This window comes from Capricornis sumatraensis, chromosome 20 (genome assembly GCF_032405125.1).
Source record: "Capricornis sumatraensis isolate serow.1 chromosome 20, serow.2, whole genome shotgun sequence".
Taxonomy (NCBI): domain Eukaryota; kingdom Metazoa; phylum Chordata; class Mammalia; order Artiodactyla; family Bovidae; genus Capricornis; species Capricornis sumatraensis.
In genome coordinates this window covers 53,004,841-53,149,019 of record NC_091088.1, presented here as the reverse complement: position 1 = coordinate 53,149,019, position 144,179 = coordinate 53,004,841, and the positions used below count along the sequence as shown (strand labels likewise).

Genomic DNA, 144,179 nt, shown 5'->3' with positions numbered 1-144,179 from the left:
GGAGTCTCTTAACCACCACGCAGGGGGCGTCCCCTGGAGGCCATGATACCTATAATTTATTCGTTGATCGCACATTCTTAGGGTAATCAGTGTTTGTTGAGTACCTATGGCTGGGGAGATTTTGTTAAAATTTAGTCCACTTGTCGACATAATCAAGGATCCGACCTTTTTTATTGGCATTCCTACTACTCCGTAAGGGGTTACCAAAGAAACTAGCTGGAATTGCAAGGTTCTTTGGTCAGGAAAACCCAGTCAATACCCTTCCCATCTCATCCTTCCTTCCAAGAAGATGCTGAATGAGACTGAGCTGGGAAGTATATATTTCTTCTTCCTGGGCGAGGGGCAGAGGGTGATTCATTTGCTCATTCATTCAACAAAAATGTATTAGACACCTACTTCATGCCAGCTTGGGTGATTGATGATCAGGACAGGGGAGAAATCAAGATAGATTCGGTTCCTACCCTCAAGGAACCGAAGTCCACACCACCATCGGAAGGTGATAATCTAAAGCAATACTGTCTAATAGAAGTATAATGCAAGCCAAATCTGCAACTTTAAAATTTACATTAAAAAAGAAATAGGTGGAATTTTATTAATTTAAGCCAGTATATCTAAAATAAGATGTTTAATGAAAAAAGGTTTACATCGCTTCAGTTTTAAAATTTAAGTTAATTAAAACTGTGAGGCATTAACAAAAATATTCATTTGTGGCATGGGTTATAGCAAAAGGCTGGAACCTGCCCAATTTCTATTAATGGACGTTAGATAAATAAACGATAGTTCAGCCAGACAATGGAGTAGCATGCAGCTGACAACTGTTGAAAAATGAGACAGAACTGTATATTTTAATATGAGTTAATCTTTAAGATTATTAAGTGAGAAAAATGCAATGTATAGCACCTGGGCTTCCCTGGTGGCTCAGCGGTAAAGAATCCACCTGCCAATGTAGGAGACACGGGTTCAGTCCCTGGGTCTGAAAGATCCCCTGGAGAAGGAAATGGCAACCAGCCCCAGTATTCTTCCCTGGGAAATCCCATGGACAGAGGAGCCTGACAGGCTAGAGTCCATGGGATTGCAAAAGAATCTGACATGACTTAGTGACTAAACAACAATATAGCATACTAATGTTTGTGTAAGAAAAGTAGTATTTTTCCACATACATCTTTGTGTGTCTACAGAACACCTGTAGAAAGACAACTAAGAGTTACCTTTCTGAAGGGGAAATAGGACAAGTGACTTTCTTTTCAGTATATGTTCCTTAGTGTGTTTTGTTAGTATGTTATGTTCCATGTCCATTCTGTGACTTAGCTATCAATTAGTGGAGGATGATAGCTAAGCCACAGAATTATTGTATAGTATTAAAACAATATATGTAAAATACCTAGCTACCACTTACTACCTTAATCATTCCTGGATGCTATCACTACTCCCATGCTGGATGGATAACTCTTTACCCAATAGGAACTTGCTTACCCTGGTAATACATGTTTCTCAGCCTGGAAAATTGTTTCTTTCCATAAAGTGTGTTAAATGTATTCCAGTCCAGCCCTAGCTGTGACATCACTTATAAGACCAGAGTAGTAGTCCCAGGCCTTGGGGACAGACTTCAGCTCTTTATTAGAAATGTCATTCAGAAAAAAAGAGAAAAAAACAGAGTAGGCCGAGATTGCCCTTTGGCTTTCCAGTCCCTCTGACTTTACAGTCAGCTGATGCCAGCTGGGCTTTCTGCATCGCTGTCCCCAAACATAAGAGCCACCTGCAAGGCTATAGGATCCATGCAGGGCTTTACCTTACAGCGTGGAGCACACATCACTATCCTTTAGGGTGGCCAGTTTTCCCTGTTACACATACTCAACAATACTTTGTTCTTTTCCCTCTTAAACAGGGCCCAACAGTGACATGGAGTGCAGTGCCCCCTAGAGTCATTTCTCTGTATTACAAAGGCAGGGCTCACAGGATGCTGGCCTTTCATCCCACCACCAACAGAACACTGTACCTTGGAATGGACTGCAGTTAAGAAAAAGGATGTGGTGACAGCATCAGTGTCCAATAATAGACCTAATCTGTCTCTGTAGTCAGTATTACATACCATATCTCGGCCCCCACATACTGACTCCCCTAGGTTGGCTGCATGACTTCCCATTAGATCATCTTTCGGTTATCAAGATATGAAAAAGTCAAAATCGTTGGGCTTAAGCTGAATGCTTAAGCTGAAGCTCACTGCGGACTTGCTTTTAAGAACAGGTAATGGGATTAGGGAATCAAAGTGGAAGATTATAGGAGAGGGTTTCCTCTAAGGAGACCAGTGTATAAGATGGGAGAAAGTGGCAAAAGAACAACAAAAAAACAGGGAATTCCCTGGCATTCCAGTGGTTAGGACTTGGTGCTTCCACTGCAGGGGGCACACATTTGATCCCTGGTTGGGGAACTAAGATCCCACAAAAAAGATGAACAAACAAAACTTCCCAAAATAACAACAGACAGAGGTTTGGGGGTTGGAGGACTTCTTTCTTACTAACCTCCAAAGAATATCCCCCGAAGGGTCCCAGCCACTTGCTTTTTATAGGCTGGTCGAGAGAAGCTGAACCCAGAGGAGGTATTAGGAAAAATGGAAACGTATGGCAGTGACAGCAGATTTGTTGACTTCAAGCGACCACTCTCAGTAGCTCTGGGGCCTCAAGAAGGAACTGGGGGGGGGGGGCGGGTGTAGTTCTGAGCTATGGAGCCCTGGCCTGAAGGGGCCACCCACCAATCCATTTCAGCAGGTCACAATGGCTCCTCAAAGGCGGTCAGCAAGTGCAGGGTCACAGGGAAACAGAATGGAAAAAGATATACAGCAGGAGGGCAGAGCGCAGCTTTTGGGAGAGAAGAAACACAGGATGCTCATATCTGAAAGCCCCCATCAGTGGGATTTAGCCTCAGCTGGGAGAACCTCCTGCTTCTCTGAAAGGACAGGAGAATCCTGAACTGTGGGTTGAGTTTCAGTCTTGAGCCTACCGTGTGTAGCTCTGTTTGCATCCTTTACCTCTCTGAATTCACATTTTTTAGCCATACAATGGAGGTGACGGGATCTGCCTCTCAGAATTCTTTCGCGAACTCATGAAGTGATTGATGTGGGTTTTTTTTTGGGGGGGGGGGCTCTTACCCACCCTACACATGAGATGATGATAAGCTTTTCCTGCTGCTCCCCCTGCCCCAGATCCAGCCATCATGTCTCTGTGGAAACACACAGTCTAGGCTTAACCATGCCAGAGGGTGGGTTTTGCTGACCTTACCTCAGGATGCCCCGGCCAAATGACCTGGAATTCCAAGAGTTCTCCAAACCACCAGTTCCCAGACTTTAAGATTGGCTGTTTAAAACTCAATTTTGGGTCCTACCCTTATGACTTTACAATTTAGTAGGTTGAGGGTTCAGTTCAGTTCAGTTCAGTCGCTCAGTCATGTCTGACTCTGTGACCCCATGAATCGCAGCATGCCCTGTCCATCACCAACTCCCAGAGCTCACTCAGACTCGTCCATCGAGTCAGTGATGCCATCCAGCCATCTCATCCTCTGTCATCCCCTTCTCCTCCTGCCCCCAATCCCTCCCAGCATCAGGGTCTTTTCCAATGAGTCAACTCTTCACATGAGGTGGCCAAAGTACTGGAGTTTCAGCTTTAGCATCATTCCTTCCAAAGAAATACCAGGGCTCATCTCCTTCAGAATAGACTGGTTGGATCTCCTTGCAGTCCAAGGGACTCTCGAGAGTCTTCTCCAACACCACAGTTCAAAAGCATCAATTCTTCGGCGCTCAGCCTCCTAACATGTTTCTAGGTGATGTTGATGCTGCTGTCCTGAGGATTGCCCTTTGGGGACTACTTCTTTTTTAAAGTCCACCAGTTTTCCTTCATCTGGCAGGTGCAAGGATGGCTTCCACTGCCCCCTGCTGGCCAGACTATAAATTTAGCTATGATGTTTCCAGAGCAACTGAAAAGTACAAAGTACAGGTTGGGAGGAAATAACTACTTCTCTATAGAACCAAACCAGCCTAAAAACAGCAGTCATGATTGTCTGTTGCTTCAGAGTATACTTTAAAAGGTATTCACAGGAATTATCTTCTTTGATCCTTGCAACAATCCTGTGAAGTAGGCGAGACTGGCATTTTCATATTATCAATACAAATAAGGAAAACAAGTCCATCGTCAGACCAGTAATGATAGACTCCTTGACAAAGGAGACTTGTTAAAAGTAGGCTTTATTCACATCCAGTCAGAAAAAGTAGAGGTTTATCCTCACGAAGGCTAGAGAGAAGGGAATGGGAGGAAGAAGATGAATAGCAGATGTATCACACACAAGAAAGTGACTTGATTCCACAAGCCTGGGAAAGCCTGCATGGCTGAATGACTGGATTCTTTCTCCAGCTGGACTACGTGGGGCTGACTCTTAGTCCTAGGCGCCTTTTATCTTGATTTCCTGTTTCAGGAGTCTAACTTAAACGTCCACTGAGTCACCTAGGGAGCTCGTTACAATGGAAGGACTCAGGATCCCACTGCCATGGTTCGGCTTCAGTACCTGAAAGTGAAAGTGAAAGTCACTCAGTCGTGTCCAACTCTTTGCGACCCCATGGATTATACAGTCCGTGGAATTCTCCAGGCCAGAATACTGGAGTGGATAGCCTTTCCCTTCTCCAGAGGATCTTCTCAACCCAGGGATCAAACCCAGTGCAGGTCTCCCACATTGCAGGTGGATTCTTTACCAGCTGAGCCTACCAGGAAAGCCCAAGAATACTGGAGTGGGTAACCTATCCCTTCTACAGCAGATTTTCCTGACCCAGGAATCAAACTTGGGTCTCCTGCATTGCAGGTGAATTCTTTACCAACTGAGCTATCAGGGAAGCCCTCAGTACCTAAGGATCTGCATTTTAAGACGAACCTCTCCCCCAGGAATCATGGTGTAGGTGGTCACGGGACCACACTTTGGGAACTACTAGTCCTTGCAAAAAGCTCTCTTGACAGCCCACCACGAACAAAGAATAACTATTTGCCGGTGATGGTATTCCTTTCCAGCCTCTTTAGGTTTCTCTGCTTCCTTCTCCTAGAATATCCTATTGGATCTGACAGCCCATGCTAAGATTCAAGCTCCATTTCCTTTATTTATGCTCTCCAAGCCTCAGTTTTCTCAAATGAGATAATATCTACCTCCCTGGGCTATTGTTGTTCAGTCACTCAGTCATTTCCAACTGTGACCCCATGGACTGCAGCACACCAGGCTTCCCTGTCCTTCACCATCTCCCAGAGCTTGCTCAAATTCATGTCATTGAGTCAGTGATGCCATTCAACCACCTCGTCCTCTGTCGTCCCCTTCTCCTCCTAAGAACGTATGTCTTATGCATAGTTCTTGACTTTCAAAAAGTGTCCAATAAGCATGAGTTCATGGCTCTGGACTTCTGGTTTCCAGCTCTCAAAAAGCAGCAGTGGCTAAGCTGGCCTCTTTCAGATTCCCACCGGTTTTTAAACAACAGTCCTGAGGAAGACCAGCAGATAATCGACGTGATGACTTCTCCCAGACTCATCCCCCTGTGGAAGGACTTTAAATACCTTCTAAGTGATATGATACAGAAAAGCAAGGTAATGTATATGTAGGACAGACATGTTATTGGCCCCTGTCTGTTAGAACAGTTATGAGCCTTTTAGAGGAGCATAGATCATCTATGGAAAGAGGAAGCAGGCAGGGAAAATCATAAGGACAACTATCCCCATAGCAGGAAGTAGGCCATCAACTTCCAAGTGAGCCTAGAGACCTTTTGCTGGGACATTTTGATAGTGAGAGGTGAACACTTTGGAGCACTATCAGAAGAACTTACCCTCTGGGAATAGAGATTCTTCTAGATGAGAAGGAAGAAGGCACGAGAGAGAACATTTTCCAACCTCAGGTTTGCTGTGGTTTGGCTCTTTGTAGAAGGATGCCAGGTGCATGTTTCATAGCATATGCTTTATCACCATGGGATCATTTATACACATGTGTGTATGTATGTGTGTATAGATAGGTTATTGTCCTCTGTCAAATTTAAAGGCCAGGTAGCATGTCCTAAAAGTCTTACTTAGTGCAATTTTAGGCTTTAATAAAGCTGCACTGACTTTTGGGACACCCTGTTACTTTACATGTGGGCATATGGCAGTGTACTTGCCTTGATAATCTGTTAAATGTTTCTTTCATGACATATGTACCCTATTAGACAGAAGGGAAAATGTTCAAGGATGGGTATAGCTAACTTCACATTGGAAGGAATATCAGTTTCCCCCGATGCGACATAGACCCTACAGTGGTTTGGTTCCGTCTTGTGTTGAGGGCTTTGTTCCCTGCTTGTGTGGTGCAGGTGTCCCACAGGTGATAAACTGCATGTGTGGGTGTCACAGGAGTGATCCTTGGGGCGGGGGCAGAACTTTGACAATGGTTTCGATTGTGACTTGCGTGAGAATATATTTATTGTATGTGTGGTTCTGGTCTCTGAGTTTAATGCCATGCCTCTTCCCAGCAAAATTTAGATGACCCGAAGACTGATGTAGTTGTGTTGAGTGACCGGTCCCAGATCCTGTTCAAAGAGTCTCGCCATCCTCAAAACATGCCGCTTATATGCTACTACTTCAGTGACGTCCACTTCTTTTCTTCCCTCTCTTGGGTGACAACAATCACAAAAGAAATACAGGTAGAAGTCCCCAGTCTTTCTTCTCCTTAGCCCATTCTAAGTGGGGGCCATGGCCATGTAACTTTTGACCCTAGATTAATCCAGGAAGATATACCCCTTGAGTGAACATGATCTGGACCCAGGACTCCTCCTTCATCCTTTCTCCTGTTACCATCTCCATGTTGAGTAGATTTTATTCTTCTCCTAAAGTAGGCCAAGGTTAGGGAAAGAGTCCTAGGTTTCCTGATTTTACAGTATTTCTACTTCCTCAAACCAGTGGGTAAAGTCACTCTAGGATCTTCCAACTTCTCCTTAGCAAGAGAAAAATAGCTGACTCTTCTGCCCTTTCCTCTTCTACTACCTATCCTAGATAGTTTCCATTTTATTCTCTCTCAGGCTGTAGTATGGATGAAAAGCAAGACTGAGGACATGGTGGAGAAGAGAACGTTCTCCATGACAGATCGGCTGCCACCCATCCAGTCCATGGTCCACACAGGTTCCTTTCATATCCTTGTGGTCTACTGTGGTGACCTGCTCCTGCGGCTCTTTGGGGACCATCTTCGGTCATTCAAATCCCTGGGGGTAGTACCCTGTCGCTTTAACATCACCTGCCTCTGCTATGACCCAGAAATGAAGATGCTTCTGTCGGGAATCCTGGGGGCAGTGGTCACCTGGACCATTGAGAGCAGCGGCAGGGGTCTCCAAATAGCCCACATGGTCGCCCTGCCTGGTGACGAGTTGGTCCATGACATCGTGCTGAATGGCCCCAACAGCTCCCTGATTGCCATGTGCGAGAATGTAGTGAGGGTCCTGGCGCGCCAGGGCCATGGCCTCCTGGCAGAGGTGAAGAAGTTCTCTTCCACCATCAGTGGCTCCTCGATCACCTGCTGCTTCACTTGTTCTGAGCAGGGCTTTCTTTACGCTGGAAACAAGACTGGGGAGATCCAAGTGTGGAACCTCAATTGGGGCCACTCCCTCCACACTTTCAAGGCCCACTTCTCTTCGGTGGTCTGTATCCGCAGCCAGCCAGAAGCCCACACCCTGCTCACAGCTGGCCGGGAAGGCATAATCAAAGAGTGGAACCTGACTTCAGGCAATCTGCTACGGCGGCTTGAACTGGGCGAGGAGCTGTATCAGCTCCAGTTTATCGATGGCACCACTTTCTTCTGCCAGACTACCCACTCTTTCTCCTTGCGCAGCCTGCCCTTCTTCTATAGCCTCTTCAATGTCTGTGGCTCTGCTCCCCTGCAGGTGCGCCGGGTCCACTGTGGCAGTAACTGGTTCCGGATCCTGTGCACCACCGAGGATGGCCTGCTGCGCTTCGTGTCTCCGCTAACGGGGAATCTCCTGGTCATCACCTGGCCCTTCTCAATTCTGGACCAGGCCACGGATTGGGCCTACGACCCCAATAAAGAGGAGCTGTTTGTAGCAACAGGCAGCCCAGACGTGCTGGTCTTTGACACCACCCGCTCCCCTTGCATGGCCAAGTATCTCTTATGCACCTCACCAGATTCTCAGGACCTGGTACAGTGCCTGGCTTATGGGCACTTTCATCTGGGCCGGGGTCTAGAAGGACTGATGTTCTCTGGATACCAGAGCGGTGTGATTAGAGTGCTCTCCCAGCACAGCTGTGCCCGTATTGAGACATACATTCACTTTGGGTCTGTCTTAGCCCTCTCTACATTGCCCGGAGGGCTCTCTGGTAGCCGAGAAAACTCTTTGCTCTGTTCCTATGGAATGGATGACTACATACACCTCTCAGAAGCTGTGCTTGAAGGGGTCAGAGTGAAACTGCGGACCCTTGCCAGCATTCTCTGCAGCTGTCAGCTAACACACTTGATACTCTTGCCCAAGTCAGTGGGTGCTATCACCCAGACTAACTGCCTGCGTCTCTGGAAGTTCCATGACTTTCTGTCTTCTGGCTCACAGGATGGCTCAACGTTCATAGAGACCTTGCCTTTGCACCAGTGCACCATCATCTCTTTTGATGTCTGCCTGTCCCTGAGTCTTTTTGTCACAGGTGGCAGTGATGGCTCTGTCCGGATCTGGAACTTCCATGGGAGACTCATAGCCATGTTGGACTCATCACTGCATTTTGGCCCACTCTGCTTTGCAAATGACCGGGGTGACCTGCTTGTAACTTTCAACCAGAGTCTTTATCTGGTGTCCTGTTTAAAGCTGCTTCCTGCAACCCTGCTGGTTCACCTCCCCCTTATGGGTCTGACAGATGAAGTGCTCGAAGTCCCTAAGCCTTTCATACCAAGCTTCTTCTTCTCCTTCGAGACCATGTTTGTGCCCAAATATATCTACCCTGGACACGGGCAGCAGCAACTGGTGGGTCTGGAGAGTCTTGTCAATCATCGAGCCATTGCCTTTGATCATAATGTGCCACATGTCATTGAAGAAGATGAGCAAGGGAGCCCTGTGCTACTCTCTTCCTTCAAACATGATTCCAGGTGTAAGGAAGTTGATGTGTCGCAGGTGAAAAAACCACCTTATTTCCATTATGTGCTTCCTCCCCAGCTACAGCTGACTACCTGGGATGAACTCAACCCCTATCAGATACTGCGGTGCTACTTTGGTCACGGGCGGGAATGGCTCTTGGCTCCAGATTGCTACATCCCTAACTCGGTGATCCGGGCCCGTCTCTGGCCAGAGGGCAGCCCGATATACCTGCAGTGCAGCCTGCACTCACCCGTGCGGGAGCTGGAATGGGACAAGTCTCAACAATTCTTCTTCTGGCACAGCCGGGCAAGAGCTATAAGCGATGCAGAACAATACATACATGAAAAGGAAGATGAAGACTTCCTCCTTACAAGAGCGTCCAAGGATATCACTTACACCGTTCTTACAGACTCAGCAAACCGCAGTTGGCTGGGGAAAAAGATGAGTGAAATTGCTATCAATAGCATGATAGAGACGATTCTCAGTATTCTAATCCATGCTACTCCACTGAAGTACCAGTGCTGTATTGGTGCCCTCGGGCAGATCTTTGCCTCTTACCAGGTGTCTCCTCCCCTGCGCTCTGAAACAGCCCACCGTCTATTGGATGATACAACCAATTCCAACCCACTGATTCGAGAGCTGGCCTGGGAAGGGCTGAAGCGTCTAGGAATGATTACTCATCTCTTTGCCGTGCCTCTGGCCCAAGGACTAATGGACAAAGATGACAGAGTGAGGAATAAGACCCTGAGCCTCATGGCTGACACTGGAGTCCATTCTAAGACTTCACTCTTGAACTTGGTCCAGAATCGAGATACTTTCCGGGAGATGCAGTAAGTTCTTTGTGCCTTCCTATGTTCTTTACTAGCTTCTGATTTTCTTCTTCCTCTTCCCCATTTCCCCCTTCCCTTCCTTCACTGTCTCTTCATCTCTGTTCATGAGCTCTTTTTTCCTTGTTCATAGTCTTTTCCCATTCCTAGACTATCTGATGATCCCCTAAGTGCCCACTTCTTTCTCCATTTCTTTTCCTGTTCCTGTTTGTCCCCTGCCTCTTTAAGAACCCCTTTCACCCTTTTCTCCTACCTCGGAAGCCCCCATACAGGTCACTTCATTCATTGCCATCTTGACTTCCTAGACTTTTTCTTTCTTCTTGGCCATCATTTCCTTTAAATATGCTGTCTCTGTGAGTTACATTGCCCAGTTTCCTGCCAGTTCTATAACAGTTCTTTACTTCTTGTCTCCCTCTTGTCCCTGATTCAGCATGGTTCTTTCTCTCCTTTGACTTTCATAGGCAGGAGATGGTTGGGGATGAAACCTTGGACCGTCTGCTGGGACTACGAGCCCCAGATCTCCAAATCCTTCATACTCAAGTGGCACAGCGATTGAATGAAAACCTGACCTTATACCAGGGTGATGAAAAGCCTACTTTTACTTTAGATGTCTCAGAGGCATCTGAACTTACTGCTCTTTCCAAGGAAACTGATACTGTCCCTGAAGAACCTGAAGCTGCCTTCAAGCACAGCAAAGGCCCAAGACGGGGCCGGCCAGTAGTCAGAAAGCACAGTATGTATGGGGTAATCTGATTCATGCCTCAGGGTCCCCAAGAGGCAGGGCAGTTAGGGCTAAAGTGAGACAAGAGGTATCAGAGAAGAACAGAGATAAGTAAAAAGATCCTTTCACAGAAAAGAACCCTCCTAGGAAGGATCCACCCAAATTAAGAGGGACCCCAAAACCTATCTGTAGGACTCAGCAGAGGTGGAGTGGAGGGGGGAAGAGGGAAGGAAGGCACTGGGGATAAAGCAAGGAGAAGGCCTTCTTGTTAAAGGCCTCAGCCCCCTCTGTCACTACTTCTGTTACGGCAGTTCATCTTAGCTCAGTTGGGAAGGGTGTTATCTAAGCCTCCCATGCTTTCCTTATCTGCATTTCCTGATTTTCCCTATAGCCCGAAAATTTTTGCGGAGCCTCAAGAAGCTCAAAGAAACTGTCACAGAGCCAGGTCCCTTAGAGGATGAAGGTGATCAGAGTGAACCTGCACCCACTGAGGTGGAGGAGGCTAAATCTTCAGCCTCCAGTATACTAAAGGTTGCAAAAGATGATGAACAAGAATCTTCAGAGGTAGATGCCTCAAAGGATCACGTGGCCTTGACCATGAAGATGTTGAGGAAGACACGTGACAAAAGAAGCCGGAAATCAGTATCTCAGAAAACCATAAAGAGGCGCAAAAGAAAAGTAACAGACGCTGAAGTTACACATGAGGGATTTCCACATACTGGAAAGACAGACTTAATTATGAAGCCACTGCAAATCACAGGGCGGGGTGCCTCTGGAGCTCCTGGCCTCAGGTCTAGAGATAGCTCGATGTGGCGGGATGACCTGTGTCGTCTTATGACCCTGAGGATATCTGGTTCCCAGACAAAAATGTTAGAAGCTCTCAACAATGAGCTAGTGACCACGGCTCAGGAGATGCTGGCTGATCGACGGCCCAGCTGGGAGCTCTTTCAGGAGATCTGCCCCCTGCTGAAGAAAGACAGTGAGGAACTGCTTGAGGACCTTGACTGGGATGTAGCCTGGCCAGAGGAGAAACCAGTTTTTATTCACGGATCAGCAATTAGAGAGGACATGATGATCAGAGACATGGAAGAGGAGACAATAGAGACACAAGAGCAAAAGACAGAAAAGGACCTGCAGGACCTGCAGGAAACCCACGTGAGTCCAAAAAAAGGCAAGAAAAAGAAAGTTCTTTTTGCAGAACCAGACCTAAGCAAGGGAAAACGAATATCAAAGAAAGAAGAGAAGAAATCCTCTAAGCCTTCTAAACAGAGGAAAGCAGTCCAGCAGGAGATAAAAGTGGATAAAAAAGAGAGGAAGATAGCCAAAGAAGAGAGGGGCATGGGTCAGGAAGTGGAGGAGGTGGCCAAATTAAAGGAGAAAGTGGTTGAGCAAGAAAGAAGGCCACTTAAAGATGAGATAAAACTGTCTTGGCAGGAGTGGAAGAAGTCCTGGGATCAATGGAAAAATGCTTTCGGTGAGACAAGGATATCGTGGGATGAATGGAAGGAAACATGGGAAAGCCAGAGTCATCAGGAAGAGGAGCAACTACTTGAGGAGGAAGAGAAGCTGCTCCCGGATGCAGAAGAGGGACAAGTCAGAAGGGACAAGATGAAGCGGACATGGAATGAATGGTCACAGATCTGGGAAAAGATGTCAGCCAAGGCCAGGAAGAAGATGTTGGCGACTCAGGAGGAAGTGACTCTGGAGGAAGAACCACCTCAGGAGCGGGAAGAACCACCTCAGGAGCGGGAAGAAGAAGCAGAAGCAACAGCAGCAGCAGCAGCAGAAGAAGAAGAAGAAGCACCAGTGACAGAAGAGCAGAGGCAGATCCACCAAGAATACAAACAGGCCCAGGTTGAGCAAAAACGGGCCCAGGCTGAAAGAAGACGGGCCCAAGAAGAGAGGAAGCTGGCTCAGGAAGAGGAGAAGCTAGCACAGGAAGAGAGGAGACTAGCCCAGGAAGAGAGAAAAATGGCCCAAGTGTATGAGAAACTGGTTGAGAAAGACAGGAAAATGGTCCAGATGGAGAGGAAGCTTATCCAGAATGAGGAAAAACTAGCCCAAACAGAGGAAATGCTGAGCCAGGATGCAGAGAAATTGGCCCAGCAAAGGAAGAGACTAGCCAAGAAACTGGAGAAACTGGCCCGAGAAGAAGAGAACATAGCAAAGAAAGGAGGGAAGCTAGCTGAGGTCAAGAAGATAATGATGCAGAAACTAGATAAACTGTCCCAGAAAGAGCTAGATCTAGCATGGCAAGAAAAGGAACTAGCCCAGGAATTGGAGGATCTGACCTGGGAAGAGGAGGAACTGGCTTTGAAAGAAGAGGAACTGAATCAGGAAGAGGAGGAACTGATCAATGAAGGGGGCAGGCTGGATCAGGAAGAGATGACACTGGCATCTCAAGAAGAGAAACTGGATGCAGAAGAGAAAGCAGTGATCCAGGAGGAAGAACTGCTGGTCCAGGAGAAGAGGAGACTGGCCCAGGACAAACAAAATCTGTCTGAGGAAAAGGAAGGACTTGATCAGAAAAGGGAGCAACTGATGGAGAATAAGCATAAATTGGCCCAGGAAGAAAAGCTGCTAATCCAAGAAGAGAAAGAACTAGCCCAAGACAAGGTAAAACTTCCTGGAGAAGAGGAAAAACTTACCGAGAAGAGGGAGCAACTGATGGAGAAAAAGCAGAAACTGGCCCAAGAGGAAGAGCTACTGATCCAGGAAGAGAAGAAACTGGCCCAGAACATGGAAACACTGCCAGTGAAGGAGGCAAAACTTGCCCAGAAAAGGGAGAAATTGATCAAGAATAAGCAGAAACTGGCCCAGGAGAAGACTAAGCTTATCCAGAACATGGAAGAACTTCCCAACGCCAAAGAAATACTGGCCTGGAGGCAAAAGAATCTGGCCCAGGAGAAGGAGAAACTGGCTCAGGAGAAGGTGAAATTGGCTCAGAGGAGGGAAACCTTAATCCAGCTCCAAGAAAGCCTCATCCAGAACAGAAAGAAATCAATCCCTGAGAAGGAGAAACATGACATGTATAAGAATAGGTTGGTTCAGATAGAGAAGAAGCTGATGGAGGAAAAGGAGAAACTCTTCCAGAGGAAGGAGAAACTGGCCACTATAGAGGAGAAACTGACCCAGTTAGAGGGAAGCCTGGCTAAGAAACAGCACAAAGTAGCCCAAGACAAAATGAAATTAGCTGTAGGGAAGAGGGCAGTGTTCCAAGAACTGAACCAGCTCAGAGGTGACTGGTCTATTACCAGGGAAGAAAAGGAACTGGACATGGAAATGAAAATACTGACCTGGGAGAAAGAGACACTGGCTGAGCAAAAGGAAATTCTCTTCAAGGAAGAGACTCAAGAAACTTCCAAAGAGAAAAGACTACCTAAGGATGAACTAGAGCTAATCAAGAGGAAATTGTCACTAGAGGAAAAGATATTGCTCTATGAAGAAAGGATCCTGGCCACAGAGCAAACAGACATGGCCAAAGAAAAACTGGAATTTACCAGAGGAGAGAGAGTATATGCCCAGGAACAAAGGAAGCTAGCCAGGTTACTAAGGAAATTAGCTAAAGGAAGCAAGGGAATTTCCAAGGAACCATTAAAAGTGAGGAGCAAAGTCTTAAAGATACTTCAAGGCCTTATTAAAGAAGAAAGGAAACTAACCCAGGAAGAAATAGAGATGACAAAGTTAAAGAGGTTATTTGTCCTTAAGGAAAGGGAATTGAACGAGGTACAGAATGAACTTGATGCCAAGGAATGGGATTTTTCCGAGGAACAACCAGAAATTACCATAGATGAGAAGAAACTGGCTAAGAGGCAGAGAAGACTAGCCAAGGAAATTAGAAGATTGATAAAGAGAGAGAAAAATGTTACTGAACAAGAAAGCATATTGGCCAGGCAACAGAGAGATGTCATACAGGAAACAGAGGAAGAAGAAACAACAGAGGAAGAAGAGGCAAAGTCATTCCTTAAACATAAGTCAAGAAAAAGAGAAAAGCTAAAGACAGCTGATACACAACAGGAAGAGTTACTCAGTCAAGAGGACGAGGTGAAAAGTGTGAAAAGTGAGGAGAGCTCTTCTGAAGAAATGGAACGCCTGTTAGATGAAATAGAGCAAGAGAGTTTGTCTGAGGAGGAGGAGGAAGAAGAGGAGGAGGAAGAGGAAGAGGAGGAGGAAGAGGAGGAAATGGAAGAGGAGGAGGTGAAGGAGGAGGAAATGGTAGAGGAAGAAGGGAAGGAGAGGAAGAAGAAAAGGAAAAAGAAAAAAAAGAAGAAAGTACAGGAGAAGGAAGAGGGGAAAGAGGAAGTGGTTGAGGAGGAAAGCACAAGTGATGAAGAGATGGAATATTTGAGTGAGAAAGAGGAAGGAGAGGACAGAAGCTTGTTAGAAGAGGTAGACAAGAAAAAAGCAATTTTTAAAAGAGAAAAAATATACAAGTTACTAGAAGAAGGGAAAAAGCACTTAAGAGGAAGAGAAGAAGTCCTTTATATTGAAAAAAGAATCCCTGACATCAAAAGCAGTGCTATAAAACTGGAAAGCCCTCCCAAGCAACTGATCTCAGTCGCTCTGGGGAGCAAAGAGAAGATACCAGAGCCATTGCTAACTAAACAAATATCCTGGGACGATAAGACCATAGCACTTGGGAAGCCTGGAGTATTCCCAGGGGCAGGGTTTACAGATAAACTAGAACTGTTGAAGAAATATAAGCCCATGCCTCTACATGTTTTGGATATAGTTTTGGAGGCCCAGGAGCCTGACTTAGAGACCCCATATTTATCCCACATACTGAGGAAGACCATAGAAGCTCAGAAACTCCAAGGCAAACCGCTAGGGGCCAAGTGGCAGTGGATTCTGCAGCGTCATCCATCTCTGAAGAAACAGAGTGAGGTACAATTACCTTTGTCCAAAATCCTGGCTGAGGAAATCTACCCAGACATCAGTTTCTCAGATGTAGAGTGGATCCACCATGTCCTAGAAAAGATAGAGGCAGGAGAACAGCTTTCCAGGGATAGTTTCCACCAATTGTGCCAGCTTCTCAAAGACCTCACCGCAAAGGAGAACTTAGAGTGGATGCACCTGGCCAAGCTCGAAGCCATCGTGTGCCATCACAAGCAGATCATGGAATCCCGAGGCACATATGTCTCCAAGCCCAGTAAGGAGCCCCTGGGTCCAAAGTACCTGAAAGTGATCCCTCCCATCAAAGGAAGGGAAAAGGAGAGCTGGCTCAAACATCTGGCTGTCTCCACACCAAAGTCTCTGTTAGCTACCAAAGGGATCCCAGACCCGAAGGCTATCAACTGGCATCTTCTGGGAGAGCCTTACCGGAGTGCGCGGGCAAAGCAGATAGCCACTGCTCTCAGGGGGATGGAGATGCGATACTATGATTCTGCCACAAGAGACATTTTCACAGGTGCCCTGGACCCTGTTGAAAAACAAACCCTGGCGCTGATGTTTCAGAAAGACTTCTGGGCTTTTAAGGATAAGGGCAGGTTTGCCAGATTGCCCAAGTTGGAGAAGAAGGCACGACCCATCTCTAAAGTAAAGGAGGAGGTGCCTCTGTGGGAGACATTTGTGGCACTGTACCATGTTCTGCGGATGTTGCAGGAGCGATACGCAAGAGACAGTGCTGCGTGGATGGAACAGTTCAACTGTCTTATGGACCTATACCAGCTCAAGTCTCCTCGAATCCAGAAGCTGATGCAGGACCTGCTACTGAGAAAAGAGCCCCAATTCCAAGAGGTCACTTACAAAGATGCCCTAAGGGCCGTCGAGCTAGCCCCTGGGGAGCGGTTGTTTTACCAACTGCTCTGTGGTGGCTCTCAAGCCCATAAAGAGCCTCTGGCATTCCAGGAGGTGGTTCCCCTCCCCGGGCAGAACAATGTGCATACCATGCTCCCCATGGGCATTGCCCAGTATGGGATCTTAGAGCTTGCCTGGAGGAGCCTGCCGGAAGCTGATTTACACCTAACCAATGAACTGTCCTATGTGGCTGCTCCTACTCTCTGATTTGGGACTGGAGGGGGCGGGACTTTTCATGCCTACCTGGAGAAAGGCCTTGTCACCAGGATCTAGACCTTTACCCCTAGGACTCACAGGGAGGTAGAGCCAGGCCAAAGCTCTTTCCCTGGCCAGTTCCAGAAACTAGCTTTTATACGTGGAATAAAGAGGAGGTTCTCATTTATAACAAGCACCGTGATGGGTCCTTTTTTCTTCAAACATTGCTTCTCTAGGAAGGTAGCCAGGGAGACCAGACACTCACCTACTTCTGAGAGTGGGAAAACTCCCCCAGAGCCAGCAGTACTCACCCTCCAGAGGCCTTCTGGCAGAAGAATCTGTCTTTGTCCTCTTTCTTCCTTGCCCCCCACCATTCTCCCCTAAAGACCAGAGGAAGGGAAGCACCTGGCACAAAAATGAATGTATATTTGGCATTAATATAAGAGGCATTGATACAATGGAAAGAAAATGGATTTTAGAACCAAAAGACCTAGCATTTTGCCCTTGGATCCTGGAGGTACACAGTGGAGGCAGACTCTTGTTCTCTGATCATAGTTCTGCATGCTAATGCCTAATTCCCAAACAGCCGGTATGGTGGGTGCTAAGAAAATCCTCAGAATATGGGAAAAACTTCAAATTCTAGCCAGTACTACTTGGTGACCTCATTACTGGATGGCATTAAAAGATGAGGCCATTTGAGGTTAAAGCAAAAAGCAAAGGAGGGAAGGCTATGTCTTTCACTTCCTTTGCCAACCTAGACATTGGTTTTGGGGAGAATGATAGAATGAAAATTTGAAAGATTAGGTGTAAACTCTAATAGGCCCTAGACATTCTAGGGACTTATGATCCTTCCCTCTAGTGATTAAGGAGACAAGAGGGGCTTCCCTGGTGGTCTGGAGTTAAGAATCCTTTTGCAATGCAAAGGACACTGGCTTGATCCCTGGGCTAGGAGGATTCCACATGCCATAGAGCAACTAAGCCCATGTGCCACAACAAAAGAACACACCACAAGAAGCCCGTGCTCACTGCAGCTAGAGAAAGCCTGTGCATAGCAATGAAGACCCACCACAGCCATAAATAAGTAAACCTTAAAAAAAAAAAAGACAAGTTAAAGGGAAAGCATTAATAGAGTGGAGGAAGTTGTCACTTCCAGTAATGGTGAGCCTCCCTGATCTCCTCTTCCCACTATGAAGACTTCAAAACTACCTCTTTCCAGGTGAGCCAAACCAACAGATTCTAGCAAGTAGCCCATCTGTGCTATTTGCCACCCTCCATCTCAACCTCTCCTTTATTCTACTCCCTCCACCTGAGTTTGCTTTTGTGGGGAATCCAAGAATAGAGGGCAACAGAACATTTTGAGAAGTTGGATTCACCTTGGAGGGCAAGGGTAACAAGAACCCTGAGTATGTAGTTGAGTTCTTCCACGTCAGATTACATACTAGGCCTGGAGTATGGAGTATATGCAAGCTGGGGGCTGGGGATACGGAGTCTCAAAAAGGATGATCAACCCAATAGCCAGGCAAGGTAGCAGAAGTAAGGATGGTCCAGCTGGCTCTGCAGCCCTGACCGGAATCATTTCTCCTTTCTGGCATCTGTTTACTTATCTGTGTCAAAAAGAAGACAATATATATTACAAATACAAGGCATGAAAGAGGAGATATCACTACAGACCCTACAGACATTAATAGGGTAAAGACTAATATGAACAACTCTATGCCCATAAATGTGACAATACAGATGAAAAGGACAAATTCCTAGAAAGATCCAGAAAGGGAATAGTAATACTTATCAAATCTATTTTGCAGGATTTCAGTGGGTCTTCTGGTCAACAAACAACAAATAAAACACTGTGACAAGAAATAGTCTTAACTGTTGCCCCAGAGTCAGGAAGTCTATATATGGCTCTTAAATTCTATGGATGGTACTGGCTATGGCTATGATGACCTGGATATCCTTTTGCCTCTACCAGAATGGCAGAGACCAGGGCTTGTTTGTATTTTCTCTTTATTATGGAAAATTTCAATCACTAAAGTAGAAGCACTATCACAAACCCCCAGATCCCTATCACACCATCACTTAATTATAAACATCTTGCAAAAACTGCTTCATCTATTTTTTCCTTAATTGAAATATTTTAAAATAAATCCCAGACATCATGATGTCTTTGATATCAAAGGACCCTAAGTCCTTTGATACTCATCTCTAAAAAATAAAATTTTGCTATATAAAAATTTTCACAGCTAACAAAATAATAATCCCTTACTATTATCCAATACTCTATGCAAATTTCCCTGGTTGTTCCCAAAAGTGACCTTTTATGCTTAATTTGTTTGAATCAGAATTCAAACAAGGGCTACATACTGGATTTTATTGTTACGCTTCCTAAAAATTTGGCTTAAAGCTCAACAATCAAAAAACTAAGATCAAAGCATCTGGTCCTATCACTTCATGGGAAAAAATGGGGAAACAGTGACTGACTTTATTTCTGGGGACTCAAAAATCACTGCAGATGGTGACTGCAGCCATGAAATTAAAGGACGCTTACTTCTTGGATGGAAAGTTGTGACCAACCTAGACAGCATATTAAAAAGCAGAGACATTACTTTGTCAACAAAGGTCCATCTAGTCAAGGCTATGGTTTTTCCAGTAGTCATGTATGGATGTGAGAGTTGGACTATAAAGAAAGCTGAGCACTGAAGAATTGATGCTTTTGAACTGTGGTGTTGGAGAAGACTCTTGAGAGTCCCTTGGACTGTAAGGAGATCCAGCCAGTCCATCCTAAAGGAGATCAGTCCTGAGTGTTCATTAGAAGTACTGATGTTAAAGATGAAACTCCAATACTTTGGCCACCTGATGCAAAGAGCTGACTCATTTGAGAAGACCCTGATTCTGGGAAAGATTGAGGGCAGGAGGAGAAGGAGACGACAGAGGATGGTTGGATGGTATCACTGACTCAATGGAGATGAGTTTAAGTGAACTCCAGGAGTTGGTAATGGACACAGAGGCCTGGCATGCTGCAGTCCAGGGGGTCTCGACTGAATGACAGAGCTGAACTGAACTGAAGACTTAATCTTAAATATTTACACTCCTCTCTCTCCAGTTTTTTTTTTTCACACTATTGATTTGTTGAAGACACTGAATCAGTTATCCTTTAGGTTTCTTCCATGTAGTTTTCTAATTGAGCAGAGTTTTGCTAAATGAGATCTGGTTGTGCTTCAGGGGTGCATGAAACTTCTGAAATTAAATTACTATGTGCAAGATATTCCTCCACCATCTTGGAATGGGAGAATTCTTCCAAATTTGTTCTTCTCCAGGTACTCTTTCTCAGTTCTGGGGTATCCTACAGATTGTTCATACATCTTATAACAACTTTGGGGTCATTTTAAGGCCTTTGGCTTTTACTCTGCATTTGATGGAAACCATAGGAGGGTTCTGAGAAGATGAGTGATAAAAAAATCTAATTTACATGGAATTCCCTGGCGGTCCAGTGGTTAGAACTCTGCACTTTCGCTGCCGAGGGCAAGGGTTCAATCTCGGGTTGTGGAACTAACATCCCGCAAGCCGCACACATCTTGGCCAAAAAACCCACATCAATTTTCTTATTCAAAAAGCATCCTATTTGTGACGAATAGACTGTGGTAAGGGAGTCAGAGGCTGGGGGCAGGAATGGAAACAGGGAGATTAATGACGAGGTTACTACAACAATTTGGAGGAAAGAGGGCAGTGGGTCTGAACCAGGGAGAAAGAGGCAGTAGAAACGAGTATTGGGCAGTTTTGGACCCTCCTATAGGTGGAGCCACTGGAATTTGCTGACAGAATGGATGTGAACAGGAGAGAAAGAGGGAGTCAAAGATGACCCCAAGGTTTGGGGCTTGACCAGTTGGAAAGCTGGAGGCACCATCAAGTTAGTTGAAGATTAACAAAGAGTTGGTACTAGGAAGATTAGGAGTTCATGAATTCAGTTTTGGACAAATTGAGATTGATGTGCCTATGAGACAGTTAAGAGGAGATGTCCAGAAGGCCACTGGATATAAGTCTGGAGTTTAAGAGACAGGTTTGTAGTGGGGTCATAAGTTTGGCACTCACTGGTATATAGATGATACTTTAAAAAATCCAAGAGACTGGATGAGATGACCAAGGAAGTGGTTGTGGATAAGGAAAGAGAAACAAGGATTGTAGCCTGAGGAGCTCTAACATTACAAGGGCAGGGAGAAGTCAGCCTAGGAATGCTAATGAATAGAAAAATCAAGAAACCTCTCACCAGAAACTAAGTGAAGAAAGTGTACCAAGGAGGAAGGAGTGATCAAGTGTGTCAAGTGCTGCTAACAGGTCAAGCAGAAAATAATTGAAAGTCAGTGATTATATTTAGCAAGATGAAGATTATTAGTAACCCTGACAAGAGCAGTTTTGGTAGAGTGATGAGTGCAAAAGTCTGATTAGACTGCTATAAAGACAGAACAAGAGAAAAGAAATTGGAAGCGAAATACAGATATTTTCTAGTAGCTTTGCTAGAAATGTGACTGTAGTTAATGAGAGAAAGGAAATAAAAGTCATGTGTGTGTATGTGTTTTTCAAGGTAAGGGAATTGCTGGAGTCAAGAACTTGACAGAGAATTCCCTGGTGGTCCAATGGTTAGGACTTGGTGGCTTTCACTGCAGGCCAGGGTTCAATCCCTGGGTGGGGAAACTGAGATCCCACAAGCCATTTGGCCAAAAAAAAAAAAAAAGAGAGAGAGAAATTGATAAACAAAAAAAGGTGAGATTGGACTTCCCTGGTGGTCCAGTGGCTAAGATTCTGCGCTCCCAATGCAGGGGCCCTGGGTTCAATCCCTGGTTAGGGAACTAGATTCCACAAGCTGCAGCTAAGACTTGGTGCAACCAAATAAATTTAAAATTTTAAAATAAAAAAGGGTAAGATCTAGTGCCCAAGTGGAGAGACTAGAGTTAGATCAAATCGTGGTTTAGTTGTGGGATGAGCACGAGGAGCATTCATACACAGGCACAGATGTAGATTAGCAGGTAGGTGGGTGAGTCTGGAGATTCTCTTCTGATAGCTTACATTTTCCCAGTGAAGTGAGAAGCAGGGTTATTAGTTGAGGGAAAGGGAATGGGAGTATGTGTTTGAAAAGTTGGGTATGGCAGTGAATGGACTTAGGAAAAAAAAAGTGCTGGGAAGCATCAAGAATGATTTGATACTGTATCCACTTATACCTAGAGATACTTCAGTTCAGTTCAGTTCAGTCGCTCAGTCGTGTCCGACTCTTTGCGACACCATGAATCGCAGCACACCAGGCCTCCCTGTCCATCACCAACTCCCCGAGTTCACTCAGACTCACGCCCATTGAGTCCGTGATGCCATCCAGCCATCTCATCCTCTGTCCTCCCCTTCTCCTCCTGCCCCCAATCCCTCCCAGCATCAGAGTCTTTTCCAATGAGTCAACTCTTCTCATGAGGTGGCCCAAATACTGGAGTTTCAGCCCCAGCATCATTCCTTCCAAAGAAATCCCAGGGCTGATCTCCTTCAGAATGGACTGGTTGGATCTCCTTGCAGTCCAAGGGACTCACAAGAGTCTTCTCCAACACCACAGTTCAAAAGCATCAATTCTTCGGTGCTCAGCCTACTTCACAGTCCAACTCTCACATCCATACATGACCACAGGAAAAACCATAGCCTTGACTAGACGAAGAGTCAAATTCATAGAGTCAGAAAGTACATTGGCAGATGCCAGCAGCTGGGGCTAGGAGATGGGGTAGGGTGGGAAGGGGGAATCAGGAGTTAGTGTTTAATGGGGACAGAGTTTCAGTTTAGGAAGGTGAAAAATTGGGGAGATGGATGATGGTGAGAGCTGCACAACAATGTGAATGTACTTAGCGCCACTGAACTAGTTAAATATGGTTAAAATAGTATGTTTTATGTGACTTTGACCACAATAAAAAAAAATTTTTTTTTTAATGATTTGAGTTTGGGTCGGGTTCAGTTGAACTACTTAAGGAGAGAGGTGACCCCATGGGGCCTCCTGGGAAAGCTCCCTCTCTCCCCAGGGTCTCCAGAGAGCTGTAATTCCCTGGCCGTCTCCAAGAAACACAAGAAGCCAGGCAAGCAGCACACTGGAACTAGTTTCCCAACATTGTGTAGGTTAGGGGTTATGGTTCCCATCCACTCCCAACACCGCCTTCACAGCTACGTACTTACGGCAGGCAACACTAGGCAGGTGGATTGGCCTGATGGCAAGGTAAACCCCAAGGAGCTTCCCCACGAGCATCGCATCCCGGGAGCTGCAGCCGCACCTTCCCACCGCACCCGCCCCCCACGCCCCCGCGCCGTCCTTTCCCTATTTTCATATGGCCTGGGGTCCCTAGGGAACAAGCTAAGACTGAAGTGAAAGGCGGAACTTAACGAAACTTGGGACGGATGGTATTGGAAACTGCATGATTCAGCAGCATACTGGAAAAATCCAAACTTCTACCCATCACGTCCCCAGGAGACGGAGAAAGACTTGGCCTAAAGAGCGCTGCATAGACGCTGGGAAATGTCCGGCCTCCGCGGCCCAAACCGGAGTCGTAGTTCACTCGCCGTCGTGGGTGCTGTTCCGAGTCTCCTGCCTGGAGGGACGAAATCTCCCGCCCAGAGAGATCGCGTATGACTAGCCACCCTTTCACGCGGGTCTCTCTGTCCCTCCCTTCTGGTGTCTCCGAACTGAAGAGCGGGAAAACCGCGAGACCCGAGGAGAAAAGAGGCAGAGGAGCGCGAGAGGCCAAAAAAGGGCGCCGCCGAGCGGGAGAAGGCGAAGCAAGCCTCGAGAAGCCTCAGGGGTGGGAAGTGCGGCGTCGGGTGGGGCAGGGCCTGTGGGTGGGCGCCAGCTCCGCCCCCGTGCCCGCCCCCTTGCTCGCGTGCTTTCCCGCCAAATACTGTGGCCGCGCCTCCCGGCCCAAGCAAGGCGGGGGCGAGGTCCTCGCGGAGGGCCGGCCGGACGCGGAAGGGACTGTTGGTGTGACTCATTCGCGCGTCCCTCCTCCGACCAACCTGCGCAGGGACGGAGCGGGGCCACTCTCTCAAGTTCGCCCTCCAGTTGCCGCGTGAGGGGTAGCGCAGAAAGAGGAATGTTTGGATAATGTTGCTCCATCTCCTACCACTGGTGTTTTTATAAAAGGTTTTGCTTTGTGGCTTCATCTGGCCTGGTGGGGCTCGGGCGCAGGCATCGTACAAGGCGCGAGAAGCCCCTTTATAATCACAAAGGGGCAGCGGCCCCCGCGGCCGCTGATGCCCGGCCTCTGTCATAAAGGCCAGAGCCTCAAAGGCGCATCCCCGCAGATCCGGTGCCATGGCGTAACAGCTAAGAACATGCCTGGACTCTGCCTCCGGCTCTGCAACGTTCTAGCTGTGTGGCCGGACCAGGGCGTCACAGTACCTTCTGTGGGGCTGCAGTCAGCAAATGAAAATGTGGAACCTCCAGTTAAGTTTGAATTTCAGTTAAAAGACGGACAATTTTTTCTTTCTTTTCTTTTTTTTTTTTTAAGCGCATGTCCCAAATACCGTTTATCTGAAATTCGAATTTAACTGGGAATCAAATTAAAGTATAATTGTATTTTATCTGGCAACCCTGATTTAAGGTATTGTTGGAGCAGTGCATAAACAGTTCCTAAAATAGTGCCTGGCATATGTAAACATACATTGAAATTTATATAAAATGGCAAAGCTCCTCTAACTACATCACATCCCAACACTGTGTCTGTAGTCATCTGGCTGTGCTACCTGAAATGGTCACCCTCCGGAAAGCCACTCTGTCGAGCAAGTCCAGTTTACATGCCCTCTCCATCCTACTGCCATATTTTCAAAGGGCCAGATTCTCCCTGCTCCCAGTGCTCCTCAAACTCATGTGGGAATTTTGAGGTTCTCAACAGTGCTGGTGTTGTGCCCCACTGGACATAGTGTGTGGGGGGCGGGGGTTGGGAGATCTGAACCATTATGATGGAGCTAGTGACACTCTTTCTATAGGAAGCTGTGATACAGTCTGTCTCTTCTAGAATTAGGGGCATGTTATCTTCTGTGGAGTATGAGCTAGGAGCGAACAAGGAGGGGATGGGAAACCTGTGATGGATGATGTTAGTAAAAATTTACCAGCTTGGAGAATGTATATTGAGGGGCATTGAGGTATCTGAGCCACCTAATGAGCCACTGAGCTCATTAAGGTATCTGATATATGTGAGAGAAGACTTTGTTCAGTCTGAGAAACCTGAAGGGAAAAAAGAAGAAACTGAAGTGGCAGAACCTAGGATTATACATGTAAGTCTATTTCATTCGCAAGTGTCATTTTTCATCTCTCCTATTCTCCCTCAATCACAACATGCCCCTTCACTTCTCTCACAATAATAGCCTCCTGAATTTTACTGTATTTTTTTTTCTTTTACAAAATCTCTTGAATTTCGGTATCTCACTTTATTTTTTAAAAGGTTTTCATAGGGAGAGAGAGAGGGGCATTCCTCCTTGAGGCCAAGAGGGGTTAAAGTGAAATGCCTCTCACTGCAAACCTGGTGAAATGGAGTGTCAACCTAGGATTTTTTTTTTTTTTTCCCTGAGAGGTTTACAGGATCTTAGCTCCACCACCAGAGATTGAACCCTGGGCCTATGCAGTGAAAGCATCAAGTCCTAACCACTGGACCACCAGGGAATTCCCTAGCCCAGGATTTGGACAGAAGTGTCAGACATGTTCCGTTTTTTTTTAAGCCAGAGCTCCAAGTCTTAAACTACCAGAGAAAACTTCAGGGAACCTCTGGGATTGTGGGAACCAACCCTCATTTCTCTTCATATCAGCCCAATGTAGCAGCCCATTCTCTCCTGTATTTGCACTCTCCCTCCTTTATGGCATCCCCCTCCTGACATTTGTTGTTGTTCAGTCGCTAAGTCGTGTCTGACCCTGTGACCCCATGGACTGCAGCACACTAGATGTCCCTGTTCTTCACCAACTCCCGGAGTCTGCTCAAACTCATGGCCATTGAGTCGATGATGCCATCCAACCATCTCATCCTCTTTTGCCCCCTTCTTCTTCTGCCCTCAATCTTTCCCAGCATTTGGGTCTTTTCCAATGAGTCAGCTCTTCTCTTAAGCTGGCCAAAGTATCAGACCTTCAGCATCAGTCTTTACAATGAATATTCAGGGTTTATTTCCATTAGGGTTGATTGGTTTGATCTCCTTGCTGTCCAAGGGACTATCAAGCGTCTTCTCCAACACCATTTAATCGTGTTTAATTATCTCATTTAAAACAATCCTTTTTTAAAAAACAGGGTATAGTTCTCTACAATGTTGTGTTAGTTTCTTCTGTACAAAGAAGTGAATCAGCTATATATATATACACATATCCCCTCCCTTTGGACTTCCCTCATCCTCCCGCCCCCTGCCCCATCCCATCCATCTACACCACCACAGAGCAGTGAGCTAGCTCCCTGTGCTATACAGCAAGTTCCCACTAACTGTCTGTTTCATATATGGCAGTGTACATACACCAGTCCCAATTTCCCAATTCATCCCTGGATTGCCTCATGTCCACATAGCCATTCCCTACATCTAGGTCTCTATTCCTGCCCTGCAAATTGGTTCATCTGTACCAGTTAGGGACCAATCATTTGGTCTTCGGGCTTCCCAAGTGGCCCAGTGGTAAAAGAATCCACCTGCCAACAAAGGAAATGCAGATTTCATCTCTGGGTTGGGAAGATCCCCTGGAGGAGGAAATTCTTGCCTGGGAAATCCCATGGACAGAGGAACCAGCTGGGCTAGTCTATAGGGTCGCAAAGAGTCCGAGGTGACTGAGTGACCGAGCACGCAGGCATTTGGTCTTCCCATGCATGTCCTAGACAGACATATGCAAGATTTCGGAAGGTTTAAAGTTTCCTGGTGGTAGAAACTGAAGTGAGGTAGTAAGAGAGGTTGCTAGATGGGAGAGAAATGCCTGGAATTGTAGGAATCCCTAAGGCAGTCCCCCTTAGTAATGGCAGCCAGGAACTGTTTGCTCCAGTCCTCAACAAGTATAGAAATTCAGAGAAAGTATTTCAGGACTTTTATAGCAATTTGACAGGAATCATATCTATTGAATTTAATAATGAAAAATATAGAGTTAAAAAAAAAACTTTCCTTGACCCTGTATACTCTTCTACTTCTCTCTCTCTCTCTCGATTTCTCCCCTCCTCCCTCTCTCCCCTTCATCTCCAAGCTTTTGAAAAGCTGCACTTAAGTTTCTTCAGTTCAGTTCAGTTCAGTCACTCAGTCATGTCCGACTCTTTGCGACCCCATGAACCGCAGGACACCAGGCTTCCCTGTCCATCACCGACTCCTGGAGTCCATGGACCAAACCCATGTCCATCATGTCGGTGACGTCATCCAACGGTCTCATCCTCTGTTGTCCCCTTCTCCTCCTGACCTCAGTCTTTCCCAGCATCAGGGTCTTTTCAAATGAGTCAGCTCTCCGCATCAGGTGGCCAAAGTATTGGAGTTTCAGCTTCAACATCAGTCCCTCCAAAGAACACCCAGGACTGATCTCCTTTAAGATGGACTGGTTGGATCTCCTTGCAGTCCAAGGGACTATCAAGAGTCTTCCCCAACACCACAGTTCAAAGCATCAATTCTTCAGCGCTCAGCTTTCTTTATAGTCCAACTCTCACATCCATACATGACCACTGGAAAAACCATAGCCTTGACTAGACAGATCTTTGTTGGCAAAGTAATGTCTCTGCTTTTTAATATGATGTCTAGGTTGGTCATAACTTCCTTCCAAGGAGCAAGCGTCTTTTAATTTCATGGCTGCAATCACCATCTGCAGTGATTTTGGAGCCCCCCCCCCCCAAATAAAGTCAGCCATTGTTTCCAGTGTTTCCCCATCTAATTGCCATGAAGTGATGGGACCAGGTGCCATGATCTTAGTTTTCTGAATTGAGCTTTAAGCCAATTTTTTCACTCTCCTCTTGCACTTTCATCAAGAAGCTCTTTAGTTCTTCTTCACTTTCTGCCATCAGGGTGGTGTCATCTGCATATCTGAGATTATTGATATTTCTCCCAGCAATCTTGATTCCAGCTTGTGCTTCCTCCAGCCCAGCGTTTCTCATGATGTACTCTTACTTTTCATTTGCTCCTCAGCTCCCTCCAATCTGACTTTAAGAATCACTCTTCTGTGATACTGTTCTCATTAAAGATGCCAGTAGCATTTGCAAATCCACTCTGTAGTTCATCTCACTTGACATCTCTGTTACAGTTGATCTACCTTCACGAAACTCTCCTCCTCTGGTTTCTGGGAGAACATCCTATCTTCCTATAGTTGTTCTTTCTCAGTGTGCTTCCCCAGTTATCTGCTTATCGGTCCCCTTTCATGCTGCATATTCCCTTGTGGGCACACTCCTCTGGGTGCCTGGCTTCAGCTCTCCCTATGGGTTGATCATTTTCATATTTGTTTCAATCCAGACCTTTTTCCTGATCTCCAGACCCACATATCCAGTTGTCTTCATTTAGATATTCCATAACCATCTCAGCAAATCCAAAATCAAACTGACTTTTCTCCCATACCTGCTCTTACTTCTTTAGTCCATCTGAATGCACCAAATTTCATTCACAGCCAACTCAGAAACCCAGGAACCATTACAGATTTCTCCTTTCCTGACTGTCCCCACCAACTAATTTTCAAGATCCATAGATTCTGTGTGCATGCATGCAAAGTTCCTTCAGTCATGTCCGACTCTTTGCGACCCTATGGACAGTAGCCTGCCAGGCTCCTCTGTCCGTGGGATTCTCCTGGCAAGAATACTGGAGTGGGTTGCCTCCAGGAGAAGCAATGCTCTCCTCCAGGGGATCTCCCTGACCCAGGGATAGAAACCTTTGTCTCTTACATCTCGTGCACTGGCAGGCAGGTTCTTTACCACTAGCACCATCGAGGAAGCCCATAGTTTCTAACCCCGAAATCTCTTATATTGCTCTCATAATTTGATTTTCCTTTCCCACTGCTCTAAATCAGATAATACATTAATAAAATTGTTTTGAAGTATTTTTCTAACAACTACTCAAGATAAAAATTGAATTCCTGGGACTTCAGTGGTCTAGTGGTTAAGAATCCACCTGCCAATGTAGGGGACACAGATCTGATCCCTGCTCCAGGAAGGTCCCACATGCAGTGGAGCAACAAAGCCTGCGTGCTGCAACTACTGACCCTGAGCGCTGCAGCCCGTGCTCTGCAACAGAAGCCACTGCAGTGAGCCCACACACCACAGCTAGAGAGTAGCCCCTGCTCGCTGCAACCAGAAAGCCTGCATGCGGCAATGAAGACCCAATGCAGCCCTCTCCCCATACAATAAAATAAATTTTAAAAATTAAAAAAATAGTAACTCCTATGCAGTTTGGGGCACAAATCATACTTTCAGTGTCTGTGCCATACTCTCCTCCTGGAATGCATTATCTGCATGAGCAGCCCCTCTCATGCTCCTCTTGCGCTGAGAAACTGTTTTCCCCCTAGAATCTTCTGTGGCATAGCATGCAGCTTCACGTGCTCCATTACAGCAATCACTGAATTTTAACCACTTAAGTTCCTTGAGGACAGAGACTGCTTTTGATCTTAGGATAACCAGTGGACAGCAAAGTACATGTTATAAAGTAAAATGTCAACAAGTAGTTGTTGACTATTTTGGAACTAGCTCTTTTTTTTTTTAGGCTGAGCAGTGCATGGCTTTCGGGATCTTAGTTCCTTGACCAAGGACTGAACCCAGACCACGGCAGTGAAAATGCCAAGTCCTAACTACAGGACTGCCAAGGAATTCCTTTTTTACAATTAGATAAGCTGCAGGAAAGTATAAATAATAGAGCCAATACCCATAACCCCATAGCTTAGAATTTCACACTTGAAATTCATTATGATTAGTTTTTCATGTTATTATCCAGTGTCCAGATGCTTTCATCCAGATATGTAATATTTTAGAATAATACAGTATTTTCAAGTTTCATCCATTTTGCAGCATGTTCCAGTACTCTCCTTCATGTGGATGAAAAAAAACAATTTAATTCATTCACCAGTGATGGAAATTTAGATTGTTTATACTTTGGGGCTATTATGAATAATGCTACTGTGAATACTTCCATACAAGTTTTTTTTTTTTTACTTTATTTTACTTTACAATACTGTATTCATTTTGCCATACATTGACATGAATCTACCATGGGTGTACATGCGTTCCCAAACATGAACCCCCCTCCCACCTCCCTCCCCATAACATCTCTCTGGGTCATCACCGTGCACCAGCCCCAAGCATGCTGTATCCTGCGTCAGACATAGACTGGCGATTCGATTCTTACATGATAGTATACATGTTAAAATGCCAACCATACAAGTTTTTAAGTGAAGATTTTTTAAAATCTTTTTTTAATTGGAGGAAGATTGCTTAACAGTTGTATTGGTTTCTGTCATACAAAAAGCAAATCAGTCATAAAGATATTTTAAAAAATATTTTTAGAGCACTTTCAGTTTTATAACAAAATTGAGAGGAAAATACAGAGATTTTCCATATATTCCCTGCCTGCACATATGCATTACCTCTCCCTCAGTATCATCATTCACCAGCATGGTACATTTTTCATCAAGGATGAACCTACATTGATACAGTATAATCATCCAAGTCCATGCCTTATCACTCTTGGTGTGCATCTTACAGGTTTGGGCAAAAGTATATTTATAAATATATTTGGCATCACCGACCTGATGGACATGAGTTTGAGCAGGCTCTGAGAGTTGGTTATTGATATTTCTCCCGGCAATCTTGATTCCAACTTGTGTTTCTTCCAGTCCAGCATTTCTCATGATGTACTCTGCATAGAAGTTAAATAAGCAGGGTGACAATATACAGCCTTGACGTACTCCTTTTCCTATTTGGAACCAGTCTGTTGTTCCATGTCCGGTTCTAACTGTTGCTTCCTGGCCTGCATACAGATTTCTCAAGAGGCAGGTTAGGTGGTCTGGTATTCCCATCTCTTTCAAAATTTTCCACAGTGTATTGTGATCCACACAGTCAAAGGCTTTGGCATAGTCAATAAAGCAGAAATAGATGTTTTTCTGGAACTCTCTTGCTTTTTCCATGATCCAGCGGATGTTGGCAATTTGATCTCTGGTTCCTCTGCCTTTTCTAAATCCAGCTTGAACATTAGGAAGTTCATGGTTCACGTATTGCTGAAGCCTGGCTTGGAGAATTTTGAGCATTACTTTACTAGCATGTGAGATGAGTGCAATTGTGCGGTAGTCTGAGGATTCTTTGACATTGCTTTTCTTTGAGATTGGAATGAAAACTGACCTTTTCCAGTCCTGTGGCCACTGCTGAGTTTTCCAAATTTGCTGGCATATTGAGTGCAGCACTTTCACAGCATCATCTTTCAGGATTTGAAAGAGCTCAACTGGAATTCCATCACCTCCACTAACTTTGTTCGTAGTGATGCTTTCTAAGGCCCACTTGACTTCACATTCCAGGATGTCTGGCTCTAGATGAGTGATCACATCATTGTGATTATCTGGGTCGTGAAGATCCTTTTTGTACAGTTCTTCTGTGTATTCTTGCCATCTCTTCTTAATATCTTCTGCTTCCTCTCATTGGAGAAGACTTTGATGCTGGGAGGGATTGGGGGCAGGAGGAGAAGGGGACGACAGAGGATGAGATGGCTGGATGGCATCACTGACTCGATGGACGCGACCCTGAGTGAACTCCGGGAATTGGTGATGGACAGGGAGGCCTGGTGTGCTGCGATTCATGGGGTCACAAAGAGTCGGACACAACTGAGCGACTGAACTGAACTGAACTGGGAGTTGGTGATGGACAAGGAAGCCTGGCGTGCTGCAGTCCATGGGGTCGCAAAGAGTCGGACACGACTGAGCGACTAAACTGAACTGATAATGATATATATCCATCACTTTAATATCATATTTTTAAAAAAATATTTATTTATTGGGGCTTCTCTGATAGCTCAGTTGGTAAAGAATCCGCCTGCAATGCAGGAGACCCCAGTTTGATTCCTGGGTCAGGAAGATCCACTGGAGAAGGGATAGGCTACACACTCTAGTATTCTTGGGCTTCTCTTGTGGCTCAGCTGGTAAAGAATCTGCCCGCAATGTGGGAGACCTGGGTTCAATCCCTGGGGTGGGAAGAGAAAAGGATACCCATTCCAGTATTCTAGCCTGCAGAATTCGCAGAGAGTCAGATATGACTGAGCAAATTTCACTTTTCACTTTCTTTCATTTAGTTACTTGGCTGCTCTGGGGCTTAGTTGTGGGATCTTTAGTTGTGGCATGTGGGATGTAGTTCCCTGATCAGGGATCAAACCTGGGCCACGTGAATTGGGAGCTTAGTCTTAGCCACTGGACTACCAGGGAAGTCCCATCATAGAGTGTTTTTAATGCCATAAAAATCGTCTCTGAGAGACTTCCCTGGTGGCTCAGTGGTTAAGACTTCACCTTCCAGTGTAAGGGGTATGGGTTTAAGCCCTGGTCAGGGAGCTAAGATCCCACGTGCCTCGTGGCCAAAACAAAACAAAAAACCAGAAGAAAAATTCTCTCTGCTCTGCCTATTCTTCTCTAAATTCATCCCATCCAACCCTGACAACGAATCTTTTTATTGTCTCCATTGTTTTACCTTTCCAAGAATGTCATATAGTTGGAATTATACAGTATGTCACCTTTTCAGATTGGCTTCCTTCACTTAATAATAAGCATTTAATGTTCCTCCATGTCTTCTCATGTCTTAATAGCTCACTTCTTTTTAGAACTGAATAATGTTCCATTGTCTAGAGGTATTGCAATTTATTTATTCACTTACCTATCAAGGATGGCCTTCCAAGTTTTGACAATTTTATTCCAATTTCTCCACATCCTTGCCAACCCCTGTTATTTTCCATTTTTAAAAAGTATAGCTGTTGTAGTGGATATTTGGTGGTATTTTGTTGATTTGCATTTCTTTAAAGACTTATGATGTTGAGCATCTTTTCTTGTGGATATTAGCCATTTGCATTTTTTGTTTGGGGAAATGTCATTTCAAATCCTTAGCCTATTTTTAATTTGGGTTATTTGTCTTTTTATTCAATTCTAACTGTTCTTTATATATTCTAGATATTATACCCTCACTATATAGATGACTTGCAAATATTTCCTCCCATTCTGTGGGTTGTCTTTTTATTTTTTTGATAGTGTCCTGTCCATCGAGTTGGTGATGACATCCAACCACCTCATTCTCTGTCTTCCCCTTATCTTCTGCCCTCAATCTTTCTCAGCATCAGGGTCTTTTGCAGTAAGTTGGCTCTTTGCATCAAGTAGCCAAAATACTGGAGCTTCACCTCTAGCATCAGTCCTTCCAGTGAATATTCAGGGCTGTTTTTCTTTAGGATTGACTGGTTTGATCTCCTGGTGTCCAAGGGATTTTCATGAGTCTTCTCTAATACCACAGTTCAAAAGCATCAATTCTTCAGCACACAGCCTACTTTATGGTCCAACTCTCACATCCATACATGACTACTGGAAAAACCATAGCTTTGACTATGTGGACCTTTGTCAGAAAAGTGATGTCTCTTTTTAATATGCTGTCTAGGTTGGTTATAGCTTTTCTTCCAAGGAGTAAGCCTCCCTTCCATTAGGAAGCTTGCACAAGCTCTTTTCCTCATCCATATCAGAGATCAAACAGGAGAAGCATGTACTACAATCCCACAGTCTCCAGAATGAAAACCACAACTACAGAAAGCTAACCAAAATGATCACATGGATCACAATGAAGCTATAAGCTATGCAGTGCAGGGCCACCCAAGAAGGATGGATCATGGAGAATTCTGACAAAACGTGGTCCACTGGAAAAGGGAATGGCAAACCACTTCAGTATTCTTGCCTCAAGAACCTATGAACAGTTTATTTTGTAGCTTTGGATTAATATTATACTCATTCTTTTCTTCTTACACATCATTGTCTGAGTTTTCTCGGACTAGTTCTTTGCAAGAGGTTCCTGGGTATGTTGAAGGAGTCAGAGTAGAGTTCCAAGTTAGCTGGTTTTCATAACATTAAAGCTTACCTCTTGGGAGTTGCCTGGTGGTCTAGTGGTTAAGATTTCAGGCTTCCACTACTGTGGCCTGTGTTCAATCCCTGGTCGCACATGCATGCATGCTTGTTAAGTTGCTTCAGTTACTTCTGGCTTTTTGAGAACCCATGGACTGTAGCCCACCGGGCTCCTCTGTCTGTGGGATTCTCCAGGCAAGAATACTTTAGTGGGTTGCAGTGCCCTCCTCCAGGAGATCTTTCCAACCCTGGGATCAAACGACTCTCTTACATCTCCTGCGTTGCAGGTGGATTTTTTACCACTGAACCACCAGGAAAACCCCCACAGCACAGCCAAAACAAACAAAAACAAAACCAAAACTAAAGCTCCCTTCTTGTCTCCCATCATAAACGTGACTTTTATAAAGGATTGAGCAGCCCTCCTTCCTCTGTTTCCCAGTTTCTTGCAGCCATAGTTACAAGTAGGAAGACCCAAATGATGAGACCCTCACCTTTGGGAAATGTAATTTTCCTCATATTTTTTACATCTGCCTCTGCTTGTCTCTTTTTATGCTCAAATGTTCCTCCATAGTTTCTATTATTATTTTTTAAATTAATTGATTATTTATTTTTGGCTACCCTGGATCTTCGTTTTTTTCCCTCAGGCTTTTTCTAGTTGCAGTGAGAGGGGGCTCCTCTCTAGTTGCAGTGGGTGGGCTTCTCACTGCAGTGGCTTGTCTTTTCCGAGGCACAGGCTGTAGGGCATGTGGGCTCAGTGCACGAGCTTAGTTGCTCTATGGCATGTGAGATCTTCCAGGATCAGGGATCGAACCTTTATTCCCTGTGTTGGCAGGCGGATTCTTAACCACTGCTGCTGCTAAGTCGCTTCAGTCGTGTCTGACTCTGTGCGACCCCATAGACGGCAGTCCACCAGGCTCCTCCGTCCCTGGGATTCTCCAGGCTAGAACACTGGAGTGGGTTGCTATTTCCTTCTCCAATGCATGAAAGTGAAAAGTGAAAGTGAAGTCGCTCAGTCGTGTCCGGCTCGTAGCGACCCCATGGACTGCAGCCTACCAGGCTCCTCCGTCCATGGGATTCTCCAGGCAAGAATACCAGAGTGGGTTGCCATTGCCTACTCCACTTAACCACTAGGGAAGCCTTTTTTTTTTTTTTCATACTTTCTTGTTTCCAGTTCCTATTTCATTATTGCCCCCAATTTCAGCTGCTTTTCTCAGTCCTTACATGTAACTTATTCTCTTCCAATTATACTCATCTCCTGGTTTTGCTGAATGTGGAGTTTGCAAAGATCTTTTCATTCTTTTTCTTGTTTTCAGATGATTTTCAGAATAGAAGACCATGGTAATAATGATACTTTAAAGCTTCTATGTTTTTAAATATTTGATTTGTTTCTTACTAACAGCATACAACTATACGTTATTCATTTTTGAAAAAATATAATCTGAAAGTTTGTCTTAAAAAAAATTATTTATTTTTAATTGGAGGATAGTTACCTTACCATGTTGTGTTGATTTCTGCCATATATCAAAATGAATCAGCCATAGGTATACATATGTCCCCTCCCCTCTTGAACCTCCCTCCCACCTTCCACTCTATCCCACCCTTCTAGATTGTCACAGAGCATGGGGTTGAGTTCCCTGTGTCATACAGCAAAAAAAAAAAAAAGAAAGAAAGAAAAGAAAGAAAGACAGAAAGAAAGAAATCTGTTTTACATATGATAATGTAAAGGTTTCCACACTACTCTCTCCATTCACCCCACCCTCTCCTTCCCACAGTGTGTCTGCAAGTCTGTTCTCCACATCTGTGTCTCGACTGCCCCCTTACAAACAGGCTCATCAGTACCATTTTTCTAGATTCCATATATATGCATTAATATTTGTATGCAGGTCAGGAAGCAACAGTTAGAACTGGACATGGAACAACAGACTGGTTCCAAATAGGAAAAGGAGTACATCAAGGCTGTATACTGTCACCCTGCTTATTTAACTTCTATGCAGAGTACATCATGAGAAACGCTGGACTGGAAGAAACACAAGTTGGAATCAAGATTGCCAGGAGAAATATCAGTAACCTCAGATATGCAGATGACACCACCCTTATGGCAGAAAGTGAAGAGGAACTAAAAAGAATCTTGATGAACGTGAAAGAGGAGAGTGAAAAAGTTGGCTTAAAGCTCAACATTCAGAAAACGAAGATCATGGCATCTGGTCCCATCACTTCATGGGAAATAGATGGAGAAATAGTAGAAACACTGTCAGACTTTATTTTTGTGGGCTCCAAAATCACTGCAGATGGTGACTGCAGCCATGAAATTAAAAGACACTTACTCCTTGGAAGAAAAGTTATGACCAACCTAGATAGTATATTCAAAAGCAGAGACATTACTTTGCCGACTAAGGTCCGTCTAGTCAAGGCTATGGTTTTTCCTGTGGTCATGTATGGATGTGAGAGTTGGACTGTGAAGAAGGCTGAGTGCCGAAGAATTGATGCTTTTGAACTGTGGTGTTGGAGAAGACTCTTGAGAGTCCCTTGGACTGCAAGGAGATCCAACCAGTCCATTCTGAAGGAGATCAGCCCTGGGATTTCTTTGGAAGGAATGATGCTAAAGCTGAAACTCCAGTACTTTGGCCACCTCATGAGAAGAGTTGACTCATTGGAAAAGACCCTGATGCTGGGAGGGATTGGGGGCAGGAGGAGAAGGGGATGGCCCAGGATGAGATGGCTGGATGGCATCACAGACTCGATGGACATGAGTCTGAGTGAACTCTGGGAGTTGGTGATGGACAGGGAGGCCTGGCGTGCTGCGATTCATGGGGTCGCAAAGAGATGGACATGACTGAACGACTGAACTGAACTGAACTGATACAATATTTGTTTGAAAATTTGTCTTTTACCTAAAGAGTTTAGTCTGTACTTATTATGATGATAACATATTTAGATTTGTTTCTATCACCTTATTTCTATTTACATGACCTCTTTTTTCCTTCTTATGTTTTGTCTTATATTTCCCCTATTGGATTGATTTATATTTCTTTTATTTCCTATTCCCTTCCCCCTGGTTAAATCATACAGTCTATTTGCTTCTTTGTTTTTGATGGCTTCCTTAGATTTTTTAATATACACCTATAACATAATATTAAATATGGCTCAATGTTCTGGGAATTTCATTTGAGAACAGCAGATGTCAGATAACCTCTGCAGAGCATGCTAAGACCTTGTAAAGGAGATTTTTGTTACCCCTGTAGCTCATTACCCTCTCAGGTGCAGATTTTAAATAATTTCTTTAGAAAGGATTATTCGTATGCTCTGTGGTATTTCTCCTTCCTTCTCTTCTTTGGGAGATAATGTGTCAGAGAATTATTTGGAGCTTGATGATACCCATTTAGTTATCTCCTGAATATGGAGGTGTGTACATTCTCAACTCATGCATGGAAAAAAGATTTAAAGGTGTGTAAGCTTTCATGAAGCTGGTCATAAGCCAGCTCTGTCTGTGGAAGTATCACTCTCTAAAGTAATGGAGGAGTCTCAGTTCTGGGTCCCTAGCTCTCTTTTCTCTTTATTTATCTATTTAGTTTTGTCTGTGCTGGGTCTTTGTTGCTGCACACTGGCTTTCTCTAATCATGGTGAATGGGGGCTACTCTTCATTGAGGCGTACAGGCTTCTCATTGTGATGACTTCTCTTATTGCAGAGCATGGGCCCTAGGCACACGGGCTTCAGTAGTTGCATCTTGTGGGCTTAGTTGTGGGATCTTCCTGAACCAGGGATTGAACCTGTGTCCCCTACTTAGGGCAGGCAGATTCTTTAACCACTGGACCACCAGCGAAGCCCTGGGTCCCTCTCTCTCATGGCCCAAGTCCTCTCTCCTTTCTTAGCCAAGGCAGTACTACCCTAATTCCCAGTCATTAGGGTCAGTTTGAGGCCCTGAAAACTACACCTCCTCAGGAGCATCACAGAAGCAGTTTGCACTTATTGTTGTGTCCTTCTCCCTAGCCCTTTCTTCATTTCTGGCTCCTGGAATTGAGCTACTTGTTATTCTACCCAGCATCTCTAAGGAGTGTGTAGTAGGAGACTTTCAGCTTACTTGAGTCTGGCATCTTGTTCAGCATCTGCCTTCTGTGTTGGATAGTAAACTCCATGCAGGCAGATAGACATTCCTGTTCGCTGCTTTGTCTCTAGCCCTCAGCACAGAGCCTGGCATATACTGAACGCTGAGTGAATCTATGTGGGACAGATGAGTGGCTTTCACATACATGAAGGCTTCAGTTGTGATGAGGAGAGAGAGAGTTGTGTCTACAAAATTATGTCTTAAGAAATGAGCATGCCAGTGAAGAGAGTTACAGGAGGGCTGGAAAGCTGGGCTCCTGTGTTGTTTCACCTGTGCTACAATGGACTCACTTAAGCTCACCTAACAGCTTGCTTTTGCTACATTTTTTCCTATTGTAGATTTTATAAAAACCCCTACTTCATTCCTATCTTTTTTTAGAAACCATATTTAGGTATAATTTGCATGTACTAAAGTATACCCATTTAAGTGTATGTTTTGGTGAGTTTTGACAGATTTATATACCCATGTGACAACTACCAAAGTCATGATATAGAATATTTCCATCACTGCAAGATGTTCCCTTTTACCCCTGACTAGCTGCTGCTGCTGCTGCTAAGTCGCTTCAGTCGTGTCCGACTCTGTGCGACCCCATAGACGTCAGCCCACCAGGCTCCCCCGTCCCTGGGATTCTCCAGGACATAACACTGGATTGGGTTGCCATTTCCTTCTCCAATGCGTGAAAGTGAAAAGTAAAATTGAAGTCGCTCAGTCGTGTCTGACCCTCAGCGACCCCATGGACTGCAGCCTTCTAGGCTCCTCCATCCATGGGATTTTCCAGGCAAGAGTACTGGAGTGGGGTGCCATTGCCTTCTCCAACCCCTGCCTAGGCAATCCCCCAAATTCTTAGCCCCAAGTAGTCACTCATTTGCTCTCTGTCCCTATAGGTTCAATGACTCCTTTCTAGAATTTCATATAATAGATGGAATCAAATAGTATATGTTCTATAACGTTTGGGGGATTCATCCATGTTGCAAGTATCAGTAGTTCACTCTGACCCCTATTTGTTTTGTTTTGTTTTTTTTTTTGCTTCACTGGGTCTTCGCTGCTGCACTCAGGCTTTCGCTAGTTGAAGCAAGCAGGGGCTATTCTTCCTTGCAGTGTGCGGGCTTTTAATTGCAGCAGTTTCTCATTGTGGAGCATGGGCTCAATAGTTACAGCACATGGGCTTTGTTGCTCCTTAGCATGTGAAATCTTCTTGGAGCACGGATGGAATCTGTGTCCCCTGCACTGGCAGGCAGATTCTAATCCACTGTACCACCTGGGAAGTCCTGGCCCCTATCTTTCTGAAATAAGAGCTTCCTCTGTTTCTAAAGGACTAATTTTGCTTCTGCCCTTCTCTAAGTTTCCCTGTTGCTCTTCTCTCTCTCAGTTTCCTTATTTTCCAGTCTCACATCAGACATTGTAATTCAGTCATTTTTGCTCCCATAGATTCTATAATCCAAGATGTCTTTTAAGTGCTGGGATATCACGAGAACGTCAACATCACCCAGACTTATTCCTGAGTGGAAGGACTTGAAACCCCTCTTAAAGGGCATCCTGAAGGATAAACAGGTGACGTATATGAGAGACACATGCATGGTGGGCTTGGACTAATTCTCTATCCCTGCCAGGGCAACCTGTGGCAGAAGCAACATGTGATCCACTTTGGAAGGGCCCTCTCACAGCCCTAAACAACTCCCAAGTCTAGATTAATATGATAACGTTAGTTATAATTAGAACATGTGCTGCAAAAACTAAACGAAAACCAGAAAATGGCCTTAAATGGATTAAACAAGCAGGAGGCATCTTTGTCTTACATGGTGTCAAAGAATCATGTTCCTTTTTACTCCCTTTTTACCTGTTTAGTATTCAGCTTAGTATCATAAGGGTACAAGATAGTTGCCACACTTCCAGCTTTAAATTAAAAGTAGGTAAAAGAGAGAAGGTCAGAGAGCACAGGGTTGTGCCAGCCTTGGTACCATGGTGCTACTCTGTTGTCACTGTTGTTCAGGTGCTCAGTCATGTCCAACTCTTTGTGGCCCCGTGGACTGTGTAGCACACCGGGCTTCCCTGTCCTTCACTATCTCCTGGGGTTTGCTCAAACTCACGTCCATTGAGTCAGTGATGCTATCTTACCATCTCATCCTCTGTCACCCACTTCTCCTTTTGCCTCAATCTTTCCCAGCATCAGGGTCTTTTCCAGTGAGTCAGCCCTTCACACCAGGTGGCCGAAGTGTTGGAGCGTCAGCGTCAGTACCGCTCTCCAGAATTTCTGAGTCCATGATCACCTTAATCAAGTTCCAAGTTTTATCGAGATGGAAGGAGGAGGAAGAGCAAGGAGTGGGGATTGACACAGAGTAGGTACCAGTAGTGCCAGGTACAGACACACTGCTTGGGTTTAAGATATCCTTTTCTTTTAGAGTTCTTCTGTAGATGAGCATTGACAGTGCTGAATGAGTGAGTAAATTATTTGTACATGAAGTCTGGAAAGGAGGAGAGGAATGGTGATTAACTAAGGCATAAAGGGTGTGCTGCCGTCTATGGGGTTGCAGAGTCGGACATGACTGAAGCGACTTAGCAGCAGCAGCAGCAGCAGCAAAGGGTGTGTAAATGAGGTTTCTGGTTCAATGAAGAGGGAAGATCATGATCAGACACCATGATCCTCTCAACTCGGTGGCTGTCCCTGAATCATGCTTGAAGTTCTCCAGCTCTCTGTATTCTCTGAGAACATACAAAGATCTGACAGTGGGAATTTTAAGGAGGATAGAGATGCTGAGTTCTGGATAATGGCTTCAGCACCGTTTCAAAGACTCTGTGGATGTAGGCAGCAGGCATGATGGGCATTTTGAGTAAAGAAGTATTAATACTTGGAGTATAAAATGAAGCAGGGCAAAGGCTAACAGAGCTCTCCCAAGAGAATGCACTGGTCATAGCAAACACCCTCTTCCAACAACACAAGAGTTGAATCTACCCATGGACTTCATCAGACGGCCATACCAAAATCAGATTGATTATATTCTTTGCAGCCGAAGATGGAGAAGCTGTATACAGTCAGCAAAAACAAGACTGGGAGCAGACTGTGGCTCAGATCATGAACTCCTCATTGCAAAATTCAGACTTATTGAAGAAAGTAGGGAAAACCACTTGATCATTCAGGTCATTTGAACATTCAGGTCATCATGACCTAAATCAAATCCCTTACGATTATACAGTGGAAGTGAGGAATAGATTCAAGGGATTAGATCTGATAGAGTGCCTGAAGAACCATGGACAGAGGTTCGTGACACTGTACCATCCCCAAGAAAAAGAAATGCAAAAAGGCAAAATGGTTGTCTGAGGAGGCCTTAAAAATAGCTGAGAAAAGAAGAGAAGCTAAAGGCAAAGAGAAAAGGAAAGATATACCCATCTAAATGCAGAGTTCCAAAGAATAGCAAGGAGAGGTAAGCAAGACTTCCTCAGTGATCAGTGGAAAGAAATAGAGGAAAACGATGGAATGGGAAAGACTAGAGATCTCTTCAAGAAAATTAGAGATACCAAGGGAATATTTCATGCAAATTTGGGCACAATAAAGGACAGGAACAGTATGGACCTAACAGAAGCAGAAGATATTAAGAAGAGGTGGCAAGAATACACAGAAGAACTATACCAAAAAAGAAAAAAAAAAGATCTTAATGACCCAGATAACCATGATGGTGTGATCACTCACCTAGAGCCAGACATCCTGGAATGTGAGGTCAAGAGGGCCTTAGGAACCATCATTATGAACAAAGCTAGTGGACATGATGGAATTCCGGCTGAGCTCTTTCAAATCCTAAAAGATGATGCTGTTAAAGTGCTGCGCTCAGTATGCCAGCAAATTTGGAAAACTCAGCAGTGGCCACAGGACTGGAAAAGGTCAGTTTTCATTCCAACCCCAAAGAAAGGCAATGCCAAAGAATGTTCAAACTACCGCACAATTGCACTCATTTCACACACTAGCAAAGTAATGCTCAAAATTCTCTAAGCCAGGCTTCAACAGTACATGAACTGAAAACTTCCAGATGTTCAAGCTGGATTTAGAAAAGGCAGAGGAACCAGAGATCAAATTGCCAACATCAGCTGGATTATAGAAAAAGCAAGAGAGTTCCAGAAAAATATCTATTTCTGCTTTATTGACTATGCCAAAGCCTTTGACTGTGTGGATCACAACAAACTGTGGGAAATTCTTCAAGAGATGGGAATACCAGACCGCCTTCCCTACCTCCTGAGAAATCTGTATGCAGTCAAGAAATAACAGTTAGAACTGGACATGGCACAACAGACTGGTTCTAAATTGGGAAAGGAGTACGTCAAGGCTGTATACTGTCACCCTGCTTATTTAACTTATATGCAGAGTACATCATGAGAAATGCTGGGTTGGATGAAGCACAAGCTGGAATCACGACTGCCAGGAGAAATATCAATAACCTCAGATATGCAGATGACACCACCCTTATGGCAGAAAGTGAAGAGGCACTAAAGAACGTCTTGAAGAAAGTGAAAGAGCAGAGTGAAAAAGCTGGCTTAAAACTCAACATTCAGAAAACGAAGGTCCTGGCATCTGGTCCCATCACTTCATGGCAAATAGATGGGGAAACAGTGGAAACAGTGAGAGACTTTCTTTTCTTGGGCTCTAAAATCACTGCAGATGGTGAGTGCAATCATGAAATTAAAAGATGCTTGCTCCTTGAAAGAAAAGCTGTGACCAACCTAGACAGCATATTAAAAAGCAGAGACATTACTTTGCCAAGAAAAGTCCATCTAGTCAAAGCGATGGTTTTTCCAGTAGCCATGTATGGATGTAAGAATTGGACCATAAAGAAAGCTGAACAGTGAAGAATTGATGCTTTTGAACTGTGGTGTTGACAAAGACTCTTGAGAGTCCCTTGGACTGCAAGGAGATCCAACCAGTCAATCCTAAAGGAAATCAGTCCTGAATATTCATTGGAAGGACTGATGCCGAAGCTGAAACTCCAATACTTTGGCCACCTGATGTGAAGATCTAACTCACTGGAAAAGACCCTGATGCTGGGAAAAACAGAGAAGGCAATGGCACCCCACTCCAGTACTCTTGCCTGGGAAATCCCATAGATGGAGGAGCCTGGTAGGCTACAGTCCATGGGGTCTCGAAGAGTCAGACACGACTGAGCAACTTCACTTTCACTTTTCACTTTCATGCACTGGAGAAGGAAATGGCAACCCACTCCAGTATTCTTGCCTGGAGAATCTCAGGGACAGGAGCCTGGTGGGCTGCCATCTATGGGGTCGCACAGAGTCGGACATGACTGATGTGACTTAGCAGCAGCAGCAGCTGGGAAAGATTGAAGGCAGGGGGAGAAGGGGACGACAGAGGATGAGATGGTTAGATGGCATCACCAACTCAATGGCCACGTGCTTGAGCAAGCTCCAGGAGTTGGTGATGGACAGGGAGGCTTGGCGTGCTGCAGTCCATGAGGTCGCAGAGTTGGACATGACTGAGTGACTGAGCTGAACTGAACTGAACTTGAGTATTTCAATTGCCAGCCTAGGTGGTCATAGTCCACATTCTAATACAGAGAGACTTGGAGAGTTAAATTCATGGACGATTTTTCAAGAGGCAGGTATAGCATGAGTGTCTGCTAAGAGGGACTTCCAAAGTAAAGTTATTGAGCCTCAGGTTTGGTTAGCCAGAATGAGGAGTTCACATATGCTTGTTATAAGGATATCCTTATATAAATAAGGATATATATCCTAGGAAGATGCTACAGTCACTAGAAGGTAGTGTGTATTGTACTAGTAACATGTTGAAAAGAAACAAACTTCTCTTGAGAGATGCATGTGTGTGAAGTGTGTGTGCACATGTGCACACACACACACACACTCCACTGGGTCAGAATTCAGAATATTGGAGCTGAAGCACAGCTAACTCTGTGTTGTCAACAACATGTTTTCCATGGATGCCCATGAGAATAGTGAAGGAGGTGCATGCCACAGGGTCTAGTTGTCACACATGGTTGGCATTCCACGTGTGTGAAGCATGAGTTTCCCAGAGACTACATATCATGTCTGTGATTGTGACAGGAGTGGTCCTTTGGGTGCAGGCGGGAACTTAAAAGTTTTGGTCCACCTGTGACAGGGAGAGATATTTACGAAGGTTGAGTTCCTTTATCATTCTCATATAGGATTGTATTTCTTTTGAAGATTTTGTTTTGTATAGTCATTTGTTAGAAGGCTCAGTAGTAAAGAATCTGCCTGTCAGTGCAGGAGACAAGGAAGACATGGGTTCGATCCCTGGGTTGGGAAGATCCCCTGGAGGAGGAAATGACACCCCACTTCAGTATTCTTGCCAGGAAAATCCCATGGACAGAGGAGCCGGGCAGGCTACAGTCCATGGGGTTGCAATGAGTAGAACACAACTGAGCAACTGAGCATACGTACATACAAACATATAGTCATGTGTTAGTTGTTTGCTTAGCACCTGTTCCACTGGACTCTTATCTTTTAAGAGCTTAGCCCATAACTCTTTTGCTTAGCATCATATCCCCAGTGTCTGTCACAAACATAGCACCAGCCTTTCTCAAAGGTGGTACCTCATCTGACCCATAGGACACAGACAATGATTTGAGGGGCTATTTTCTCGGTTCTCTTAAGGATGGTACATGACTAGTAGCATTCCTGATGCATAGGGAAGAATTAATACCTATTATATAGAATAGATATGTTGGGGTGTTGGGGCTTACTTCTCTCACAGAACTTTGGTGAAGAAGGCTGGCAGATACTGTGATGAATTAGGATGCATTCTGAGGGTGAGGGAGGAGAGGATAGCTCCCCCAGTTGTGCTTTCTAGAAGCAGGGTGAATAAATGTTGGTTAGCGAAAGAACAGATTACCACTAATCCCTCAATAAATATTCATTAAATGAATGAGTATGTGGGGATTCAACCCTCTTAGCTCAGGTCACTCCTCTCTCTCAGGTTGATGAAAAGACAGAGGGTGATGTGAATATGCTGAGTGACTGGACTGAGATTCTATGCCAAGAGTCTCACCATCCTGAGAGCAAACCTTTCATCTGCTTCTACTCCATTGATGACAACTATTTTGTTTCCTTAAACTGGGTGGAACTGTATTCAAAGCAAATGCAGGTAAAGTGACCTCATGCTTTTCCCTCTCATTTAAAAAAAAATTGTATTTATTTATTTGGCTGCACTGGGTCTTTGTTGCTGGGCTCAGCCTCTCTCCAGTTGTGATGAATGGGGGCTACTCTCCAGTTGCAGTGAGTGGCTTTCTCATTGAAGTGGCTTCTTTTGTCATGGAGCATGCACTCTAGTGCATGCACGTTTCAGCAGTCACGCTGCATACGCCTACTAGTTGTGGCTTGTGGGCTCTATAGCACAGACTCAATATTTGTGGCACATAGGCTTAGCTGCCCCACGGCATGTGAATATTCCCAGGCCATGGAATGAACCCATGTCCCCTACATTGGCAGGCAAATTCTTAATCTCTGGACCACCAGGGAAGGTCCCCTACCTCGTTCCTAATCCACTTTACATGCATCATACTTAAACTGCCCTCATCTCAGGATGCTGAGGGTGATTCTAAGCTAGCTCATTGTAATACCCATCTCCATATACCAATCTGACCTGGATGCAGTGATCCGTCTTCCTCTCTAGTCATCAGGTTGACAGAATTCACATTCTCCATAAAGTAGGCTAAAGGCCAAGGAAAGAGCCTTAAGAATAGTGCTTCTATCACACACCTGACTCCTAGCAACAGGAAACTCGCAAAGTCAAGCTATTCAGTCTTTTCTTAGACCCACAAGAGGGAAAAGGGATCTAAACATTCAACTTTTTTATACCCCTCATTTAAAATTTTTATTTATTCAGCTGTGCCAGGTCTTAGCTGCAGCATGTAATCTTTGATCTTTGCTGGGGCATGTGGGATCTGGTTCCATGACCAGGGATCAAATTCGGGCCCTCTGCATTGGGAGCACAAGCCTTAGCCACTGGCCCACCAGGGAGATCCATTTACCCTTCACATTGGGGAGTAGCCTTCCTCCATGGTGAGACTTTCATCTCTCATCCTATTCTAGGCAGTACTGTGGATACAGAAGAAAGCTGCAGAAATGGAAGAAGTGATAAAAAAGATAAAGTTCCATGTGGCTCAGGTGCCACCCATCCAAGCAATGGTCCACATAGCTCCCTATCACATGTTAATTGCTTACTGTGATGACATGTGCCTGCGGCTCTTTGGGGATCACCATCAAGGGTTCATATCTCTGGGTATGGTCCCCTGTCGTTTCTCCATCAGCTGCCTCAGCTATGACTCAGAAACTGAGATGCTTCTCTCTGGTACCCTGGGGGCTGTGGTCACCTGGTTTATCTTGCCAAATGGCAGGGGCCTGCAAATGGCCCAAACTGTGCCTATGCCTGGTGGTGAGCTTGTTCAGGGCTTTTCCCTGAATGGCCCCCCGGGCTTCCTCGTGGCTCATTGTGAGAATAAGCTGAGAGTCTTCACCCACCAAGGTCAGGGCCAGCTGGAAGAGGTGAAGAAGTTCACTCCTATCAACAGTGGCTCCACCATCACCTGCTCCTTCACTTGTTTATCTCAGGGCTACTTCTATGTTGGAAACAAGGATGGAGAAATCCATGCTTGGGGTCTAGACAGAGGTAACTTCCTCCACAGCTTCCAGGCTCATTCCTCATCAGTGATATGTATCCAAAGCCGGTCAGAGACCTATACCTTACTAACAGCGGGTGGTGAAGGTGTAGTGAAGGAATGGAACCTTGCCTTTGGGAACTTGCTGCGGCAGCTGGACATTGACAAGAACATGCAGAGACTGCAGTTCATTGATAATAGCACCTTTTTCTGCCAGACTAACCAGAATTTCTCATTGTATCACCTACGCTACTTTTATAGCCTCTTCAATGTCTGTGGTTCTGCTCCCCAGGAGGTGCGGCGGGTCTGCTGTGGCCATAATTGGACTCGGATCCTATGTGCCACTAAGGACGGTCTGTTGCGCTTCTTGTCTCCAGTAACGGGAGATCTCCTGGTTATCACCTGGCCTCTACTTATCATGGATAAGGCTGTGGCTTGGGCCTATGACTCACACAGAGAGGAGCTCTTTGTGGCAACAGATGGTTCAGAGGTGCTGGTGTTTGATGCAACGCGCTCTCCTTGCACAGCCAAGTATCTTATGTGTCCTTCAGTAAACCCTGGGGATAGAGTCAGATGCCTGGCCTATGGGCACTACCATTTGGGTAAGGGCCTTGTAGGACTGATGTTCAGTGGGCATGACAGCGGCATTGTGAGAATCCTCTCCCACTACAGTTGTGCCCGAGTAGCAAAGATTCTTCACTCTGGGGCAGTCCTGGCATTGTCTACCCTGGAGGGTCCCCAGGAGTACTCCTTGGTCTGTTCTTATGGCATGGATAATATTGTATACCTCACAGAAGCTGTGCTGCAGGGGAACAGGGTAGTCCTGCAGCCTGTCAGCAAAATTATCTGTGTTTGGCCCCTAAAACACGTGATACTCTTGCCAGGTTCTGTGGGTGCCATCACTGAGAACCACCACTGGCATCTCTGGAGTTATCAGGACTTCCTGACATCTCCAGGATCAAAGCAGAGATCTGACTTTAAAGAGACAGAATGCCTGCACCGGTGTGCCATCACTTCATTTGATGTCTGCCTTTCCCTGAAACTTTTTGTCACAGGGGACACTGGCGGCTTAGTCCGGATCTGGGACTTCCAAGGGAAACTCATAACTGAGTTGGACTCTGCGTTACATTTTGGCCCACTCTGCTTTGCCAATGACCGGGGTGACCTGCTTTTGACTTTCAACCAGAGTCTTTACCTGGTATCCTGCTTAAAACTGCTCCCTCCAGCCCAGCTGATTCACCTTACTCTCCTGAACAATGCAGATGACATACAAGAAGCCCCTAAACCCTTCCTGCCTAGCTTCTTCTTTTCATTCGAAAAAGTATTTGTACCCAAATTTGTCTACTTTGGTCAAGGGTTGCAGGAATTACGGGGGCTAGAGGCCCTTGTTAACAAGCGGATGATTGCTTTTGACCATACTGTGCCCCATGTTGTGGAGGAAGAGAGGCCTAAGTCCTCTGTGATGCAGGAGGGACCCACATTGCATTTTTTGGAAGATAAGTATATTGATTTTCCTATTCTTACTCCCAAGCGTGATCGTCCCCCATTCGTGGTTCCTCCTCAGTTGCGACTGGCTGGCTGGGATGGGTTGAAACCTTACCAGATATTACGGTGTTTCTTTGGTCAAGGGCGGCCTTGGCCCTTTCCTCCAGATGGCTACATCCCCAACTCAGTGATCCGTGCCCGTCTTTGGCCTGAAGGTACCCCCGTCTTCTTGCACTGTGATCTCCACTCATCCTACCAAGATAAGGACTGGGGCATGACTGGACTGAGCAGAAGTCAGGCACTGTCACCTGTGACTTCAATAAAACAGAAAATCTCAAAGAGGAAACCAGACCAAAAACCCACACTGGGAAAACAAACTTTCTTTGATATTCTTGTAAACTTGGCCAGTCAAAATTGGACGGGAAGAAAACTGGATGAAGGACTTATCAATACTATAATTGAGACCATCCTCAACCTCACAGTTTACTGTTCTATAGAGCAATACAAGACGTATATCAGTATCCTGGCACAGATTTTTGCCTCCCATCAAGTATCTCCAAGGTGGCATTCTGAAACTGCTTGTCGCCTCATGGAAGACACAACTCATTCCAATCCAGAGGTCCGGGAGACAGCCTGGGAGGGACTGGAGAAGCTAGGCTTCATGAGCCGTCTCTTTGCGATTCCCCTGGCTGTGGGATTGATGGACAGTGATAAAAATGTGAGGGCTAAGGCCTTATACCTTATGGTAAGAGTCACAGGCATCCAAACTAAGAGCATGCTGATAGCTCTACTGAAGAGACGAGACACTCTCCAGGAAATGCAGTAAGTCAGTAACCTTATCCCCTTCTGTTCCTTCTGGCTCCTAACCTTCAAAATCTGACGCTTCTTTTCCTTTTCCCACAACTTTTTCTGTTCTTTTCCTCTGCCTGTGTTCTTTGTTTCTCTTTGCTTTCCCCCCACACACTGTCTATCCCTTACTGACTTAAAAAAAAAAAAAAGCACAACATGAGAGTCAGGAGTTAAGTTTTATTTGGGCAAAATGAGGACCATAGCTCAGGCTATGACAACATTTCAGATATTTCTGAGAAAATGCTCCAAAGAGATGGGGGGGGGGGTGTGTGCAGGGGGAGGTCAATATATATGTGATTTTGGTGAAGGGGGAGTTCATACAATCAAGTGCCTATTTTTGCAGAAGGTTTCTGCTAGTCACAAGGAGCAAATGTCACCATGAAGGAATCTGGTGCTTTTCTAGATATGAGGAGATGCAAGAATTGGGCTCATACATTAAAAAGAATGAAATAATGCCATCTGCAGCAATATTGATGGACCTAGCGAGTGTCATACTGAATGAAGTAAATCAGACAGAGAAGGAGAAATATCATATGACATCCCTTATATGTGGAATCTAAAAAGAAATGATACAAATGATCTTACAAAACAGAAAGAGACTCACAGACTTAGAAAATGAACTTACGGTTGCCAGGTGGAAAAGATAGGGAGTTTGGGATGGTCATGTACACACTGCTGTACATGGATAACTAACAAGGACCTATTGTATAGCACATGGAACTCTGCTCAATGTTATGTGGCAGTCTGAATGGGAGGGGGTTTGGGGAAGAATGGATACATGTATATGTATGACTGAGTCCCTTTGCTGTTCACCTGAAACTATCACAACATTGTTAATTGGCTATATCCCAATAAAAAATTAAAAGTTCAAAAAAGAAAAAAAAAAAAAAAAGGAATTGGGCACACAAAATCAGTTCCTGAAAATATCTAACCATCTAAAGATCTGTTCTGCCAGTTTTTCCAGAGCAGACTGCCTTATTCCTGATCTCCACCTCCTGAACACAGTTCAGGGCGTGTTGATGGTCAACAACCACATTTGCACATGACTTAATCTTTGTAGAGGCAGATGGCAAATGTCCTTGGCAAGTGGCAATTTGTAGCTGAAACCCTCTTTTTCTGCTCTTCCATCATTTCCTCATTTCCTTAAGATTCTTCGAGACTCAAGTCCCCAAATCACCCAACTAAAGAAGCATCTTGGGTCACTCTGACTACTCTATTCCTTGCTGTTGTAGATGTTTACCTCTTTATCCATCTTTTACCTTGAACTACTCTGTCCTAGATGGTTACTTTAGCCCTGCCTCTTCCACTATCCTTAAGCCACTACCTCCTTTTCCTCTTCTTCCTTCTTCTCCTCCTTTTCCTCTAATTTGGTTTTATTGATGGCTCGGTATAATCCTTGTTTTACCTTGACTTTTGTAGGGAAGACTTTATTGGAGAAATCTCTCTGGACCAGATGCTGGGAATTCAAGCTAGTGGTATCCAGTACCTGCTTACTCAGGTGGAACAGCGGTTAAATGAGAACCTGACCTTGTCACACAGAGAGGAGAAACCTCCTTTGGTTTTAGTTATATCAAGGGATCGTGAACCTGATGAACAAACACTCAAAATTTGGTCAGAACCTGCAAAGATCGCCAAACCAGATCAAAGAATGACACGTGTTACAGCAAAGAGCAAAAATCTCAGTATGTATGGGGTAACATATTGGGTATATTTGGGGCCCACTTTAGGGCACCAAAAGGCAGGGTCAATAAGCCCAAATTATATAAAAAGATACCAGTGGTGACAGACTTAAGTAAGGACTCTTTCACAGAAAGTAACCTTTCTGGGAAAGATCTACCCCATAACAAATTTGTTTTTATTATTTAGTCACTAAGTTGTGTGTGACTCTTTTGCGACCCCATGGACTATAGCCTGCCAAGGTCTTCTGTCCATGGAATTTCCCAGGCAAGAATACTGGAGTGGGTTGCCATTTCCTTCTCCAGGACATTTTCCCACAACAAATATCAAGGTCTCATTTCTTTGTGCTGTGCTGTCCTAACTCACTTCAGTCCTGTCCAACTCTTTGGGATCCTATGGACTGGAGTGAGCTGCCATTTCCTTCTTTGGGGGGGTCTTCCCACAACAAATACCAAGTCTTATTTCTTTAGGGATATGGAAATTGGGATAAAAGAGCAGGCACTTCTGGGCCATAAAGCTTTTGTCGTCTGTACTTTTTGTTACCTTTTACAGCAGTTCATTGAACTAGGTGTGTCAGAGGATCTCACTCAGGACCTCTGTGTTTTTCTCAATTACTTTTCTCCCAATATCTCTGCAGTTAAAAAGGACATGAAAATTTCCAGGAAGCAGGGAGAGACAGAATTGAGCCCTGTGTTGGTGACTTTAGAGCATGAAGGTGAACAGAGAGAAGCCAAGGAATCAGATCAAATTGACATTCAGGATGTTGCCTCAGAGCCAGAGCTGTCGCTAAGTACTCTCAGCCCAGTCACATCCAAAGAGGATGCTGAATCAAAGGAGGTTGTGTTGGAGGCCAAAAAAGTCACAGAACCCACAAAAGCCTTGGAGATCAAAAAAGCAGTGAAGGCCAGAGAGGCAGTGGAGGCCATGGGAGTTATGAAGGCTATAGATCAACAGGACATGAGAGATTATGGAAAAGTGATTCCTGAGGCACAGAGACAAAAACACCTGAAAAAGCTCTGGGAAAGAGCAATGAAAAAAACCCATCACAAAGTAAGTGTGAAGTTGAAAGAGAAGAGAAAATTGAAGGAAATTCCAGAAACAACTGCAGAAGAGCCCAAGAAAGAAGTTATACAGGTTGCTGAGCAAGAAGAAGATGCAACGAAGGTATTTAGAAAGGATGGTCATGGTTTGTCTGGGACCCCTGGCCGCACGACCAAATCAGAAACCAGATCTTGGCGGGATGACATTTGCAATCTTGTGACCTCAAGGATAGCAAGTTCCAATCCAGGAATGTTAAGGGATCTGAGTCAAGAGTTGGTGAACTGGGCTCAGGCAATCCTTGCTCCCCAAGAGCCCAGCTGGGATCTCTTCCAGGAGATTTGTCCTCTTTTAAAGGACTCATCAGAACTGGATGACATGGAGATGGAAGAAACACCTGTTGTAACAGAAGTGGTTACAGAGGTGGTCAAGGAAGAAAAGACAGTAGGACTCGGAGAACAAGAACAAAGAGCTAAAAAAATGTTAAAGAAAGGCAAGGTGTCTTCTAAAGTCAAGAAAAAGAAAGTTGCTTACTTAGATGATCACCAAGTACCAGACAAAATGAGATTCCAAAAAGTAAAGATACTAGCTATGCAAAAAGGGAAAATAATTGGGGAAGCAAGAAAACTGAGTAAGCAGGATTTGAAATTAATGCAGGGAAAAGAGAAACTGACCAAGGACAAGAAATCGATCCTTCAAAAAGAAAAAAGAGCTGAGGAGGAAGAAATATCACCCATCTCACAAAAGAAGTTAACCAAGGCAGAGCAGAAGTTAGTCCAAGGAGAAAAGAAGGGAACTGGGAAAGAAGAGGAACTACTAGGAAAAGGAAAGAGGGTGAACTGGGAAAGGGGAAAGGTCACCCCAGGACAAAGGACATGGTACTCGGAGAAGGTTACGCTGGACCACAAAGAAGGTAGGCAGGCCCAGGAAGAAGGGTTGCCTGCCTGGGAGGAGAGGAAGTTGCTCCATGAAGAGGAGCAGCTGATGGAGGAAGAGGAGCAGCTGATGGAGGAAGAGGAGGAGCTGATGGAGGAAGAGGAGGAGCTGATGGAGGAAGAGGAGGAGCTGATGGAGGAAGAGGAGGAGCTGACTGAGGAAGAGGAGGAGCTGAGTGAGGAAGATGAAGAGCTGAGAAAGGAACTGGAGGTGCTGGGTGAGGAACTGGAGAAGCTAACTGAGGCACTGGGGGAGCTCAATGAGGAACTAGAGGAGCTGGGTGAGGAAGAGGAGGCGCTGACCCAGGAGAAGGAGGAAATAATCCAGAACCTAGAGAAACAAATTGAAAAAATGATGAAAAGCTATCGCAAAATGAAGAAACAAATGGGGGAAATGGAGAAACATGATGGGGAAGAGGCACGGGAAAGGGAAAAATTGGCCCAGGAAGAGGAACATTTGTCTAAAGAAGAGGAAAGACTGTCTGGGAAAGAGGGAAAATGGACATTAAAAAGACACAGCTTGGTAAAGCAAGAGATGAAATTGATCCGAGAAAAGAAGAAATCGTTCATGATAGAGAAGAAAGAGGCCCGTAAAAAGAAACAAATCCAAGAAAAGGAAAAGCAAGTTGAGAAACCGGAGAAAGTAGACCAGGAGAGGCAGGCTAAGGAAAAGGAGGAAGATGCCAAGGACAAGCAATTAGCCAGGAAAAGACAGAAACTAAGCCAAAAAGAGGAGGAAATGTTTGGAGAAAAGGAAAAACTGTCACAACAAGAAGTTAAACAGATCCAGAAAAAGGCAAGCAAAGCTTGGGAAAAGGAGGGAGGGACCCAGAAAGTGGAGAAAATAACTAAGAAAAAGAGACGACAGATCTCAGGGAAAAATGTGGATCTAGGAGAGGAGGGAGAGGCTAGGGAAATGGAGAAACTGTCACTGAAAGAAGAGAAACGGGCCCAGGAAGGAAAGAGACAGGATCAGAAAAAGGAAAAATTGACTCCCAAAGTAGAGGAAGCAGCTGAGGAAAAAACCCAACTAGTTAGAGAAAAAATGAAACTGGTCTCAAAAGAGAAAAGTAGAGAGAAAATTGAGAAAGTGTCCCCCAAAGAAGAGAAATGGGTCATGGAAAAAGAGGATAAAATCAGCAAGGAAAAAAAACAATGGGCCCAACAAAGAAAACTAGCCCTACCAGAGGAGAAACAGGCCCAGAAAGAGAGAATATGGGGTCAGAAAGAGAGTGAGCGAAGAAAACAATGGGCCTGGAGAAAAGAGAAATTGTCCCGAGAAGAGAAGAAACAAGCCGGTGAAATGGACAAAAAGTCCCAGCAAAGACAGGCAAGGGCTTTAGAGAAAAGACTGACTCACGAAGACAGTATTATGGGCAAGGAAGAGAGGCATATTGCCAAGAAAGAAAGGGCAATAGCCAGGGAAGGAACTGGTGTAACTAAGAGAAAGGAAAAAGCAACTCAAGAAGAGAAAGAAACTATTGAAGAGGGGAAACTGGCCTATGACGTTAGGGCCAAGGAGATGGGTGTTGCTAAGGAAGAAAAGAAAAGAATCCAAGAGGAGAGTATACAGGGAATGAGGAAACTGGATATGGGGATGGGGATTAGTTCTGAAGGAAGAGAGACTAGTTCCAGAGAAAAAGATATAAGGAAGAAAGAGAGTCACCTGATGCGGATCCTGGCTAAAATAATTAGAGAAATGAATAAAGTGCCATTGAAAGAAACAGGAATACCTGAGGAAGATCAATTGTTTTCTATGGGAATGAGTGAAACTGATGGCCAGAGGTGGGAATTTTCTAAAGAACCAGAGGAAATAACCAGAGAAGAGAAGCAGCTGGTTCAGAAAGAGAGAAAACTAGAAGATGACAGACTAGCTACTGAAGAGAAAATACTGACTGATGAAGAGGGCCTGGAGGAAGACCAAAGGTTATTAGAGAAGGTCCAGGAAAATATACTATTAGATAAAACCCAGGTAGACAGTGTGTTGAAGGAGGCTCAGCAGCGAAATCTGTTAGGAGAAAAGCAGCTGAAGAAGCTTCTAAAGATAATCAAGGAGAAGAAACCAGAAAAGACCCAGGTAAAGTGGTTATTAGAGAATATCAGAGACATACTATTCGAAGGCTTATCAGAGAGTTTGATAGAGAAGGAAGTGGAAGCTCCAACTAAGAAGAGGATAGATGAGGAGAGGCTCATTGAAGGAGAGGAGGAGGAGGAGGAGATTCTGCCCAAGAAAGAGAAAGGGAAATACCTGATGAAGAAGAAGGAAAAGAAAGTAAGCCTGAGTGAAGAGGAATTGGAGGAGAGCTTGCCTGGGAAGCATAAGAAAAAGAGTTCAACGCAAATAAGGAAAAAGGAAAAGAAACTGACTCAGGAGAAAGAGAAGCTGCATAAGAAGGTAAAAGAGGGCCCACATGAGGAAGAGATGGAGCTCTTCAGCAAGGAGGAAGGTGGGGACCCACACATGGAGGAGGAGGAGGAGGACCTCAGTGAGGAGGAGGAGAGCCGAAGTGAGGAGGAGAGTCTGAGTGAAGAGGAAGAGGAGGGCCTGAGTGAGGAGGAGAGTCTGAGTGAAGAGGAAGAGGAGGGCCTGAGTGAAGGAGAGGAGGGCCTGAGTGAAGGAGAGGAGGGCCTGAGTGAAGGAGAGGAGGGCCTGAGTGAAGGAGAGGAGGGCCTGAGTGAGGAGGAGAAGAGTCTGAGTGAGAAAGAGAAGAATCTGAGTAAGAAAGAGAAGGCTCTGCGTGAGAAGAAGAGTCTGAGTGAGAAAGAGGAGAAAGAAGAAAAAATGGAGAAGACACAGAAAAAAGAGGAGGAAAAGAAGGCAAGACAGAAGGATGAGGAGAGTATGAGTAAAGAGAAGGAACAGCCAAGAAGACTTACAGAGGCAATGCTCCCAGTAAAGCAGAGAGTATGGAAAACAGAGCTCCCAAAGGAAGGAGTGAACTTATCGAAGCCAGCGACAGTAAGTGAGGTTCTTGCTGAGAAAAGGGAAGACACAGCTAAAGAAGAAATGGCTCCTAAAAGAGACAGATTGCTTTATGGACAGGTAAGTCCCACAGTTAGGGATAAGACTATGTGGCCAACAATTATGAAGAGCCCCCTCGAAACACCATTTCCTGTAGCCCTGGGAAAAGAAAAGGGAATGGTCCTGAAAGTGTTAGGGCATCATTTCGATTTGGAAGGACAGGAAAGTCAACTTCTTAAAGCATACCCTGTGACAACATCATGGGGAAGACACAAGGATGTGCTCTTGGAGAAAGGCAGGGGCATGTTTTTACAAGTCATGGGAATGGAGACACAGACCCCAAAAGGCCTCCACAAGCCAAAGTCTCACTTACTTGAAATTATCAGAGAATCACAGAAACCTAAACGCAGGCCCAAAGATGGCACCTGGAAGTGGTTCTTAAAGTCTCAGGATTCTCAAAAGGGCAAGACTGAGGGCCAGGCCCCTGCCCCTGCCCCAACCCCAACCACAGCCCTGTACCCATCCCTTACCTCTATGCCAGCTAAAAGGCTTGATTCCCCAGATGAGGACTGGATTAGTAATGTCTTAGTAAGACTGGAAGCAGGAGAACAACTTTCAAGGGACAGTTTCCATAGACTGAGCCAACTCCTCAAGCACCTCACTTCAAAGGGATATTTGAAACAAACACATCTGTACAGTCTTAAAGCTGTGGCTAAACGCCTCCAGCAGAACCTACAGGGAGGTCACAGAGATATATCACGATGCTATAAAGATGCTTTGAGCCCAGTATACATAAAAGTGATCCCTCCAATCAGAAGGAAAGAAATGGAGAGTTGGGGAGAGCCATTCCCTATCCATGAGCCAGTGTTACTGTCAGCTACTAACAGGACTCAGACCACACAGGATCTCAGCTGGCATCCCTTAGCTGAGTCTTATAGGAAGGAGCAGGAACAGCAGTTATCCACTGCTGTCAAGAAGGTAAAGCACCTTTATCAAACCAGAAAGGATGTTCCTACAGCCTTCTATCCCTCTATGGATAAAGAGTCCTTGGACATCCGAGCCTTGGGGAGAAGTGAGCTCCCCACATTTCACAAAGCAAAGTCCCGGCCCATCCCTACATCAGCGTTACCATCAATGACCTACAGGGTTCAAGATCCAAAGGCTCTAACTTGGCTTCTTTTAGGAGAGCCTTACAGGAGTGCACGGGCACAGCAGTTATCCCATGTTCTCCAAGAGATGGGAATGCAACACTTTCATCCTGCCACAAGAGATATTTTCACAGATGCTCATGCTTCTGTGGGAAAACAAACTCTGGCACTGATGTTTCAGAACGATCTCAGGGCTCTGAAGGGTGAAGGTAGGACCCTCAAGCTGCCCCAGCTGGAAAAGAAGGCACAGCCTGTCTCTAAAGACAAGGAAGAGCTCCCCCAATGGGAGATATTTGTGGCCTTGTACCATGTTCTGCGGATGTTGCAGAAGCGGTATGCGAGAGACAGTGCTGCGTGGATGGAACAGTTTAAACGTCTCATGGACTTGTACCAGCTCAAGTCCCCCCGAATCCAGAGGCTGCTACTGGAGTTGCTGCGGGGAAAGAGACTCCAACCACAAGAGATCCTCTACGAAGACACTGCAAGGATCAAGGAGTTGGTGCCTGGTGAACGGTTACTCTCTGACCTGTTGTGTGGTAGTTCTCGTACCCCTGCAGGTCCCCTTGAGTTCCAGAATGTTGTACCCTTGCCTGGGCAGAACAGAGTGCATACTATTCAACCCACGGGCATTGCCCAGTATGGATTCTTAGAACTTGCCTGGAAAAGGCTACCAAGGGTCAATCCTTACCGTAAGAAGAGGCTGCCCAACATCCCTACCCCCACTCTCTGATTTGGTTGACTATTAAGATTCTGGGGTCTTACTGGAAAATAAGACCCAGCCACAAGTTTTAAGCCTCCTTACCTGGTACGCACTTTAAGGTGAGGATAGACATGGACTCCTTTTCATTCAGCTCCAGAAACCTATTAATACATACTAAATAAAATGACATTTCTCATTTGTAACAAATTTGTTATTCAGTCGCTAAGTTGTGTCCAACTCTTTGAGACCCCATGGACTGCAGCACTCCAGGCGTCCTTGTCCATCACTCTCTCCTGGAGTTTGCTTAAACTCATGTCCATTGGGTCATTGATGCTATCTACCCATCTCATCCTCTGCTGCCTTCTCCTTCTCTTGCCTTCGATCTTTCCCAGCATCAGTGTCTTTTCCAATGAGTTGTCTCTTTGCGTCAGCTGGCCAAAGGATTGGAGCTTCAGCTTCAGCATCAGACCTTCCAATAAATATTCAAGGTTCATTTCTTTAGGATTGACTGGCTTATTCTCCTTGCAGTCCAAGGGACTCTCAAGAGTCTTCTCCAGTACTACAATTTGAAAGCATCAGTTCTTCAGCACTCAGCCTTCTTTATGGTCCAACTCTCATATCCATTCATGACTACTGGAAAAAACATAGCTTTGACCATATGGAATTTTATCAGCAAAGTTATGTCTTTGCTTTTTAATATGGTGTCTAGGTTTGTCATAGCTTTCCTTCCAAGGAGCATCTTTTAATTTCATGGCTGCAGTCACTGTCCACAATGATTTTGAAACCCAAGAAAATAAAATCTAACAAATACTTTGGCTTATTTCTGTTCCTCCCCACGCTTAGAATCCCCTAAAAAGTAGACAGGAAAAAAACAAAAAAACAAAAACAACACCTTTGTCCTAAGAGAAGTTAAAGGCAAAGGAGAAAAGGAAAGATATACCCATTTGATTGCAGAGTTCCAAAGAATAGCAAGGAGAGATAAGAAAGCCTTGCTCAGTGATCAATGCAAAGAAATACAGGAAAACAACTGAATGGGAAAGACTAGAGATCTCTTCAAGAAAATTAGAGATACCAAGGGAACTTTTCATGTAAAGATGGGCACAATAAAGGACAGAAATTGTATGGACCTAACAGAAGCAGGAGATATTAAGAAGAGGTGACAAGAATACACAGAAGATCTGTACAAAAAAGATCTCACAACCCAGATAATCACGATGGTGTGATCACTCACCTAGAGCCAGACATCCTGGAATGTGAAGTCAAGAGGGCCTTAGGAACCATCATTATGAACAAAGCTAGTGGAAGTGATGGAATTCCAGCTGAGCTATTTGAAATCCTAAATGATGATGCTTTTAAAGTGCTGCACTCAATATGCCTGCAAATTTGGAAAAGTTAGCAGTGGCCACAGGACTGGAAAAGGTCAGTTTTCATTCCAACCCCAAAGAAAGGCAATGCCAAAGAATGCTCAAACTACCGCACAATTGCACTCATCTCACATGCTAGCAAAGTAATGCTTCAAATTCTCCAAACCAGGCTTCAACAGTATGTGAACCATGAACTTCCAGATGTTCAAGCTGGATTTAGAAAAGACAGAAGAACCAGAGATCAAATTGCCAACATCTGCTATATCATCAAAAAAGCAAGAGAGTTCCAGAAAAAATCTACTTCTGCTTTATTGACTATGCCAAAGCCTTTGACTGTGTGGATCACAACAAACTGTGGGAAACTCTTCAAGAGATGGGAATACCAGACCACCTTACCTGCCTCCCGAGAAATCTGTATACAGGCCAAGAAACAACAGTTAGAACTGGACATGGAACAACAAACTGGTTCTAAATCAGGAAAGGAGTATGTCAAAGCTGTATATTGTCACCCTGCTTATTTAACTTATATGCAGAGTACATCATGAGAAATGCTGAGCTGGATGAAGCACAAGCTGGAATCAAGACTGCTGGGGAAAATATCAATAACCTCAGATATGCAGATGACACCAGTCTTATGGCAGAAAGTGAAGAACTAAAGAGCCTCTTGATGAAAGTGAAAGAGGAGAGTGAAAAGTTGACTCAAAACTCAACATTCAAAAAACTAAGATGATGGCATCTGGTCCCATCCCTTCGTGGGAAATAGATGGGGAAACAGTGGAAACAGCAAGAGATTTTCTTTTCTTGGGCTCCAAAACCACCACAGATGGTGAGTGCAATCATGAAATTAAAAGATGCTTGCTCCTTGAAAGAAAAACTACGACCAACCTAGATAGCATATTAAAAAGTAGAGACATTACTTTGTCAAGAAAGGTCCGTCTAGTCAAAGCTATGGTTTTTCCAGTAGTCATGTATAGATGTGAGAGGTGGACTATAAAGAAAGCTGAGCGCCAAAGAATTAATGTTTTTGGACTGTGGTGTTGGAGAAGACTCTTGAGAGTCCCTTGGACTGTGAGGAGATCCATCCAGTCCATCCTAAAGGAAATCAGTCCATCCTAAAGGAATATTTATTGGAAGGACTGACGCTCACGCTGGAACTCCAAACTTTGGCCACCTGATGTGAAGAACTAACTAATTGGAAAAGACCTTGAAGCTGGGAAAGATTGAAGACAGGAGGAGAAGGGGATGACAGAGGATGAGATGGTTGGATGGCATCACTGACTCAATAGAGATGAGTTTGAGTAAACTCCAGCAGTTGGTGATGGACAGGGAGGGCTGCAGTCCATGAGGTCATAAAGAGTTGGACACAACTGAGCAACTGAACTGAAGAGGGACCAGTTTTCCATTCAGTGGGATACATCCCTTGGAGGGCAGGGTCCAGTGTTTGATCACTTTTTGACAGGAAAGCCTGTCCTTCACTCAAATTCTTTGGTTGTAATTTCCTTTCCTCAAGAGATCTTGGAGAGAGTGTTTGGTACAGGTGGACTTTTATTTAGTGTTAATATGAGAGGAAGGAAAGAAGACCCACAGTTTTGTCCCTTTATAAATGTTGTTTTTAAAAGATTTATGGATGTTCTGGGTCTTCATTGCTGCACGTGGGTTTTCGCAAGTTGCAGCGAGTGGGGGCTACTCTCTAGTTTTGATATGTGGGCTTCTCTTTCTGTGGAGCACGGGTTTTAGGCACGCTGGTTTCAGTATTTGCAGCAGGACTCAGTAGTTGTGGCTTAGTTGCTCCATGGCACATGGGATCTTCCCAGACCAGGGATCGAACCTGTGTCTCCTGCATTGGCAGGCAGATTCTTTACCACTGAGCCACCAGGGAAGTCTAAACTTTGTTCTTAAGTTCTTCAACATTTCTGATTCAGTGTTCTCATGTACATCACAGGGATAAAGAGTGAAATAATGGCTGTGTATCAATTTGAATTCAGAAGAATTCTAGCCCTTGCTTTGCCATTTATTAGTTCTTTAGTTTTTGGTTTTCTCAAAGTAAAATGGTGACAATAATGTCTACCTAAGTGAAATGCTTAATTCAGTTCCAGGAATTCAGTCCTTTTCCTCTAATGGATAGCTATTTTTAATGAGATATAGTGTGGGGATAAAAATGTAGGTTCTAGATTCAAACCAGGATTTGAATCCCTGCCTTTCAATTTAAAATGTAATCTCAAGTCAATGATTTCATTTCTCTAATCCTCAGTTTTATCATGTGCAAAAATGGGACTCATTATGAGGTTCAAATGAGATCCTCCCTATGCCCATTTTAGCATACTGGAAGCACAGGAAAGGAATTGTAGGCTAGATGAGGGGCCTGAAACCTCAAGAGAGATTGGAGGTACTTTGAGAAAAGGGACAGAGCTCAAGGAGAGGGCCAGCAAGAGCAAAGGAGATGCCAGAGCATGAAGATGCTTAGAGGCTCAGGAGAAAATCTTGGGTGTAAGAATTATCAGAGTTCTCTGGAATATGACAGAATCTAAGCAAAAGCTTGGAAGCCAAGGCGATCAGAATCTTGGGAGCTTTGGGAAGAGACCCTGGAGCAGGAGTCAGATATCATGGGAGAGGTCTGGGAGTCCAAGATTTCTGGATATTGATTTCGCATCTTTTAACTTTACTGAATTCATTTATCAATTCTTTTTTTTTGTTTTTTGGTGGTGTCTTATATAATGCCTTACCATCTACAAAGAGGCACAGTTTTACTTCTCTTCCAACTTCTCACATTTTATTACTTTTTCCTGCTTAATTGCTCTGGCTAAGACTCCCAGTACTCTATTTAATAAAAGTGGTGGGAGTAGGCATCCTTGTCTTGTTTTGATCTTAACAGGAAAAGCTTTCAGTCTCTCATCATTGAGTACAATGTTAGCTGCAGGCTTCTGATACATATCCTTTATCATGTTGAGCTATGTCTCATCTATACCCACATTGTTTTTATCATAAATAGATGTTGAATTTTGTCAAATGCTTTTCTTTTGCATCTACTGAGATGATCATATGATTTTTATTTTTTATGTTGTTAATGTGGTATATCACATCAATTCATTTCTGGATGTTGAACCATCCTCTTGTTCCTGGAATAAATCTCACTTGATCATGGTGCATACTTTGAATGTATTATATTCAGTTTGTTAACATTTTGTTGAGGATTTTTACATATATGACCATCAAGGATACTGACCTGTAATTTTCTTTTCTTGTAATGTCTTTGTCTGGTTTTGGTATCAAAACACTGGCTTCATAAAATGAGTGTGGAAGTGTTCTCTCCTTTTCTATTTTTGAAGAATTTGGGAAGGATTTGTGTTACTTCCTCTTTAAATGTTTGGTAGAGGAATTAAAGAGCCTATTGATAAAGGTGAAAGAGGAGAGTGAAAAAGCTGGCTTAAAACTCAGCATTCAAAAAACTAAGGTGATGGGATCTGGTTTCATCACTTCGTGGCAAATAGATGGGGAAACAATGAAAATACTGACAGACTTTATTCTCTCAGGCTCCAAAATCACTGCAGGCAGTGACTGCAGCCATGGAATTAAAAGACGTTTGCTTCTTGGAAGAAAATTTATAACCAACCTAGACAGCATATTACAAAGCAGAGACATCATTTTGCTGACAAAGGTCTGTCTAGCCAAAGACATAGTTTTTCTAGTAATCATGTATGTATGTGAGCTGCTGCTGCTGCTGCTAAGTCACTTCAGTCATGTCTGACTCTGTGCAACCCCATAGACAGCACCCCACCAGGCTCCTCTGTCCCTGAGATTCTCCAGGCAAGAATACTGGAGTGGGTTGCCATATCCTCCTCCAATGCATGCATGCATGCTAAGTCACTTCACTCATGTACGACTCTGTGCAACCCTATGGACAGCAGCCCAGCAGGCTCCTCTGTCCACGGGATTCTCTAGGCAAGAATACTGGAGTGGGTCATCATTTCCTTCTCCAATGTATGTGACAGATGGGACCATAAAGAAGGCTGACTGCTGAAGAATTGATGCTTTTGAATTGTGGTACTGGAAAAGACCCTTGAGAGTCCCTTGGGCTGCAAGATCAAACCAGTCAATCCTAAAGGAAATAAATCCTGAATATTCATTGGAAGGACTGATGCTGAAGCTGAAGCTCCAGTCCTTTGGCTACCTGGTGTGAAGAGCTGATTCACTGATTTCCCTGATGCTGGGAAAGATTGAGGGCAGGAGGAGAAAGGGGCAACAGAGAATGATAGTTGGATGGCATCATTGACTCAATGAACATGGGTCTGAGCAAAATTCGAGAGATAATGAAGGACAGGAAAGCCTGGCATGCTACAGTTCATGGGGTCGCAAAGAGTTGGAAGTGACTGAGTGACTTAACAACAACAATATATAATAATAGGTGTATTATATACTATGTATATAGTAACTTGGAGAAGTATTGCTGACCTATTGCAGGCTTATTCTATTACAGAACTCAAGTTATTCTGTCTTGTATTATATTTAATTCTAAAACCTAAACATGGAGATGGTGAAGAACAGGGAAGTCTGGCGTGATGCAGTCCATGGGGTCGCAAAGAGTCAGACACTACTGAGTGACTGAACAACAAAACATGTATGGGACAATGATGTTAACCATCAGATGGTGAACAACTGAATAGGATAGTGGATTCCCCAACTGCAACAAGTGGTTAGAGAGGTATAGGTTATAAGGGACAATCACACTGACATCATAGATGGTGGGCTGACAATGCATAACTTGTAATTTCCATGAATCATTCTTATTTGACAGATAACAATTCTTTTATAGGTTGAATACCAACTATGCTAAAATACACAATATTTTACCAAAACCAATATGATTTGCTGCTGGCACTTCTTTGACATTGCCCGAAAAAAAAAGTGGTAGGTATTTCAAATGACTCATTTCTGACATTTATCTGGTTGGAAGTGTTTGAAAGTAGGTATCCTGATTTTAAAAATGGTCAGGTAGATGTGTTGACAGGGTGGAAGAGACGTTCCTCTTAGTATTAATATTAGAAAAACTAATGAATCTAGATCACAGATCAGGAAACTTGTTCTTAAAGGTCAAGAGTAAATATTTTAGGTTTATGGGGTATACATTTTCTGTTACAGCTTTAGATAATATGTAAGTGAATGAATATGGCTGTGTTCCAATAAAACTTTAGAAAACAGGTGGCTGGCCCACAGGGCAATCATTTGCTAACCTCTAACATTAGAATGTACCAGACTGGCGACATAAACACACTGCCATGTGTAAAACAGAGAGCTTAGTGGAAATCTGCAGTGCCGCACAGGGAGCTCAGCTCAGTAATCTGTGATGGTCTAGATGGGTGTGATGGGTGGTGGGGGTGAAAGAGAGGCCTAAGAGGGAGGGGACACATGTACACACAGAGCTGATTCACTTTGCTGTATAGCAGAACCACAACACTGCAAAGGAACTATCCTCTAATTATAAACAAATAAATAGAAAGTATTAGATCAATTGATTCAAATTGGATCATTCAAGATTTAAAATCAAATAAGAATAGTGAAGTTTTGAATATTCTAGATAAATGATTTTTAATTACATAATTCTTTTGGTAGATTCTCAGTTTTAGTTGGCAAGTAACATATTTGGATTTTCTATGCTCAGTTTCTAAGGAAACTTCATTTAGCTTTTGACTTTTAGGACCTATTATTCTAATAGATTTGTTATAATTATGTAATCCATACAGCAATGAGCTAGAAAGACTGTTAGAAATAATTTCCTTCTTTAAGTCTTACCTGACTATGTGCCATAGTGCTGCCTTTTAAAAAAGAGTTGTTTTCCTTTGATTCTTTTTTCTTCCATATTTATGGCTAAATCCCCTTTCTTACTAACAATGCTATAATGTAACATTTATCATTTTTCTTGGCCAGATTCACCAACATTTATTTGATGTTAACATTTTTAAAGAAAAAATTTAAAGTTAAAAAACAGTTTCAAGATTACTGTTACATTTCTAAATTATTAAAATATATTTTTATATATATTCATTACTTTTCACAGAAAAAAACCCAAACTTTTATTAGAGTATCATTTTGGTTAATAATCAATAAACTGTAATAATTTTAGTTGTATTGATTGCTTCTTATAAGTTTCCAGGTCGCTCAGTGGTACACAACCTGCCTGTCAATGCAAGATACTTGATCCCTGGGTAGAGAAGATCCCCTGGAGAAGGAAAAGGCAACCTGCTTCAGTATTCTTACTTGGGAAATCCCATGGACAGAGAAGCCTGGTGGGCTACAGTCCATGAGGTCACAAGAGTCAGACATGACTTAGCAACTAAAAACACACACACACCACACCCTTACTGAATAAATATTATTATCTTAAATGATAGCTTTCTATGTTCTTTATACTCCAACAACAGCACTATAATATAGGTACTATTACGATCACTTACAAAAGACTCCCACAGGGATAGATTTTTGCATGCAGGTTCTAAAAATCAAATGGCAATCAGGATTTTTTTTTTTCAGATTTGTTAAGTCAACAAGGATTTTCTTTGGCATTAGTTTTTTTCAAATGTAACAAGAATTGACTAGGGCTATAGAGCTTTTATAAACAGCATACAAAGCAAGGTCATTTCTACATTCTCTGAATTTTTCTCCATTATAAATATTCTGGTAATCCATAAATAGAGAAATGCTAGTAAAGGCCTTCTGAGTTACAAAAACATAAACTGTAAATTTCTGAATTTGAACATTTGGGTCGTAACTAAAAAATCTGAAACATTATTTACATTCTGAGGGCTTCTCACCAGTATAAATTATTTAACGCCTTAAGAATTGAACCATATCTAAAAGCTTTCCCATGTTCTTTTCATTCAAAATTTTTCTCAGTGTTATAAATACAATGACTTACTATACATTCTCTACTGCATATATATGCTTTCCCACAGTCCTTACATACATAATGTTTCTCTCCAGTATGAATTTTCTGATACACTTTAAGGCTTGAACTAAGCCTAAATGATTTTCCACATTTGTTACATTCTAAAGCTCTCTCAGAGGGAATGATGCTGAAGCTGAAACTCCAGTACTTTGGCCACCTCATGCGAAGAGTTGACTTATTGGAAAATACTCTGATGCTGGGAGGGATTAGGGGCAGGAGACGGGGACGACAGAGGATGAGATGGCTGGATGGCATCACTGATTCGATGGACATGAGTCTGACTGAACTCCGGGAGTTGGTGATGGACAGGGAGGCCTGGCGTGCTGCGATTCATGGGGTTGCAAAGAGTCGGACACGACTGAGTGATTGAACTTAACTGAACTGAAAGCTCTCTCACCACGGTGAATACTCTGAGGTCGAGTAAGTTGTTCATACACACTAAAGGCTTCCCACATGCCTTACATTCATAGGGTTTCTCTCCAGTATCAAATCTACATTGTATAATTAGTTGATGTCCACTACTCACACTCTTTACATTGATGGGGTTTCTCACCAGTGTGAATTCTGTGATGCATTCTAAGGCTTTCAACGTGACTAAAGGCCTTCCAACATTCTTTACACTGATATGGTTTCTCTAAAGTATGAATTCTCTTATGCTTAACAAGGTTTGAGGGGTGAAAAAGGCCTTTCCTAGAGGAGCTATCCCACATTGAAGGTCAGGAACAGTGGCAGTAAGGAGATACCCCTCGTCCAAGGTAAGGAGCAGCGGCTGTACTTTGCTGGAACAGCTGTGAAGAGATACCTCACGCCCAAGGTAAGAGAAACCCAAGTAAGATGGTAGGTGTTGCAAGAGGGCATCAGAGGGCAGACACACTGAAACCATACTCACAGAAAACTAGTTAATCTAATCACACTAGGACCACAGCCTCGTCTAACTCAATGAAACCAAGCCATGCCCGTGGGGCAACCCAAGACGGGCGGGTCATGGTGGAGAGGTCTGACAGAATGTGGTCCACTGGAGAAGGGAATGGCAAGCCACTTCAGTATTCTTGCCTTGAGAACCCCATGAACAGTATGAAAAGGCAAAATGATAGGATACCGAAAGAGGAACTCCCCAGGTCATTAGGTGCCCAATATGCTATAGTGGAGAAATAACTCCAGAAAGAATGAAGGGATGGAGCCAAAGCAAAAACAATACCCAGTTGTGGATGTGACTGGTGATGGAAGCAAGATACGATGCTATAAAGAGCAATATTGCATAGGAACCTGGAATGTCAGGTCCATGAATCAAGGCAAATTGGAAGTGGTCAAACAAGAGATGGCAAGGGTGAACGTCGACATTCTAGGAATCAGCGAACTAAAATGGACTGGAATGGGTGAATTTAACTCCGATGACCATTATATCTACTACTGCAGGCAGGAATCCCTCAGAAGAAATGGAGTAGCCATCATGGTCAACAAAAGAGTCTGAAATGCAGTACTTGGATGCAATCTCAAAAACGACAGAATGATCTCTTTTCGTTTCCAAGGCAAACCATTCAATATCATGGTAATCCAAGTCTATGCCCTAACCAGTAACGCTGAAAAAACTGAAGTTGAATGGTTTTATGAAGACCTACAAGACCTTTTAGAACTGACACCCAAAATAGATGTCCTTTTCATTATAGGGGACTGGAATGCAAAAGTAGGAAGTCAAGAAACACCTGGAGTAACAGGCAAATTTGGCCTTGGAATGCAGAATGAAGCAGGGCAAAGACTAATAGAGTTTTGCCAAGAAAATGCACTGGTCATAGCAAACATCCTCTTCCAACAACACAAGAGAAGACTCTACACATGGATATCACCAGATGGTCAACACCGAAATCAGATTGATTATATTGTTTGCAGCCAAAGATGGAGAAGCTCTATACAGTCAACAAAAACAAGACCAAGAGCTGACTGTGGCTCAGATCATGAACTCTATATTGCCAAATTCAGACTTATATTGAAGAAAGTAGGGAAAACTGCTAGACCATTCAGGTATGACCTAAATCAAATCCCTTATGATTACACAGTGGAAGTGAGAAATAGATTTAAGGGCCTAGATCTGATAGATAGAGTGCCTGATGAACTATGGATGGAGGTTCGTGACGTTGTACAGGAGACAGGGATCAAGACCATCCCCATGGAAAAGAAATGCAAAAAAGCAAAATGGCTGTCTGAGGAGGTCTTACAAATAGCTGTGAAAAGAAGAGAGGCGAAAAGCAAAGGAGAAAAGGAAAGATATAAGCGTCTGAATGCAGAGTTCCCAAGAATAGCAAGAAGAGATAAGAAAGCCTTCTTCAGCGATCAATGCAAAGAAATAGAGGAAAACAACAGAATGGGAAAGACTAGAGATCTCTTCAAGAAACTTAGAGATACCAAGGAAACATTTCATGCAAAGATGGGCTCGATAAAGGACAGAAATGGTATGGACCTAACAGAAGCAGAAGATAGTAAGAAGAGGTGGCAAGAATACACGGAAGAACTGTACAAAAAAGATCTTCACGACCCAGATAATCATGATGATGTGATCACTAATCTAGAGCCAGACATCTTGGAATGTGAAGTCAAGTGGGCCTTAGAAAGCATCACTACGAACAAAGCTAGTGGAGGTGATGGAATTCCAGTTGAGCTGTTTCAAATCCTGAAAGATGATGCTGTGAAAGTGCTGCACCCAATATGCCAGCAAATTTGGAAAACTGAGCAGTGGCCACAGGACTGGAAAAGGTCAGTTTTCATTCCAATCCCAAAAAAAGGCAATGCCAAAGAATGCGCAAACTACCGCACAATTGCACTCATCTCACACACTAGTAAAGTAATGCTCAAAATTCTCCAAGCCAGGCTTCAGCAATACGTGAACCATGAACTCCCTGATGTTCAAGCTGGTTTTAGAAAAGGCAGAGGAACCAGAGATCAAATTGCCAACATCCGCTGGATCATGGAAAAAGCAAGAGAGTTCCAGAAAAACATCCATTTCTGCTTTATTGACTATGCCAAAGCCTTTGACTGTGTGGATCACAAGAAACTGTGGAAAATTCTGAAAGAGATGGGAATATCAGACCACCTAACCTGCCTCTTGAGAAATCTGTATGCAGGTCAGGAAGCAGCAGTTAGAACTGGACATGGAACAACAGACTGGTTCCAAATAGGAAAAGGAGTACGTCAAGGCTGTATATTGTCACCCTGCTTATTTAACTTCTATGCAGAGTACATCATGAGAAACACTGGACTGGAAGAAACACAAGCTGGAATCAAGATTGCCAGAAGAAATATCAATAACCTCAGATATGCAGATGACACCACCCTTATGGCAGAAAGTGAAGAGGAGCTAAAAAGCCTCTTGATGAAAGTGAAAGAGGAGAGCGAAAAAGTTGGCTTAAAGCTCAACATTCAGAAAACGAAGATCATGGCATCTGGTCCCATCACTTCATGGGAAATAGATGGGGAAACAGTAGAAACACTGTCAGACTTTATTTTTGGGGGCTCCAAATACACTGCAGATGGTGATTGCAGCGATGAAATTAAAAGACGCTTACTCCTTGGAAGAAAAGTTATGACCAACGTAGATAGTATATTCAAAAGCAGAGACATTACTTTGCCGACTAAGGTCCGTCTAGTCAAGGCTATGGTTTTTCCAGTGGTCATGTATGGATGTGAGAGTTGGACTGTGAAGAAGGCTGAGTGCCGAAGAATTGATGCTTTTGAACTGTGGTGTTGGAGAAGACTCTTGAGAGTCCCTTGGACTGCAAAGAGATCCAACCAGTCCATTCTGAAGGAGATCAACCCTGGGATTTCTTTGGAAGGAATGATGCTAAAGCTGAAGCTCCAGTACTTTGGCCACCTCATGCGAAGAGCTGACTCATTGGAAAAAACTCTGATGCTGGGAGGTATTGGGGACAGGAGGAGAAGGGGACGACAGAGGATGGATGGCTGGATGGCATCACGGACTTGATGGACATGAGTCTGAGTGAAATCCGGGAAATGGTGATGGACAGGGAGGCCTGGCGTGCTGTGATTTATGGGGTCACAAAGAGTCGGACACGACTGAGCGACTGAACTGAACTGAGCTGAACTGAACTGAAAGGCCTTTCCACATTCTTTACATTCATAGGATTTCTCACCAGTATGAATTATGTGATGCATTCTTAGCCTTCCACCATTAATAAAGGCCTTCCCACATTCTTCACATTTATAGGGTTTCTCACCAGTACGAATTCTCTCATGTTGAATAAGTGCTGAAGCATGACTAAAGAGCTTCTCACAGTCACGACATTAAAGGGTTTTATACCGATATGCATTTACTGAAGCGGAATGAGTTGATAGCCATGACTAAATGTCATCCCACATTCCTTACACTTATAGGCCTTCTCCCCAGAATGAATTCTCTCATGTTGAACAAGATGTGAGGCACGACTAAAGGCCTTTCCACATTCCTTACATTTGTAGGGTTTCTCCCCAGTATGAATTCTATGATGTTCCCTAAGACCTATACTAAGACTAAAGATCATCTCACATTCATGGCATTCATAGGGTTTTTCACCACTATGAATTAGTTGATGTTCCAGAAAGTTGGATGAACCACTAAAGGCCTTTCCACACTGCTTACATTCATAGGGTTTCTCACCAGTTTGAGTATTCTGACGCACAGTAAGAATGTTTTTAATAAATATGTACATTTTCACAGCTGAGTATTTTATATTTTGAATTCAAATCTAAAAGAGAAAAACATTTTATTTTCCTTGACAAAGAACAGTAAATATTCTACACTACTACTACTACTACTAAGTCGCTTCAGTCGTGTCTGACTCTGTGAGACCCCATAGATGGCAGCCCACCAGGCTCCGCCGTCCCTGGGATTCTCCAGGCAAGAATACTGGAGTGGGTTGCCATTTCCTTCTCCAATTCATGAAAGTGAAGTCAAAGTGAAGTCGCTCAATTGTCTCCAACTCTTAGCGACCCCATGGACTGCAGCCCACCAGGCTCCTCCATCCATGGGATTTTCCAGGCAAGAGTACTGGAGTGGGGTGCCACTGCCTTCTCCAATATTCTACACTACATTCTTTTAAATTAAAAATATCACTCATCAGAGTGAATTACTTTAGATAACTCTAAAATCAGCTATACATACTATCATGTAAGAAGTGAATTGCCAGTCTATGTCTGACACAGGATACAGCATGCTTGGGGTTGGTGCATGGGGATGACCCACTGAGATGTTATGGGGAGGGAGGTGGGAGGGGGGTTCATGTTTGGGAACACATGTAAGAATTAAAGATTTTTAAATTTAAAAAAAAAAAATAAAAAATAAAAAAGTAAAAAGATAAATAAATAAATAAAAAGAGTAAAATCAGCTATACACTGTGTAATATTAATGACAGTTTCCATAACTCATTTATCATACTTTACTAGAGTGATTTAATATACTCTTTCTTGTATCAGTTTCCATCAAAGACTTACAGAGGTGTTACTGGCCAAAACTGTGAAAACAGCACCATAAAAATGATTGTGATAGGATGTAACAATATGATAAAAGGCAATGAGAGATTTGCCTGGTGGCTAAGACTCTGGGCTCCTAACGCAGGGGTCATGGGTTTGATCATTGGTCAGGGAACTAGATCCCATATGGCACAACTCAAACCCAGTGCAGCCAAATAAATAAATACATATATACTAAAAACCAGCAAATAAGAAAAAAAGCAATGAGTCCACAACGATACAAGAGAAAATAAATTTAAAAAACCATTTTCACATTAAATAACTCCTTAACTGAATATGTTCTAGTACCATCATGGTGATGTAAACCCTTTCAAGATCATCTCCCTCTCTGACTGATTATCAACTAAAAATGTTTGACAAAATAAAAAAATCGAACACTTGAGGTCTGTAAATTAAATGGAAAAGGATTGTGGAGGGAAGTAAAAACCTTAAAAAATGACCTACACTAGACTGAGTTTCTTGCCACTTTCTCTATCACTCATAGCTTTGCAATATGGGTTGGCCTCAAGTATACTGAGGCAAAACTGAGTTACAAAGAAACCCCAGCATATTTCCTACCACAAGAATCACAGTAAGGAATACTACCAAAGAGGAAAGTGAGGGAGGAACCCTAGAAAGGAAACGCTGAGAGAAGGTTCCCTAATCTGGGGAGGAAACATGTACAACTCTTAGCCTAAACATGAATCATGTATGCAGGAAACGGACACAAACCAGTATAGCTAAGCCCAGAACCAGAGAATTATACTACTGCCCCCAAACAGCAGGACAGACATGTAGCCTAAATTTTATTGCTTCAATTACTTGCTAAAATAAAAATATCAACATGTAAACATTTCAACACAACACAGCACTCCCAATGTCCAAAAAACAACTTAAAAATTATTAATTGTAAAAAGAACAACAAAAAAAATGTGATCCCCTCTCAAGGTAAAAGATAAACCACAGATGCTGAGACAACACAGAAAAAAAGAAACCACATAAAGGAAAACATTAAAACTATAAAACTGAAATAAGTAACTTCTAAAATGTTGGGGAGAATGGATACATGTATATGTATGGCTGAATCCCTTTGCTCAGCCAGGGCAAAACTACCACAACACTGTTGAAATTACCACAACATTGTTTACTAGCTATACTTCAATACAAAATAAAAAGTTTAAAGTTTGAGGAAAAAAAATGCTGGAGAGCTTGCGGCAGAATGGAAATGACAGAGGAAAAAGTAAACATGACAGATGTATAGAAGTTATTGCAGTAATTTTTGTAAAGATGCAAATAGAATCTGAAAAGGAAAGGAGACAGATTGAGGCAAAAAACTGATTGAAAAAAAATTACTACAGGAAGTTATCTCAACTGATAGAATCTTTAGGAATGAAAGATGGCAACATGAAAGTTAAATATCTAGGTAAATATATTAAGGTCATTTATTCCCCTATTAAGTTATTTCAGATATATTTGACTGGAAAGCAAAGCTTTTAACAGTCTGGTGGTATTTTTAATATATGTAAATGTGATAAACATGATAATTATAACATAAAGTGAAAGGTAAGTATAAACGTATTGAAGCTATAGTTTTTTTCATTTTACAAGAAATGCTACAATATTTGAAAAAATAGACTGTGAAAGCTTAGGTATATTTTATGCTGTAACCCCCATAACATACACTAAAAACAAATATTCAAAGAGAAATAGTCAAAATACCAAGAGAAAAACTAAAATGAATACTAAAGAAATATTTCAATACTCCAGTACAAAGCAGGAAATGGAAACAGAAGACCTAAAACAAAGAAAGACAGGACATTAGGAAGCGAGAACTATAAAGATACAGCCCCTTGTTCTCCCCAAGAGATACTGAATCAACAGGATTACATATACCAAAATATCTTTACTCTAAAAACTAGTTAAGGGGCTCTAGCACTCAGATAAATACATAAACAAAAGAAAAGACAGCCAAGAAATTTGCTTGTTTACAGTTTGTTTGCCCGAGTCCCTCTTGCCACCCAGTATAACGAGGTGTGATGGGAAGAATATGTGCCATGCTCAGTTGTTCAGTCGTGTCCTACTTTTTGTGACCCTAGGAATGGCAACCCACCAGGCTCCTCTGTCCATGGGATTTCCCAGGCAAGAATACTGGAGTGGGCTGCCATTTCCTCCTTCAGGGAATCTTCCCGACCCAGGGATCGAACCTGAGTCTGTTGCATCTTCTGCACTAGCAGGTGGATGCTTTTTCAACTGAGCCACCTAGGAAGCCCACCTACCCCTAATTTCTGGCTCCTTCCTCAAAACAGGAAAAACGTGGAACTTGTGTCCAACATTCTGACTTCCCTGGGGGCTGCCCAAGGGACTGGTTTTTGTCTTATCTGGCTTGGTTTGCCAATGGGAATGGTGGCATAGTTTGTACATCACATTGGAGGCCACTGAAAACACAGTTGAGTATTGCAGCATGTTAGGGTGGCAAAGAATATGCATTTCCGCGGGCAGGCAACAGGAGAAGCAAAAGATTAAGCGTAGAGGAATACAAGAGAAACTAAAAGGTCCTCAGAAGAAACAGGAAATTAAGATGTCAAAAGCAGCCATTTATACTAAAATAAAAGCATACACACAACCCCAAAGATGCTTCCCAAGAAAAGGTGGTTGATAGGTTCCAGGACCCCTGGTTGGGCTTACTGGTGAAGGTAGTAAGGCAGTCTCTAAAGACTGCAAGAAGTGGCTGTTTCCACAAAGCCAAAGTCTCAGTGAAAAATCACAAGGGATACAGAGAAATAGAGAAATCAAAGGATCAATACAAAGTGCCAGAAACCAACTCTAAAGAAAAGCAGATATATGAAGTTCCTGAAAAAGAATTTTAAAATTATGGTTTAAAGAGTCTTCCCTGGTGTCTCAGTGGTAAAGAATCTGCCTGCCAATGCAAGAGACGCTGGTTCAGTCCCTGGGTCAGGAAGTTCCCCTGGAGAAGGAAATGGCAACCTACTCCAGTATTCTTGCCTGGAGAATCCCATGGACAGAGAAGCCTGGCAGGCTACAGTCCATACGGTCACAAAGAGTCAGACACAACTAAGCAACTGAGCAACAGAATTTGGGATAGTGTTGCCATCTTAACAGTATTAAGTGTTCTGAATTTTCTGATATGCTATAAGAGCTGAAAGAACAACATAAATCAGAATTAGAAAAACTCAGAAATGAAGTGATAGAGCTCAGCAACATAGTAGAGATAAAAGAAAAAATAATTTCAGAATATTAACCTAGAAAGAAATAAGAAAAACTCCAATATATTAATATTAGGACAAAAATTTTTAATAAAAAATTTCAAATATGTAAAAAGTATATGAGAAAGTAAATAAACAAATAAATTTATATTTATTTTATCTAGACTTCTAAGTCTCATTAATAATAAGGTTTTTGAAATAATGTATTAAAATATATATTAAAAATTTAATCAGATCATGGCTCTTAAATAATCTTAGAAAACAATTATAATTCTTCTTAATAACACCTTAAGTTACCTGAACTGCCATAATATATTGACTTCATGTTTTGTTAGTTAACCCTCAATAACTCTATTCCGATCTGCCACATACTCCTTAACATACAACATTCATGTGCATCTTCAGGCCTTCGTACGTGTTGTTTATTCTTCTTGTAATGGACTTCCTCATGTACTCAAATGCCTCAGGCCCTTACCCTCCGTGTTTCAGCTCAAATATCACTTTCTCAGAAAAGGGTTCCTGACCATCTTACCTCATTATCTAAATTTGTCTTATCCTTGGTAGTCTCCTTCAAACTATGTTTCACTATGTGATGTTATTTATCTACTTATTTGCTATTTATCTACTATTTGTCTTCCCTAATATAATACAAACTCCATTTATTAACCAGATATAGTAATAAATATATTTTTAGTTAATGAAGCCATATTACAAATCTAAGTGCCCCGGAGGTTCTAGAAAACATTTGAGTCCAAAATACATATTACAAAGTGCATAAGGGGACTTCCCTGCTGGTCCAGTGGCCAAGACTCCATGCTCTCAACGCAAGGGACCCAGGTTCAATCCCTGGTCAGGGAACTGGACTCCACATGCATAAGAGTTCACATGTCTCAACTAAAGATTCCACATGCTGCAACTAAAAAAAAGATCCTTCATGCCAGAACTAACACCTGGTGCAGCCAAATAAATAAATAAATAAGAAGTGCATGAAGAAGAAGGACAGTGCCCATCACTGAAATGGGAGGAAAATATAAGAAGAATAACAAAGGGAGTGTTTAATGAAGTAAAGATAAAATTCACTGGGTAGTTCATGCGGAGCATTTATTTCCACTTTAGATCAAAGGTATTTTCTCCAACGTGAATGAAGCTTTCCAAGCCAATATTTCAAGTGTGTGTCTCCTTGACAACCGGGCTTTTACTTACATGGATGTGGTCCCATAATTTGACTTGCTCATACTGACCTGTACATCATCTTCTTGTTTCTTCTCTCACAACCATCCATGGCTCTTTTCCTTGTTTCAATAATGTAATCACATCTGGCTTAGAAATGGAATGTCCTGCTTACAAAGAAAAAAATGGCACATGATGTAGAAGAAAACATCACTCAGTTAAAAGGCCAAAATAACATTGAATAAGATTTTCTAGAAGAGACGGCAAGGGAATGAAATACAAGAAATCAGGAAGGGTCAGTTTAAGATATATGAATACATACATATAGACTCACATATCCTCTTTTTATTGAACGCATGTATTAATACCTTAGTTGAAAATACAGATCCTGGAAACTTAGTTCACTTCCTGCTTTTGCACCTTCCAGTTGCGTCTGACCTTGGGAAAGTCACTTAAACCCATTGTGCCTCAGTACTCACTTATAAAATGGGAATAATAAGGAGGAAAAAACAAGTTGATATATGTATGTATATAAAATGCTTAGAGCCTTGCCTATTAAATACTTAGCACAATGTTAGCTATTAACACTATTATTGATATTGTTGTTTTACAAACAGTACACAAGAAGACCTGTCTGTAGGATATTAAATCCATTTAAAATGCAATGTTCATTGATTATAACTTTCAACCACAAAACAGAAAAAACTTCTCCAAAATAGAATGCATGTTCTTCAGTTTTCAATGAATTCCATTTATTTAACCCACTACTATATAAATTGTAGGGGTTCATTTAGAGCAAGTAGGGAAATTTAGCACCCTGTGTCCAGACGATCTCTCCGCAAGAGGATCAGATAATAAAATGGAACATCTATAGAAATTCCGAGCATAAATAAATAGGAAATTTGGATTCTTTGACAATGATATATAACAAATGCCAAAGACTTCTAAACTACACCCTATTCATAAAGGAAGAGAGGCAACTGTAATGAAGAACAGAGGAGGTATGAATGTAACTGAAGGAGAGGGAGGATAAAGATATTTAATGCAGATGTGATTTCCAGCCTGACAAAGCTGAAACCACTTTCTTAGTGAAAAAGAACAAGAAAGTGTTAACTAGTTTCCTAAAGGCAGCCCTAAAAATTACAGTGGAAAAAAATACGTATCTTAAAGAGCAGATTCTAAATTATTCTAAATCACTTGAGGCTGATAAACATACCCAGTGAGACCAAGTTATCATAGTTCTCCATCATCACATCCCGGTACAAGTTCTTCTGAACAGGATTGAGACATTCCCACTCCTGCTGGGAGAAGTATATGGCCACATCCCTGAATGTCGATGTCTGAAACAGCAAACCTATGTATTAATGGGGAAATGAAAGGAATATTTTGAACACAGAAGGAGAGAAGATAAGGATTGTACTGTAGGAAGAGAGCAATATGGCAAGTACATAGGCTAAAAATCTATAATATATGAGGGGACTGAAGCAGAATATGTAGGTATTTTTGAAGAAGCTTGCTGAAGTAGCCAAAATTTCCTGGCTTGTTCTTAAGGATCTGAACCATTTAACAACAGATAAAATAGTAACATTTGGTTATTAAATAGTGAACATGAGGATAATGCCTGATTGGTATCTGTCACGTAAATTCTCAGTAAACATGAGTTGTCAAGGAAAATGTTTGCTTTTTAAAGAAGGGAAAATTTAATCAGTTTTTTTTTTAATGCAGTATAAAGCCCCAATTTAGAAAATACAGTTTATATAAAATTGAGAATTTCCTCAATTATTAAATGCTTCACTATGTCAGATCTTATAGTTTTTTTAAAAAAGAAATCCAGCTAATTTTTGGCACATGACATTATATTTAATGCATACATCAGATTTAAGTGAACAACATTTAGGAGGCACAGCATTTGTAAGGTCTTCTCCAATCCTATGACTCTGTATTCACTTACTACTTATGATGATACATTTTCTTTTTACTGCCATCTAACGTCTATCACTGAACACTTGGCTTGTGCTGAGTCATTACTTAGGTTACCAATGATCATCTTCTGGTATTTATGCCCTTATGTACTCTCCTTCACATGTGTATGAGCTGAATTGAATGACTTGTTTTTAATAAACACAATATGATTAAAGTGGTGAAATGTTATTTGTGATGGCAGATTGCAGACTAAGACTTTTATGTTGTTTGCCTCTTTTGATGTCTCACTTGCTGAACCAGGGGTGGCCTCCAATCCTCCCATGAGAAACTGGATCTTGGAACCATCTGAGTGAGCTCAGAAGAAGATACACCCAATATTGGCCTTGAGATGACTGAAACTCTACCCAACAACTTAATAGCCTTGCAAGAGAACTAGTGTAAAGAGATCTAGAGCCAAACTAAGCCATGTCCAGATTTCTGAACCAGTGAAATCATGAGATAAATGTTTACCGCTTTTAGTTACTAAGTGTCAGAGTAATATGTTATGCAACAGTAGATAACTAATAGGTAGAGTTAAAGAATATTGAGGAAGGATGTTGAAATATGTCACCCAAATTTAGTATGTTCCATTCAACAACAGAATAGTCTTGATATTTAGCTTTCAGGGATTTCCTGCCAAGATCCATGACCTCCAAGCTTGCAAATCTCAATCATGTATATACACTAATTCACATAAACTATGAGATACTACTATTCACTGAGATTTAAATCACTCAATACCAAATTTCTGTCTTATCTACCTGGAATCTTACATCTAGAAAATTTCAAAGTCTTCTCTTGAGCAGTCAAATACAACCAAACAAAATTTTGTCTCCATCTCAAACAAAATCCAGACCTGACTCATATAACAAATCTTTAACGGACTTATCTCCTTCACTCCGTCAACACTGCCCTTGATAGAAGAATGGGCATGTAAGACATGTTGGGTAATTTCTTAGTAATAACATTAACACTAGTTTGTTTTGTTTTGTTTTTTTTTGCATTAAGAACACTTTATGTTAAAGTATGAATGGCATTTACAATAAAACATGAAGAGATTTATATGTATCTACAAGAGTTTTTGCTAAAATAAATGCAATTTCTTTTAAACAAGCCAGAAAGGTAAGGGATGTCATGCTCAATCTATACATTCTCTTTGCAGCATCAGTCTGGAAGACTTTGACCTTTAAATTAGACAATCATAGACGTGAATTTCCTAGTCGTTTCTCTAACAGACACAATTTTTGAGCCATTTCCATTGTATTTTACTCCCCAGACTTTATCCTGATGATCAAAGAAGGTATAAACACAAGTCCTCATTCCAACATCCCAAACTTTCACACTTTTGTCAGATCAACTGGAAACCAAGTGTGTGTCACCAGGACAAAATGCAACGGTCAGCACCCAGGATGCATGGACACTCAATGTGCCAGCCAAGCTGGCATGTTGTTGGTCACAGATCTTGACGGAGCCATCATCCAAAGCAGTTACAAGGATCTGTGACTCCAGGGAAAAACTCAAGGAGCGAATGGGCATATCATGACCTTCTAGCATATGCAGAAGTTTCCCAGTTGTGATATCAAAAGTACTGATGATTCCACCTATGGCTCTACTGGCCAGAAACTTCCTATCAGGACAATATGCAATACTAAGAATGAATTTTCCTCTTGTGTCCAAAGAACACTCCTTTTTCCCACTTTCCACATCAAAAACGTTCACTTTCCCCACATGAGTTCTTGTGGCCAGATACTGGGAATCGGGAGAAAAGGCCAAAGTCCATGCATCCACAGGTCCTGCATCTACAGACTTTATTTATTTGCTCTTTTCCAACTGCCAGAGAAGAATATGAGCATCAGGAGAATGGGATGCAGCAATAGGTAGGGTGTGGCTGAAGTCTACAAACAACACACTCAGCTGATGGCTCTCCAGATTCCACTGTAGGTCCAGCTTCTCATCACGCCATTTCCAGACCTTCACTTGGTCATCCAGGGATCCTGTGACCACTGTCTCAGAGTCTTCTTTGTTTGACCCTCAGGCAACTGATCAGATGGCATCATCATGGGTGTGCTCTTGTCTGAAGAGAACACCGTACTGGTTGGTCATTTCCTTAACCAAGGAGGAAGGGTTAAAGGCCAGACAGCTTACCTTACTGCCCGGCTGCACTGCCCTGCAGCTCATCTGACACCCAGCTTTGTGTGACAGCGACACCAACACTAGTTAGTTTAGACTGAGGCACATTGAGAGGATGCTGGGTAATTATGTATCGCATTTCACTAGAACAAAAGCTGGGAGGCAGGTTATCTCAGGAACCTCTTTGGGTAGTAAACTTTAGAAAAATTAATGAAAATACTCAAATGATCTAAAAAAATACACATATTCGAAGAAGGAGAGAAACATCAACTTACATGAACAATGGTTTTAGACCTGCAAGACTGGGTTAGTCCTCAAGGTTTCTCTAACAGAAAAGCACATGTCCAGAAAGCCAGAGCTGGTAGAAGAGAAAGACCTTGAGATCAGTTTGGTGTTCCCAACAGAACATAAGTTAATAACATTATAATCTTCCATTCCAGGTTCCAAACTATTTACCATCACACATGATTTGGGTAGATTAGGATTCTAGATAAACCCACTTCCTCTGCCAAATCCCAGGGGTCTAGGAGGAACAAAGTCATAGAACAGAGGCTTTTCTGCCAGACCCAGATATGTCAGCAGGAAGTTTTCTGGCACTGTATCATTTTGGTGAGGGAGATATAGACCTAGGAGTAGGCAATGCAGTTTTGCTCAGAGCAGATCCTCTTCCTTCTATTCCCATCTTCCAAGACTACCATCCTAATAAGGACCTCTTTTGTGGCTTTATAATTATATGAAGTAGGTTAAGACATTGAAGATAGAAAGTCAGTGTTCAGGACTTTGAGTCTAGCAAGACTTACTAGTTAAATATATGACAAACCATCACTATGCTATAAATCAAAGTAGATACCAAATGTGAAGTTGGGAAAATATTTAAGGATATGGGAAATATTCCAGATACACTGTCAGCAAAACAATCAGATTGACCAATATAAGTATTTCTGAACAATATCTGAATATATCAAGCAACATAGAGAAGCAGAGTCAGAGAAACAGACCACTTAAATTAGTAGATAATAAAAGTCTGGAAGGTTATGTGACCATCTAAAAGCAGTGCTTATTTTTTAATTCTGATCTTGATTTTTCTTTTTAAACTTTATTCAATGATTATTTTAACAATTACCACTTTGGCCATGTGATGTGAAGAACGTACTCACTGGAAAAGACTTGGATGCTGGGAAAGACTGAGGGCAAGAGAAGGGGGCAAGAGAGGATGAGATGGTTGGATGGCATCACCGACTCAATGGACATGAGTCTGAGCAAACTCTGGGAGATAGTGAAGGACAGGAAAGCCTGGCATGCTGCAGTCCATGGGGTCACAAAGAGTCAAAAACGACTTAGTGACTAAACAACAAATTGAAATAAATGTGAATTATTTTTTAAAAAATTGTTAACAGAAAGATGTTGTCCAAAAAGGAGGAATATTCAAGAAAATTCTTTGTTATCTAAATTTAGATTGTTTTACTGAGCGGCTTATCTTTCGTCTGTTTCTTTGGATCCCAGTATCTACATTCACTCTACCACTTCTTCTCAGGTATGATGGAGTTCTGTCTAGACAAAATAGAGAGCAATCGTTGTGTAATCTCTTGTATGAAATGATGATGATTTTAATATAGCTTTATTTCAGGTTTTCTTAACAGAAAGGTTTACCTGGTTTCTAAACCTGTCAACTAAGCCATATCTCCCAGACAGCTGCTGAATTATGATATCCTACTAGGTTCACTTTGTGCCCAACAAAATTAGAAGGAAACTGTAAAGTACAAAAGTCACAGCAAAAAAAATCCATTTATTATCACTGATATTTCACAGAATCTGTGCATTCTGCTCAGGTCCTATCTATTGCTACAGACAGACATTCCTGTGAATTCACAAGGTAGGTCACCTTCATCTCTCATTTCACACCACCTTACTCCTACTCAGATTTTACCTCATTTTAGATAATAAGCATTTTATGGCTTTCTAGTGATTGTATTACCCCAAATCTTACAACTTCTAGGTCTAGAATATTGTAGACACTTAATAGCGTGTGTACAAGCATGTTCATCAGAGAATAATTTTTAATAGGCAAAAATTAAAAATAACTATCTCTCAGGCAACAGGTTAAAAATATGACAGCTTGCAATACAGTGATACATTCAGTTCAGTTCAGTCACTCAGTCGTGTCCGACTCTTTGCAACCCCATGAACTGCACCACGCCAGGCCTCCCTGTCCATCACCAACTCCCAGAGTCCACCCAAACCCATGTCCATTGAGTGGGTGATGTCATCCAACCATTTTATCCTCTGTCGTCCCCTTCTCCTCCTGCCCTCAATCTTTCCCAGCATCAGGGTCTTTTCCAATGAGTCAGCTCTTCGCATCAGGTGGCCAAATCAGTCCTTTCAATGAACACCCAGGACTGATCTCCTTTAGGATGGACTGGTTGGGTCTCCTTGCAGTTCAAGGGACTCTCAAGAGTCTTCTCCAACACCACAGTTCAAAAGCATCAATTCTTCGGCACTCAGCTTTCTTCACAGTCCAACTCTCACATCCATACATGACCACAGGAAAAACCATAGCCTTGACTAGACAGACCTTTGTTGACAAAGTAATGTCTCTGCTTTTTAATATGCTCTCTAGGTTGGTCATAACTTTCTTTCCAAGGAGTAAGCGTCTTTTAATTTCATGGCTGCAATCACCATCTGCAGTGATTTTGGAGCCCCCAAAAATAAAGTCAGCCACTGTTTCCACTGTTTCCCCATCTAGTTGCCATGAAGTGATGGGACCAGATGCCATGATCTTCGTTTTCTGAATGTTGAGCTTTAAGCCAACTTTTTCGCTCTCCTCTTTCACTTTCATCAAGAGGCTTTTTAGTTTCGCTTCACTTTCTGCCATAAGGGTGGTGTCATCTGCATATCTGAGGTTATTGATATTTCTCCCGGCAATCTCGATTCCAGCTTGTGCTTCATCCAGCCCAGCGTTTCTCATGATGTACTCTGCATAGAAGTTAAATAAGCAGGGCGACAATATACAGCCTTGACGTACTCTTTTTCCTATTTGGAACCAGTCTGTTGTTTCATGTCCAGTTCTAACTGTTGCTTCCTGACCTGCATATAGGTTTCTCAAGAGGCAGGTCAGGTGCTCCAGTATTCCCATCTCTTTCAGAATTGTCCACAGTTTATTGTGATCCACACAGTCAAAGGTTTTGGCATAGTCAATAAAGCAGAAATAGATATTTTTCTGGAAGTCTCTTGCTTTTTTGATGATCCAGCCAAAGGTGGCAATTTGATCTCTGGTTCTTCTGCCTTTTCTGAAACCAGCTTGAACATTTGGAAGTTCACGGTTCACGTATTGCTGAAGCCTGGCTTGGAGAATTTTAAGCATAACTTTACTAGCATGTGAGATGATTGCAATTGTGCAGCAGTTTGAGCATTCTTTGGCATTGCCTTTCTTAAGGTTTCCTTAATAATTAATCCATATGAAATGACGGAAAACAATATTGATTCAGTGAAGACCAAGGCAGGTTTCAAAAGTATGCAGTCAAATGCTCTACCACTGAGCTATACCCACAGTGTACTAAAAAACAAACAAACAAACAAACAAAAAAACCCCAAACAAACAAAAAGCAGATTTGTTGTATACTGTTAAAGTTAGGCTGGTATTAATTCAAACTAGGCTGTCATAAATTTAAGATGCTCATTATAATCCTCAAGATAACCATTAAGAAAAAAACTAAAAAATAGAGAAAAATGAGAAATGATAATCAAACAGGACAGCACAATCAATTAAACACAAAAATAAGGCAGGAATGGAGGGATCAAGGAACAAAAAAGACAAACAGAAAACAAATGGCAAAATGGCATCAGTTCCTCCTAATCAGTAAGTACTTCAAATTTAAATGGATTAAACTGTTCACTTAAAAGAGACTGGCATAATGGATTAAAAAAAGAAGAAAAGGCATGCATAATATATAATATAATATACTGTTGAAATTAAGACACAAGCTATGTTGTCGGAATTTCAGGAATTGAAAACGAACTTTAAGCTGTGAGAGTTAAAAATTTCTAAGTGCCTATGTTACCTATAACATCAGCAAAAAAGGGATAAGAATACCACCTACAAAAGAGGGCTGTTTTGAAGACTATAAACCATCTAAATGTTGCAGGAAAGGGGATCCTTTGGCAAGGATTATCCCCTATTTTAAAAAATTAATGCCATATGTAATTTTAAATTTTCTTGGGTATCATTATCTACAACTACGAAGATGATTTTTTAAAATATTTATTTGTATTCAGCAGGTCTTCATTGCAGCATGTGGGATCTAGTTTCCCAACCAGGGATGTAAAGGGGGTTGGGGGGCTCCTACATTGAGAGCTAGGAGTCTTAGCCACTGAACTATCAAGAAAGTCCCATATGAAGATGATTTAACATTAGATCATGGCCATTTTTCCTTATCACGACTAACTTTTATAAACAGAAATTTTATTATCTACATAATATCATCTCATGGATGTCATGGGAGTTTCTTAATCATTCTCATTATCTTGATCACTAATTTTGTACAAAACTGTCCCAAGATATAACAAATTTTTATTCTAGATAAAAACCCAGGTCTAAATCTTTTGAATTGTGTATACCTTTGAAAAATGGAAATTACAAATATATATAGTGATTATCTATAAAACTTGGGGGGGTTATGGTTCCCTCTATACCCATAAATTCAATCAAAAGAACTTTGGTTAAGAACTAGACAACTGAATTCTGGCTCAGTCGCTTAACTTGCAAACACAAGTCATAATTAACCTGACATTTTTCTTGCTTCTTAGCTACATAAATCTGCAGGGAAATAATCAGAGTCACCACATGCTGAGTATTTATTATTCATTACAGTACACCCTCTGTGGCTCCATCGGTTGCCAGCTCATACAGAAAACCAAAATGAAATAAGAGGGTGCTCACAGTAGGTTCATGTCTTCACAGCTCAAGAAACACTGTCATCCTCAAATGTACCAATGAACCCAGAAACAACTTTCCCAGGAAGGAACCCCATTCTTCAGTTCAGTTCAGATCAGTCGCTCAGTCGTGTCCGACTCTGCAATCCCATGAATCGCAGCAGGCCAGGCCTCCCTGTCCATCACCAACTCCCGGAGTTCACTCAGACTCACGTCCATCGAGTCGGTGATGCCATCCAGCCATCTCATCCTCGGTCGTCCCCTTCTCCTGCCCCCAATCCCTCCCAGTATCAGAGTCTTTTCCAATGAGTCAACTCTTCGCATGAGGTGGCCACAGTACTGGAGCTTCAGCTTTAGCATCATTCCTTCCAAAGAAATCCCAGGGTTGATCTCCTTCAGAACGCACTGGTTGGATCTCCTTCCTGTCCAAGAGACTCTCAAGAGTCTTCTCCAACACCACAGTTCAAAAGCATCAATTCTTCGGCGCTCAGCCTTCTTCACAGTCCAACTCTCACATCCATACATGACCACAGGAAAAACCATACCCTTGACTAGACGGACGTTAGTCGGCAAAGTAATGTCTCTGCTTTTGAATATACTCGTCTCTCTATCCATTCCTTCCTAGAATCGTGACTCGGGGACAATCCCTAATTAAAAATTCCCATATAAAAGCCAGTCTGTACCATCTTACCAAAACCCTTCATCGAGGGCTTAGCATCTGGTTTCCCACTTGGAGTGATTTCTCCAAGTAGGTGCTGAAAGGAGAGGAAGCAGCAGGGAGCTCTCAGAGCCATGGGTCACTGAGATATTCACCAGGAGGCTACCGCAATTCACGTTCACACAAAGGACATGCACCTTTGATCCCCGTCAGGCAAGGATAACCAGGCACCTCGTCGGGTCTCGAAATGGCACCCACCGCCGCGGAACTGCCCCGCGGCCCTTCGCACGGAGCAAGGCCTCTCACAACCACGCAGCCGTCCAGACTTTCTCTCAGGGCTGCAACCACCCTCCCCGCTGCTCAAGTGCCCACAGGACCGAGGGGGCTGGGGGATTCCCACGACGGCGCTCGGAGCGCCCACGCTTTGAGCGCCTCCCGAAATTCCACTCACCTCCACTCACCGCCTTCCTCAGGCTCGGGCTACCTGTGCACAGTCGTTTCTGGCGACCCATGCCGGATTCTTCCTTGGAAGGGCGCCACTCGCGCGCAGCGCGAACAGGGACACGGAAAAAATACCTGAGGTCGAAAACACCTCGTCGACTGTGGGAGCTATGGTCTGGCCTAGGAAGTCCCAAAGCTAAGCCGCGGCTCCCAGCCTGCCCGGAGAATTCTGAGACCAGCGGACTGCGCGTGCGCACCGCTTATCTCTGCCCGCAGATCTCAGTCCGACCTGAGGCCGAGGCCAAGCCGAGTGGTTCCCAGGGTTACGAAGAGGCGACCCCCGGTGGCGCGAGACGGCACCGGAGAATTTTGAAGAGATGACTTCAGAGATCATATTTTACGAGGGCTCAAGACTATGTGTGAGGGTCCACCCTGTTGAGTCAGTGATGGGATGTCCAAGGTCATGGAGTGCCTGACAGGTGAGGACCCGAACTTGGGTTCATAATCTACCCATGCTGTAGGTTTGTGTATTTGTGTGTGTATGCATGTTCGGGTGTACATATCTTTCCTAAAATTCCAGTTACACCTAAAATGTTACAGATGCTTAGCATATTTCCATCTTGTTTTTAATCATTTAGTTCATTTTTGGCTGTGTTAGGTCTTCATTGCTTCGCACCTTCATTGTTGCCCACGAGGTTTTCTCTAGTTGCTGCGCTTCTGCTTCTCATTGTGGTGGCTTCTCTTGACGCTAGTGGGTTCTAGGGCACCCTGGCTTCAGTAGTTGTGGTGCAGGGACTTAGTTTCCCCGTGTCATGTGGTATCTTCCCCAACCAGGGATTGAACCCGTGTTTCTGCATTGGCAGGTGGATTCTCAACTACTGAACCACCAGGGAAGTCCTCGTATTTCCATTTTAGAACTGAAGCTTCTGAGATCAAAACAGGTACAAGTTACACTGTTTAGTAGCAAAGCCATGTTTCCAGGTCTTATTGGAGAAAGTGAGACTACCTTTTAGTGTATTCTCATTGTAGACAAGACAGAGTAGCTTTGGGTCCTTTTCAAGATCACTGACTTCAAGAATTGCTGTCTACAGTAATTCTCTTTTCTAGAAGGGGCATACATCATCATGTCATGTTAAACACCAGGAGAACCAGCTCGCATCAAAATCACATTCAGTTAGTTAATTTATTCCTTCCTTCCTTGAGAGCCAGATAATCTAAGACTCAGGGGCCCCAGTAATATCTGGAATTGGAAAAAAGTACCCAGGACTAAAAGAGGATATTGGGTAAGTTTCACAACATTTTCTATCTTAAGTGCAGAAAAATGAACAAGAGGACAGATATAGAAGCATTAAGTTGAAGTTATTTTCTCAATGCAAGTTTGCACCACATCTCAAGCACAGAAATTCCTGATACTCCTAAATAATTTTTGAAAACCTATTACCTATTTTGAAGGAGCCAGAATCAGAAATGTGGAACTGTAGATTTTTAGGCAGTTTGCTGGGGAAAACTCTTTCTCCAGACCTCAAAAAAGAGTTCAGTAAGGTTCAAAGCTGCAAGGGAAACTCAATTTTCTTGTGAATGTGTCCACATCTATTAGAATTATAGTTTTCTTTGATCAAAAAGTTGGATTGGGGATTTCCCAGGTGGTGGTCAAGTGATTAAGACTTCTCACTCCTACAGCAGTGGCGGGGTAGGGGGTGCGGGTAAGGGAGAGGGGGTGGCATGCATGGGTTGGATCCCTGGTCTGGGGAACTAGGATCCTGTATGCCAGCAAAGTGTCCCCTACCCCCACCCCCCAAAAAAAAGAACAAACAGAAAAGGTTGGATTGGATCTTCTGGAAAATTTTAAATGAGAAGTAAGGTAAACAGTGATTCATGTCAGAAAAACACAAAGAAGCAAAAAATATACTAAAGTAGTTACACGCATGTCATTTCCCTGGGTGTGCTGAGTTCTCTACTCTAATCTGAATTGCAGAGCTCATGCTGAGACCTCACATACCATCTCCTTCTGTATGCCTATTAAATCTTCTAGAGTTTTAAGTTACCCAAAATATGGAAAAACCAAAACATAATTATTTCTTAAGAGTTCACCTAAAATCTTCTATTGCACTTATCTCTATTATTAGTTACAAAAATATTATCATCCTAAGTTAATATTTCTTGCTGATAAATTGAGACATATTATGAATTAACTGACTTTCAGTAATATACATTCAATGTATTATACTTCATACTGATGACTCTAAAGACATGTCTGTATTAATTAAACCAACAAATTTAAATGTTTTCACTCATAAAATTAAAAAAAAAATTAGTCCTGGGTCATGTGATCCTTTCAAACTTTAGGTTCATTTCATTTCAGTTCAATCGCTCGGTCGTGTCTCACTCTTTGTGACCCCATGAATTGCAGCACGCCAGGCCTCCCCATCCATCACCAACTCCCGGAGTTCACTCAGACTCACGTCCATCGAGTCCGTGATGCCATCCAGCCATCTCATCCTCTGTTGTCCCCTTCTCCTCCTGCCCCCAATCCCTTCCAGCATCAGAGTCTTTTCCAATGAGTCAACTCTTCGCATGAGATGGCCAAAGTACCGGAGCTTCAGCTTTAGAATCATTCCTTCCAATGAACACCCAGGACTGATCTTTAGAATGGACTGGTTGTATCTCCCTGCAGTCCAAGGGACTCTCAAGAGTCTTCTCCAACACCACAGTTCAAAAGCATCAATTCTTCAGTGCTCAGCTTTCTTCACAGTCCAACTCTCACATCCATACATGACCACAGGAAAAACCATAGCGTTGACTAGACAGACTTTTGTTGGCCAAGTAATGTCTCTGCTTTTGAATCTGCTCTCTAGGTTGGTCATAACTTTCCTTCCAAGGAGTAAGCGTCTTTTAATTTCATGGCTGCAATCACCATCTGCGGTGATTTTGGAGCCTAGAAAAATAAAGTCTGACACTGTTTCCACTGTTTCCCCATCTTTTTGCCATGAAGTGATGGGACCAGATGCCATGATCTTAGTTTTCTGAATGTTGAGCTTTAAGCCAACTTTTTCGCTCTCCTCTTTCATGTTCATCAAGAGGCTCTTTAGTTCTTCTTCACTTTCTGCCATAAGGGTGGTGTCATCTGCATATCTGAGGTTATTGATATTTCTCCTGGCAATCTTGATTCCACCTTGTGCTTCTTCCAGCCCAACGTTTCTCATGATGTACTCTGCATAAAAGTTAAATAAGCAGGGTGACAATATACAGCCTTGACGTACTCCTTTTCCTATTTGGAACCAGTCGTTGTTCCATGTCCACTTCTAACTGTTGCTTCCTGACCTGCATATAGGTTTCTCAAGAGGCAGGTCAGGCACAATGCAAAGAAATAGAGGAAAACAACAGAATGGGAAAGACTAGAGATCTCAAGAAAATTAGAGATACCAAGGGAACATTTCATGCAAAGATGGGCTCAATAAAGGACAGAAATGGTATGGACCTAACAGAAGCAGAAGATATTAAGAAGAGATGGCAAGAACACATAGAAGAACTGTACAAAAAAGATCTTTATGACCAAGATAATCACGATGGTGTGATCACTCATCTAGAGCCAGACATCCTGGAATGTGAAGTCAAGTGGGCCTTAGAAAGCATCACTATAAACAAAGCTAGTGGAGGTGATGGAATTCCAGTTGAGCTATTTCAAATCCTGAAAGATGATGCTGTGAAAGTGCTGCACTCAATATGTCAGCAAATTTGGAAAACTGAGCAGTGGCCACAGGACTGGAAAAGGTCAGTTTTCATTCCAATCCCAAAGAAAGGCAATGCCAAAGAATGCTCAAACTACCGCACAATTGCACTCATCTCACATGCTAGTAAAGTAATGCTCAAAATTCTCCAAGCCAGGCTTCAGCAATACGTGAACTGTGAACTTCCAGATGTTCAAGCTGGTTTTAGAAAAGGCAGAGGAACCAGAGATCAAATTGCCAACTTTAGGTTAGCTTCTGTTGTATTTAGAAATGTTTGAATTGTAAGTAGTTACTTTGCTTTCAGTTCAGTTCAGTCACTCAGTTGTGTCTGACTCTTTGCAAGCCCATGGACTGCAGCATGCCAGGCTTCCCTGTCCATCACCAACTCCAGGAGCTTGCTCAAACTCAAGTCCTTCAAGTCAGTGATGCCATCCTCTGTCATCCCCTTCTCCTCCTGCCTTCAATCTTTTCCAGCATGAGGGTCTTTTCCAATGAATAAGTACAGCTCATTTACAAATTAATTTTTCCATAAAGATAGAATCAGATATCTCATAGCTTCATTTTAAAACCTAGTCATGAATCAAGTATTTCAATATAAAACGTATTAGCTTATAAATAACAGTTGGAATAAGTTTACTCACTTGAGTTTAAAAAGGCCTCTTTTCCCTTTTTTTTCTTACAGTTTCAGGTTCTATTAATTGAGCCAAGGCCAATCTCAGGCAATGTGGGTTGGGTTTGTATTTCAAAACTCTTTTCTGATTAAAAATAAATTTCTTTAATAAGAATAAATGCACTCTCACACTTAACTACTAAATTGGGGTGGATGTTATTAGCTCTATAAGAAATAGCAAGCATGAGAAACAAATTTTATTAATAGTATAATAACAGTACTATTAAGACTCTTTTATATTTAATTTGAGGACATGTAACATCTTCATATCAGTAAAACCAGCTAATTTACACTAATATAATGGGATAAAATACTATTAGGTATTTTATAGAGTATCTTTTTTCACAATACTCATAAGTAGTAGGTGATATTCTACATTTATCAATGAAAAAACAAGGCATTAAGATATCATAAACACTGTGAACTGTTTCATATTTTAAAAATCTGACAAGACACCCTATGATCTAAATTTCAACAAGATACCATCTCCAAATTATGTATGTTTATTTTAAACCTACTCACTAATTCTTCAGCAATTAATGCAGACTAAAATCATTATGACTAACAATAGTATATTTATCTTTATATAGCAGAACCAAATTAATTAATCTGTTGCCTATTGTTAGAATTTTGTTTTTAATGTTTAGTTATCCAAAATATATGTTGAATATCCTTTCATGTCATATATTTCTATAGATATTTCCCTAACTTGACTGCTGGAAATAGAATTTGGGACAAAACAATCAAACCTTTACTATATTACCTACAGCATACCAGATCCTGCAATTAAAGTATTTGTGGTGATAGACTAAATTGACATAGTTTTTAAAGTGTCTTATAATATAGTAAGATAACCTCTCAACAGGAATAAATGTATTAAGGATTAGGGGCTGCTAACAAGACATGACCTGGAAATTTGATGTAGTGATGTTAATTCTGATTAGAGTTACCATGATCAGATCATAATTAAATTAAACCTAACTGATGAGATGAAGGGAAGGAATTTATGCTGTAAATTATACCTTACATTTTTTATTCTAATGATGTTGGATACAAAGTGAGAGTAATGGGCTAATTTAGCAGATATCTGGAGTGCATCATGACTAACAGAGAGAGAAATATTTCTGTAAAGAAGATCTGAAAAAGGATGTAGAAATGAGTCCAGCATCAGTTTTAATTAGACTCTACTCAAGGACATCCCCATTTTATAGACAGAAATCCACATGCATGAACATAATGGTTTAATAAATGAACTTTTTTTGGGGAGGACAGCTTTCTCTTAAAACATAAAAAATGTTCACATTGGAAAAGACTCTGATGCTGGGAGGGATTGGGGACAGGAGGAGAAGGGGACGACAGAGGATAAGATGGCTGGATGGCATCACCGACTCGATGGACGTGAGTTTGAGTGAACTCCGGGAGTTGGTGATGGACAGGGAGGCTTGGCATGCTGCAATTCATGGGGTTGCAAAAAGTCGGACATGACTAAGCAACTGAACAGAGCTGAACACTGGAAAAATCCAACACTGTATGCTTTCTAATGTATACAATGTCACCTAATAATACTTTGGCAACAAGTATTCTTTCCAAAAATGATCAATCAGAACCCAATAAAACATCCTGGTGTAACTTCAAATTTAATGGAACTATGAGTAGTTGGATAAACTAAAATAAGGCAAAATAACTCGAGGGTGAGCACCTTTTCATGTTTTGGGGTCTCCTGGATCTACCTTTTGTGAAGTACAGTTCATGCCTTTTCCTCATTTTCATATTGATTTGGAACTCTTTATTCTGGATAGGAAGTCTTCATCAGATATATGCACTATGAGTATCTTTCCCCACTCTGTGGGTGTGCCACCCTCTTGTGTATTATTTATAGTGCCTTTTGACAAATACAAGTTCTTAAGTTCAATGTGATCAGATTATCAATTTTCCCCTCAGTGGCACTGTATTTTTTATATTCTATTTAAGAAATTACTAAATCAACTATATACCAATATAAAAAAAACTTTATCACTACTTGAGAAAAAATTTACTACCTACAATCATAATCTATTTTTTCCCCTCCAGATGTAAGTTTATCTCAGATTTAGTCCTTCAAGTCATATGAATGAGGGGGTATGGTTATGAGAAAAGGGTAATGTAGGCATCACAGTTTTTCTCCATACATATATTCAATTCACCCAGCAATACTTAAAAGAAAGATTCTTTTCCCAACTTATAACAAAGTGTTAACTCTGTCTTACATGTGTGAGCCTGTTTCTGTACTTTACAGTTCCACTGATCTATCTGTCTATCCTTGACCAAGGCCGCAGGGGAAATTCCAAGGCCACAATGGATAGTAAGAGTTGATGCCTGCTAGTACTCGTCCTCCAGTTTTATTGTTGCTCTTATCCCTCCCCTCTTCCTCCTCCTGGTTCTTGAAATTTGTCTTAGTTATTCTTCCTCCTTTGCAACCTGAAGTATATTTTAGAATCAGCTTGTCCATTATACACACACAGAGCCTGATGGTATTTTGGGGGGAGTAGTATGCAATAAATATACAACTCAGATCACAGAGAACTGAAATTATTTCAACAATTTCCCAATCTACAAAGTATATATTCTTTAATTTCTTTAAGTATTACTTCATCTCAATATAGTTCATCATTTTCTGTGTAGAAGTTTTGCATGTCTTCTGTTAATTTATTACTAGGTATTTTATTTTAATACTGTATAAACTGCAATTAAAAACAACATTTTAAAGTGTTTGTTGTTGGTACATAGATACAATTTAAAAATATTGACATTACAGCCAGTAACCTTTCTGATTTCATACATTCCCTCTAAACTACCTAAAATCCTTTTAGATACCCTATGTACACATAATAAAATTTTAGTTTTTCCTTTCCAACCTTTAAGTCTTTTCTACTAGCCTTTTGCAATGGCTAAGTTCTACAATACAATATTGAGTAGTAGTGGCAACCATGGATATCTTGTCTTGCTTTAAGTCTCGGGGGAAAGTTTTCAATATTTCAACATTAAAAATTTTTTTTCCTAGAGAAAACTCTTTAATATATAGGATCCCTTCTACTCTGAGGACATGATCTGAACAATCCCAATTTTTAAAAATGCATTGAAACTTATGGCTCAACCAAAAATTATGATCATCTTTTATATATTGTTCCATATGCATGGGAAAATAGGTGTGTATCCAGTCATTACTGGGTATGGTATTCTATATATGTGAAATTCATTCATCATGTTACTCAGATATTCACTGACTCTTTTGTCTACTTATTCTCTATGTGTGCATTAAGAGAGGTGCATTAAAGTCCTCCACTATAATTGCCAATTTTTCTATTTCTTTTTTTTGTTGTCATTTTTACTTCATATATTTTAAAGTTATGTTATTCGGTTTACACAAAATTTTAAATTGCTGCGTGTTTCTGATGAGTTCACCTTTTTATTCCTCTTTATCTCCAGTTATCTTTATTTTCTTAATTAGCTTTGAGTTAGTGCTTACATAGCTTGTAGTAAAGGGTTAATACCTCAGCCTTGGTTTGCCCCAATCCTACACATTCTAAGAAGGGATTGATCTTGAGCAGTTTCTGGGAATAACTGGAATATCCCTTGGAATATCTTGCCTAAAAAGTTTTTTGTATGCCTGAGACCTCGTTTTATCAGTTTGACCAGTGTTATGAACCAGTGTTATGTGCCTCCCCAAAACTGATCTATTGAAATCCTAACCCTCAGGACCTTAAAATGTGACTGTATCTGGAGATAAGGTTTAAAAGAAGTAATTAAAATAAGGCTATTTGAGTGGGCCCTAATCCACTCTTATTAATACTAATGTCACTACAGCAAGATTAGGACATACAGAGAGACCACAGAGATGCGCACACACAGACAAAAGGCCACATGAGGACACGGTGAGAAGGCAGTCATCTGCAAGCCAAAGAGGCTGGCCTCAGAAGAAACCAAACTTGATGACATCTTGTCTCCAGAACCATAAGAAGATAAATTAAAGCTATCAAGTCTGTGAATTTCTGTTGTTGTATTTTTAAAAAATACATGTATCATAAATTTACCATCTTAACCATTTTTAAATATACATTTCAAAGACATTATATGTAGTCATAACTACCATTGAACCCTATAACTTCATTTTTTAACACTAAAACTTCATACTTACCAATCATAATCAATAATTCCCCACTCTCCCCAGGCACTGACAACCACCATTACAAGTTCAATGATTTTTGACCAAGTACTTCACATAAGTGGAATCATTCAATATGCGCCTTTTGTGACAATTTACTTCATTCACCAAAATATCCTCAGAGTTCATCTTTGTTTGGCATATTACTGAATTTCCCTCTTTTAAAAGGCTGAGGAATATTCCATTGCATATATATACCACATTTAGTTTACAGACTCTTGGATTTCCTCTATGTTAGAGCTAATGTGAACAATGCTGGTATGAACAGTATATAACTAGCTCTTAAAAGACCCTGACCTCAATTATACCCACAGCTGGATCTTACATACTTCTCTTTTTAACCTTCTGAGGAAACTACATACGTTTCCTACAATGGTTGTACCATTTTACATTCCCACCAGTAGTGCAGATAGGTTCCAATTTCTCTATATCCTTTCCAACACTGTTCTTTTTTTGTTTTTCTTTTTTTCCCCAATGTAGTGATCTTAATAGATGTCAGATGGCACCTCACAGTAGTTTTGATTTGTATTTCCTTAATGATTAGTGATGGTAAGCATATTTTCATGTGCTTATTCACCATCTTCTTTGGAGAAATGTCTATTTAAGTTTTTTACCCATTTTAAAAAAATTGTTGAGTTTTAGAAGTTTCTCTACATTCTGGATATAACTGCTTATCAAACTTGCAAATACTCCCCCCCATTCTGTGGACTGCCTTTTTACTCTGTGGATAGTGTCTGTTTTTTCTTTCTTCCTTCAGGTGACAATGATCTATACATTCTCATCTAATGAAAAAGATACATAGTTATAGAAAAGTAATTTCCAAAAATTACCTATTGAAAATGATACTCCATTAGTTTCAATGATATTATTTGAATGGATACTGTCTTTTGATACAAATTAAAAAAAAATTTCATCAAGTCCAATTCTTTTGCTGTGTCTCTGATGTCATATCCAAGAAAACACTGCCAAATCCAATGTCATGAAGGCTTTTTCCTGTTTCATTCCGAAGGTTCTAAGTCTTGTGTTTAGGTCCTCAGTCTATTTTGAAATAGTTGTTGTACATGACATTAGGTAAGGGTCCAGCTTCATTCTTTTCAGTGTAGACATCCAGTTTTCCCAGCTCTATTTGTTGAAAAAGGGTACTTTCCTCATTGAATGGTCTTGGCAGCTTTGTCAAAATCACTTGACTATATATGTAAGGGTTTACTTATGGGCTCTCTATTCTATTCCACTTGTGGATATGTCTGTCTTTATGCAAATACCGCCCTGTTTTGATTACTAGTTTCATAGTAAGTTTTGAAATCAGGAAATGTGAGTCCTCTAGATTTGTTCAAGATTATTTTGGCTACTAGAGGTCCTTTTGAGATTCCATTTGAATTTCAGGGTGGGTTTCTGTATTTCTGCAAAAAGCATCATTGGGATTTTGATTGGGATTGCTTTGAATCTGTAGATTGCTTTGGGTAGCACTGGCATTTTAATAACACTGTCTTCTAATCTATGAACATGGGATGTTTCTTCATTTATTTATGTCTTCTGTAATTGATTTTGTAGCTTTCATTGTACTTTTACTTCCTTGGTTAATTTCACTATTTCATCCTTTCTGATGCTATTATAAATGGACTTGTTTTTGAAATTCCTTTTGTTGTTAATGTACAGAAATGCAACTGATTTTTACATGTTGACTTTGCATCCTGAAACTTTGCTGAGTTCATTTACCAAATCTAACAGATTTCTTTTGCAGTCTTAAGGGTTTTCTCTTTTTTTTTTTATTAAAATACTGAGTTTATTTCGCATGTCTATTTGTCTCCCCACCATTCCCATCTGTCTGACCACCACTACTACTATTCCTATCATAACATTCCATACATACTTAAAACCAAGCAAAGGGTGGAGTTCCATCTTTAAAAACCAAACAGGCATTTTGGACAACACATTCTTGACAATGGAACGTGGACAACATTTATCAGACACGGTAGGGAAAGTTCTCACTCTGCATTATAAAAAGGACAGCCAGATATCAACTGTTACAGAAATGAAATAAGACGGAAAATTTTTAAGAAACTGTTTAAACTATTTTCTTAAAGAGCCTTCCTCCACTGCCAGAGATCTTGAATAGCCTCCTGGTCAGTCATCCGGAAACAATTCTTCACATAATTGATAAACTTGGCTTCTACTTTGGGAAGGGAACCACTTTTCTATACTTGCTTGCATTTTTGCTTTAATGTCTTCTACAGAGCTAGGTCCTTTTGGTGTTTTAGGTGTTTTTTCCTGTTTTTTGAAGGATTCTTGACCTTTTGATCTTGGTGTTGACGGTTTTGAGTCTTTTCCAATTTGGTTTGATTTTTGTGCATTTTTGGCTGGAGTATCTCGTACAGATTTCTTTACTGGAACTTTTTCTTCAACTTCCTCATCAAAATCGTCATCATTTTCTTCATCTTCATCAGGAGCAAGCTTTACTTTTTTCTGGGGAACCTTGCTACCACTTCCAGGGGCAGAACGCTTTCCAGATATACTTAGGAGTTTCACCTCCTCCTCCTCCTCTTCTTCTGACTCTGCATCTTCCTCCACAGCTACTAAGTGCTGTCCACTGATATGCACAGGCCCTGAACCACACTTCAACCGTAAGACCACAGGTGGTGTAATTTCAAAGCCCCCAAGAGAAACCGTTGGCTGTACGGACATTTTCAAAGTTGCCAGTGTTACTTTAATTGGACTGCCTTCATAATTCATCGCCTCTGCTTCAACAATGTGTAACTCATCCTTTGCTCCAGCCCCTAAACTGACCGTTCTTAAAGATAACTGGTGCTCATTTTCATCATTATCCACCTTGAAGTGATAATCTCTGTCAGCCTTTAGTTCACAACCGAAAAGATAGTTCTGGGGCCTCAAGGGGCTCATGTCCATGTCCACTGAATCCTCCATGGGTTGGCGGCATGCACTTATGTGGGAGAGAAGCTGGACGGAATTAAACGACTACTATTCAAACCAGCAGCCGCGCAGGACGGAATCACACCAGGGAAAAAGCAAGGGTTTTCTACATATAATATCATGTCACCTATTAACAGAGATCGTTTTACTTTTTCCTCTCCAATTTGGATGCCTTTGTTTTTCTTGCATAATAATCTGCTGTGACCTTTCAGTGCTGTGTTGAATAGAAGTGGTACAAGCAGACATGCTTGTCTTGTTTCTTGATGTTAGATAAAAATCTTTTATCAAGTATTATGCTCAAAATTCTCCAAGTCAGGCTTCAGCAATATGTGAACCATGAACTTCCATGCTCAAGCTGGTTTTAGAAAAGGCAGAAGAACCAGAGATCAAAGTGCCAACATCTGCTGGATCATTGAAAAAGCATGAGAGTTCCAGAAAAACATCTACTTCTGCTTTATTGACTATGCCAAAGCCTTTGACTGTGTGGATCACAGTAAACTGTGGAAAATTCTGAAAGAGATGGGAATTCCAGACCACCTGACCTGCCTCTTGAGAAACCTATATGCAGGTCAGGAAGCAACAGTTAGAAGTGGACATGGAACAACAGACTGGTTCCAAATAGGAAAAGGAGTACGTCAAGGCTGTATATTGTCACCCTGCTTATTTAACTTATATGCAGAGTAGTACATCATGAGAAACGCTGGGCTGGAAGAAGTACAGGCTGGAATCAAGACTGGCAGGAGAAATATCAATAACCTCAGAGATGCAGATGACACCACCCTTATGGCAGAAAGTGAAGAGGAACTTAAAAGCCTCTTGATGAAAGAGGAGAGTGAAAAAGTTGGCTTAAAGCTCAACATTCAGAAAACGAAGATCATGGCATCTGGTCCCATCACTTCATGGGAAATAGATGGAGAAACAGTGGAAACAGTGGCTGACTTTATTTTTCTGGGCTCCAAAATCACTGCAGATGGTAACTGCAGCCATGAAATTAAAAGACGCTTACTCCTTGGAAGGTTATAACCAACCTAGATAGCAGATTCAAAAGCAGAGACATTATTTTGCCAACAAAGGTCTGTCTACTCAAGGCTATGGTTTTTCCAGTGGTCATGTATGGATGTGAGAGTTGGACTGTGAAGAAAGCCGAGCAGCAAAGAATTGATGCTTTTGAACTGTGGTGTTGGAGAAGACTCTTGAGAGTCCCTTGGACTGCAAGGAGATCCAACCAGTCCATTCTGAAGGAGATCAGCCCTGGGATTTCTTTGGAAGAAATGATGCTAAAGCTGAAACTCCAGCACTTTGGCCACCTCATGTGAAGAGTTGACTCATTGGAAGACTCTGATGCTGGGAGGGATTGGGGGCAGGAGAAGGGGACGACCCAGGATGAGATGGCTGGATGGTATCACCGACTCAATGGACATGAGTTTGGGTGAACTCCGGGAATTGGTGATGGACAGATGGACAGGGAGGCCTGGCGTGCTGTGATTCATGCGGTCGCAAAGAGTTGGACACGACTGAGCGACTGAACTGAACTGATGCTTCCTATTGGTCTTTCATAGGAAAGCTTTTACTATGTGGAGATAATTTCATATATACCTTTTGTTACAATGGAGATGATTTCCTTCTATTCCTATTTTGTTGAGTGTTTTTATTATAAAGGGGTGTTGAATTTTGTCAAATCCTTTTTTTGTATCAGTTGACATGATCATGTTTTTTTCCTTCATTTTGCTGATGTGCCATATTACACTGGTGAACTTTCACATGATGAACCATGCTTGCATTCTAGGAATAAATTCATTTGGTGATTGTGTATAATCCTTTTAATATGCTGCAGAATTCTGTTTGCTAGTATTTTATTGAGGATTTTTGAATTATGAATAAATGATCATAAGAGACATTGTTCTGTAGTATTCTTTACTGTAGTGGTTTTTTAGTAGTTTTGTTAACAGGGTTGTGTCTCACAGAATCAGTAAGGAAGTATTCCCTCCTCTTCAACTTTTTTGAAAAGTTTGAGAAAGACTGGTTTAGCTCTTGTTTAAATTCACCAATGAAGCCACCAGGCCCAGGACTTTTCTTTGTTGGAAGGTTATTTTTCTTTTTTCCTTTTTTGGCCATGCTGTGTGGCTTGCTGGATCTTAATTCCCCAACCAGGGAACTGGAGGCACTTATCTGCTTTGCAACCTTGGCCAAAGAGCTTGGTCACTCAGTGAATAGTAACAGAAGGAAAATGCCATAAAAGACTTTTTAATATAAAGTACAATATAAATTCTCTGGAGGTGAACAGTATTTGGGTCATAACTGAAAAACTTCAAACATTGCTTGAATTCCCAGGAGTTCCTAAAATATTTGATGCCTTATAAGAACTGAACCATATAAAATCCTTCTCACATTCTCTTCATTACAAGTTGTATAATTCCACTGTCTACTATACATATATCCCACAAAGTCTCTCTCCAGTGTGAATTCTGTGATGTACCTTAAGCATTGAACTAAGCCTAAAGGATTTCCCACATTTGTGGCATCTAAAGGGTTTCTCACCAGTATGAATACTCTGGTGTACTTTAAGGCTTGAACTGAGCCTAAAGCACTTCCCACATTTGTTACATTCAAAAGGTCTCTCACCACTGTGAATACTCTGATGTCGAGTAAGTCGTCCATACACACTAAAGGCCTTCCCACATGCCTCACATTCATACGGTTTCTCACCAGTATGAAATCTATGGTGTATAGTAAGTTGATGGCTACTCCTAAAAGCCTTCCCACACTCCTTACATTCATAGGGTTTCTTACCAGTATGAATTCTCTCATGTCTAACAAGATGTGAAGCATGACTAAAGGCCTTCCCGCAGTCTTTACATTCATAGGGTTTTTCACCAGTATGAATCCTGTCATGTTGTATGAGGTTTGAGGCTTGACTAAAGGCCTTCCCACATTCCTTACATTCATACGGTTTCTCACCAGTATGAATTCTCTGATGTATTTTAAGTGTTCCAACATCACTAAAGGCTTTCCCACATTCCTTACATTCATAGGATTTCTCACCAGTATGAACTCTGGCATGTTGAGCAAGGTTGGAGGCACGACTAAAAGCCTTCCCACACTGTTCACATTCATAGGGTTTCTCACCAGTATGAATTCTCTTATGTACTTTAAAGTCTGTAAGACGACTAAAAGCCTTCCCACATTCCTCACATTCATACGGTTTCTCACCAGTATGAATTACTTGATGTACTTTTAAATCTGTAGAACGACTAAAGGCCTTCCCACATTCCTTACATTCATACGGTTTCTCACCAGTATGAATTACCTGATGTACTTTTAGGTCTGTATGACGACTAAAGGCCTTCCCACATTCCTTACACTCATATGGTTTCTCTCCATTATCAATTCTGTGAGGTAGAGTAAGAGATGAACGTTTTTTATAAATGTATGCTTTTCCATTGCTGGTTATTTCATATCTTGAGTCCAAATCTAAAACAAATAAGAAAAAAGTTCCTTTAACCACAAAACAAAACATTTTATAGAATTAAGAGAAAAACTGAAAATTTCACCCAGTAAAGATGGTTTAAAGAACTCTAAAATACAGTTATAAAACTTGAAAATTTAAAAGGAGGGCTCAGAAAAAGTAAGTTTATGCAGTACAGTACTGGTAAATGTTTAACAACCAGCTCTACAAAGACACACACCTAACACATCCAGCCCTGATTTATAGTGTTTGCCAGTGTCTATGGTGTAAACAGTCCCACCACAGGCAATTTCAAGCTATCAGTGTAATGTAACTGAAACTTGACTTAGGATGATATGCAAAATCTTTTCCCTAGAGAGGCAGTATCAGCTATCTCTAAATACTATTTCCATCTAAAATATAAATATGTACATATATAAAATTTCAAAAAGCAATTATTTATACCTGATCAGTCTTCAATTACAATTCCCCTAAAAATATGCATTTCCACCACTGTGACACTTTCCCTCTGTGCATAGCCACATGTGCTTTTTATTCTTCATATATATATTAATTAAGATACTGAGGGTCTTTGCTTAGTTACTTCTCCCCTGACACTTTATTATTTATCATCCTTATAGATGTTCAATCTCATTCATTCCTTCATAGCTTTTCTCAGGTCCTCTCGAGCTTTCCTTTTTAACCAAGGCCAACCATTCTGGTCAAGGCTTTACCCTGATGGTAAAGTATGTGCCTACCAATGCAGGAGACATGGATTCGATCCTTTATTTGGGAAAATCTTCTGGAGATGGAAATAGCAACCCATTCCAGTATTCTTGCCTGGGAAATCCCAGGGACAGAAGAGCCTGGCAGGCTACCGTCCATGGGGGTAACAAGAGTTGGACACAACTTAGCGACTAAACATCACATCATCATCATCAACCATTCTGGTCATCCCCAGAAAAGTTTGTCAATCAGTTCTCTGATACATACCAGGTATACATACAAGTCATGTAGTATTTTGAACATTTAGGGACTCTGGGCAAAAGAGCGAACTTGAATTATACAAAAGAGTCTAGAAGAGCACCAAGAATTATATGAAAAACAATCAGCAGTTGGGGGCTGAATGATAAAAGTCTCTGTGAAGTATCTTGATCAAAATACAAAGTGTTTAATGAGGAGGCTATGAGTTGAGGGCAAAAAATATTTTCTTGTAACTAGCGTATGGTGTGGTATGTGTATAAAAAATTGAAAGAATACTAACAACATGTTTCAAAATTGATAACAATGGTAATTAATAAATACTAGAAACCAAAAGCACTTTCATGTGGAAATGAAAATGCCTTCTTGAAAAATGCTAGATCACTACGGGAAGAAAAAACTAAAATAAAAGAATTCTAATAAGTGGACCACACAGAAAACAAACCCATATCTGAATCTTGGGCATTGTTTCACCAGGCAGAGAACTGAAAACCTAAAGTAATATCTCTACAAAAAAGTGATTTGAAACTCGAAGCCTAATATGTAAAAAATAAACAACAAACAACAAAGTAGAGGGAGGAAGTAAAATAAAGATAAAAGGAGAACGTAATGAGTTAGAAAACAGTAGCATTAATAAATAAAGAGATGGTGCTTTAAAAAAAATCATTATAAGAAGTGTTACATAAATCAATTAAAAAAGACAATTAAAAACAAATAATAATATGAGGAAAACAAGAACCATCAGAGGAATTAAAAGAAACAGGAATTTATTTAAACTGTAAGGTATAATTTGTATGAATTATACTACATGACTATTTTTGAAAGTATGGATTACTTTCTAGGAAAATTTATCAAAACTGACCACAGATGAGAAAGCCTAAATCAATCAGATGCTACAGAAGAAACCAAAAAAAAAGCTGCCAGGAAAGAAAAAGTAATAAACATATTTTAACACCTGTATTATAATTTCTCAATATCTAGATCTAAAAAAATGGATACAGCATAGCTGGACAAAGGGAAAATTTAGGCTCTTAAGCCAAAAAGATAGGAAGAATTCAAAGGCTTAGAAAGTTTAACCTGGCCAAAAAATTTGAAAAATAGTGGCATAAAAATGATCGTGACAGGTAAAAACCATGCAATAAAAAGCAATGAATCAGCAGTGATACAAGAGAAAAAAATTGTTTCTCATTAAATAACTCTAATTGAAGAAGTTCTAGTACCAGTATGGCAGCATGAAGTTCCTATGGCCTGCCCCCTTTCTGACTGATTTCAACAATTAACACTTGACAAAACACAAAAACTAACTACATGAAGGCTGTAAATAAATCAGGAGGGCTTTGGAAAGGAGTTAAGACTTTACAAAACAGCCGAGACTGAGCTGAGTTTCTTGCTTAACTCACTATCATGTCTGTGTTTCAAGGGCAGGTCCCAGCTATTGTGAGGTAAGCATGGGCTACAAAACTTCCAACAGAAACGCCACAATATTTCTGGCTATAAGAACAATGAGAGGGAGCACTGCCAAACTAGAAAGCAAGGGGGGAATGCTGGGACAAAAATAGCCAGAAAAGATTTCTTAATTTGGTATTTGGGTATGTGAAAGTGAAAGGCGCTCAGTTATGTCCAACTCGTTGTGACCCCATGGACTATATACAGTGCATGGAATATACCCATGGAATGGGTAGCCTTTCCCTTCTCCAGGAGATCTTCCCAACCCAGGGATCGAACCTGGATCTCCTGCATTGCAGACAGATTCTTTACCAACTGAGCTATCAGGGAAGCCCATTTGGGTATGGATCAGTACAACATTTACCCTTATCAACAATGACATGTGCATGAGGATATAAATCAGTGTGGCAACACTATACCTACAATTTGAAAACCTCTCCATGAAGAAAATTACAAGCACAAGTGACTTCACTGGTGAACTGTTTCAAATACTTAGTGAAGAAGTACTACCAATTCTAAACAAACTCTTTCAGAAAATTGAGGAGTGAATCACTCTAGGTAGCTAGTTACTGTGATACCAAACAGGAGAAAAACACTGTAAGAAGTGAAAATTACACAGTATAAAATCTTGTAAACATATCTGTGTACATGCTTAGTCGATCAGTCATGTCCAACTCTGTGACCCTATGGACTGTAGCCTACCGGGCTCCTCTGTCCATGGAATTACCCAGCAAGAATAATGGAGTGGGTTGCCATTTTCTTCTCCAGGGAATCTTCTCGATCAAGAGATAGAACCTGCTTGGCAGGTGGATTATCACTGAGCCATCTGGGAAGTCTTTGTAAACATATATGCAAATACTAAACACTATCTTAACAGAATTGATCAACATATAAAAGATAATACATTATGCCTGTCTTAGTCCGTTTAGGCTACTGTAACAAAAAATACCCTGGGTAGCTCATAAACACAGAAATTTATTTCTCACAGTTCCAAAGGCTGAGAAGTCCAAGATCAAGGGACCAGTATGATCATATTCTGGGAAAGGCCTTCTTCCTAGTTCATAGCCAGTACCCTCTCAATGCATTCTCATACAATGTGAGAGGTTTATGAATCTTTGTGGGAACTCTTAGTAAGAACACTAATTCTACTCATGAGGGCTCTACCTTCACGCCCTAATCAAATCCCAAGGGCTTTTCCTCCAAATGCCATTATCTTTGGGAGTTAGGATTTCAATATGTGCATACTGGGGTATATAAACATTCAGACCATATCAATGATCAATCTCAGGAATACAAGACTGGTTTAATATTTGAAAATTCCATCAATATAATTAACTATAAAACCCATATGGATCATGTCTAAAAAAAATTTTTTTAAGCATTTAATAAATGTTGTATCTGTCCCTCATAAAAACTCACAGCAAGGACTTTCTTGGTGATCCAATGGTTAAGAATTTGCCTTCCAATGGAGGGCGTGTGGGTTCAACTCCTGGTCGGGAAGCTAAGATCCCACACGTATTGCAGCCAAAAAACCGTAACATAAATAACAGAAACAATATTGTAACAAATTCAATAAAGACTTTAAAAAATAGTTCATATTAAAGAAAATCTAAAAAACAGTTACAGCAAACTAGAAAAAAAGAACTTATCCTAATAAAGATCATCTGCCAAAAACCCACAGCTAACATCATATCCAATGGTGAGACAATTATGCCTACCACATATGATCAGGAACAATAAAAAGTTATGCCCTCAGCACTTCTATCCAACACTGGACTAGAGGTTCCAGGCAGTGTAATAAGTCAAGAAAATAGGCAAAAGGCATGCAGGAGAAAAGCTAAGACACAAAAATGTCATTAATCAAGATGACTTAATCATACATGTAGAAAGTCAAATGTAATTTACAAAACAGCTACTAGAAGATAATAACTAAGTTTAACAAGCCTGAAGCATATACAACCAATGTGTACAATAAATATGAGAGAACACTCAGGAATTCAAACTTTAAAAACTTTAGTATCAAAAATAGGATATCATGAGGAATATATCTCAAAAAAGATATGTAAAACGTTTACTCCTTGGAAGGAAAATTATGACCAACCTAGATAGCAGATTCAAAAGCAAAGACATTACTTTGCCAACAAAGGTCCGTCTAGTCAAGGCTATGGTTTTTCCAGTGGTCATGTATGGATGTGAGAGCTGGACTGTGAAGAAAGCTAAGTGCTGAAGAATTGATGCTTTTGAACTGTGGTGTTGGAGAAGACTCTTGAGAGTCCCTTGGACTGCAAGGAGATCCAGCCAGTCCATTCTAAAGGAGATCAATCCTGGGTGTTCTTTGGAAGGACTGATGCTAAAGCTGAAACTTCAGTACTTTGGCCACCTCATGTGAAAAGTTGACTCATTGGAAAAGACTCTGATGCTGGGAGGGACTGGGGGCAGGAAGTGAAGGGGACGACAGAGGATGAGATGGCTGGATGGCATCACCGACTTGATGGATGTGAGTCTGAGTGAACTCCGGGAGTTGGTGATAGACGGGGAGGCCTGGCGTGCTGCAGTTCATGGGGTTGCAAAGAGTCGGACACAACTGAGCGACTGAACTAAACTGAAGACCTGTACACTATAAACTAAAAAATACAGCTGAGAAATATAAATAAATAAATAAATGGAGAGATATATCATGTTCATGGGATGTAAAACTTGGTATTATTAAGATGTCAATAATTATTGCTGAATTGATTTATAGATTTAATGTAATTTCATTAAAAAGTCCTAGCAGACATTTTTGTTGTCTATGATGAAACTGACAAGCTGATCCTAAAATTTATAAGGAAATGCAAAGGATCTAGAATAGTTAAACTTTGAAAAGACTGTAATGCAAGGACCAAATAATACTACTTAATTATAAGACTTATGAAGATACAGTAATCAGCAAGACACATCAAACTGACATATAACCAATGGAACAGATTATCAGAAATAGATCCATACATATGTGAAAATTTTACTTTCATCATTTCAAAGGCAATAGTGAAGAAAGAAATGATGCAGGAACAATTGGGATAGCCATATGCTGAAAAAGAAAAAAAGAATCCAGACTTTTATAAATAAAAATGAAATAAAAAATGGATCACAGACCTGAACGTTAAAACTGTGTAACTTCCAGAAAAAAACAGGAAAAAATTGTGTGATCTTGGGCTAAGCAAAGAATTCTTAAGTTCAGTTGCTCAGTCATATCCGACTCTTTGTGATCCCATGGACTGCAGCATGCCAAGCCTGCCTGTCCATCACCAACTCCTGGAGTTTACTCAAACTCATGTACATTGAGTCGGTGATGCCATCCAACCGTCTCATCCTCTGTCATCCCCTTCTCCTCCCGCCTTCAATCTTTCCCAGCTTCAGGGTCTTTTCAAATGAGTCAGTTCTTTGCATCAGGTGGCCAAAGTATCAGAGTTTTAGCTTCAGCCTCAGTCCTTCCAATGAATATTCAGGACCAATTTCCTTTAGATGGACTGGTTGGAATACCAGACCACCTGACCTCCTGAGAAATCTGTACGCAGGTCTAGAAGCAACAGTTAGAACTGAACATGGAACAACAGACTGGTTCCAAATCAGGAAAGGAGTATGTCAAGGCTGTATATTGTCACCCTGCTTATTTAACTTATATGCAGAGTACATCATGAGAAATGCTGGGCTGGATGAAGCACAAGCTGGAATCAAGACTGCCGGGAGAAATAACTATAACCTCAGATATTCAGGTGACACCACCCTTATGGCAGAAAGTGAAGAAGAACTAAAGAACCTCTTGATGAAAGTGAAAGAGGAGAGTGAAAAGTTGGTTTAAAACTCAACATTCAGAAAACTAAGATCATGGCATCTGGTCCCATCACTTCATGGCAAATAGATTTGGAAACAGTGGAAACAGTGACAGACTTTATTTTGGGGGGCTCCAAAATCACTGCAGATGGTGACTGCTGCCATGAAATTTAAAGACGCTTCCTCCTTGGAAGAAAAGTTATGGCCAACCTAGACAGTATATTAAAAAGCAGAGACATTACTTTGTCAACAAAGGTCAGTCTAGTCAAAGATATGGTTTTTCCAGTAGTCATGTATGGATGTGAGAGTTGGACTATAAAGAAAGCCTGAGTGCCGAAGAATTGATGCTTTTGAACTGTGGTGTTGGAGAAGACTCTTAAGAGTCCCTTGGACAGCAAGAGAATTCTTAGATACACCAAAAGTCATGATTCATAAAGAATAAACAGGTAAACTCAATTTTGTGAAAGTTAAAAACTTCTGTTCTCTAAACATACTGCTACAAGAATGAAAGGAAAAATCACAATAAAAAAGAGAATATTAAGAAAGACTATTTTAATGTAAAATATGAAAAGTGACTTACAAGTTCAATAAGAAAACAGAGAAAAGATTTACTGCACCAAAGAAACAGTAAAGAAGATACTCAATATCATTAGCCATTACAGAGAATCAGATTTAAGCCACAAGAAAATGCCACTATATACTTATTTGAAAGGCCAAAATTAAAAAGACTGATCAGACCAATTGTTCACAAGATACGGAGGATCCACCCTTCTCTTAAGAGCTGGTGGAGATGTGAAATGGTATAAAAACTCTAAAAAAGTTTCTTACAAATTTAAATTTATAATCTTATTTATCTAAATTTAAAATCTTGGACTTCCTTGGTGATCCAGTGGTTAAGAATCCACCTGCCAAAGCAGGGGACACAGGTACGATCCCTGATCCAGGAAGATTCCACATGCCACCAGGCAGCTAAGCCTGTGAGTCACAACTACTGAAACCTGCACCCCAGAGCCCATGCTCTACAACAAGAGAAGCCACTACAATGAGAAGCCACACACTGCAACTAAAGAGTAGCCCCCACTTGCTGCAACTAGAGAAAGCCCTTGAGCCTCAACGAGGACCCAGCATGGCCAAAAATAAATGAATTTTAAGTCTTACATATTTAATCATACATATCCCATATAATCCAGGCATTCAACTGCTCGGTATTTATCCTAAAGAAACGAAAGCATATGTCCATTCAAAAACTTGTAAACAAATATCTACAGCATCTTAATTTGTCATTGCTAACACCCAAAAATGTCCATCAACAAATAATGAAGAAACAAACTGTGGTATAATCAAATACTTGTATAGTACTGAGTAATACACAGTAAAATACAAATAACAACATGATGAACTTCAACATAATTACGCTGACTAAAGGAAGATGAAAAACTTCACACTATCATGTTTATATAAAACTACAGAAAATGCAATCAACTCAATTGTGATAGAAAGTAGAAAGTAGATCAGTGCTTACCTAGGGAAGTCAGAAGGAGACAGAAAAGGAAGGATTATGAGGGGACACAGGAAATATCGTTTTGAAAAAAATTTTTAATAGACTCAGATAAAACATTTGGCAAAACTGAACGCCCATTCATAGCAAAAACAAACAACAACAAAAAAGAAAGCAGCAAACTAGGAACAAAAGAAAACTACCTCAATTCAACAAAGGTCACAAATTAAAAAATCTACCTCAAGATTCTCACTTTCTATGCCAACATGAAGAACACAATAGAGACCAGAAATAGACACACATACATATAACCCAACGGGGTGCCAAAGCAACCCAAAGGGGAAAGGAAATTCCTTTTTAAAAAATGGTGCTAGAATAACTGTGTCCATAGGAAAACCATTAGTCCTGAACCCTAATCACACTGTAATAAAAAACTCAAAATGAATACAGAATTAAATGTAAAAGCAAAACTTAAAAAAGGTCAAGAAAAAATAGGGACAAAACTTTGCCACCTTGGGGCAGACAAAGATTTCTTTTATAGTATACCCCCCAAAAAATCATAAAAGAGGAATTTGATAAACTGGAATATATAAAAATTTTAAAACTCCTTCTAAGATATTAATAAAATAGGTAAGACAAATTGTGGGGAAAATATTTTTAATGTTCCAAAACAACTTCCTTCTGTTGCAAAATAAAGAACAGTTACCCCTCAAGTGTAAGAAAATAATGATTTCAAATGGGTAAAGATTTGAACAAATAACTCCTAAAAATATGAATGATCAGTAAATGAAAGAAACTCAAGATTAGTCATCATGGTGTAAATTAAAACCACTAAGATACTACTACATACCAAGTATAGTATCTAGAATTTAAGGGACTGACAAGATCAAGTGTTGAAAAGGATATGGAGTAAGTGGAATGGAGCAATGTAAACTTTCTAAGATTGTTACACATGCAGTTACTGGGTTTCCCTGGTGGCTCAGTCGGTAAAGAATCCGCCTGCAATGCAGGAGACTCAGGTTTGATCCCTGGGTCAGGAAGATCCCCTGGAGAAGAATATGGTAACCCACTCCAGTAATCTTGGCTCAGGAATGCCATGGACAGAGGATCCTGGTGAGCTACAGTTCACGGGGTCACAAAGAGTTGGACACGACTGAAGCAACTTAGCACACATCACTGAGAGGGGAGCTTTCAACTAATGTTTCAGGGATATGTTTACCAAGTACATACCGCCTGGGCTACCACTTACACAGATGACTTCTGCCTGACTGGCTCTTACCTGTACACCAACTTCTTGCCTCTTCTCTCACAACTATCCAGGGCTCTTTTCCTTGCTCCAGTAAGGTAATTACATTTGGCTTAGAAATGGAATGGCCTGCTTTAAAGAAAAAAGAATGCCACAGGATGGAGAAATAAATTGTGACTAGTCTAGATTAAAATTATAATTAAGATTATAAAAGATCATAATAATATCAACTATTTTAGAGAAGAATGAGAGAATTAAAGAACAAGAGATCAGTTGGTAAGGTACAGTTTTTGTTTTGCTGTGTTTAAAATTCAGACTCATATGTCTTCTAACGCTAGAGATCAAGCATAATGTGCTTAAAAAGATACTCTGAAGCCTGGAATCAATTCCTGCCTTTGGCATAACCTTGAACAATTCATTTAAACCCAATGCACCTCAGTATTCTCCTTTATAAAATGGGGATAACAGTACTGTTGGGGGAATTAAATCAGTTAATACTCAAGTTATTTTAATAAGTTAAATCACATAATGTACCTAGAATAATGATTACTGCACAGTAATCAAAATGTTAACTATTAACTTTATTCTTATGCTCTAGTATCACTAGAGGACACAAGAAAAGACAGCTATAAGATATTCATTCCATTTTAAATGTAATTTTCACCAATCACAACTTTCAACAACAAATCAGATGAAGACTTTTGTTTTAGGAAATGAACTGCGTTTGGTACAATTTTAAATAAATTCCAATTATCCAAACCATTATCATATAAACTGTGGAGGCTCTGAGAGCAATTCAGGGCCCTGTGATAAGCTAATATCCCTAAAACTGTTTCAAATCATAAAATGAAGTATTAGAGCAATTTGGAACACAAATGAACAAAAAAACTTCAATCCTTTGACCATGTTGTACAATATATGCCACAAATTTCTAATTTAGCTGCTTGGTCATTATGGAAGAGATGCAAATACAAAAAGAGAACACATGGAGATATAAATATGATTGAAGGATAGAGAAGATTAAGGTATTTAATGGTGCTGCCATTTCTAACCTGACAAAGCTCAGCCACTTTTTGGGGAAGAGGAAAAACAAATTTAGTTAGTTTCTTGAAAGGCAGCCTGCAAATCACAGTGGAAAAAATACATAGCCTATAGAGCAGATTCTAAATTAACCTAAATTATTTGAGGCTGATGAACGTACCCAATGAGACCAAGTTACCATAGTTCTCCATCATCACATCCCGGTACAAAGTCTTCTGAACAGGGTCCAGGCATTCCCACTCCTGCTGAGAGAATCCTATGGCCACATCACTGAATGTCAACGATCCCTGAAACCATAAATACATGTGTCACTGAAGAAATTAAAGAAAATACGTTGAAAGTAGAAGCAGAGGAATTGATGGACTTCTCTGCAGGAAAAGAGAAAATGAAAGCATGCAGACTGGCAATCTAGAATGTGGAAGGAGACTGAAGCACAATGTATATGTTTTTTTTAAGAAGCCTGCTGACACAGGTCGAAAGTCTTCCATACTCTGGATACTTCTAAATATCTGAACCATTTGGAAATGGACAAAATAATAATGTTTCCCTCCTAAATTAAAAAGCCTACACAAGAATAATGTTCAAATAGTATCTGCCTCAAAAATTCTCAATAAATATTTCTTCAAATTTTAGAAAACTGGGTAAAATGAAAGATTTCCTTCAAGCATTGTTGTTCAGTCACTCAGTCATGTCCAACTCTTTGTGATCCCACGGACTGCAGCACGCCAGGCTTCTCTCTCCTTCACCATCTCCCGGAGTTTGCTCAAAGACATGTCCACTGAGTTGGTGATGCGATCCAACCGTCTCATCCTCTGTCACCCCCTTCTCCTTCTGCCTTCAGTCTTTCCCAGCATCAGGGTCTTTTCCAATGAATCAGCTCTTCGCATCAGGTAGCCAAAGTACTGGAGCTTCAGCTTCAGCATCATTCCTTCCAATTAATATTCAGGGTTGATTTCCTTTAGGATTGACAGGTTTGATCTCCTTGCAGTCCAAGGGACTCTCAAGAGTCTTCACCAGCACCACAGTTTGAAGGTTGTCAATTCTTTGTCACTCAGCCTTTTTTATTGTCCAGCTCTCACATTCACACATGACTACTGGAAAAACCATAGCTTTGATTAGATGGACATTTGTCAGCAAAGTAATGTCTCTGCTTTTTAATATGCTGTGTAAGTTTGTCATTGCTTTTCTTCCAAAGAACAAGTATATTTTAATTTCATGACTGTTGTCACCATCTACAGTGATCCTGCAACCCACAAAAATAAAGTCTGTCACTACTTCCATTGTTCCTCCATCTATTTGCCATGAAGTGATGGCACTGGATGCCACAATCTTTTTTTTTTTTTAATGCTGAGTTTTAAGCCAGCTTTTTCACTCTCCTCTTTCCCCTTCATCAAGAGGCTCTTTATTTCTTCTTCACTTTCTGCCATAAAGGTGGTGTCATCAGCACATCTGAAGTTACTGGTATTTCTTCTGGCAATTTTGATTCCATCTTATGCTTCACCTAGTCTGGCATTTCTCATGATGTACTCTGTATATAAGTTAAGTAAGCAGGGTGACAATATACAGTCTTGTCATACTCCTTTCCCAATTTTGAAGCAGTCCATTGTTCCATGTCTAGTTCTAACTGTTGTTGCTTCTTGACCTGAATACAGGTTTTGCAGGAGGCAGGTAAGGTGGTCTGGTATTTCCATCTCTTTAAGAATTTTGCACAGTTTATTGTGATCTATACAAAATCTTTCAGAGAAGGCAATGTCATCCCACTCCAGTACTCTTGCCTGGCAAATCCCATGGACGGAAAAGCCTGGTAGGCTGCAGTCCATGGGGTCACTGAGAGTCAGACACGACTGAGCAACTTCACTTTCACTTTTCACTTTCACACATTGGAGAAGGAAATGGCAATCCACTCCAGTGTTCTTGCATGGAGAATACCAGGGACAGGGAAGCCTGGTGGGCTACCGTCTATGCGGTCACAGAGTCAGACACGACTGAAGTGACTTAGCAGCAGCAGCAGCATACAAAATCTTTAGCGTAGTCAATGAAGAAGTAGATGTTTTTCTAGATTCTCTAGCTTTTGCTATGATCCAATGGATGGCAATTTGATCTTTGGTTCCTCTGCATTTTCTAAATCCAGCCTGTATATCTGGAAGTTCTCGGTTCACGTATCGTTGAAGCCTAGCTTGGAGGATTTTGAGCATTACTTTGTTAGCATGTGAAACGAGTGCAATTTTGCGGTAGTGTGAACATTCTCTGGCATTGCCCTTCTTTGGGATTGAAATGAAAACTGACCTTTTCCAGTCCTATGGCCACTGCTGAGTTTTCCAGATTTGCTGGCATATTGACTGCAGCACTTTAACAGCATCGTCTTTTAGGATTTGAAATATGCATGAAGCACTTCATTATGTCAGATATTGCCATAAGCATTTTTGCTTTGTTCAAGAAATCCATGTATTATTTTGGTATACAACATTGTATTTTATAAGTAAATCAGATTTAATCATTTACACAATTAGATACACAACATTCGGAAAGTTTTCCACAATTCTAAGGTCCTATTTTCACCAACTACATATAATGATATGCATTGTTGCTGTCATCTACCATTTCTCACTGAATGTTTTCCTTATTCTGAGTGGCAGGTAACTTTATTGATTACCAATAATCTCCATTTCCTGGAATTTATGTCCTCATGTAATCCTCTCCTTTTGAATGTGGGCTGAACCCAGTGAGAGAATTATTTCTGATAGAATAGAATAGAGAAAAGTGATGGAATGTCATGTTCAACGTTAGCTTATAAAAAACTATGATTTCCACACTGCTTATTCTCTCTTGCAGTCTCACTTGCTCACTCTGTGGAAGCCAGCTACCATGTGGTGAGCTGCTCTAAGGAGAGGCCCACATAACAATAAACCAAGAACAGCTGCCAGTCAACAGCTACTGAGGAAGTGAGGCCCTCAATCCAAGAGCCATGAGAACTGCATCAAGTCAACAACCACACCAGTGAGCTTGGATGCAGATCCACTCAAAGTTGGGCTTTAAAATGACTGCAAACCTGACCAACACATTGATAACCCTATAATAGACCCAGAGCAGAAGGGTCAAGCTAAGCCACATCCAAATATTTGAATGACTGAAACTGTGAGATGAATGTTTGCTGCTTTAAGATACAGATTAATTAATTATGGAGTAAAAGATAACTCATTTGACTTAAATGATACTGAAGAAGGCTGGTCAATTATACAGATGTTACACAAACATAGCATGTCTCATTCAACAACAAAATAGCCTTAGTATTTATGTCTCATGGCTTTCCTAGCAAATCCATGACTGCCATCTTAAAAGCCCCAATCATAACCTAATCCACAGAAAGCAAGAATTTCATACCACATTAAGATTCAGGTCATTCAACAATAAATTTCACCGCATCTACCTGGAAATCTCACATCTGTGGAAAGCATCAAAGTCTTACCATGGATAGTTAAATGGAACCACTATCTCTATCTCCTAAAGGAAATCAGTCCTGAATATTCATTGGAAGAAGTGATGCTGAAGCTGAAACTCCAATACTTTTGCCACCTGATGTGAAGAACTGACTCATTTGAAAAGACCCTGAAGCTGGGAAAGATTAAAGACAGGAGAAGGGGCAACAGAGGATGAGATGATTGGATGGCATCACCGACTTGATGGACATGAGTTTGAGCAGGCTCCAGGACTTGGTGATGGTGATGGACAGGGAGGTCTGGCGTGCTGCAGTCCACAGGGTCGCAAAGAGTCGGACACAAGTGAGCGACTGAACTAAACTGTCTCTATTTCCAAACTACAAATCTGACCTGCACAGCATAAATCTTTACTTCAAAGAACTTTAAGCCCCATTATTCCATCACTGGCCTTAATTGAAAAATGGGCACTTTAAATATACTGAATAATCTGGGAAATAATTATATGAATGCTAGTTTCGAATGGGCCAAACAGGGACAATGCTAAGTCATCTGACCTCGTATTTCTCTGGAACAATAGTTAGGAAACAGGTTATTTATTTTTTAGGGAACAGGTTATTTGAGCAAACTTTCTCTTAGGAAACTTCAGGAAAATTAATGACAATGCTTACATGACCTAAAAAGAACACACATATTTCAACAAGAAGAGAAATATTAACTTACATGGGCCATGGTTTTAGACCTGTAAGAGCTGATCAGTCCTCTGGGCTTCTCTATCAGAAAAGCCGAGTCCAGAAAACCCAGACCTGGGAGAAGAGAAAGACTTTCAGATGTGCTTTAGTTTCCACACTGGGCATCAGTTAACATCACCATTTATGCTCTTCTATTCCAGATTCCTAATCACTTCCCATCACACACAACTTGGGTAAGTTAGGATTCTGGACAAATGCATTCCTCACTCATTTCCCAGAGGCCTCAGCTGCAGAGTCATTTCTGCACTGAAACCCAGACCCAGATACTTCAGTAGAAAATTTTCCGACCAATGTACCATTGTGATCAGATTGCTATGAACCTGAGATTGGGCAGCTGTGTCCTGCTCTAAGCAGATCTTCCTCTTTCCATTGCGAACTTCAAGACATAAAAAAGGCTATGTAATCCAAATTAAAACCTCTTTTGTGGCCTTGAAAGTGGTTGCAGTTGATCAAAATATTAGAGATGGACAAGAAATGTTCAGCATTCTAAGTCCAGCAGAGCTTATTAGTTAAATATATGACAGACCAACAATATGCCAGAATACAAAGTAGTCATTAAATGTTAAATTGGGAAGAATATTTAACGAAGTGGAAAATGTTTCAGTTACATCAATAGAAAAGTCAATTTAACTAATATATTTCTATTTATAAAATATAGCAGCATATTAATCATACAGAGAAAAGAATGACAGATAATCATAAAACAGAAGATAGAAATGTCTAGAAATTTGTATGTCTACATACTAAGAGCTCTTATATTTTTGGTTGTTTTGCATTGTTTGTTTTTGTGGGGATGTCTTTAGAAATGAATCACTGTGTATTTAATTGTTTTTAGTCCATACATGAAACAATCAAATAAGACTACTGAAGACATAAAATACACCCTTGCTATGATCAGAATTTGACACGAGCAATCCCTATCTTTTTGCTTAGATCTTGGTTTTTTTTAAAAAGGTTACTTCATAATCATTGTAACAACTGACATAGAAATTTGAAAGATTTTTTTTAACTTAAGGTGAAGACTTCCCAAAAGTTCTTTGTTCTTTAAATTCACATTATTTTACTAAATGGCTTTTGTTACCTCTGGATCCTAATATCTCATTTTATACTTTTTTCTCAGTTATGTTGGAATTTTGGCTACAAAAAACTTGGGAACAGTCCCTGAGTAATCTCTTTTGTGAACTGATGACAGTCTCAACGCATCTTTATTTCAGATCTTTTTGACAAAAGAATTTTTGTTTCTGAACCAGTCAGTTTTGTCATGATACCCTCCAGAAAGCTGCTGTATTATTTTACCTATAATTTTGCTATACATCTCATACTAGAATGAAGTCTACAAGATAAAAACATCCACTTATATTGCTATACAGATCCCATGCGCTCAGTATTACTTGTTTATATTCTTACTGTCACTATAGTCACCCAGATATCTCCTTTAGGCAGGTCACTTAACTCTCATCAGTGGCCTTTATCACATATTACCTTATAATTATCCCTATTCAGATTTATTCAGATTGTTTTTTTTTTTTAATTTATTTATTTATTTGTTTTTGGCTGTGCTGAGTCTTCACTGTGGCACTGGCTTTTCTCTAGTTGCAGCAAGCAGGGGCTATTCTCTAGTTGTGATGTGCGGGCTTCTCATTGCAATGGCTTCTCCTGTTGTGGAGCCTGGGCTCTAGGGTGCACGGGCTTCAGTAGCTGTGGCTTGCGAAGCCCTAGAGCACAGGCTCAGTAGTTGTGGCACACGGGCTTAGTTGCTCCGAGGCATGTGGGAATCTTCCTGAACCAGGGATTGAACCTATGTCTCTTGTATTGCCAGGTGGATTCTTCACCACTGAATCACCAGGGAAGCCCTATTCCTATTCAGATTTTAAATTCCTTCACAGATTATAAGTACTCTGAAGGAAGCAATTATGTCTTTTTAGTAATTGCATTACCTCAAATATTATACTTTCCAGATCTGGCATATTTTAAACAATTAAAAGAAGTATGATTTTTTTTACTACAAACACCACTTTTCAAAAAATTTTAAAGGAAATAACTATATAAATTTACAAAGTATATACACAAGGATGTTCATCAGAGAGTAATTTTTGATGGTCCACAATTAAAAACATGAAAATCTCACTGCAAGCAAACAGGTTAAATATATTATAGTCTGCTATATTGTGACATTTATGCCATGCTATTCTTAATAAGGATGATATTAAACCACATAATTGATGGAAAACAATATTAAAAGAATTGCTCAGTGAAGAAGGCACGCATAACTTAGGAGGTGGCATCCCACTGAAGTTAGGAAAAACATTTCAATGCCGATTTCCTCATCAGCAAAGTAAGGATAAAAAATCACACAAAACTATTTTGAAGACTAGGCAAAATAATCCATATACACACTAAACTGTACATCATGATGACTAATGTAAAATTTCTATCATTACTGAAGAAGAAAATCATTCCACATTCCTTAATCTTTCATTATAAAAAGTTAATTCTGATGCTTCCTGGTTTTATTAAAACTTGTGCTTCTTGAGCTTCCTCTTTCTTATAATTCTAATATTTAATAAAATTTTAGGAGCTACATTTGAGAAAATAGATTTCTGCTTTATAAAATCATTATTTTAAAAAAGAGAGATTTTTAGACAAGAAAAGAGAAACTATGCCTTTCCTCAGTCCCCAGCAGCTATAGAGAGTAAGAAAAACTTTTCAGAATCATAAACCAGTTCAAAGAATAGCATGATAAAATTGAGAATACAACCGGAAAATCAATTTTATTCTTCACGTATTTACATAAATATTTATAAATATTATCTTTATTTTCTAGCATAACAACTATGTTTGTAAAAATTGCTTGTACTTGCAAGACACCTGGAAATTAGAGATTAGTGTTATTTTTTCAGAAAGTAAGCTCAAACTTCTAAGTTATTAACTTAGATGAAAAGATGTCTCCCTTAATAATACGGTGCCCTGGTAATTGTTTCAAATAACATGTGTAATAAATAAAAGGCATAACTGTTTGTAATGCTTTTCACACAAGATTCTTTGCCATTCCCTCTTCTCCTTACATATACAGGGTATAATGTCTATTATTGCATTAGATTTTTTGAACTATGAGTTGGACTCTTTTATCTCCTTTACTTGATCAATTTTATTCTGCCAAAACAAAGCCACACAAAAATGGAATAAAAAAAAAATATATATATATATACACATCAAAATGTTAAAGTGATTATCTCTAGGGAGATTATGGGTTATCCTTGCTTTCTTCTCAATGAATTCCTTAAGGAAATGAACACAGGCTTATTTTTTGGCAGTAAACCTGTATTAATTCCATTATCATAAATAAAATATAAAGGTATTACAAAGTATTAAAATATTTATAGACATGACTTTGGAAAGAGGTTATATTTTCGTTATTAAAAAGATTTGTTAATATCAGACCTACGATGAAAAACTCAACATGATTAAAATACCACTTAAGTATATTCACTTCCTGAATACCCTTTAGCTGTATTGCACTGATGATAATTAGAGACATTTCACCATAAGCACTCTAATATCAACGGAAAGGGAAACTGCCTTCACAAATTAATGTGAACATATATACCAAGTAGATAGAAAAGTTCTGTGTACATAGAAAATGCTCAGTAAATGTAGCTGAACACTCATTCATCTCTAAAAAACCAATTATCATTTTGTCTACAATCCTTGCAAAAGTTTTTACAAAATTCTCTTTTTAAAATGAGCTGCTGCTTTCAAATTTTCTTGACTACTGTTTTATAACTATAATATATTAAGATTGCTCAACATTAGATCATAGCCTTTTTTTTCTTGTAATGACTAATTCTTATGAACAGGAATTTTATTATCTATATAATATTTTAATTCATGGATGTCCTGTGATTTTCTTAACCATTCCATTTGTATAATCATTAATTTTGTGAAAAATCATCCAAAAGTATAAATATCTTTCATTGCAGATTAGTTACCCAAGTCTAATCTTTTAAGGTTATGCACACCTTTGAAAAATGCATTTTTACAAATATATGCAGTAATTCTAGACAATTACAAAGACTTTCTGGTCCCTTGAAAGCCCCCAAACACAAAGGACCCCTGGATCAGAAAACTCTGGAAAATTAGCTCCACCTAGCCCTTTGATATAGAAGCACTCATCACATTAACTTCATATTTTCGTCATTGATTTATAGAAATCTGAAGGGTGAATGACACCACAATAAAGACAATGTTGAGCATTTATTGTGTTTCATCTTTCAAAGCTACTAAATCCGCCGTGATCTCATACATAAAACCAGAATTAAGTAGGACTGTGGAATTTGTATCAAGGCTCACAGCAGGTTTCTGCCATCAGAGCTCAAGAAATGATTTCATTCTCAAATGTGTAAATGAGCCCCAGAGAACTTCCAGGAAGGGTAATCCGAGGAAGGATCGGGGTAGGAACCTGTCTCAGAAGCAATTCTTTTTTTTTTTTCTCCCAATAACAGCCTTTTGACGGCTGGACATTATTTAATTATTAATACAACTTTTGGGAGCCACATAGTGTGCTGGAGGCTATTTAAAGTTCTGGACGGCAGGAGAAAAATGGGGGAATTTACAATTTAGGGTGGGCAGCGACCAGGACAAACTCTCAGGCCCCTCGCTACAATGTGGGCTCTCTCAGAACCCTAGTCTCAGGGACAATTCTTGATTTTAAAATTCCGATCTCAGCAGCCGGTAGGTACTTTCTTGCTGGAAGGTGTCTTGCAGGACTCAAAAACAGATTTCCCAACAGCGTCCACATTCTTTGGGAGACACACATGTTTGAGAGAAGCCTGGAAGCAGCGGCGGGGACAAAGAGCTCTGTGTAATCCACGTTCACAGAAAGGACACACACTCGGTGTCTCCGTCACACAAACGAATGCACACCTCTCTAAGTCTCACAGTCGCACTCACCCTAAAAGAGAGAGAAAACCAGCGCCCCCCCAACCCCGCTGCTGAACCGTCCACAGCCCCGAGGGGACGCGCGGACTCGCGCGGCGGCGCTCGGGAGGTCCACGCTTTGAGCTACTCTCGCAACCTCACTCCCACCGCCACTCACCGTCCCTCGCGGGCTCTGGCTAAGTCTGCATAGTCGTCTCCGCGGCGACCCACGCTGGATTCCTCCTCAGACGGTGCCACTCACGCGCAGTTTGCAACAAGGGATACGGAAAAAGAACCAGAGGCCAAAGTCACCGGTCGTCTGAGGGACATGAGGATCCACGTCGTAAAACTCCTAAAGCAAAGTAGCCGCCGGGTGGGGCCGGGAGACTTCTGGGCATGACCGCCGGTCTGCGCTTGCGCAGCGCATACTTCTCAAAGACGGGAGGCGGGACGTGAGGTAGGGGGCGTGTCCAGCGGGTCCCTGGGCCGGGAGGAGGCGTGTCCGAATGGGACCTGATCAGAGAACTGGGAGGAGTGGACTGAGGGGCTTTTCTTTTCCCAGGCTTCAAGCCTGCTTGTGAGAGGTCTGCACTATTAAATCTGTAATATGACCCTCAGGGCCATGAGTGGAAGATCTGGAAGGTGGGTTCATAATCCAAACAAACTCTCCCTTTCCTACAAGGCTCAGTCCACTCAAAATGCCACAGATTCCTGTGGTTTTTACAGCTGAAGCCTCTGAGGTTACAAAAGGTGTATAACATTATATTGTTGATTAGCAAAGCCGTGTTTCCAGGTGAGAAAAGCTGGATAAAGTGCGTGTGTGTGTGTGTTTGCTCAGTCGACTGACTCTTTGCGACTCCATGGACTTGTCAGCCTGGGTTGCCATTTCCTCCTCCAGGGAATCTTCCTGACCCAAGGATAGAAGTCTTGAATCTACTGCATTAGCAGGCAGATTCTTTACCACTGAGTCACCTGGGAAGCCCGGATAAAGTGAGACTTTGCTATTAATATATAACATTTTCCCACTGTAGAAAAAGGCAGAATGAATGTTGGTCCCTTTTTCTAGACTACTGATTGCAGTTCTCTGAAAACTAGAACAAAAAGAAAAGCAATACCTTCTTTACATTTTACAATACTATGTCCACCTGAAATTGTGTTAAGGGATTGTTTTCATCCCTCTCTACTCTATTATGAACTGATGGGTTTGACTGCATTTTAAAAGCCCACAAGCTGAGAAACATCTTTTAATTCCTAATGCCCGGTCATGACATCCCATTGAAAAATATTTTGCTTCTCTTTTGTTTGGACAGTAAAGATAAATCAGGCTCAGAATCTAAGAGGAAAAATCTTCTGGGCTATCAGAAGAATCAAAGTTGCATTTATATAAATTTAGATTAATGAGTAAGACCGGCAAGTGGGAAACGTAAAGTTCTCATCAAAGGATACCTATATGTCAGTTATCATCATTACAACTTATTTTAAATATGCAAACCATGAATAGATTAACATTTAAAAGGATATAAAGTTTAATTAAAATGTGATCAACCTCTTTTGCCATATATTTCAGACATACAGTGGCTAATATTAGCATGCACACCATTTTGATTTTAGTGTTTAACCTTATAGATTTTTTTCTCTCATAAAAATAATTTATCTTGATATCTTTTAAAATTTTATTGACATATAGTTGATTTATAATATTAATTTCTGCTGTACAGCAAAGTGACATTATACATAGATATAATTATACATAGATATAATTTTTCATATTCTTTTACATTATGGTTTATCACAGGATATTGAACATAGTTCCCTGTGCTATACAGTAGGACCTTGTTGTTTCAGATGTTATTTTAAAATAAAATATACAGATATTTACACATACACGAATACAAAATATATATGTAATTTCAAATACTATGTGTTATAGGCATATGAAAGTATATATTTTTCTTCACACAAATGTGTTTCCTTATCAGTACACAGAAGTGTTATCATTTTCAACATCTGCAAAGTAGGCCACAGTATGTGTAGCTGAACCTTTTTCTAAGAAATGAAACTCTACAAATAAATATTATAAATTTTCCTACTTTTTCATATCAGTTCAGTTCAGTTCAGTCGCTCAGTCGTGTCCGACTCTTTGCGACCCCATGAATCGCAGCACGCCAGGCCTCCCTGTCCATCAACAACTCCCAGAGTTCACTCAAATTCACATCCGTCGAGTCGGTGATGCCATCCAGCCATCTCATCCTCTGTCCTCCCCTTTTCCTCCTGCCCCCAATCCCTCCCAGCATCAGAGCCTTTTCCAATGAGTCAACTCTTCGCATGAGGTGGCCAAAGTACTGGAGTTTCAGCTTTAGCATCATTCCTTCCAATGAACACCCAGGACTGACCTCCTTTAGAATGGATTGGTTGGATGTCCTTGCAGTCCAAGGGACTCTCAAGAGTCTTCTCCAACACCACAGTTCAAAAGTATCAATTCTTCGGCGCTCCGCTTTCTTCACAGTCCAACTCTCACATCCATACATGACCACTGGAAAAACCATAGCCTTGACTAGACGGATCTTTGTTGGCAAAGTAATGTCTCTGCTTTTGAATATGGTATCTAGGTTGGTCATAACTTTCCTTCCAAGGAGTAAGCGTCTTTTAATTTCATGGCTGCAATCACCATCTGCAGTGATTTGGGAGCCCAAAAAAATAAAGTCTGACATTGTTTCCACTGTTTCCCCATCTATTTCCCATGAAGTGATGGGGCCAGATGCCATGATCTTCGTTTTCTGAATGTTGAGCTTTAAGCCAACTTTTTCACTCCTCTTTCATCAAGAGGCTTTGTAGTCCCTCTTCACTTTCTGCCATAAGGGTGGTGTCATCTGCATATCTGAGGTAATTGATATTTCTCCTGGCAATCTTGATTCCAGCTTGTGCTTCTTCCAGTCCAGAGTTTCTCATGACGTACTCTGCATGTAAGTTAAATAAGCAGGGTGACAATATACAGCCTTGACGTACTCCTTTTCCTATTTGAAACCAGTCTGTTGTTCCATGTCCAGTTCTAACTGTTGCTGCCTGACCTGCATATAGGTTTCTCAAGAGGCAGGTTAGGTGGTCTGGTATTCCCATCTCTTTCAGAATTGTCCACAGTTTATTGTGATCCACACAGTCAAAGGCTTTGGCATAGTCAATAAAGCAGAAATAGATGTTTTTCTGGAACTCTCTTGCTTTTTCCACAATCCAGCAGATGTTGGCAATTTGATCTCTGGTTCTTCTGCCTTTTCTAAAACTACCTTGAACATCTGGAAGTTCATGGTTCACGTATTGCTGAAGCCTGGCTTGGAGAATTTTGAGCATTATTTTACTAGCGTGTGAGATGAGTGCAATTGTGCGGTAGTTTGAGCATTCTTAGACATTGCCTTTGTTTGGGATTGGAATGAAAACTGACCTTTTCCAGTCCTGTGGCCACTGCTGAGTTTTCCAAATTTGCTGGCATATTGAGTGCAGCACTTTCACAGCATCATCTTTTAGGATTTTAAATAGCTCAACTGGAATTCCATCACCTCCTCTAGATTTGTTCGTAGTGATGCTTTCTAAGACCCACTTGACTTCACATTCCAAGATGTCTGTTTCTACGTGAGTGATCACACCATCGTGATTATCTTGGTCGTGAAGATCTTTTTTGTACAGTTCTTCTGTGTATTCTTGCCACCTTTTCTTAATATCTTCTGCTTCTGTTAGGTCCATACCATTTCTTTCCTTTATCAAGCCCGTCTTTGCATGAAATTTTCCCTTGGTATCTCTAATTTTCTTGAAGAGATCTCTAGACTTTTTCTTATAATGCTCAATTAATATCCCTCCATAAACTTCTGTTTTGCACATATATATAAGGCTTATATGTGAGTTAACTTCAAAAGTAGACTTGCTTTTTGCATGTTAACTTGTGTTATTGACAAATTTCTCATTGTGATTATACCATTTTACATTCTCACAGCAGTACAAGAATGTGTTTCTGCTACCATTTTCCCATTTTAACTCTCAGTTCTTTTTTTTCGCCTCACCCCCTTTAACTTGCAGTTCTTTTATTCTAATGCTCCACTTGCACCCAACCTGAAGAAATAATCTAAAAACGTCCTTTTCTATTTGATTCCAAGCTTAAGGAGGAATCTTTATCTATGATACCTACATTAATTTTAGCCTTATCTGTCTTACAAATAGGGCAAAAGTGTAATATTAGTTTGTAGGCTCAGCAAAATAAAATTTCAATCGCAGACATGTAAGTTGACAACATGATCTAGCATTCCTATTTGAAGGTTAATTGAGTTTCAGAAAAATCTTTCTTGAGACTTTCCTGGTGGTCCAGTGGTTAAGGATCCACCTTACAATGCAGGGACATGGGTTCAATCCCTGGTTGGGGAACTAGGATCCCACGTGTCAGAGCAACTAAGCCTGCAGAGCCTCAACTACTGAACCTGCATGTGCCACAACTGAAGGCCCATGTGCCACAACTAGAGAGCCCACGCTACAGTGAAGGATCCCACATGATGCAATGAAGATCCCATGTGCCACAACTAAGGCTCAAGGCAGCCAAATTTAAAAAATTTTTTTTCTCAATGTAGATGCTGACAACTCATGGAGTAACAGTGAAAATGAGTAGGCAGCTTTTGTTTCAGCTAGCAACAATGGAGGGAGTCCTGCCTCAGAGTCCTGGAGATATCTGAATATACACCTAGATACCAGATAGATGAGACTGACAGAAGTCTATGAGTTGAGTATCCTCAAGTCCTAGGGGAGATGCACACAACAGGTCACAGGCTGGTGTCACTCAGGAGCAGAGTAAAACAATAGGAGCAGCGGAAGACAGGAGCTCTGGTAACAAGAAGTTAGTAGATGAGGTGCTTCATCCCTGGTTGCTGTGGAAGGATGGGATTGGCTTCTTTGATTAACTTTGTGACTGACAGGGAGATACACCCCAACAGGTTGAAGGCCAGGAAGGGTACAGATGGTTTGGCAGATATGGGAACTAACCAGCTGAAAGCCTTTCCCACTGGGTGGTGGGCATATCTGGTGAGAAGAGGGGAACTCATGGTTAGACTGTTGAGCCCTGTGAGGTTCAACGATGTTAAGATAACACATGAACGTTTTAGGCCTTACACTACAAGAGGCTCTCTTCTGCTTTTATTACAAAAATTTTAGTATAATTATCTAAGATATTTTGGGGGAAAAACATAAAGGAGAATCAAATCATGCATAATATAGTTCTTATAGTAAAACCAGTATGAACATTTCAAATGTTTGTTACAAGGATTCTTTGATGTACATTTTAATGCACTATTACTCAGTATGTAATATCTTCTGCCTTTGGCACTAAGTATCATAATAAAACAATTTCCACAGTAGATTTCAAAAACTTTTATTTTCTATTAGAATATAGTCGATCTATAATCTACAATATATTTTTTAAAAACCCTTATACAACTTAACAGAAAAGCGAACAACCCAATTTAAAAATGAGAGGCTCGGAATAGACATTTTTCCAAAGAAGACAAACAAATGGCCAACAAGTTCAGGAAAAGGTGCTCGACATCACTAATCATCAGGGAAATACAAATCAAAATTACAATAAAATATCACCTCATATCTGTAAGAATGGCTATTAAAATGAGAAATAACAAATGTTGGCAAGAACGTAGAGAAAAGGGAGCCCTTATGTACTGCTGGTGTATGTGTGTGTTAGTTGCTCAGTAGTATCTGACTCTTTGCAACCCCACTGACTGTAGCCCGCTAGGGTCCTTTGTCCATGAAATTGTCTAGGTAAGAACACTGGACTGGGTAGCCATTCCCTTCTCCAGGGGATCTTGCCAACCCAGGGATCGAACCCAGGTCTCCCGCACTGCAGGCAGATTCTTTACCATCTGAGAGCCACCAGGGAAGCTCTACACTGCTGAGAGAATGTCAACTAGTTCAGATATTATGAAAAACAGTATGGAGATTCCTCAAAAAATTAAAACTAGAAACTACCATCTACCCAACAGTTCCACTTCTTGGTATTTATCCAAAGGAACCAAAATCATTATTTTTAAATATATCTACACTCCAGTGTTCAATGCAGCATTTTTTACAGTTGCCAAGACATGGAAACAAGAGATCATCAAGAGATTTTTTTTTAAATGTGGCATGTATACAATTGAATATTATCCAATAATAAAAAAAGGAAATCCTGCCATTAGTGACAACATGGATGGATGAGGGCATTATACTAAGTGAAGTCAGACAGAGAAAGACATATACCCATACTGTATGACCTCATTTATAAGTGGACTCTGGAAAAAAAATCAAAAACAAAAAGATGGAACCGAAGTCACAGATACAGAGAAGAAACTAATGGCTGCCAGAGGCAGTGGCTGAAAAGTGTGAAGAAGGCCAAAAGCCACAAATTTCCAATTATAAAGTAAATAACTCATGGGGATGTAATATACAGAGTGGTGATTATAATTCATATTACTTGATTTGAAAGTTGCTAAGAGAGATTTTTTTTTTAAACCAGTCATCTTTAATTGGATGTTAATTCTCCATTAGTCTATGAAAGGATTCAGGGGTGCCTGGCAAAGGTGATGGTCAGGAATGCAGAATGTGCCCTCTTCAGTGGTACTTGCTTGGCTGCTCTTGTTCTGAAGTTAGAAAGGCAAAATGATCAATTTCTTCAAAAGTATAGTGAAAGCACAGGATGACGGGGAGGGCAGCAGGCTAAGATCACTTGAAACCATCCCGAGAATTCCTTTCAGGAGATGACCCACAACCTGTTTGAGGAATTAGGAGCTAATCTGCCACCTAGGGAGCCTCTTCCTTCCCTGAAGGAACACCCACTCAGAAAAACAGCACCTAAGAGCCCATCCTTCATTGCTCTGGGTGCCAGACTGGCAAGGGTGCAGCCAGAAATGGTCCATGAAACCCAGTCAGTGACTAGAAGGGAAACAGTTCCTGACCAGGTGTCTCCTATTAGACACACTCCCCTCAAGTCTCAGAAACAGCCATGCTTTTCCAGAGACTACCAATACTTGATTGTAGCATTCAACCTATTTCCTTATTCACAATGGCTGCTAGGAAGATAAGGAGAAGGTAATGGCAACCCACTCCAGGACTCTTTCCTGGAATATCCCATGGATGGAGGAGCCTGGTGGGCTGCAGTCCACAGGGCCGCTAAGAGTTGGACACGACTGAGCGACTTGACTTTCTCTTTTCACTTTCATGCATTGGAGAAGGAAATGGCAACTCACTCCAGTGTTCTTGCCTGGAGAATCCCAGGGACAGAGGGAGCCCAGTGGGCTGCCGTCTATGGGGTCACACAGAGTCGGACACAACTGAAGCAACTTAGCCACAGCAGCAGCTAGAAGATAAAGCCAAGTTTTCTACCAACCTTTGCCTGTGGTAACTTAGAGAAAGCTACCTAAGTATTACCTTTACCCCACCCTCATCTCATTTTCCTGTCTTTGCCACAATTTTCTCTCTTATGGGCTATATTCTGATAAGTCCTTTCAGTTCTTCGGCTGTCGGTAGAATAATGGACTTCTTAATTTGACAGAAAACCAATACCACCCTGTCACAGGAAACCCCACCGAAGGCAAAACAATGCAAGAGACTTACAAAGCTCCTTGTTAGAATGGCAACAGTTGATAAGCATGTAAGCTGCCAGCACCATAGACAGCCCAGCGACACTCCCTTTCTTCATGTTTAACTTGTTGTAATACTGGCAATAACCTGCAAACAGGAGAGGACGTCACTTCTCTGAGGGCACATTCTACGCATTCTAATATGAGAGGACAAAGCTGAGGAAAGGCCTCAGGGCAGGAGGAAATAGTACACAAAAGACAGTCATAGGGTGGCCAAAATTATAATGAAAAACACAGAAGGAAGAGGCCCCCAAAGGATGATGACATGGGTTCCACAGGATTGATCTGACTAGTCATGCACTTTAAAATGCACAGGTCTGAAGGACAGCCAATATCAAATATCCATCTCAGAAGTTTTCTCCGACACAGAGATGAGCATCATAGATTGATGTTCCCTATGTTTCAAACTCATTTTCTGCAAGTCTTCAGACATTTCTTTAATGATGGAGGCAGTGGTACAGATTCCCAGCAATAGAAAAACATTTCCTTGTCCAAAATGCCCCAGAGCCAGCCTTGGATAGGACCCATCAAACATGGAAATTCAGGAGATAACAATTTCACCCTGTCCTTCTCCACATAACTTACTAGTCTAAGAAAGCTTTTACTGGCCAAACTCATTCAGGGCAAAAAGAGACCTGAAGACCCAGAGACTAGCTTTTATTTACACATAAGGCTCTGACCTCTTTGAAACGCTCCAGCAATGCCTTTCGGGATGAAATCTCGCATTAGTATCCAGCTTGGCAGCTCCCTTAATTTGACATCTAGGAGTTTCTTTTTCTTCAGTGGTAAAACTGATGCCATCTTGGAGTCCTGGCAGTCTGCTCCTAAGAGGGAGATCTTAAAAGTTCTCATCACAAGGAAACAAAAAATTGTTAACTATGAACAATGATCCATGTTAACCAGACTTATGGTGTTGATTGTTTCACACTGTATAAAAGAATTGAATCATTATGCTGTACACCTGAAACTGATAAAATGGTATATGTTAATTCTATCTCAGTTATAAAGAAAAGAAACAAATGGATTAAAAATGGGCACAACCCCTGGAAACCTTACCAAAGATGTACAGATGGCAAATAAGCATGTTTACCATAATATGTTGTTTGTTGTTGCTTAGTAGTTAAGTCATATCCAATTCTTTTGTGACCTCATGGACTATGTAGCCTGCCAGGCTCCTCTGTCCATAGGATTTTCCAGGAAAGAATACTGGAGTGGGTTGCCATCTTCTCCTCCAGGGGATCTTCCTGACCCAGGGATCAAACCCATGTCTCCTGCATTGGCGGGCGGATTCTTTACTACTGAGCCACCAGGGACACCCATCGTAAGTCATTAGGGAATTACAAATTAAAATATGGAAATAGCACTACACACTTACTATAATGGTCAAATTCCAAAATACTGAAAACATCAAAAGCTGGTCAGGAAGTGGAGCACCAGGAACTCTCATTCAATGCTAATGGGAATAGAAAATGCTACAACTATTTTGGAAGACAGTTTGAGGTTTCTTACAAAATTAAACATATTCTTCACATACAGTCCAGCAATTGTACTCCTTCATATTTACTCAAAGTAGTTGAAAACACACAAAAATGTGCACATGAATACATGCTTTAATCCTAACTGCCCGAACCTGGAAGCAACCAAGATATCCTTCAGTAGGTGAATGGTAAATATACTGTAAAGTATCCAGATAATGGAATATTATACAGCACTAAGTAGAAATGGGGCTTCCCAGGTGGTGCTGATGGTAAAGAAACCACCTGCCAATGCAGGAGACATAAGAGATGTGGGTCCGATCCCTGGGTCGGAAAGATCCCCGGAGAAGGGCATGGCAACCCACTCCAGTATTCTTGCCTGGAGAATCTCATGGAGAGGGGAGGCTGGCAGGCTACAGTTCATGGGTTCGCAAAGACTTGGATACAACTGAAGTGACTTAGCACAGACAAGTAGAAATGATCTGTTACATCATAAAAAGACACATAGGAACCTTAAAGGCATGTTGCTAAATCAAAGAATCCAAGTTTTAAAAGCCATATACTGTAACAATTCCAACTGTGAGGCCTTCTGGAAAAGGAAAAACCATGGACACAATAAAAAAATTAGTGGTTGCCAAGGGAGGAGACAGATCAATAGGGGAAGCACAAAGGAATTTTGAAGGCAGTGAATATCCTCTGTATATTGTACACACACACACACACACACACATTAAACTTTGGTATTATATGTACACACTTATTCAGATCAACAGAATGTGCAGCACCAACAGTGAACCCTATGGTAAGCTATGGACTTTAGGTGATCATGATGTGTCAGTTTAGGTTCATCCTTGGTAAAATATATGCCATTCTAGTGAAGGATGCTGATAATGGAGCAGCTATGCATGTATGGGGCAGTGAGTATATGGGAAATCTCTGTACCTCCCTCTCAAATTTGTTCTAAAACTTAAACTGCTTTAAAAAATAAATTTATACAAAATAAAAAAAGATTAATAATCAATGTGGTTTGTTTCCATTTTTGGAACTTACCAAAAGAATGGTGTACGTATCCTGGTTACTATCTTCAGCTTCACTAGACGTTGCTGTATTTCCCCCAAAGTAAATTAACTATTCACAGTCCACAAATGTATCATAATTCAAAAACATCACTTTCTTTTAACAGTTAAGGACTTCCCTGGTGGCTCAGATGGTAAAGAATCTGCCTGCAATGCAGGAGACTGGCTTTGATTTCTGGGTTGGGAAGATTCCCTGGAGAATGGAATGGCTATCCACTCCAGTATTTAAAAATATCACTTAATTTTAAGTTAATACTGTCAAATTTTAAAATAAGCCTTCTGGTGTGTGTGTGATGATGACTGAGTATTAATTTGCCCAGGTTCTCATTTTATTTTTTTTTCTTCCCTAATTGTGCCCCACATTAGGATTTGTGAATATAGCAAGGGTAGGAGGCTGCCTCTCAAAATTCAACAACTTAATCAGAATTGCAAGCACACAGGCCACCAGTATGGTCACGGCTCAGATCTACTTCTCAAGACCTCACAACCTAACCATCTTGCTTCCATTTGAGATATGCTCTTTCCTCAATATGAATGGACAATCTCAACTTATTGGAGGGAGCACAAAGTCCTCACTCTCCCTAATCATGGAAATCCAGTAGTTCCACCACTTATGGTTGCTACTCCATTCTCATTACATTAGAAAACTGAAATAGAGAGTTCAGATTTTGTTTTCTTTTTTATTTAACATGACTAAGTGTAGTAGATATTTCCCGGTCTGTTGCTAAGTCCAGGAGTTTCTTCATTAATGGGACGAACTGAAGGACAATTTCAATAAGTCATCCTTTCATTACCATCACATACATGGAATTCATTAAAGATGCTAATGAGGAGATTGGGTGACATTAAAAGTACAGAGAATGTAGGCACTGTATCAACTGAAAAGAAAGAAGCTACAGAAAGTAATTATAAAAGCGTCTTCCCGCATTCATTGGGTTTCTCACAACATAAATATTCTGATGTTTTTAGGCTTGCAATGCATGTAAAAGCCTTCTTGCTTTGTAATATTCAAAGGGTTTCTTACAGCTATGAGTAGTTTGATGCCTGGTAAGTCTTCCATGCAGACCAAAGGTCTTCCTACATTCCTTATATTCGTAAGGTCTTTCATCACTGTGAACTCCATAAAGTACAGTAAGTTGATAGCTGTTAACTAAAAGCTTGCGACATTTCTGACACACAAAATGTGTTTTCACCAGTATGAATTCTCTCCCATATAACAAGGTATGAGGTAGTGTGAAATGCCTTCCCGTATTCCTTACATTAGCAGGGTTTCTCACCAGTATGAATCCTCTGTGAAGGGCTGAACTGACACTAAAGCAATTACCATACATGTTACATTTATAAGATTTCTCACCAGTATGAATACTATGATGTTGAGTAAGACTCTCACACCTTCTAAAGACCTTCCCACATTTCTTCCATTCATAGAGTCTTCTTACCAGTATGAATTCTCAGATGTGGTTTAAAGTTTGAAATGTACATAAAAGAGTTCCCACATTTGACACATTCAAAGGGTTTTGCACCACTACAAATTCTACGATGCAATCTGAGTTCAAGCATCACGAAAGGCCTTGCTACATTCCTTACATATACAGGATTTCTCACCATAATGAACTCTTCCATGTTGAGCAAGGTTTGAAGCACAACAAAAAGTTTTCCCACATTCTTCATAGAGTTTCTCATCACCATGAATGATCTGATGCAAACAAAGAGATGAATGTTTCCCAAATACAAATGTTTTTCTATCGCTGGTTATTTTATAACTTGAATCCAAATCTAAAACATAAATGAACAAACAAAAATATTGTCATTCCATGGTAAGAAAAAGGTAATGTTCTATAGTATAATTAATAGAAATTTTAAAATCTTTCCCAGTAAAGATGGGTGAGAGAACAGTTGCAAAATTTGAAATACTGAAAGGACAGCTCAAAAAACAATGGTTTTATGGAGTGAAGTGCTGGTTAAACCATCAGCTCTACACAGACACCTCTATTTTGTAGTGTTTACCAGTGTTTACAGTGTTAATACTCCTACCATGGCCAATATCAATGTATTAATATAATTCAGTGAACAGAGTTAGGAAGAGATGCATATAGTTGGCCCTGCCATGACATTACTGCCTAGCTCTAACACACCACTCCCACATTAAATGTAGGTATATACAAATGTATAAATAAGATGAATATCTATGCCTGGTAACATTCTGTATCTGATATTCTGCAATTATGATGTCCTAAAAGTCACAAATGTCTCCTCCACTGTAGTTCATTCCCTCTTATGCACAGCCATGTCTTCTTTTCAGATGATACTGAGCTGTTATTTACTTAACTCCTCTTGAGATTTCACATCACCAACCCATTTTATCCGTTTTATTCCTTCCCATCTTTGTAAAGGTCTGGTCCAGCTTTCCCTTTTAACCCAGGCCAACCATTCTTCTCATCCCCAGAAGAGTATGTCAACGAGTTTTCAGACATGCACCAGGTATAAACACCACTTTAATAGAATGCTGACTCTTTGGAGCAAAACAGGTGGGCCTGAATTATATAATGTTGTCAATTGCAAAAACAGCAAGAACTACAGAAAAAAGAACTGGAACAAGGGGACTGCAGGATAATAGTCTATATTTTATACAAAGTGATAGCTTGAACAAAATCACGAGTGCCAAATTATATGACTCAAGACAGAAAGTATCATCTTGTAACTACACTGTTTTGTGCACAAAACTGAAATAATCTATACACTTCCAGAATACAGGAACAAAAGATATTAATAACATAAAAAAAATGAGCCCTTCCATGTAGAAATGGAAATGTCCTCTACATAATAAATACTAGGACAATATGGAAATTAAAAAACTGAAATGGAAAAATTCTACCAGGATTTCCCTGGTGGTCCAGAGGTTAAGAATCTGCCTGCCAATGCAGGGTTGATCCCTGGTCTGATAAGATTCCACATGCCTCAGGGCAACCAAGCCTGCGTGCCACAACTACTGAGCTTGTACTCTAGAGCCCATGTTCTGCAAAAAGAGAAACCTGCAATGAGAAGCCCATGCACTGCAACTAGAGAGCAGCCCCCACTCACTGCAACTAGAGAAAGTCCACGGGCAGCAACGAAGACACAGCACAGCCAAAAATAAATAAAATTTTTAAATCCTATCCAATCACAATAGAAAAAAATAGCTGCTTTTCATAATCATGGCCATTCATTACAACATTGAGGGAATTCAGAGACTTAAGTATTTATTTCAATAAAAAAGAAAGAAAAATTTGGGGAGTTCCCTGGTGGCTTAGTGGTTAAAATACCATGGTCAATCCTTGGTTGGGGAACTGGGATCCTGTAAGTCATGGAGTGTAGCAAAAAAAAAAAAAGAAAAGAAAAGAAAGAAAAGAAAAAGAAAAGGAGAGAGGGAGGGAGGAAGGAAAGAAGGAAGAAAAATATTTTAGAATCAACAAATAATGTAGGATCCAATATTTAGGAAATAAATAGTAAACTATCGGAAACTTAATAAAAAGAGATTGTGATGAATTGGGAAACAAAATAACATTAACTAATAAACTGAAGAGCTGGTGCTTAGAAATATCATAAAGTAAAATATTGACAGTGTTAGTCACTCAGTTGTGTCCAACTCTTTGTGACCTCTTGGACTGTGGCCTACCAGGTTCCTCTGTCCATGGCATGCTCTAGGCAAGAATACTGGAGTGGGTAGCCATTCCCTTCTCCAGGAGATATCCCTGACCCAGAGATCGAACCTGGGTCTGCTGCATTGCAGGAAGATTCTTTACTGTCTAAGCAGATTCTTTACTCTCTGAAGCCCAAACCAACCAAAAATTATAAAAAGAAATAATGAAAATTAAAAGAGGAAAATGAAAAATATAAAGGAATTTATTTAAATTTCAAGAAGAATTTCCTGGCAATTCAGTGCTTAGGACTTGGTGCTTTCACTGCTGAGGGCTTGGGTTCAATCCCTGATCGGGGAACTAAAATTCCCCACAAGTCACAAAGTGCTGCCAAAAAACAAAACAAACAAAAAACCCCCCAAAGAAAGCAAACAAATAAAATAAATTACAAGAGTACTATATAATGGTATAACTGAATGCTAATGAATAGACATATTCATCACATTTGATCATAGAAGAGAAAGCTAAACAGATTTCCTGCCTATGTTGTAATGACTGAATATACAGTTGCAAAGTATGAATACAGGATAGCTGGACAAAGGCACAATTCAAGAAGGGCACTGGAAGAGCAAGCCTAGAAATCTTAAGTCAAAAAAGAGGGAAGTATTCAAAGGTTTAATGAAAATAGTACCATTAAAACATTTAGAGTTTGAAGTCAGGATTTGAAGACCGAAACACAATGAAAGATAAATACTAAGGGATTTACTCAGGCAACTAGTTAAGTAAATTATAGTGGGAGCTGGTTAAACACTGTCTGTGAGACTGTTATTTAGTGCGGTGCACAGCTGGGATGTGAAGTGAGGGGAGCAAGGACCTTTAGAGTAGAATTTTAGAAAATCAGTTGGAAGCCATGAAGATAAACTAGAACTTGCACTGACATCTTATGTTCTCCAAGACTCCAGCTTTGACAATGGGGGAATTCTGCAGAAGCTGGCAGCTTTCTTCACGGAGCTAGAGACTTGATGAGTCCCAAGATGTATAGTAGCTGTAAGAGGAGGCCTAGCAAAGACAGGTTCAGCTTTCAACTCAAGCTAATGTAGTTAGCCAGTTGTTGAGTGAAAAAATGTATGACCGTAAGACAATGTTCTGGCCTGCATTCATTTCAAACATAAGAATATGGTTTCTGCTTCATTTTTATCTTGCCAATCTCTAGTGGTCTGGCTTAACTCAGAATTCTACAGAAAAAGGAATACAGAGAAATATTTCATATTGGTTATGTTAACGTGAGAAAACCCTACCAAGAGAGCAGCCAGAAGTAGGTTGTTACAATGTAAAGGCAACTCCCCAAGGTTTATAGAGGTTGGAAGAGCAAAAGCAACACTGTCTGTTCAGGAATTAACCAAAAACTATGGCAACTATAGCATAAAAGTTATGTAAGAGAATGGAACTGGACTGGACTATTGTAAGTGAAAGTGAAGTCGCTCAGTCACGTCCGACTCTTTACGACCCCATGGACTGCAGCCTACCAGGCTCCTCCATCCATGGGATTTTCCAGGCAAGAGTACTGGAATGGGTTGCCATTTCTTTCTCCAGGGGATCTTCCTGGCCCAGGTATTGAACCTGGGTCTCCCGCATTGTGGCCAGATGCTTTACCATCTGAGCTACCAGGGAAGCTTCTATTATAAGGGCCTTACATATACTATGTAATACTGTCTGAAGGTAGTCTGTGATAGATTAAGGATGCCTATTGTAAGGACTAGAACAAACATTACCCAAAGGCACATTTTCAATAAATAAACAGTGGAGGTAAAATGAAATATTAAAATATATTTAGAATATTAGAATATATTTATTAGACATATATTAGAATATATTTAGAAATATTAGAATATTTTTAATATTCTAAAGACAAAATATTTAAAAAATTTTTTAATGTTAAAAAAAAAATGTTAACTATAAAAAAATATTAAAATGAGCCAAAACAAGTAGAGGAAGTAAGGAACAATAGCAAGATGTAAATCTCAACTCAACTACATCTACACCACTGGATATAAATGTGCTAAATACTCCAATAAAAAGATCCAGATTGTTAAAACCAACAAAACCAACTAACAACCAAAAAAAAAAAAAAAAAAACCACCAAAAACCAAAGACTGGATTAGTGCTATTTTAATTATAAAGATGTTAACATATAAAAGTTAAAAAGAGGTAAAAGATATTTCTCTACACAAGAACATGATGTAGAAGATGGAATGGCTATACAAATATCAAATTATGGGAAATGATCACTTAAGATACTGAAAAGAAAATAAAGAAACATATCTTTCAGTCTAATTTGTTGGCAGTTATTCATAACTTTCAGAGAAGGCAATGGAAACCCACTCCAGTACTCTTGCCTGGAAAATCCCATGGATGGAGGAGCCTGGTAGGCTGCAGTCCATGGGGTCGCTAAGAGTCGGGAAGAGTCGCACACGGCTGAGCGACTTCACTTTCACTTTTCACTTTCATGCATTGGAGAAGGAAATGGCAACCTACTCCAGTGTTCTTGCCTGGAGAATCCCAGGGGTGGTGGAGCCTGGTGGAGTTGCACAGAGTTGGACACGACTGAAGCGACTTAGCAGCAGCAGCAGCATTCATAACTTTCCCTGATAATTCCTTTTTCTTTCCTAGAGTGGGAAGAACTGTACCCTTTCATTCCAGATATTAGTAATGTCTATCTTTTCTTTTTACTGGCCACTCAATCCAAAGGTTTGTCAATTTTTCTTTATCTTTCAAAGAATAAACTTTCAGACTAAGTTTCTGTATTTTTAATGTATTTATTCTGTTTCATTTATCTCCCTTCTTACCATTATTTCTTTTCTCCGATGTACTTCATGTTTATTTTACCCTTCTTCTCCTTGTTTCTTTAGGTAGGTTAAGAAACATTAGAGATTTCCTTCTTCTTTCATATAGGCATTTATAGCTTCAAATTCTCTCATAACATTACTGCAGTCTGGTGCATCCCATAAATTTTGGTATGTTGCATGTTCATTATCTTCTCTCACAAAGAACTAATTTTCTTTTCATTTCTTCTCTGATCCATTGCTTATTTAAGGGTTGTGTTGTTTAACTTCCACATACAGTTAAATTTCCCAAAGATCTTTCCAAAGGTTATGAATTTTTCATTTGACCCAATTGTGGTCAAAAAACATGTTCTACTATCAAAGAGAATGTTCCCTGTGTGCAGAATGTGCATTCTGATATTTTGGAGAGAAGTATTCCACAGACTTCCACCTATTCGGTTCATAATACTGTTCAAATATTCTTTCTCCATAGTGATTTTCTATCCAGTTGTTCCATTCATTATTTTTTTAATGGTGTTTATTTGATTTTTGGCTGTGTCGGATTAATTGCGGCACATGGAAACTTCATGCAGCACGTGTGCTTCTCTGTAGTTGTGGCTCAGGCTTAGTTGCCCCACAGCATGTGGGAATCTTATTGCCCTAACCCAGGGATCAAACCTGCATCCCCTGCATTGGCAGGTAGATTCTTAACCACTGGACCACCAGAAGTCCCTTCATTCATTATTAAAACCAGGTTACTGTTGTTGCCATCAATTATACTTCACTTTTCTATACTTTTACTCTTTGATTCCATCACTTTTTTCCTTCATACCTTGTGGGACTTGTTTCTCAGGTAACATACATTTATAACAGTTACATTCTCTCGGTGGGTTGGCCCTTTTATGATAAAATGTCCTTCTTCTTTCTCCCTACTACCACGTTTTGCCTTAAACTCTATTTTCTTTAGTGTTTGTGTAATATATATAATCTGACCCTTTCATTTTAAAGTTTATCTTGTCTGAAATTAGTAGAACCACTTCTGCGTTCTTTGTACTATTTGAATATTCTGATTGCTTGCATCATTTAATTTTACTTATTTGTGCCTTTGACTATAAAATATTTTTGTGGTGAACAGCATATACTAAGTTTTCTCTTTAAAATCCATTCTGCCACGTTTTGTGTTTAATCGGAATGTTCATTCCATTTTCATTTAGTTAAATTACTGATAGAATATACATCTGATTTGCTCCTGATTCTTTTCTACATATCTTATGTCTTTTTATTTCCCCTGTTTATCCATTATTGGTTTCTTTTCTCTTTCATAGATATTTTCTAGATACCAGTTAAATTCTCATACTTTTTCCTTCCCCAGTTTTAAAATTTCAGTTATTTTCTTATGTTTCCCCTTGTGATTATAATTAATTATTAATAATAATTTAAATCAGATTTATTATAACTGAATTACAATAGTATACAAATGCTGCATTCCCATATAGCTCCATTCCTTCTCCAGAGCCAAGATGACTAAAACACTTAAGTAAAAGAAGAGACAGCTTTAAAACCACAAATCTGGAAACTGAAATGAATGTCATGGTCCTAAACCATGACTCTTTCCTCATGCTTGAGAAAAACAAATGAATGACAAAAAGGCCTAAGGTCAAATCCCACACAAGAATGCAGAAGAGAAAACAGACTAAATGACCATCATATAGACAAGAGAAATACAACTCAAACGAGTGCCATCAAACCAGACTAACACTATGCTATTTGATAATGAGGTACAAGAAAGGAAGTACTTAGAAATAGAAAACAACATGAAGAGAAATAGCAAAGCTCACAAACAACAGAGCTCAAGAATAAAGTAGAAATTAAAGAGAAAATGATTTTAGAATACCAAAATAGAAAGAAAGAGCATAAACTCAACCTGTTAGTGTTAAGACAACATTAAAACAAAAGGAAATAAAAGTAAGAGATATGAAAGTGAATAGCTCATCACATTCTATTTATTTAACTTGGATTTCTATGTAAGTCTCAACATTAATACAAAGGTTGAAATCTTTTTTAAAAGGTAATGATATAAAAACTTACGTGAGAACATGACCCCTAATCGCTTTTAGAAAACAATCCCAATTTCTTCATAATGAAACTCAAAATCTCCTAAGACCTGATTCTTCTTAACACACTGACCTAGTAGTATCTTGTTAGTCACACCTCACTAATTCAGGTATATTCTACCTGCTTCTATTACTTTGTTTTCATGTGTATTTTACATCATCCTTTCTATATTACAATGTCCATGATTAGAGGAACTTTATCTGTTGATTCAGTATTACTGAGTTAACTGTGCTAAGCATAGTGCCAGGCTCAGGGTACTCAAATACCTGCTAGATATAGAATGATGTACTTTTAGGCAACAGGGCCACATATATAACTCTACATATGAAAGAGGATCTGCAAAGTAAATGAATCCAAAATAGAGGTAAAAAAGGTACCATCTGTGGAAGGATGGTAACTCTCACTAAATTAGGGACAAAACTAGGAGTATAAAATGGCAAGTGGTTAATGAGGTGAACATAAAGCTCACTAGATATTTCTTGCCAAGATATCCTCTCTACATCACAAGCTTTTTCTCCACTAAGAAGTGGGCTTTTCCAAATGATGTTTCAGTGATGTGTTCATTGAGTGTTGACCACCTGGGCAATCCCTTATATGGGTGGTTTCCCTTGCCTGGCTTGCTCATCATACTCACCTGTATTCCAGTTTCTTGTTTCTTTTCTCACAACCATCCAGGGGTCTCTTTCTTCTTCCAATAACACAATTATGTCTGGCTTAGAAATGGAATGGCCTGCTTACAAAGAAAAGAAATGTGACAGAATATAGGCACAAACTTTAAAAGTCAAAATTAAAATTAAAATTGTAATAAACAAAAGGCAGAAATCATATTGAATATGATTTTTGAGAAGAGTCAGAGAATTAAAGAATAAGAGATCAGTTAGGGATGGTAAAAGTATTTGTTTTGTTATTTATTAAAAATTTAAACTCTTTTGTCCTCATAACTTTTGAGAGTAAGCATAAGACACAGAATCTAGAGCCTGGCATCAATTCCTGTGTGTGACACTTCCCAACCATATATGACCTTGCGCAAGTCATTGAAGCTGAGTGTTTCTCATTACAGAAGCTCTTTACATGAGAGCAGTTCAGAGTACTTTATCAAGCTAATGTCCCAATAACTGAATCATATAACATAACTGAGGACCATAGCAATTCTGAGCAGAAATGAATAAGAAACCTGGATCCTTTCACAATGGTTACATAATCAAAGGAAGAGAAGTCTAAAGCAGCCCCTTGGTCCTTAAGGAAGAGAGGAAACTAAAAGGAGAACCAAAGGGAGTTGTGAAAGTCACTGATGGATAGAGAAGATGAAAGTGTTTTGACAGAGTTGCCATTTGCAGTGTGAAAAAGGTCAAATCACTTTTGGGGAGTGGGGAGAGGGAAAACAAATTTAATCAAGTTTCTTGAAAGGCAGCCATAAAAATCACAATGGAAAAAACATATAGCCTACAGAGTAGATTCTAACCGAGGCTAATAAACATACCCAGTGAGACCAAGTTACTATAGTTCTCCATCATCACATCGCAATACAATTTCTTCTGAAGCGAGTCGAGAAATTCCCACTCATGCGGAAACAACTCTATGACCACACCCCTGAGTGTTACTGGTCCCTGGAATGGCAAACCTATGGATTACTCAGGAAAATCCAGAAAAATATTTGGAAAACAGAAGTAGATAAAATGAAACCATGCATTACAACAATAAAGTAATTAGGTGAGAAATGTGGATGTCAAATCTTACCATAAACATTATCGTGTGCTTTGAATAAGCAAATAGATTTTATCATAAGACATATGTTATGGATTTATATTTTAGATCTTATAAGATAGATTCTATTAGGCATAAACATTTATATATTAGTTTACACAATATTTGTAAGCCCTTCCCCAATACTAGGATTCTGTGTTTACCTACTCCTTACAATATTCTTTTTCACTGCCATCTACCATGTCTCATTGAACATTTTCCATATTCTGAGTGTGGAAGATAACCTCAAAGATGGTAATCAGTGACTTCACCATCCTGGCATTTATGCCCTGCATAATTCCCTATCTTTGAGGATGGCATGAACCTACTGACATACTTACTTCTAACAAACAGAATTAGCAAAAGTGAATGAATGACACTTCCAATATCAGAATATAAAAGACTGTACTTTCCAGACTGTTCTCCCTCTCGTGATTTCCCACTTGCTCTGTGGTGAGGGACTCTAAGGAGAAGCCCACATGACAATAAACCTAGCGCAGTCTCCAGCCAAAGACTCTTGACAAAGGAAGGCTCCCAGATCAACAGCCTAAAGGGAATTAGATCCTATCAACAACTATCCAAGTAAGCTTGGAAGCAGATCCACTCCATTTAAGCCCTACAGTGACCACATCTCATGGATGGACAAATAGAACAATTGTCTCTGTCTCACCAGAGGACACAACAGACATGAAATGCATAAACCTTGACTTCAAGTAACTTGTCTGCTTTCCCATCCTTTGATGTCTTTAACAAAAGAACAGGCACATGGGAGATGTTGAGTAATCTGGCCAATAATGGTACTGAACAGTAATTAGCTCAGAGTGGGCCATGTAGGGAAGAAGCTGGGTAATGTGGCGCACACTTTATGGGAAGAAAAGAACTAAGATGTAAGCTAATGAAGTTTCCTCCTTGGGTAGGATACTTCACAAAAATTAAGGACAGTACTTACATGATGTGAAAAACACACACAAATTTCAACTGTGACAGAACATTAACTTACCCGGGCCATGGTTTTGGACCTGCAAGAGCTGATTGGTCCTCAGGGTTCCTTGAGCAGAGAAATAGAGTCCAGAAAACCACACCTGGGGAAAGAGAAAGACCTTGAGACCAGCTGCGCTTTAGTGCTGTGTTTCCCCACTGGATTTAAGCTATTATTATCATTATGTCCTTCATTCCAAGTTCCAAACTGCTATCCATCATAGTTATTTAGGGAAGTTAGGATTCTGGATAAATCCATTTCATCCCCCAATTCCCGGAGTCTGCAGCTGCACAGGGGCATAGACCAGAGGTATTGAAGCCAGACCCAGACACTTCAGCACGAAGTTTTCTGGCCAATGTATCATTTTGTTCAGGTGAATATGCACCTGAGATTGAGCAACTCATCTGTTATGAGAAGATATTCCTTCTTCCATTTTTAACATTTTAACTTTAAGACTAAATAGAGGTCATATCATCCCAAACAGAACCTCTTAAGTGGCTTAGAAATTGGTTAGTTTGTCAAGATATTGGAAATGGACAAGAATGTTCCACATTTTGAATGTAGCAAAGCTCACTCACTAAATATATGACACACCATTAATTATACTAGAAAACAAAGTAGTCATTAATATTATCTTGTGAAGAATATTTAAGGACATGGAAAATATTCCAGATATAATGTCAATAGAAAAACCTGGTTGGCCAATATTTCTTTTCTATAAAATACATGAATATATTAATAATACATGGAAAGACTAGCAGAGAGGTAGTCATAAAACTAAGATCCTGCATACCTCATGGTGTGGCAAAAGATAAAAAAAGGAAGTTTTTAAGAAAAACTTTAGGAACCCCCTCAAAAAAAAGAATGATTTCCAGACAACCTAAACTAAAAATATAAAATATCTCACATGTAGACAAGGTTCAACATGTTATTGTTACTCGAAAACTGGGTTCACTTCTTGGTAGGTGTCAAACCAATAGACACAACTAAGCCAAACCCCAGGAGAAGGATTTATTACTTGCAGCAAGTAAGGAGAACACTGAGGATCTTTCCCAAGTGAAGTGAAGTCACTCAGTCATGTCCGACTCTTTGCGACCCCATGGACTGTAGCCTACCAGTCTCCTCTGTCCATGGGATTTTCCAGGCAAGAATACTGGAGTGGGTTGCCATTTTCTTCTCCAGGAGAGCTTCCCAACCCAGGGATTTAACCCAGGTTTCCCACTTTGTAGGCAAACGCTTTACAGTCTGAGGCACCGGGGAAGTCCATTGGATCTTTCCCAAAAGCTCCCCCAAACAGCAAAAGTGGGGATGTTTTAAGCTAAGGGTTTATGCATATTCACGAGCCAGCTTGAGCAGAGAATTCAGCATAGGATTCAGACAAAGGTCTACAGAGTTCAAGTTTTAGTTGAAGTCACTAGGGGTAAACATCATCATCTCATCCTCTAGCTGGATGGGGCCTTAGTTTTTTGCTAGTTCAGGCTTCCTTGGTGGCTCATTCCCTGGGTCTGGAAGATCCCTTGGAAAAGGAAATGGCAACCCACTCCAGTATTCTTGTGTGAAGAATTTCATAGACAGAGCAGCCTGGCAGGCTACAGTCCATGGGATCACAAAGAGTCCATGACCAACCAACTAACACACTTTAGTTCTTTGCAGATGTATTGTTCTGTATACTCCTAGAGGAATGGCATGCTGCTCCAAGGCTGCACTATTTTTTTCTTCACTGCTTTCCCCTTGTATATGCATTCTCTCCCTTCACTGCTTACCCACTGTTTGAATCTACTCTTCGGAACTCTGGGAAGGTCAAGGATCCTGAATGAAGCCTATTTCCTACAAATAAGAAAATGGGACACAGAAACAATTTGGACCCCACAGGTACTGCTTGGAGCGCCCCACAGGGTACACTCTCAGTTTCATTATGGCTGGCTACACATAACCCAGGGATTGAATCTCCTGCATTGGCAGGCAGGTTCCTTACCACTGCATCACCTGGGAAGCCCCAGCAACAAGAGAAGCCACAACAAGGTGAACCCTGCCCATCCAACGAAGAGAAGGGTGCTCACCACAACTGTGCCAAGCCAATAAATAAATAAATTTTTTTTTTTTTTTAAAGAAAGCCCTTCCCTCTACTACTTGCAAGCACTGATATAAAGAAATCCAAATTGGGCCATAATTGGGTCAGATTACTTCTTCAAAATTAGAGTTGGAGTCCTTTATTTGATTAATTCAGTTCTACAGCAACAAAACCACTTGGAAATGTACATTGATGAAAACAGCAAACATATATCAAAAGTTTGAAAGTCTGTATTTCTGGGCAGTGGGGTACTGCATTATGCCAACTCTGTTCTCCATAAGTTCCTTAGATAATGAAAATTTTGGAAACAATCCTGCCTTAATTCCATTGTCATAACAGGAACATAAAAATATTTCAAAATACTAAAATATTCAAAAGTGTCATCACTGGAAAAGGATGCATTTTCTTCATCAGAAAAAATTCTGTAAATATAACCATGGCATGAAAACTCAGTGTGATTAAAGCATTTACTGTTTGTGAACATTTTTTAGTTGTGCAGCATCTGTATAATTAGACACATTTCACTATGCAACTGTTATGGAAAGGGAAATTTCTTTGCAGATTTAATGAAGATAGATATTCAGAAGATGGGCCACATGCCTTTGATCTTTCCATGAATAATCAATTAAATTATCTCTTGGGATATAATCCTTATAAAAGTTTCTGTTAGGGGAAGCACACTGATTGAAACCACCCACCCTGGCCAGGCACCATAGTAACCATTTGCATGAGTTGTTTTATGACAGGAGATCCTGATAAGGAATACGGAACTAATAAGCCACCACCAACCAGAAGAGTTCAGGAAAGGTCTAAAGGAGACACCGCGTGTCCATCCACTTCCTGGAATCCCTCTTGCTAGCATCCATCTTGGCTGAGCGATGCGTATGCCACTAGGAAAGACTGAATTAGCCAAATGATTAGCCGAAGACCTCCCAGAAACTAATCCCATCACCATAAAACCCCAGACTGTGAGCCACGTGGCAGAGCACTTCT

General features: G+C 41.0%; 3 protein-coding genes and 2 pseudogenes across 4 annotated transcripts; 2 read left to right on the top strand and 3 right to left on the bottom strand.

Moving 5' to 3' along the window:
* Positions 1-5,531: 5,531 nt before the first annotated feature.
* WDR87 (WD repeat domain 87) lies at positions 5,532-16,660 on the top strand. 2 transcript variants are annotated; one of them, XM_068993488.1, is made up of 6 exons: positions 5,532-5,606; positions 6,515-6,561; positions 7,039-9,939; positions 10,398-10,669; positions 11,049-13,087; positions 13,340-16,660. In XM_068993488.1, the coding sequence occupies exons 1-6, from the start codon at positions 5,532-5,534 to the stop codon at positions 16,658-16,660; spliced, it is 8,655 nt and encodes a 2,884-aa protein (XP_068849589.1). The 2 variants fall into 2 exon arrangements, with proteins under 2 accessions (XP_068849589.1, XP_068849588.1); XM_068993487.1 differs by having other exon boundaries at positions 6,515-6,685; positions 7,061-9,939.
* Positions 16,661-45,949: 29,289 nt separating this feature from the next.
* LOC138096793 (WD repeat-containing protein 87-like) lies at positions 45,950-57,246 on the top strand. The gene is made up of 5 exons (XM_068993059.1): positions 45,950-48,122; positions 51,071-52,640; positions 52,770-53,181; positions 53,389-55,311; positions 56,698-57,246. The coding sequence occupies exons 1-5, from the start codon at positions 45,950-45,952 to the stop codon at positions 57,244-57,246; spliced, it is 6,627 nt and encodes a 2,208-aa protein (XP_068849160.1).
* Positions 57,247-61,040: 3,794 nt separating this feature from the next.
* On the bottom strand, positions 61,041-119,859 carry LOC138096792 (zinc finger protein 607-like). Its single transcript, XM_068993057.1, is given in 10 exon segments — positions 61,041-61,162; positions 65,535-65,621; positions 66,056-66,219; positions 69,620-69,815; positions 69,818-70,160; positions 99,489-100,528; positions 109,520-109,615; positions 110,688-110,814; positions 114,685-114,767; positions 119,809-119,859. Coding segments are annotated over 9 exon segments (2,184 nt in total). The 5' UTR covers positions 114,694-114,767; positions 119,809-119,859.
* Positions 78,559-79,475, bottom strand: LOC138096273 (superkiller complex protein 8-like; annotated as a pseudogene).
* On the bottom strand, positions 96,208-97,051 carry LOC138096271 (nucleophosmin pseudogene; annotated as a pseudogene).
* Positions 119,860-144,179: the final 24,320 nt, after the last annotated feature.

Bases quoted from the DNA above. Each gene is read 5' to 3' on its own strand.
- LOC138096793 (XM_068993059.1), top strand. From the start codon at position 45,950: ATGGTCCACATAGCTCCCTATCACATGTTAATTGCTTACTGTGATGAC. The intron at 53,182-53,388 runs GTTAAACAGATC...GATCAGAAAAAG, and splicing joins AAAAACTGTCACAACAAGAA to GAAAAATTGACTCCCAAAGT. The intron at 55,312-56,697 runs GTATGGAAAACA...CTGATGTTTCAG, and splicing joins TGCTCCCAGTAAAGCAGAGA to AACGATCTCAGGGCTCTGAA.
- WDR87 (XM_068993487.1), top strand. From the start codon at position 5,532: ATGACTTCTCCCAGACTCATCCCCCTGTGGAAGGACTTTAAATACCTT. The intron at 6,686-7,060 runs GTAGAAGTCCCC...ATTCTCTCTCAG, and splicing joins CAATCACAAAAGAAATACAG to GCTGTAGTATGGATGAAAAG. The intron at 13,088-13,339 runs GCAGTGATCCAG...GAGAAAAAGCAG, and splicing joins AACTGGATGCAGAAGAGAAA to AAACTGGCCCAAGAGGAAGA.